Source organism: Lepidochelys olivacea (genome assembly GCF_965140295.1).
Source record: "Lepidochelys olivacea isolate rLepOli2 genome assembly, chromosome: 25".
NCBI classification, from domain to species: Eukaryota; Metazoa; Chordata; order Testudines; family Cheloniidae; genus Lepidochelys; species Lepidochelys olivacea.
In genome coordinates, this window is record NC_140435.1 from 18,424,511 (window position 1) to 18,542,500 (window position 117,990).

The 117,990-nt window shown below is 60.5% G+C and overlaps 1 protein-coding gene across 5 annotated transcripts; it reads left to right on the forward strand.

Annotated features, from left to right (window-relative positions):
* Positions 1-1,248: 1,248 nt before the first annotated feature.
* Positions 1,249-116,757, forward strand: PDE4C (phosphodiesterase 4C). 5 transcript variants are annotated; one of them, XM_084614464.1, is made up of 17 exons: positions 1,249-1,292; positions 6,719-6,794; positions 29,374-29,591; positions 85,292-85,483; positions 86,109-86,145; positions 86,959-87,032; positions 87,328-87,377; positions 90,596-90,708; positions 99,792-99,885; positions 103,005-103,183; positions 107,525-107,623; positions 109,224-109,388; positions 110,458-110,557; positions 111,114-111,268; positions 111,996-112,118; positions 112,648-112,830; positions 114,153-116,757. In XM_084614464.1, the coding sequence occupies exons 1-17, from the start codon at positions 1,264-1,266 to the stop codon at positions 114,726-114,728; spliced, it is 2,463 nt and encodes an 820-aa protein (XP_084470590.1). In that variant the 5' UTR covers positions 1,249-1,263; the 3' UTR covers positions 114,729-116,757. The 5 variants fall into 5 exon arrangements, with proteins under 5 accessions (XP_084470590.1, XP_084470591.1, XP_084470592.1 ...); XM_084614465.1 differs by lacking the exon at positions 1,249-1,292 and adding an exon at positions 1,742-2,137; XM_084614466.1 differs by lacking the exons at positions 1,249-1,292; positions 6,719-6,794; positions 29,374-29,591 and adding an exon at positions 34,116-34,431.
* The last annotated feature ends 1,233 nt before the right edge of the window (positions 116,758-117,990 follow it).

The window sequence follows — 117,990 nt, forward strand, 5'->3', positions numbered from 1 at the left end:
ACCAGCAGGGAGCGCTTGGGAGCGGAGAGACGCTCACGCAGAGCACCCAGGTGTCTCCAGCACCGTGTCATGCTGCAGTTGCAAAGTGCTCCTGGCCAGGTGCCTGCTGGTTATTTATCTCAAACGAGCCACTCTGGGGAAGGTGACACAGAGTCACGCTGCACTGAGCTGGGCGGCTCTGCTCACTTGTGTGTGATACCGGTGCGAATCCCACGCTCACTGGTGTAATGAGTCTTCAGGGCGACATTTCCTCCCGTGCAGACGCTCCCTTCCCTGGGCGAGGCCTCTGCCAGAACCAGCAGTTCCCTCCTCCTGCAGGGACACCGCCTCGTTCTGCTCCAGCCCCTGGGCCCGCGGGATGTTAGCGCCAGGTGAGAGCGAATGCCGCAGCTCTCCAGCCAGCTGGCATGGCTGCCTTGGTGCCAGGCCTGGGAGGAGTGGCTCTGGGAACGTACCAAACTGCATATGGATTGTGCTTTGGCCTGGTTCCCACCAAGTATTTATTTCCCCATTTGCAAGTTAACTGCCCTGGAGGGCCGAAGGTCCTCAGTCTGGTGACTCTCGTTTCAGGCTGCAGACTCCCAGCCAATAGGGAGCCAGCCCCTCCCAAGGGGCCAGGTAGCTTCCCCCCCACTGGAAAATCCCCAAGGAAACCATGTTGAGGTTGAGCTGCTTGGAGTCAATGGGCTTTGCTAGTTCCAACCAGCCGTGGTAAAGTAAACCCCAAGAGCTAAGGCCCCTGCGGGACCACAGCGGCCTGGGCATGACACCGGCTGCACGGAGCCTGGTGGCTTGCCCGGGACAGGGGCTGTTGTGCAGCGTGTGGTCACAAGCAGGCCCTTGCTCCAGTCTCGCTGGATGGCAGCGCCCACTCCTAGTGAACTCGAGGGGTAAGGCCACGTGTAAACTGGTTTCAGTCCAGCCCAAGGTGCAGCGTGATGGGGTGTGTAAAGACGTGTGTGAGGATCCCTAGACACTAGCCTTGTCCACACACACCCTGCACTGCATGATCCGAACATGGTTTCGAACCAGTTTAGTCAAAGCAGCCATGTGGACGCCCTTGCTGGCCTGAGCTATTCCGTTTAAGTCCAGTGGGAGGTGGCTGCACACAAGCTGCACCGGTTTAACTGAGCTAGGCTCAAACCCACCGTTAGTGGATGCAGGTCAGGTCTGGGTGCAACACCCCTGATGTGATGCCAGCTCATCCCTGGAGTGGAGTCTGCCCCCGTGCCCTCCCCCTCGTGTCTCTGCTGAGCTCGGCACATGGCCGTGCAGGCGACCCCTCTCGCCAGGTCAGTGCTGCGGGCGGGCGGGAGAGCTCCGACCACGCTCTGGGGGAGCCGGCAGAGCTCGGTTCTCTGGCCAGTGAGGCTCCAGAGGAGACCCCGGGGGCAGCGGGAGGGGAAGCTGCCGGGCGCCTGCTCCATGGGGGTGAGACGCCCCAATCCAGGGACAGCTTAAAGGCAAAGGACGTGTTGCTGGGGCTGCTCTGTGCTGGCCCTGGGTGAGGGGCCATGGAGGCTCCGGCAGCTGGGCTTTCGCAGAGACGGTGGCTGCAGGGAACTGCTCTCTGCACAAGGGGCAGCTGGCCTGGCAAGTCTCGGTGTAAAAAGCGACTCCAGGGGCCAAAGGCTGAGCAGGGGCGTTGGGTTTCACTCGCTCAGCCCCCTGCAGTCACTCCTCCCCGAACGTGTGCCCCTGGGCGACGTGCACTCATCCCTTGGCTTTGCAGTATAACCAGTAGAGCGCCCAGCCGCTCCCTGTGCAGAGGAAACTTTGCCAGGTCTCTCGGGACACACGTAAATCAAAGGGGGTAGCAAACATGCAAACGCACAGAAAGCAAACGCCTTCCTCCGGCTGCTGGAGGGCAGACTGGCACATGTGAGGGTCTGTGTTACCGCAGCTCTGGGCCATCTGCAGGGTCTCTGCTCTGAGTGGGAAGCATTGTCATCCAGGCAGCGAAGAGTTAAGGACCGCAGAAAAGTGCAGAGAAAGCTGCATGTTAATATTGCTTGCTCCAGACCGTGCTATTGCCCGCTGGATCACATGCAGACGGTTTGCTAAATACTTCCCCTCTGCTTGCTCCGGCGGCCCACGGACAGACTCGGCGTCCCTGCCCCGCTGGCAGCCACTCAGTGTAAGTCTCTGCGGACGTGGGGCTAGCACAGGCAGGTGGGAACGTGGCTGTTGTTCAAAACTCAAATAACAGCAGGCAAAGCGTGTGCGTCGTAGAGTCTTGGGGGCAGGGATCCCTGAGATTCTGCTAGCAGCGAGTGGCGGGGCACTCAGCCAGGCCTTGTGCGAGGGGCCCTGGCTGGTTCGAGGTGTACTTGGTGGCAGTGGGTTTGCGTGTTAAGTGCCCGGCGTGTGGAGTAGTGGGGGCAGGGGCAGTCGTTTGCAGCTCTGACTTGCCTGGAATTTCTGGGCTCCCTCGTGCCTCTGCAACCTTGGCTGGCAGCGTTGCCAGCATGTGCCATGCAGCTGGGCTGCAGCGCATGGGGTGTGTGGACAGGAGGGCGGCTGCCCCTCTGGTGGGTGTTCCGGATTAGCGCCAGGCTCTCAGGTCGTGCTACCAGCCAGGGCAGGGGCCCGTCAGGACGCTGCGGGTCAAACCTTCTCGCCCCTGCCAAGGCCAGAAGGTCCCACTGTGATCACCCAGGCTGATGTCCAGAGAACTACCCCCTGGTGATTCCCAGAGCCCAGCCCTCCGGTGGGATCCAACGTCCCCAGAGAGCTGGGCAGAGACGGGTCTGTGCTCTGAGGCAGAGCAGCTGGAGCTCCCAGGCCACAAGCAGAGATCCCTCCAACACCTTCTGTCACGGAGTCCCCGGGCGATGCTCTGGAGCTGCTCCCTACAAAGCCAAGCAGGACTCTGGGGGAGTCTCCTCTCTGGGAGCAGCCTGTCTGCAGGACACACAGCTCACCCGGCTTCCACCTTCCTGGGTCTGACCTCGGAGCATTCAGCATCCTCTGCCCCTCCGTGCGCTTCCCACAGCGAGTCCACCCAGGCGGGGTCCTGGGGAAGCCAGAGGGTCCTGCCCCCCAACTCCGCACTCAGACGTGACTCTCAGCCAGCCAGTAACACAAGAAGGTTTATTAGACGACAGGAACATGGTCTAAACCAGAGTGTGTAGGTGCAGAGAACAGGACACCTCAGCCGGGTCCATTTTGGGGGGCAGTGAGCCAGACAACCACATCTGCACTTCACTCCATTTCCCCAACCAGACCCAAACTGCAACTCCCTCCAGCCCCTCCTCCTCTGGGCTTTGTCCCTTTCGGGGCCAGGAGGTCACCGGATTCCTTTGTTCTCCAACCTTTCAGCTCTCACCTTGCAGGGGGGAAGGGCCCAGGCCATCAGTTGCCAGGAAACAGGGTGTCAGCCATTCTCTGTGTCCAGACCCATGCACACACCTGCCCTCTAGGGCTCTGCAATGATCATACACCCTTATCCCACCCCCTAGATACTTAAGAACTGCATAGGGGAAACTAAGGCACCCCCACACTATTCAGAGGAAACATTAAGAACAGTCCCACTTTGTCACACCTTCCCGTCTAGCTGGCTTCTTCGCTCTGGGGGCTGTAGGGCCAGGTGGGCGTCTGCCACTCCTGACCTATGGGCTCGGGATGGAGAGGCTGCAGGCAGGAAGTCTGGCGGAGCTTTCCCTGCCCACCCTATTGGGACGGGGTCCCACAGCGCAGAGGGTGCCTCTGTCACCCCCATAGGGGAGGCAGGACTGGAATAATGGGGGGCTGCTATTGGAGTTGAGGGGCATCAGCAGATCTGTGAGGTGGGCAGTCTGCACCATTCCTGGCTCCAGACCCCACTGGTTTAGACCGGAGAGAACAAGCTCTTCCCCTAAGGCACCCCGCTGCAGGCCAGCTCCCCCACCCAGCCCCGGCTAAAGGCCTGTCAGGCTGCTACAGCCTGAAGCTGCACCTCAAAGACAGCCCGATGCCTGGACGAGCAGCCGCAGATGTGCCCCAGTCTGACAGCAGCTCCTGTAGGGACTTGCAGGGCCAGCCCCTGGGAGCTGGTTCTCAGCAGCCATAGAGGTGGCAGCCCATGGCCTGCTGCCTTGCGCTGAGCCTGGGGGTTCCCTGGGATCCCCCCTAGCCCCTGCTAGCAGCAGCAGTTGGGAGTCACATGCGGCTCCCAGCCTGTCAGGCCCCTCCCAGCCCTGGGTGTTCCCGACATTCTCAGGGTTCAATCGTCTGAAGTCGTCGGGGCGTTCACAGCAAGGGTCCTCCTGGGGGGCTGGGCTGAGCTGTGAACACCTGCAGGGCGCAGGGACCTGGCCCTCCGTACCCCTCCGGTGCCGTCCCGCCTGCCTGACTCTGCTGCAGGGAAGCTCTGGGATCTCTCCCCGGAGAGCCCGATGCACCCCTCCCCTCTCCCCGTTTGGCACCTCGCAGTCTGCTTCTGGGCTGGGCAGGACTGGCCTTCACCCCTGGCAAGGCCAGGGACGCCCTGGAGCCCAGAGCTCGTGGGCCATGTGCTCCTGGGGCCGGTTGTTCCTGCTTCTCTAGACCAGCTGGCCGGTGTGGGCTGCGCCCTGGACTGGGTTGTGTGCTGCAGCACAGGCCCGGGGAGCAGGTCGCCTTGAGTGGCTGCCTCTCAGATGCCGCAGGAAGCTGGACTCACTCTCCCCTCTCCCCTGGCCAGTGGGGCTGTGCTGGGGGAGGGGGACCCAGCGCTGCCTGGTAGAGTTCCCACCTGAGCACCTCCTCCAGTGGGGCACTACTGGCCCCAGCCTGGCTGGACGCCTCTAGGCTCCGTGGCCGACCTACAGGGAGCTGGCCCTGAGATGCACAGAGCTGGGCGTGGGGAAGGGGCTTCCACTGCTTTGCAAATGCTTAAGTGGGGCTTAGCCAGGTGCACATTCCTGGGGGAGGAACACTGCCTCCTTCCACCGCTGGAGCCCCAAGGAGCTGGAACAACCTCCCCCCCGCCAGGGCCCCGTAGGAGGAGGGCGCAGTAGAAGGAAGCTGGTGCCATTCCCTCTCCCGCCAGCTCAAGGTTGGTTATCAATGCCCCAGAGAGGGAATGAAATAGCAGCCAAGTTCTGGGCCGGATGGCTTGGCCTGCTGCCAAGTGCGGCCCATTCCCGGGGCAGGCTGGGGCCCAGAGCTGGCTGAGGATTGCTCGGCATCGCGGCCCTTTGCCCTCATTCTCCCAGGCCTGGAATTTAATCATTCCCTGGTGTGGAGGGGAGATTTATACAGCCCTGGGGCCGTGAGAGAGACTCCGGCTCAGCCTTCGCTGTGCTGCAGGAGAGCGTTTGACTGGTGAAGGACAGATGCCCCCTCCACGCTGCTGGGGGCCGGGGCTGACCAGGCTGGGGGATGATGCCAGCTGCCACAGGGCCCTCAGCTGCAATCGACACTCTCACAGGAGCGAGTCTTTATCGCCTTGTTCAGGGGTGGGCAAACTGTTTGGCCTGAGGGCCACATCGGGGTGTGAAACTGTACGAAGGGCCGGGTAGGGAAGGCTGTGCCCCCACAAACAGCCTGGCCTCTGCCCCCATCCGCCCCCTCCCACTTCCCACCCCCTGACTGCCCCCCTCAGAATGCCCCACCCATCCAACCCCCCTGCTCCTTGTCCCCTGACCACCCCCTCCCCAGACCCCCTGCCCTAACTGCACCCCCAAGGACCCCACCCCCGATCTAATCCCCCCTGCACCCTGTCCCCTCCCTTCCAGGACCCCCTGACTCCCGGGACCCCACCCCCATCCAACCCCCCCGCTCCCTGTCTCCTGACAACCTCTACCCCATCGCCCCCTGTCTCCTTACTGCCCCCTGGGAGCTCCTGCCCCTTATCCAATCCCCCACCCCACCCCCACCCCTCTGCCCTGTCCACTCTGCTGTGCCAGGCGTCCAGACCCTGCGGTGCTGGGGACAAGGCCCCAGCCTCCAATGGGGCAAGGATCAGCTGGCGCCATCCCGCCAGACGCAGCCTCCACCCGCTCACTCTGTTTGATCCCCCACAAATGAACATACAAGAAATGTCTCCAAAAGAGCAGGAGGTGACACCTCCCCCCTTGGCACTGCCTGACCCCGGGCATGTGGGGCTCACCGGGGCTCCATCCCCTCCTGCTCCAGGTCTCTGAGGATCAGAGTTTTGCAGGTGGACGTGAGCAAAACCTTCCCCTCCGCCCCGGACACAGGCTGAAGCCAAAGGCCCAGGGTTGGTGTAGCTGGGGCAGCCGTGATTCTGGCCGCGTTGGGAGGTCTCCTTTCAGCAGCTCCCAGGTCCCAGAGAGGCCCACCGAGCCCTGGGTGATGGTTTGCCACCTGGGTAGCGCTGGCCCTGAGTGGGGCCGTCACCTGGTTTCGCTGTGCTGGGAGGCCGGAAACTGCCCTGACTGGAGGCGCTTTGCCCCCACCCCGGGGTGCTGGCTGGGAGGGATCTATCGATGAGGGGGGTTCAAATTAGGGGGCCAGTGGCTGGAGTCTTGCTTTCAGCTCAGCTGGGGCCTGACAGGGCAGGTATCCTGCAGCGGGGGGTGATCTACCCCCTCCCCCTCAGCACCCTTCAGAGCCACCCCATCGCTCCGGGCTCGAGCGCCTGCAGGTCTGGCTTCCACTTCCCAGCCGTCCCCTGCCAGCCTCCCCAGATCCAGTGCGGGGCGGGCGAGACCCTGCCCTAGAGCTGAGGGCAAGACCCGCCGAAGGCAAAAGCCATGAGAAGCCTGACCCTCTCCTCCTCCTTTGGTTGCAGGGAAGGACCGGGGCCAGCTGGAGCAGGGGCCAGGATGAGGCGGAGTCGGACAGCCCTGTCCTTCCTGAGCATGGAGGTGAGCGCGGCTGGAGGCCGGCGGGGGTAGGGCACCCCACTGGGAACCCAGCTGGCCAGGCGGAGTGGATCCCGGTCACGCTGTGCAGCCCAGACGGCATCTGGGGCTGGGGCCGGCAGTGCTGCTCAGGACTATAGCCCGGATGCTGCAGGAACCGGCCAGGCTGGGCCCCAGCGCGGGGAGGGGAAAAGGGTCAATGCTGCTAACAAAAGGGGGTGGGGGGCTGATGTTGGGGAGGGGACAAGCAGCACAGACCCCGGGTGGGGGACGGTTGTGGGGCCTGTAATCCCTAACCAGGGGGCGAGGCGGGGCAGCTGCTGCAAGTGTCAGCGTCATACCCACCCCAGGCTGGGGGGAAGTGGCCTCTGGTTCATTTGGCTGCTGTGTCCCTGTGGTGCACCTCGCATGTTCTGGCCCAGCTGAGACTGGGGCTGGTCCCCCTCCCCAGCCTAGCTCCCCGGGTCTGGATGAGCTTTTCTGCGTGTGCCGGGGCGGAGAGCGAGGCTGAGAGCCTCCTCGGAGCAGCGCTGCCCCCAGCCGTGCCTAGTCTCTGCCTCAGGAAGGAAGGAAGGAAACTTTCCCCATCTCACGGCCTTTGCTAGCGAGCCACCAAGCGAGCGTTCGTCCCCAGCCCTGAGCGCCCGCCCCAGCTGCTCAGGGGGCCTCACAGAGCCCCCGGCGCTGGGACGGACAGTGGCAGCCGCATCCTCCCTTCACGTCTGACCCAGTCTCATAAGCAAACTGTGGCATGTGGGTCCAGATAAAGTGACTGAGGTGTGTGCGTGACTGGCCCAAAGACAGAACTTCGGGGGTTACCAGTGGTTCGCTGTCTAGCTGGGAGGTGCATCGAGTGGGTCCCACAGAAACCAGGCCTGGCTGTGTTCATTAGTGACATGGCTAATGGAGTGGAGAGTTTGCTGATAAGAGCTGCAGATAACATAAAGCAGAAAGAAAAGGAGTACTTGTGGCACCTTAGAGACTAACCAATTTATTTGAGCATGAGCTTTCGTGAGCTACATCCGATGAAGTGAGCTGTAGCTCACGAAAGCTCATGTTCAAATAAATTTGTTAGTCTCTAAGGTGCCACAAGTCCTCCTTTTCTTTTTGCGAATACAGACTAACACGGCTGTTACTCTAAAACCTGTCATAAAGCAGAGAGGGGTTGCAAGCATTTGGGAGGACAGGAGAATTGGAGACTTGGACGAATTGGTCTGAATCCAACAAGATGGAACTCCATGAGGACAAGGGCAAAGTGTGTCACTTAGGAAGGACAAATTAGCTAATTAATGTGGAGATATACCTATCTCTTAGAGCTGGAAGGGACCTTGAAAGGTCATCAAGTCCAGTCCCCTGCCTTCACAGTAGGACCAAGAACCATCCCTTATTTTTGTCCCAGATCCCTAAATGGCCCCCTCAAGGATTGAACTCAACTCTGGGTTTAGCAGGCCAATGCTCAAACCACTGAGCTGTCCCTCCCCCCAAACAATCACATGCATAGCTACAAACCGGGGACTAACTGGCGAGGTGGGAGAGCTGCGGAGCAGGATCACAAAGGGAACGAGTCAGCGATGTGGTGCAGTTGTGACAAAGGCTAAGCTCGTTCTGGGGTGTATTGGCAGCAGTGTGGTATTAAGACACGGGAGGCCATTGGCCTGGTTTACTCAGCACTGGCGAGGCCTCAGCTGAGTCCTGTGTCCAGTTCTCGGTGCTGCACGTTAGGAAAGATGGGGACAAACGGGAGAGTCTGGAGGAGAGCGACAGAGCTCATCACAGCGTTAGAAATCCTGAGGTTAAAAAGGTTAAACACCCTGGGTATGTCCAGTCTGGAGAAAAGCAGTCCGAGGCAGGACCTGGTACCCATCTGCAAATCCGTGAAGGGCTGATTGTGGTTGATTGTTCTGTGAGGCAGCCGAAGGTAGGATGTGGAGTAACAGGCTCAGTCTGCAGCCCTGGAGCTGTAGCTTAGAAATGAGGAAACACTTTCTAACGGAGGGAGATGAGCCCTGAAACAGGCTCCCCAGAGAGGTGGTGGAATCCCCGTCTTCGGAGGGGTTTAAGACCAGGCTGGACAAGCCCCTGTCAGGGCTGGTCTGGGTTTACTTGGTCTCAGCTCAGCAACCTCTCGAGTCCCTCCCAGCCCGACACTTCTGTGATTCTATGTGATGAGCAAATCCTGGGGCCCAGGAACTGGGGTGTGGAGAGTGCCACGGTGGTGGCTGTGGCTTGGGGTAACAGCTTCCTCCCCTCCCTGCTAATGGGCCTCTGCCCTCACGCCCCAGGCACTAGTGACTTATGGGCGTCTGAGCATGTCCCGGGGTCTGGCTCTGGCCGGCGTGTGGCGTGTGGCTTGCTCTGCGGTCCCGTGCGGCTAGCTAGGGGTTAAGGTTCCTGTGCTAGGCAGAGCCTGGCAGGGGCCAGCCCAGCGCTGCGGTTGGGTTTGGCCAGGGTGGGGTGATGTTCCCGAGTGCCCGCTCTCACACTGCTGCACTCAGCTCGGCCTAGCATCTGCTGGGGGCTCCGCCAGGTGCAACTGGCCACAGGTGCCCGCCTCGTTAGCGATTTAGCACCAGCTCCTGCTGCTTCATTAACCTGAGAGGCCTCCTAATGTCAGAGCTGCCGACCCTAGCCCCGTGCTGCAGCAAACACGGCCCAGCACGCTCCGGCTGCGCCTCTGTCTCCGCTCCAGCGGCTTGCGGCTGGGGGCATTAGAGCACCTGGACTAAAAGCCACTTTGCTTGTTTGGATCCTGCGGTTCCCTGGTTACGGCTCAAGGAGCCAACACACAGCAGGTGGGCGCTGCTAGCCAGCTCCCTGCCCACTTGCAGTCTGTCAAGTGGCAGGGTAGGGCCCCGCCAGGGGCGGGAAATTCCCCCTGCCTTGGTGTGAGCCCAGCCCTGCAGCACCCCCGGGCCCCACGCACACCACTCCCTGCTGGGACCTGGGTTCTCCCCTCTCCCTTGCCAGGCGTGCGAGGGGGTGCTGGAGGAAAGGCAGCAGCATCCCCGGCACTGGGAGTCGGCTATCAAGCTCCCTTGAAATGAACATGACCGTGAGCATGAGAGGCACATTCTCCCCACCTTCCCAAGCCGGCCCACCTGCTGCCACTCCAGGGCACTAATAACGGAGATTAGAGCACTTAGCGGGAGTTAATTATGTCCCTAATGGGCAGTTAATTATTATTATTCCTGGGATAATTGTACATTCGGCCCCTAGAGGATTTTCCACTGCGCTGGCCACCTCCGAGGCTGGTGCCTTGTGACCCCTGACCCAGCTCTCACCAAACGGCCACTGCTTTGCACCTGGCATGGGGGGCAGGCTGGGGGGTGAGGAGAGGCTCTCTGAGGCCTGCCAGTGGATCAGCCCTGGTAGTGTGTGGGATGCACCATGCTGGCCCCAAAACATTCAATTTAAAATCTAAAAAACTTCAACCCCTCCCCCTCCCCCCAGCCGAGATTTTACCCTAAAAAGGGAGATGTGCCAGGGCCTCCCTAGAGTCCACAGACTGCGCTATTCCCATTGATTTTCTATGGGAAGGTGCCCAGATATCCTGGTGATGGGTGACGGGATAAACCTCTTAGCTGGAGTGAGAGAGCCCAACCCACTTGCTTTGGGAACGAGACACCCTCCCACTGCAAATGCAGCTTCACCATGGGGGGCACCCCTCCCAACCTGCACAGCAGCTGTGTGCCCCACTGCACCCAGGGCCTGCGCGCGCCAATCTGCTCCCCAGCTCCCCCTGCTCCAGCCCTGCCTGACTCCAGGAAGCTCTTTCCTTAGGTGCCAGGGCGCTGCCCCCCTTTATTCCTCCCTATGCCCAGACCAGGCTCCTTACTTACCATAGCTCAGCGCGGCTCTGCTGGGAGCCAGCCGCACCCTGCCCTAACCCTAACCCAAGCCCCCTCTGGCCATTAACCTCCTTGGTGCAGCGGCTCCTGGCCGGCCACTGCCAGCGGCAGAGCTCGTGGCACAGGGAAAGGACCACTCCTGCCACAGCCCGTCTCCTCGGAGCTAAAGGGAGGGGCATGATCCAGTGAGCTGTTGCTGAGTGAGACCTCCCTGGGCCCAGGAAAGCAGCCTCTGCACACAGGCTGCGGCCCCAGGATGGGGGCGGGCAGGGGACGCGTTGCTACCCACCCCGGTGAGAAGCCGGCCGTGGCCATGCTGTAGCATGTAGCTACAGGGCTCAGTGGAAGGCGGCAGTGAAAGGCGGGGAGGCCATGGGGCGAGTGGGCGAGCCGGGGGTACAGCTTGGCCGAGCGGAGAGCCCGGTAGGGTCAGTACTCGGGTATGTGTCTTTACTCCCCGTCACCACTGCTATTTCTAGCTTGCTGGGGGGGTTGCAGGTTTGGACCCTGCCCGCCTTAAACAGCGTGCAGACATAGCTTAGAGGTGCACGCTTAGAGCGACAGGTGTACGCTCACCATTGCCCTCTGCTGCCTGGTCTCAATCCTCCCTCTTCATGGCTCAGACACTCCCCTGCGCTGAGGAGCTGCTCCTAGAGCCCCGAGCGGAGGGCCTGGGCTTTGGGCCAAAGCCGGCTTGTTCTGTAGCCCCATCTATGCACAGCAGGCTGCGGGGGCTCTGCCCCCAGCTGACCTCTCTCTCTCTCTCTGGAGCTGCCCCTCCCTTTGCTAGCGGGGCCTTCGCTTGCTCCCTGGTTATGTCGCTGGTTCCCATTACACTGACCCCTGCCTTGTTCCCTGGGTGCCCCCCAGTGTGGGGAGGTGGGAGGCTGCAGGCTGGTTCGGCCCTTTACACACGCAGCACCCTCAGGAAATGAGTCTTTCCTTATCGTTCACATTCTTCAGCCAAAAAAGGGAAGAGGCTGAAATGTCCTGTCTGCTGGCGTTTCACAGTGGGGTTAACAGCAGGGCCCTTCTCCAGGGCCAGAACAGAGCATCTCACCCGGCAGCAATGAGTCGCTAACGGGGCAAACCCAGCAGCACTAGGCCCCACTGGCCCAGCCCCTGCCTCTCTCATGAATTATGGCCTTCCATTGTCACTGGAACAATGGAGCAGATGTGACCTGTGTCTGCTGGCACCTCCCTGCAGCCCCCAGCTCTCTGCTGTCTGACAGGGACTCGTACCCCCAAAGCTCCTACGAATTCCTATCTCAGGGGCAATGACAGGCCCCAGCCCAGACAGGGGCCCCACTGTGCTCAGCACTGCACCATCTTTGCTGGAAGGGCTGCTAACCAGCCAGGGGAACAGCACGGAGAAGGGACCCGCAAGGTTACTGAGAGAACTAGGAACCGAACCCAGGTCTCCTGGCTCCCCACCAGCCCCTAGACCAGGCCCTGGGCTCTTGGGGCAGCCCTGGAGTACCGTATCAGGTACCCAGCGCTCCAGACTGAGCCCCTGGATTAGCCCCGGCACAGGAGGATGAAAGCTTTGACCCTCTGAGTGCTGGAGGGATTTCCTGGCTGGGGAAGGACAGTCTGAGGTGACAGAGTAACAGCTGTGTTAGTCTGCATTCGCAAAAAGAGCAGGAGGACTTGTGGCACCTTAGAGACTAACCAATTTATTTGAGCATAAGCTTTTGTGAGCTACAGCTCACTTCATCTGATGCATACTGTGGAAACTGCAGAAGACATTATATACACAGAGACCATGAAACAATACCTCCTCCCACCCCACTCTCCTGCTGGTAATAGCTTATCTAAAGTGATCACTCTCCTTACAATGTGTATGATAATCAAGTTGAGCCATTTCCAGCACAAATCCGGGTTTTCTCACCCCCCGCCCCCAACTCACTCTCCTGCTGGTAATAGCCCATCCAAAGTGACCACTCTCTTTACAATGACAGGTTTCAGAGTAACAGCCATGTTAGTCTGTATTCGCAAAAAGAAAAGGAGTACTTGTGGCACCTTAGAGACTAACCAATTTATTAGAGCATGAGCTTTCGTGAGCTACAGCTCACTTCATCGGATGCATATCGTGGAAACTGCAGCAGGCTTTATATATACACAGAGAATATGAACCAATACCTCCTCCCACCCCACTGTCCTGCTGGTAATAGCTTATCTAAAGTGATCATCAGGTGGGCCATTTCCAGCACAAATCCAGGTTTTCTCACCCTCCACCCCCCCCCCCCACAAATTCACTCTCCTGCTGGTGATAGCCCATCCAAAGTGACAACTCTTTACACAATGTGCATGATAATCAAGTTGGGCTATTTCCTGCACAAATCCAGGTTTTCTCACATCCCCCCCACCCCCATACACACACAAACTCACTCTCCTGCTGGTAATAGCTCATCCAAACTGACCACTCTTCAAGTTTAAATCCAAGTTAAACCAGAACATCTGGGGGGGGGGGTAGGAAAAAACAAGAGGAAACAGGCTACCTTGCATAATGACTTAGCCACTCCCAGTCTCTATTTAAGCCTAAATTAATAGTATCCAATTTGCAATCCAAAGTGGCCACTCTCCGTACAATGTGCATGATAATCAAGGTGGGCCATTTCCAGCACAAATCCAGGTTTTCTCACCCCCCCCCCCCCCCACCCACACACAAACTCACTCTCCTGCTGGTAATAGCTCATCCAAACTGACCACTCTCCTTACAATGTGTATGATAATCAAGGTGGGCCATTTCCAGCATAAATCCAAGTTTAACCAGAATGTCTGGGGGGGGGGTAGGAAAATACAAGGGGAAATAGGCTACCTTGCATAATGACTTAGCCACTCCCAGTCTCTATTTAAGCCTAAATTAATAGTATCCAATTTGCAAATGAATTCCAATTCAGCAGTTTCTCGCTGGAGTCTGGATTTGAAGTTTTTTTGTTTTAAGATAGTGACCTTCATGTCTGTAATTGCGTGACCAGAGAGATTGAAGTGTTCTCTGACTGGTTTATGAATGTTATAATTCTTGACCTCTGATTTGTGTCCATTTATTCTTTTACGTAGAGACTGTCCAGTTTGACCAATGTACATGGCAGAGGGGCATTGCTGGCACATGATGGCATATATCACATTTGTGGATGTGCAGATGAACGAGCCTCTGATAGTGTGGCTGATGTGATTAGGCCCTGTGATGGTGTCCCCTGAATAGATATGTGGGCACAGTTGGCAACAGGCTTTGTTGCAAGGATAGGTTCCTGGGTTAGCAGTTCTGTTGTGTGGTATGTGGTTGCTGGTGAGTATTTGCTTCAGGTTGGGGGGCTATCTGTAGGCAAGGACTGGCCTGTCTCCCAGGATTTGTGAGAGTGTTGGATCATCCTTCAGGATAGGTTGTAGATCCTTGATGATGCGTTGGAGGGGTTTTAGTTGGGAGCTGAAGGTGACGGCTAGTGGCGTTCTGTTATTTTCTTTGTTAGGCCTGTCCTGGAGTAGGTGACTTCTGGGTACTCCTCTGGCTCTATCAATCTGTTTCTTCACTTCCGCAGGTGGGTACTGTAGTTGTAAGAATGCTTGATAGAGATCTTGTAGGTGTTTGTCTCTGTCTGAGGGGTTGGAGCAAATGCTGTTGTATTGCAGAGCTTGGCTGTAGGCAATGGATCGTGTGGTGTGGTCAGGGTGAAAGCTGGAGGCATGTAGGTAGGAATAGCGGTCAGTAGGTTTCCGGTATAGGGTGGTGTTTATGTGACCATTGTTTATTAGCACTGTAGTGTCCAGGAAGTGGATCTCTTGGTGGACTGGACCAGGCTGAGGTTGATGGTGGGATGGAAATTGTTGAAATCATGGTGGAATTCCTCAAGGGCTTCTTTTCCATGGGTCCAGATGATGAAGATGTCATCAATATAGCGCAAGTAGAGTAGGGGCGTTAGGGGACGAGAGCTGAAGAAGCGTTGTTCTAAATCAGCCATAAAAATGTTGGCATACTGTGGGGCCATGCAGGTACCCATAGCAGTGCCGCTGATCTGAAGGTATACATTGTCCCCAAATGTACAATAGTTATGGGTAAGGACAAAGTCACAAAGTTCAGCCACCAGGTTTGCCATGACATTATCGGGGATAGTGTTCTTGACGGCTTGTAGTCCATCTTTGTGTGGAATGTTGGTGTGGAGGGCTTCTACATCCACAGTGGCCAGGATGGTGTTATCAGGAAGATCACCAATGGACTGTAGTTTCCTCAGGAAGTCAGTGGTGTCTCGAAGGTAGCTGGGAGTGCTGGTAGCGTAGGGCCTGAGGAGGGAGTCTACATAGCCAGACAATCCTGCTGTCAGGGTGCCAATGCCTGAGATGATGGGGCATCCAGGATTTCCAGGTTTATGGATCTTGGGTAGCAGATAGAATACCCCAGGTCGGGGTTCCAGGGGTGTGTCTGTGCGGATTTGATCTTGTGCTTTTTCAGGAAGTTTCTTAAGCAAATGCTATAGTTGCTTTTGGTAACTCTCAGTGGGATCAGAGGGTAATGGCTTGTAGAAAGTGGTGTTGGAGAGCTGCCGAGCAGCCTCTTGTTCATATTCTGACCTATTCATGATGACGACACCACCTCCTTTGTCAGCCTTTTTTATTATGATGTCAGAGTTGTTTCTGAGGCTGTGGATGGCATTGTGTTCTGCATGGCTGAGATTATGGGGCAAGTGATGCTGCTTTTCCACAATTTCAGCCCGTGCACGTCGGCAGAAGCATTCTATGTAGAAGTCCAGTCTGCTGTTTCGAGAAAACCTGGATTTGTGCTGGAAATGGCCCACCTTGATTTTCATACACATTGTAAGGAGAGTGGTCACTTTGAATAAGCTATTACCAGCAGGAGAGTGAGTTTGTGTGTGTGGTTTTTGGAAAAAGGGGGGGGGGGTGAGAAAACCTGGATTTGTGCTGGAAATGGCCCAACTTGATTATCATACACATTGTAAGGAGAGTGGTCACTTTAGATAAGCTATTACCAGCAGGAGAGTGGGGTGGGAGGAGGTATTGTTTCATGGTCTCTGTGTATATAATGTCTTCTGCAGTTTCCACAGTATGCATCCGATGAAGCGAGCTGTAGCTCACGAAAGCTCATGCTCTAATAAATTGGTTAGTCTCTAAGGTGCCACACGTCCTCCTTTTCTTTTAGTCTGAGGTGAGACAGTCACTGGAGCTCCTAGGCCTGCCCCCCCGCTGGGGAGACGCAGCCTGGCCTCAGCTGCCTGCACTGAGCTCTGTGTCAGGCCGCCAGCTGCCGTGCCTGTCTCCAGCCCTGCTCCTGCAGCGAGGAAGGAGCCTGAGCGCTGGCCCAGGAGAGTCCTAGGAGCTGGCTGGCCGCGGCTGAGGAGAGCCCTGCCGAGCGGCGAAGTAACGGGCTAAGTGTTCTGAGGCCCCCCGACAGTGCAGCGCCGAGGCCCTCGATTAGCAGCGGGTGCTGGGCAGCCCCTCGGCTCTGACGGGCCCTGGCATATCAGGTAATTCAGATCTTCAGCACCAGGCCATGAATGCAGCGGAGGGCGTCATTAGTGCCGAGTGGCTGCAGCTGGTCCCAGGGGGCCAGGAGCTGTGACTTCTGAGCCGGGGGCCTCATCAGGACAGCTTGCGCTTGCCAGATCCTGCAGTCCACGTGGGCCCCCCTCCCTCTGCAGTGCAGGGCAAGGGGGTTGGGCTGCTCTCTGCACCGAGCCCCTGCCTGCAGACACCTCCTCCTGCGATCTGTGGGCCCGGCTGCTTGTTTCAGGCACTGGGCACTGGCACAATAGACTGCAGTGCCTGGCACTCTTGGAATTTCTGAGCTGCTTGGGTGTGGGGCATGCACAGGCCAGTCTCCCTGGAGAGCCTCCAGCTCACCAGCCCCCTAGGTCCCTGGCCAAGCCATGGGTGAGCTCCCCGCAGCCCCTGGCAGACAGAGCTTTGTGTGGACTCTTCAGTCCATTTGCTGCCGAGGACTGAACAGGCTGGGGCTGCTCTGAAAGAGACAGTGCTTATGACCCTTCCCCAGCCCCCCCCCCCCCCCCCCCGCTGTGTGTGCGCACGGCAACCACGGAGGGAGATCTGTGCACTGGTCCCGGCCCTGAGCACAAGCAGGGCATGTGGTGTGACGAAGCGGGACTGTTCTTAATGTTTCCTCTGAATAGTGTGGGGGTGCCTCAGTTTCCCCTATGCAGTTCTTAAGTATCTAGGTGGTGGGGTAAGGGTGTATGATCATTGCAGAGCCCTAGAGGGCAGGTGTGTGCAGGGGTCTGGACACAGACAATGGCCGACACCCTGTTTCCTGGCAACTGATGGCTTGGCCCTTCCCCCCTGCAAGGTGAGAGCTAAAGGGTTGGAGAACAAAGGAATCAGGTGACCTCCTGCCCCCCCCCCCCCCAAAGGAACAAAGCCCAGGGGAGGAGGGGCTGGAGGGAGTTTCAGTTTGGGGCTGGCTGGGACATGGAGTGAAGTGCAGACGTGGTTGTCTGGCTCACTGCCCGCCAAAATGGACTCAGCTGAGTGGTCCTGTTCTCTGCACCTACAAGCTCTGGTTTAGACCATGTTCCTGTCGTCTAATAAACCTTCTGTGTTACTTGCTGGCTGAGAGTCACGTCTGACTGCGAAGTTGGGGGGCAGGACCCTCTGGCTTCCCCAACACCCCGCCTGAGCGGACTCGCTGTGGGAAGCGCACGGAGGGGCAGAGGATGCTGAATGCTCCGAGGTCAGACCCAGGAAGGTGGAAGCTGGGTGAGCTGTGTGTCCTGCAGACAGGCTGCTCCCAGAGAGGAGTCTTCCCCAGAGACCTGCCTGGCTTCATGGGGAGCAGTTCCAGAGCACCGCCCGGGGACTCCGTGACATGTGGCTACTAGGCGGGGGGATGAGGGAGCAGCCTGACTCCTTGCCCCTCTGCTAGTGTGTGAGGGGGCTCCATTCTGGGCCCAGCGAAACAGTCAGTCCTGCCCTTCCCTTTGTGGGATCCCTGCTCTGCACAGGGGCTAGGATCTGGGAAGCGGGACCCTGGCAGCAGTGGCCAGTCAGGCTGGGTGTTCATGCCATGGTGGGAGAAGAACAGTGGTTTGGAGCCCAAGTTTCCTCTGGCCTGGATGTAAACGAAACCAGCTCTGGGGTGAGTTAACCCAACCCCAGGTGGACCACCAGGGCGAATGGCTGGTGTCTGTTTGGAGCCTGGGCGTGTTTGACGGAAAGGAAATGCAGGAATATTTTAAAAACTTGCTTTTAATCAAGAGAGAAACAGGGAAGTTTTACACTAAGGCACAGAATTGCTCTAAAGCTGCTGCATGAAACGCCTGCCTGATCGTTTGCAAACGATTTTGTTGTTGCTGCTTTCATGACACCTGACAGACAGCTGGAGAAATAGCAGGAATTGCACCCGGGCTCTGGGCTCCAGCTCCACGCTCCAGCTGCTGGAGGGGAGACAAAGCAGCCGCGAAGGCAGCGTCTCCGTCACCCAGGAGCGCACACCCTGTCACTCATCTGCTTCTCTGTCCCTGCCTGTCAGGCTGGGTTAGGGAGCCCGGGGGGTGCTGATGGGACAGGCGAGGCAGGGACGCTGGCTCGGCACCCTGGGCACTGCAGAGTTGGGGGTAGCGGTGCCCCGGGCGGCCGTGGCTAGCCCTGGGGTTCCACACCCCGGTGCTGCAGGCCTCGGCCGCGCGTGGAGCTGTTTGCCCCGCACTGACTCCACAGATCCTGGAAGCCTGCGACAGGTTCCAGGAGTGTGAGCCGCTGGGGGCCAAGCTGGTGTGGGGGCTGGGAGCAGGGCTGATGGCGGGGGGTTGCTGTGGGGAGTTCGGGGGCAGAGCTGATGTGGGGCTGGGGGGGGGTGACAATGAATCGCTGAGGTGGGGGATGAGCAGAGTGGGGTTCCTGTGACCCTTTCCGGCTCCGTCTTGTGGCGGGTGCGAGGCCCTGCCCCGGGGCTGTTTTTCTTGCAGGCAGGCTGGGATCATGGACTAGATGTGAGCACCGTTGTCTCTCTACCCCGGCCCCCCCATACCCCCCCGCTCTGGTTTTCCGTGCCTGCTTCGCTTTTCGTGCTCCGGTGGCGGCCTGGGGCATGCCAGGGCAGGTGCCGCGAGCTCTAGCAGGAGGCCGGGACCTGGGGAAAGGGCCACGGTGCTGCTCCGGTCCCGCAGCGGGGCAGTGGAGCTGGGCGCTGCAGTGGCGAACTTGTCCCTTGGGAAGTGGCTGGCACCGGCTCTGCCCAGTGCAGCCCCCGTCACGGCGGCTGGGACCCGCTGCGCCCCCCCCACTTGTCTGTCGCTCGCCGGGGCGCAGGGAAGGGCAGGGAAGGAGCCGGCTGGCCGCCATCGCACCTCAGGGCTCCTGCTGGCAGTGGCAGCTTCTCAGGCCTGCAGGATAAAAACCATCTGCTCAGGGCTGGGGCCGAGCAGGGAGCGGGAGGGGGGCTGTTCGCCTTTTTAGCCAGCACACAACATAAACAAACCATCGGCCTCCTCGCACACTCACCCCCAACCCCTTCCCTCCCACACACTCCTCACAGTCACACCCCCTCCCACCCCCAACCCTTCCCTCGCACCCCTCTCCCTGCACCCCACTCACCTGCACCCCTCGCACCCCCACCCCTCCCTCACACACACCCCACCCTTGCCTCGCACACACCCCTCACAACCACATCCCCTCACCCCTCCCTCACACCCCCCCCACAACAACATCCCTTCACCCCTCCCTCACACACACCCCACCCTTGCCTCGCACACACCCCTCACAACCACATCCCCTCACCCTTCCCTCACACACACCCCTCACACACACCCCACCCTTGCCTCGCACACACCCCTCACAACAACATCCCTTCACCCCTCCCTCACACACACTCCTCATAGTCACACCCCCTTCCACCCCCAACCCTTCCCTCGCACCCCTCTCCCTGCACCCCACTCACCTGCACCCCTTGCACCCCCACCCCTCCCTCACACACACCCCACCCTTGCCTCGCACACACCCCTCACAACCACATCCCCTCACCCTTCCCTCACACACACCCCTCACACACACCCCACCCTTGCCTCGCACACACCCCTCACAACCACATCCCCTCACCCTTCCCTCACACACACCCCTCACACACACCCCACCCTTGCCTCGCACACACCCCTCACAACCACATCCCCTCACCCTTCCCTCACACACACCCCTCACACACACCCCTCTCAACAACATCCCTTCACCCCTCCTCACACACACCCCTCACAGTCACCCACACACACACCTCCCCCCTTCCCTCGCACCCCTCTCCCTGCACCCTGCTCACCTTCATCCCTCACACACACACCCTCACATCTCACCCCCCCACACACGCACCCCTACCCTTCCCTCGCACCTCACACAAGCTGTGGGGGGTGGCTGCTGCCCACCCCTCCTCCTCCTGCCATTGCCTTCCTCTCTCAGTGGGGCTGTTCAGACCAGCGCTAGGTCTGTTCCTCTGCTAGGGCTGGAACGAGCCTTTCTGGGCAATCGACCAGAGACCGAGCTGCTCACCCAGCTTTTGCAAAGGGCCTTTTCCCTCCAGCAGCCGCTGCTCTGGCTGGGTCTGGGAAGCGTCATTTTCCTGGGGCTCTGCTGAATCGAAACACCTCCGTTTTTGCTGCCTGGTTGGGTGCTGGGGGGCTGGTTACTCAGTGGCAGTGCTGGTGGGTTGGACGGCCGCCTGGCTGAGCAGGGCCGCGGGGCAGGTGACAGCCCTGGGTGGGCTGGGAGCGAAGGGTTTCCCTCAGCAGCTGGTCCTGGGCCATCCGTCCTCCATCAGGGCGGGTGCTCTCCGGCCAGAGGGCCTTGCTGCGTCAGTTGGGGATTGCAAATTAATGGCTTTATTTCTCCTAATTATGTTTAAAGGCTTCCCAAGCCCACTAACCATGGTAGGGCAGGGTGAGGCCTGCAGCTGGGAACCCTGTCTCTGCTTTTCAGGCTGTCACTCTAATTGCAGCTGTCCAGAACGAACGCTTCCAGGATTTGCCCAGTCCTGTGAATGTGAGGGCGAGGGCAGGTCGTGTTCCTGGCTCCCCAGCCAGCCCGTTATTTATAGCCAGGGCCGGGCCGGGCTGTGGGGTAGCACAGTGGGAGCAGGAGCGGGGGCAGTCCTGATGCTGGTGTGCAGCACAGAAAGGGGAATGATACAGAATGGCCAGTCTGAGCCAGCCCTTGCCCCAGCGCAGGGCTGGGCACCCTCCTCTTCTGCCAGCTTCTTTGACTGCGCAGGACAGTCTGCACCCTGCAGGATTAGGCCCGAGATCGGTACCAGAATCGCAGGCACCTCTGGGTTGTGGTGCGGGGAGGACACGGGCACAGCCCCTGTGCATGTGACAAAGGCATTGCAGGCCTTAACACCGCCCTGCCAGGCATCTGGCCAAGGGTCGGCCTGGGCGTGAGTGGGCATGACTCCCCTACGCACTGGGGGCCGCAGCGGGAAGGGAATTTGGACCCTGGCTTTTCATGGCCTTGCCTTAACGACTCACCCACGGTCACCGGACGTAGCCAGGGCTGGGCTGCCCCTGCTGGGGTGGCAGTGGGTGGCTCAAGCCTGCTGCTTGGCCTCCGCATGCAGATTAGCATGCGCTGTCCTTGCTGCCAGGTGCTGACTGGGGTCAGGGCTGGAAAGACCGTGTGGCACATGCCCAGACGTTGGTGATGGGATTGCTGGAACCATCGGCCTGAGGGTCGAAGTGGGCTAGTGAGCCTGGAAGCGGCACGTGGCCCAGGGAGGGGAGGTGCTGCTGCGCCTTGCTCCAGCGGCCCGTGGCATTTCCAGCAGAGTCAAGGTCTGAGCAGAGCCGCAACTACGCAGCCAGCCGCACCCGCTCCACTGGCACGGCAATTGCAAATTAAATGTGAAACTGGCTCTCCCCGTGGAGCAGCGCCCCGTGCAGTGTCTGCTCGGTGCGGAACAGCCCCAAGAACAACTCGGTGCCCAGGCCCTGAGCCCGCGATGGGAGAGCCGCAGGCGGGGCTGTCCTCCGGGGCACAGGGCAGGGCCACGTTGCGGCTTTGTCTGGGTATTCCCCACGCGCGGGAGGGGGCTGACCTGCCTTTGCCCAGCTCCTCCTCTGTCCATTTGGCCCAGGGCAAAGTGACTGTCAAACGCATCCTGAGCAAAGTGCCACCCCAGACCCACCCGTCAAGCAGGGACCGTATCGCTGTGCTCTCCCTGGGGCAAGGGTCCATGCAGGCAGAGTTAAGGGTGTGCAGCTGTGCCGCATGGGAAGTGTCCCCAGAACTCCCATGGGGGAGGGAAGGCCCCATGGCTCTAAAACCCAGGCCTGCAGAGCCACCCAGCAGCAGCTGTAACCACCTGGCATGCCACTTCCCAGGATCTGCTGTGGATGCAGACAGGGAAGTTCCACCTCCAGGGTTTGACAGGCAGCAGCCCCAGGGGCTGATTGGCTCCCTGCCCTATATAAGCCCAAGGTGCCTTCTAGGAAGCATCTAGGTAATAGTGTGGATCTTCTGCAGCTGCCATGACTGTGCCAGCCCCTTGAATTCCTGGCTTGATTTGAACTCACTCTCCAATTCCCACCCTTGGCATTGCCCCTGGCCAGGACCTGACTATGAACTCCTCAGCTTCAGCCAGCCTCAGGTTTGCCCCTGCTCTGACCCGTGACCCTGACGGTCTTGGGTGGGATCCTGGCAGTGGAAGGGCAGGAGGAGCCCAGGGCAGCACTAAAAGCCTGCAGCGTGAACACCACACGAAGGCAGGTTTGTGTGCGGTTTGCCCCTGGTGTCGGCGAAGGGCTGTGGAAGGGGCTCCCTCTGTTCTCTGCTCAGGGCTGGCTGCCCCGCTTGGCTGGCAGCTGCTCAAGGCCTGAGTGGCCTTGGTTCCCTGACTCAAGAGCAGAGAAGCAGCCTCTGAACTTCATGCTCTAGAAACTGCTCCCTTCCAGCCATCAGCCTGTCTGTGCCCCGCACCTGCTCGCGGCCCTGCGGGAAGCTGTCTCCTGCCGTGGTGCGTGCTTTCTGCCTTGCTGCATCTATCAGTGCCAGGCTGCCTGCAGCTTAATTAGCCACTGAGTTTGTTCTTATACTTCTTTTTGTAGTTAAAGGAATAGTCCCCCAGACATCCATCAATGTGGCAGCAGATGCAGCTTGCTGCAGGTTTGTTAAACAGAGTGATTTATTGGCACCAGCACAGTGTCATTGCAATTAGCATTGTAAATAAGAGCTAATTAATGTCAACCTCTTACAAGCGTCCTTTGCAACCTGCAATGTGTGCAAGGCTAGTCCTCCCTCCCAGTGACCATCCATCGCAGCTGGGACCCATGCACAAGATGAGATATTCCTCCCTCCCTCCTCCTCAGCCCTGTGCCCAGCAGGACAGAAGGACTTTGCTCTAGCCTTTCTCCCAAGTATTGGCGAGCTCCCAGCAGTCCTCACTACTGCCAGCGTGGGGACTCTTCACCCACCGGGGACTGCACTCGAAGGAGCATTCTGTGTTCAGCCTCATTGGGACAAACAAATTGGAACTGATCACAGAACTCGGCATTAATAGCAACTTAGGACAAGTGATCATGGCTGGATCACATCTATGATACGCAAACACAGTAAAGCCCAGACCAGTGATACTCAGACTTGGTGATTTAAAAAGGCCAATTTCACAAAGCTGAAAGCAATTATGAGCCAGGTCAGCTGGGAGGAAGGATTTAATCAGAAGAATGTGAATGATAATTGGGACTTGTTAAAGCCACAATACTACAATTTGAAATAAGATATACTGGTTAAAAAAACAACCTGGTTTAGAGGGGAAACAAAGTCAGTTAAGGGGAAATTGATAGTAATGAATATAAATCAAAAGCTAGGAAGTGAAGAAAATTGATAAGGGAAGCAAAGGGACATAAGGAGATAATTCTGCTGGCCATAGACAAGGACAATAAGGAGTTTAAGTTTATTAGGAAAAAAAATCTTGATGATGGTACTGGTCCATTACTAAGTGGAAATGGTAGAATTACCAATAATAATGCACAAAAGGCAAAAGTGTTTGTCACGGCGTCCCCGGGTGATGCTCTGGAATTGCTCCCTACAAAGCTAGTCAGGACTCGGGTGAAGTCTCTCTGGAGCAGCCTGTCTGCAGGGCAAACAGCTCACATGGCTTCCACCTTCCTGGGTCTGAGCTCAGAGCTTTCAGCATCCTCTGCCCCTCCATGTGCTTCCCACAGCGAGCCCACCCAGGCGGGGTCCTGGGGAAGCCAGAGGGTCCTGCCCCCCAACTCCGCAGTCAGACATGACTCTCAGCCAGCCAGTAACAGAAGGTTTATTAGATGACAGGAACATGGTCTAAAACAGAGCTTGTAGGTACAGAGAACAGGACCCATGAGCCGGGTTCATTTTGGGGGGCAGTGAGCTAGACAACCCCGTTTGCACTCACTCCTCATCCCCGGCCAGCCCCAAACTGAAACTCTCTCCCGCCCCTCCTCCTCTGGGCTTTGTCCCTTTCCAGGCCAGGAGGTTACCTGATTCCTTTATCTTCAACCCTTTAGCTCTCACCTTGCAGGGGGGAAGAGCCAGGCCATCAATTGCCAGGAAACAGGGTGTTGGCCATTCTCTGTGTCCAGACCCCTGCACACACCTGCCCTCTAGGGCTCTGCAACAATTATACACCCTTATCCCACCACCTAGATACTTAAGAACTGCATAGGGGAAACTGAGGCACCCCCACACTATTCAGAGGAAACATTAAGAACAGTCCCACTTTGTCACAGTGTTCAATAAATATTTCTGTATTTGGAAGAAAAACCAGCTGATGTAGTAATATCCTATGATAACACACTTTCCATTCCACTAGCATTTCAGGAGGATGTTAAACAGCAGCTACCAGACTTTTTAAAACCAGCAGGTCCAGGTGACTTCCATTCATGAGTTTTAAAAGAGCTGGCTGAGGAGTTCTCTGGACCGTTAATAGTGATTTTCAGTCAGTCTTGGTACACTGGGGACGTTCCAGAAGACTGAAAGAAAGCTAATGTTGTGCCAATATTTTAAAAGCGTGACCAGGATGACCCAGGTAATTATAGGCCTGTCAGTCTGACATCGATCCTGGGCAAGATAATGGAGCAGCTGATATGGGACTCAGTAAAGAATTAGAGAAGAAGTAATCTAATTAATGCAAATCCACATGGGTATATGTCAAATGGGTCTGCCACGGAGTGTGGGGTAGTCTGGGCCCTGCACCCCTCTTCCTGGGAATCACTGTGACTCTCAGCCAGCCAGTAAAATGGAAGGTTTATTGGACAATAGGAACACAGTCTAAAACAGAGCTTGTGGGTACAACCAGGACCCCTCAGTCGAGTCCTTTTGGGGGGCAGGGAGCTTAGACCCCAGCCCTGGGATTCCCTGTGTTCCACCACCCAGCCCAAAACTGAAACCAAACCCCCCCACAGCAGGCTCCCTCCTGCAGCCTTTGTCCAGTTTCCCGGGCAGAGGTGTTACCTCCCTCCCCCCCCCCAGCTCAGGGTACAGGCTCTCAGGTCTCCCATCCCCAATGAAACTCCCCTGCCACATCCCTAGGTCAACCCTCCCCCCCCCTACTGTGTCACAGGGTCCTGTCAAACTAACTTGCTATCCTTTTGTTTTTTTATGCGATTACAAGTTTGGTTGATAAAGGTAAGAGTGTTGTGATAGACTTCTGGAAGGTGTTTGACTTGGTATCACAGGACATTTTGATTTAAAAAACTGGAATGATATAAAATTACCATGGCACATGTTAAATGGATTTAAAACTGGCAAACTGCTAGGTCTCAAAAAGAACAGGAGGACTTGTGGCACCTTAGAGACTAACCAATTTATTTGAGCATAAGCTTTTGTGAGTTATGGCTTATGCTCAAATAAATTGGTTAGTCTCTAAAGTGCCATAAGTCCTCCTGTTCTTTTGCGAATACAGACTAACACGGCTGCTACTCTGGTACTAGGTCTCAAAATGTAATTGTGAATAAGCAATCACTGTCCATCAGGTGTGAGGTCCCATGGGAATTGGTTCTTGGCCCTGTGCTGTTTGACACTTTTATTAATGACCTGGAGAAAACACAAAATAATCACTGATAAGTTTAGCAGATGGCCCAAAAATTGGAGACGCGGGTGACTGATTCAGAGTGATCTGGATCACTTGGTAAAGTGGATGCAAACAAACAATGTGCATTTTAATATGGCTAAATGGAAATGTGTACATCTAGGAACAACGAGTGTCAGCCATACCTACAGGACAGGAGCCTCTATCCTGGGAAGCAGTGAGCGGGGTGACAGATTTGGGGGCTGTTGTAGAAAGACATCTGACTATGAGCTCCCCATGTGACACTTTGGCCTGAAGGGTTAATGCGACCCTGGGAGGCACAAACAGACTCTCGAGTAGGAGCAGAGAATCTGTACTTGGCACTGCTGTGACTGCTGCTGGAATCCTGAGTCCAGTTCCGGTGCCCACAGTTCACAACGGATGCTGGTACATTGGAGAGGCTCAGAGAAGAGCCACAAGAAGGATTAAAGGGTTAGAAAACCTGCCTTAGAGTGATGGACTCAGAGAGCTCAAGCTACTTAGCTTAACAGAGAGAAGGTTATGGGGCGACTGGATCCGAATCTATCAGTCTCACCCAGGGAATGACTGTTTAGTGCTGGGCTCTCCACACTAGCGGAGCCAGGCCTAACACGAACCACTGGCTGCAAGTGGAAGCGAGAGCAGTTCAGTGTGGAAATAAGGGGTGAATTGTTACCAGTGCAGTAATTAAGCACCGGAACAATGTACCGCGCCTGACAGCGGATACTCACTCCAGCACTGACAGTCACGCTGGGCTGTTTCTCCCAGACCTGCCCTAGGAATCGCTGGGGGCCCGTCTCTGGCCTGGGAATCTGAACCTGCATCAGGAACCCAGGGCACCCTGCAGAGGTGGAGGCCCAGGGGACCCGCAAGCTGGCAGAGAACCACTGTGGCCAGCAGGTGTCACCAGTGCCCTGCACTGCCTGCACCCAGGGGCTCAGTCGGGCACTAGGGTGTGGGTGTGATTCCCAGTCTGGCTGAGTCGAAGCTGGCATGGGGGGAGGTTAAACTCCACCCCATACCCAGGAGAGGGCTCCCCCTGCTGCTGCTCCCTCAGGCTGGGGGGGTTAAGCCAGCAGACCCCCCCCATGGCCCTTTCCTGCTCCCTGGGGCCCGCTCTCCAGCTCCAAAGGCAGCACTGAGTATACCCCCACCCCGAGAGCTCCACGTGGGGCCGTGTGTCGCTTTCCCCAGCACCTGCTGCTCAGGGAGAGCAATGCCACGCCCGGGGCAAGCAGCTCTGCTGCCAGGCTGGAAAACACTGCTTGCCCCCTCCCCAGCATGCCCTCCCCGCGTATGGCTGAGCCCTGGCTGCCAGGCCAGCTGTGCCCCCTTCTCCTGAAATGCCCTCACTGCCCCTTGGTTTGATCTGGGGCCATGTGCGTCGGCCCAGGAGTGAGAACAGGCTCTGGTGAGAGCCACCCCCGCTTTCCCCGCCCCCATCTCTGCCCCACTCCCCTCCATGGGCTAACCCATGCACCCTAGATCCAGTCGCTGGGCCCTGCTGGTGCGGGCTGACAGCCTGCGATCAATCCACGGAGCCTTGTCTGCATTCATTGGAAATGCAATTTATTCTGAGAGGGCTTTTTAATTAGTCGAAGTGATGGGAGAATCTCAAAGAAAGATAATTAATTATCAGCTGTCCAGACCAATCAGCTGGCATCAATTCGCCTGCAGAGAAGCTGCATCAAGTGCATCTGAGCAGCTGCTTCTCCCCTGCAAGCCAGTGAGCCCCCCTCTCGTGGGGCTGGAAGCAGGCCAGCTCCAGCACCGCATCGGCCCATGGAGCCAAAGGTGCTGCTCTGAGCTGCATGGCTGAGCTTTGCTGGGGCACGTCCCCTGCTGCCCCCAGAGACCGCGCAGCCAGGCCACGGGGGGACCCCCGGCGAGCACCTGCCCAGCGCTGGGTCTGTCTTGCACCCGCTCGTGTGCAAAGGGCCAGTTGCCTGCCAGGGCCAGTGCTGTTGTGGCACCATGGAGAGCTCCCAGCTGCCAATGCCCTGCCCACGGGCATGAGACTGGTGGCACTAGCCTGAGGCCACTGGGCTCCCTGGCAGCAGTAGCAGCCTGCCCTTGAAGCCAAGGTCTTGTGGCTGAGACCCTCCTCCCGGGCCCAAGGGGACACCCCATCGCAGCTTGCCCCTGTGCTGGGGCACGTCGGAGGTGGGGACCCGGGGGGAGAACATTTCCAGAACTGAATCCCAGCCAGGCTCCTGCTGCTGCTGCCCCCCGGCGTGTGCCGTGTGCTGTGGAGGATCCTCAGACAAGAGCCAGGCTGTGGTCGCCCTGCCGGGGAAGGGGTTAGGGACAGGAAGACACAGTCTCTGCTTCCCAGCTCCAGCAGGCTGGCCTCAGGCTACGTGCAACGTTCCTCCCGCAGGCTCTCCCCAGTCTGCCGCTCCAGCCCTGCCCCCTGCAGCGAAGCCCCAGGCTGAATGTTGTCGACCCCCGCCCCCCCCGGCCCTGTCTGTCTGTAGGGCTGGACTGCACAGACCCATCTCAGTTCAGTCTAGGCCTGGCCTGTCCCCAGCACGCAGCTCTCCGGGTCTGGGCAGCTGGCCAAGCAAGCCCCCTGGGTGGGCCCGTTAGCCCTGGGCAGGAAGGCTGGGGGGTGGCACACCGCACTTCTTAGCTGGCTGGGGGGGCCTGGATTTCACTCCTGCGCTTGCCCCCTTTCCTTCCAGGGCTCGTGGGGTGTCAGCTGTGGGGTGGGTTGGCGGGGGGCGGGGGAAGAGCCTCTTGGGCTGTCCCAGGGCTCCGGAGTTTCTCGTCCCGCACCCGAAGCGGTGACATGCAGAATGCTGCTGGCTGTGGGTGTCACTTGTGCTCGTCTGACTCCAGCAAAGTGGCTGTCATGGGGGGGGCATTATCCTGCCCCGCTGAGGTGTGTGTTTGCGGCTCTTCTTTGGGCTGAGCTGCTCCATGCTGGAACGCAGGAATAACCCTCAGCCTGGGGCTCTGGCCAGGCAAAGGGGCCCTAGTGCAAAGAGGAGCCGGGAGCCCTTTCCGGAGTTATTCCAGGGAGCGGTGGGCCTGGAGGGAGGGGCTTGCTGGGTTGCCTGGAATCCACCCGCTCCAGGGCATTGCAGGGGTGGGGGAGGGGAAGCACAGAAGTACAAAGGGGGGGCCACGCAGGGAACTCCCCAGGCCCCCAGCACCGCAGTCCAGCTTTGGGTGCCCCCAGCAGGCTGCACAGCCCGTAGTGTCGGTCACTCCAGTCCTTGGAGAGACCAGCCAGAGCCGGGGTGAATTCCCCAAGCTTGGCAGCCAGCTGAGGGACGGAGGGGGCCTCAGGCAGGGGCAGGGACTGCGCTGAGTTGCCCTGGGGCTCTGGCAAAGGCGATGCTGGGTTATTCCTTATATTGCTCCTCTGTGCAGGTGCTGCAGCCCGGGCTTCAGGCCTGTGGCTGTCTGGCTCCGAGCCCGCTGTCAGCAGGGTGCTGGGGCCTCATTGTCAAGAGTGACCAAGTCTGGGTGCCCAGCATGGCCCTTGAGGGGCTCCTCAGCACTTGCTGAAAATCCAGCCCCTTCGAAGTCCTGTGCAGGGCTTGGGGCGAGCATGGGAATCCAGCCCAGCAGCGGGTTGGGGAATCCAGCCTGGAAGCCAAGGTGCCTTGTGCCATCGGGGCTTGGTCCTGAGGCCGGGGCGCAGCCCAGGAGCTCCCGTCACTCCCTGCAAAGCTGATGAGTCTCATTCTCCCCACAGCAATCCAGAGACTCCCCGGACCTCAGCAACTGCAGCACAGCGCCCCATGTGAATGCCATCAAGCGGCGTTTCTCGGGGACCCCACTGCTGCCACCGCTGGCTTGTCGCCATGTGGTGCTCAGCGAGGCCAGCAGGCCCCCAGAGCCAGAGGGCCCCAGGGTCGTGTTCACCATTGAGGAGAGCAGGCCGAGCAGCGGCCAGGAGCCTGGCTTCCTACGGTAAGGCAAGCGGTTGGTGGGCCCCGTGCTCCCCGAGGTCTCCCGGCCGGGCTGAGGAGAGCCTGGCCTCCCCTCCTGATGGGAGGAGCTGGGGAGCTCTCTGCACTGACTGGGGAGGCTCCCACGCTGCCGGCCCTACCTGCTGAAAGGCCCAGAGAGGTGGAGAGAGGCCCATCAGGGCTCCAGCTCCCCCATTGCCATCTGCTTCATGGGGGGCTTGGGGAGCCTTATGCGGGGGCCATAGAGCCAGCAGGATTTAGGCCTGGACCCCCCAGTTCCCAGCACGGTTAGTGACGCTGCTTCAGGGAACAGGTGAATGTACCTGGAGCTCTGCAGACCTGCGAGATGGAACGTGCCGGGAGGAGTGGTGGTGGAGCAGGGGGGGTGTCAGCTTATGGGGAGGCCGGGGGTGTGCAGTGCGGGGCGGGTGTGCAGTGCGGGGCGGGTGTGCAGTGCGGGGCGGGTGTGTGTGCGGCAGGGACCATTATTAATGGGTTTCTGTCAGAGAGAGGCACAGGGAGGGGAAATGGCTGCAAAGCGGAGGGACCTCGATGCCTCCTGCAGTTTGTGTGGGCATCTCCGGTGGGCTGGGCTGGTTCCCATGGCTCGCGTTCAGTCCCATTGCTCAGGAAACAGCGTTCTGGTGGCCCAGCTGCTTCACTCTGTCTCGGGAACGCAGAGCTCCTGACAGCACCTGAAGTGAACCCAGAGCCGCCGTGTGGATTTTACAGCACGTTAAACCAGAAATCTTGGTCTTGCGGCAAAACTTCCCCAAGGAGCCCCTGCTGGACGCTAGGAACTCACCCGCTGGACGCACTCTGCAAACTGCCAGGCCACAGCTGCCACTCCCAGAGCAGCTCAGGGTGATGCTTGCAGCCTGCCCCCTGGCCGCCCACTTACGGTGACACCACCAAGCCTGGGGGCCCTTTTGCTTCAACAGAGGCCTGCTCCTTCCCTCGGGCCAGCGGCACCTCCATCTTCTGCTGCTCATTAGCAGCCTGGCACCCATCCCAGGCACTGCTCCCGGCTCCAGTGACTGGCTAACCTACTTGATATTCATTCCCCACAGATGTGTTCCCGAACATCTATTGCCTTGCTTTGAGTCCGCTCTCGCAGAGAGCCCGGCAGATATTTCATGCTCAGTTTTCAAACTTGGCCAGGAGAGGGAGCAGATGCCCCGGAGGGGGGGCGGGGAAGGGGTACTGCTTTTGGAGCACTCTTCCCCTCCTGCCTGTGGTCCCACTGGCCCAGCCCCACGCCGCCTTCCCCCAGCTCCACATTCTTAACTTCCTCACCGGCAACATTGATGGTGACGGTTCCGTCGTAGCAGATTGTCTCTGGCTGCTTCTCTGCGCTGGAGCCCGGCACCTCCCTGCCTCACGCACGTTTCGGGGGGGGGGGGGTTAATTTCTTCTTGTGGCAAGAAAAACAAGCGGCAGCAGCCCTGCATCGCCTCCCTGCCCCGCAGCGCGGCCTTGATGCCGAGACTGGATCTGTGCTGCTTTTCACTGGGCTGATGGGGAATGACCAGCCCCCCAGGGATGCTTTTCACAGAGCCAAGCTGGGGGTACATTATGCTACTGGTGACCTGCTCTCCCCAGACGGGGACCCGGCTAGAAAAAAGGGTGTTTGGGGTGGTTCTGCCCTCTCGGTCGAGGCTGCTTTGTTTGTGGTTTTTGGCTTCACTTCCCCATTTTGCACCAAGGTGTGATGGCACCATCCCCTGCCCCTCCACTGGCAAGCCACAAGTCCCACTTGGCAGGGCCAGAGAGACCAGTGTGGGGTGAAATCCTGGCTCCACTGAAGTTGGTGACAAACCCCCCATCAACTTGAGGGAGGCCGGGCTCCCACCCCGGCAGTGGGAGTGAGGTTTCAGTTCCCACCCTCGCTGCATAAAGCAAATGCTCTCAATGCCCATGCGGCCGCTGCCGGAGGACCAGGTGTCTGCTTTGTTTCAGACAGAGCAGGTGCCTGTCCTGGCCCCGTAGGCCTTCCCCACGCGTGATCTAGTCCCTCTTGGCAGGGGGCTTCACCTCCTGGTCCAGACAGCAGTTGCTGTCATATGAAAGTCCAATGTGAGGGGAGGTGGATTCTTGGCAGTGCGCGTTCCTCCCTCTGTTCTCTGCATGGCCCCGCTGTGCTATGCCCCTCTGCCAGGCCTGCTCGGGGGCATAGGACAGACAATGAGCTATAACCACAGCCCCTGCACATTTGTCTCGGAGAGCCTGGTGCTGACTGTAGGACCAGACGCCTCTGCCTTTGCTGGCTGGCAGTGAACTGGGTCTGGCCATGTTGCTTGTGTTTTAATCAGAGCCCAGAGCTCTAGGCTGTGTCCAGCGTCTCCGCGTTTGGCCTTGCAGCAGCCCATGCATGGCTCCCAACAGGGCCAGTGGCAAGCTGCTTTGGGGGAACATGCAAGAATCTGGTGCTGGTCCGTCAGGGGCATGTGGCTCTTCAGGTGCGGAGTGGGAATTCCTGTAGGGCCCAGTCCCAAAGTCTGCCCATTGGCCACACTGGGCTTTGGCTCGGGGTCCTGCCCTTGTTCCACACACTCCTCCGGTAGAGAGGAGCAGAGAAATCCTGGAGCCCAGCATGGGCCCAGCCTGCTTCTCGGGGCAGCACAGCACCGCACCTTGGTCGGGGCGGAACAATGGTCAAGACACAGTGTGACAAAGTGGGACTGTTCTTAATGTTTCCTCTGAATAGTGTGGGGGTGCCTCAGTTTCCCGATGCAGTTCTTAAGTATCTAGGTGGTGGGGTAAGGGTGTATGATCATTGCAGAGCCCTAGAGGGCAGGTGTGTGCAGGGGTCTGGACACAGAGAATGGCTGACACCCTGTTTCCTGGCAACTGATGGCCTGGGCCCTTCCCCCACAAGGTGCAAGCTAAAGGGTTGGAGAACAAAGGAATCAGGTGGCCTCCTGGCCTAGGAAAGGGACAAAGAAAGCCCAGAGGAGGAGGGGCTGGAGGGAGTTTCAGTTTGGGGCTGGCTGGGACATGGAGTGAAGTGCAGATGTGGTTGTCTGGCTCACTGCCCCACAACATGGACCCGGCTGAGGGGTCCTGTTCTCTGCACCTACAAGCTCTGTGTTAGACCATGTTGCTGTCGTCTAATAAACCTTCTGTTTTCCTGGCTGGCTGAGAGTCACGTCTGAGTGCGGAGTTGGGGGGCAGGACCCTCTGGCTTCCCAGGACCCCGCCTGGGCGGACTTGCTGTGGGAAGCGCACGGAGGGGCAGAGGAGGCTGAATTCTCCGAGGTCAGACCCAGGAAGGTGGAAGCCGGGTGAGCTGTGTGTCCTGCAGACAGGCTGCTCCCAGAGAGGAGACTTCCCCAGAGTCCTGCCTGGCTTCGCAGGGAGCAGTTCCAGAGCATTGTCTGGGGATGCTGTGACATGGGCCCCGATGGGGAAAGGTTTGCACCTGCTCGTCTTCAGACCCAGACTTCACAGAAGTTTCACATTACCGGACCTGGCATCTGCCAGTCTGCGGGACACTTGCAGGGTTGGTGGGTGTTGTGGAGGCCGGGGCGGCAGGGCCCGGGCGCTGGCCGAGGGACAGCTAAGGGCTGGCGTTGCCTGAGCCTCGCTCTCCAGGGCATGTCCCAACCCTTCGCGGGGGCCGAGGGTCTCCTGAATTGAGGCCAGGCCCAGCATGGCTGATGGAGCAGGAGCAGGGCAGCCTGGCCCTGCCCAGGGGGCCCAACGGGGCAGGGGGTACAGCAGCATGATCTACTCCCGAGGCCCCTCTGCCCCGCCCTGACCTCTCGCCATGGAAGTTACAGACCCCAGTGCACTCTGACCCGCCAGCCCCCCAATGCAGTGGGTGTGAGAGCAACTGGGCTGCTGCCCGTACCCCAGCCCTCTGGGCCCTGCATCTCCCCTCCCCCATACCAGCCAGAGGGCCCCACATCTCTCCTTCCCCCCATCCCTGCTGGCCCCGCATCTCCCCCACTCCCCCATCCCTGCTAGAGCACCGACCAGCAGTGTCTGTCCAGCTCCTGGCAGTGCCCCGGCTACCAGGCCCGGTGCGGGGGTCTCTGGCAGAGGGGTCCTGGTTGGGGGGGGAGGGGGTTTGGCCCACTGAAAAGTGTCACTGTCCCTTGATGGCGGGCGGTGCCTGGCAGCGATGGTGGGGGCCCAGCCTGACCCGGGAGCAGCCCCCACCCCTTCCCCACAGGCCCCTCCAGGGTGGCCAGAGGGGCCCCCGGGCCATGGCCCATGGGAAAGCAGCAGCCCGTGACCCGGCCGCCCGGCGCTGGTGGGTGGAGGCAGGACCAGCGGCTCCTGCCCCACGGAGCTTCCAGTCCGGCCCGCCAAGGCGCTGCCGGCCCGAGGCCCCGGGGATGGCCGCGCCCGGCTGTGGACGGGGCGGGGTTAGCGCTTCCCCCCAGCGCACCTGCGCCGAGCTCCGCTATATAACCGGCCTCTCAGAGCGCGCTGCAGCCGCTGCGGAGCCCGGCGGCGGGGAGCCAGGCGAAGGGGCCGGGGCCGGGGCGGCCGGCGGGGCGCAGCCGGGAAAGTTTCCGGCCGGGGCCGCGCGTCCTCCCGCAGCCGCCAGGAACTTGCCGGTTCCGTGGGCGGCTCCCGGCGCGCTCGGAGCCGCTTCAGCACCCGAGGGGCGAACAGCGCCCCGGGCCCGCAGCCATGGAGCTGAGCCGGGAGGGGGCCGGCACCGCCAAGCCCCCCAAGCACCTTTGGCGCCAGCCCCGCACCCACATCCGCGTCCAGCGGCGCTTCCACTCCGACACCGAGCGGTACCTGCAGCGCCGCGCCCCGGACGGCGCGCCCCGGCCCGGCCTCCGGCAGCCCAGGATGTCCTGGCCCTGCTCCCTGCAGCGCCGGTAAGAGCCGCGCCCCGGGCTGGGGGGTCAGGAGCCCCGGTTACCGAGGGGTTAAGCGTCTCTGTGTCCCGGAGTCCGCCTCGCCGGGTTCGGCCGCCTTCCCTCTCCCTTCCCAGCGCTGGTACCGAGCCCAAGGGCTGAGGGGCAGGGCGCAGCCGGCCCGGTCTGAGGCGCGTGTAATGCCCGAGCCGGGCTGGGGTCTCGGCTCTCGCTGGCTGCTGGGCGTTACGGGGCAGCTGGGGGTGAGCCAAGCCCCATCGAGCCCGCGCGAGGGGCTCGGAGCGGGGCTACACCCGGACAAAGATCTGAATAAGTGGGGGTGGAAGGAATGGTACCCGGGGCCTGGGAGGGCCAGCCCCGGAGAGCCCCTGCCCAGATCAGAGACCCAAAGCCCTGGGCGGAAATCAAGCCCCAAGAAAAACCAGAGCCAGCCGCTCTTTTCTTTCCCCCGCTGCGGGCGGCCCCGGGACAATGTGTCACCCCGCAGCCGGGAACTGCCCGTGAAAGTCCAGAGCCAGCTGCGAGGTCCGGGTCTGCGGCTGGTCATTAGGAATTGTCTCCCCGTTCCCACTGGGGTGAGTAAGGACGGAGCGAGCTCGGAGGGAACCTGTGTCAGACTGAACAAACGAGGGCCCCTGTAGAAATTAATTCCTCGGCGGCCGCGTTAGAATATTTCGTTTGTTTCTGCTGCGTGAGGAAGATTGATGGTGGCTCAGCTGGGCTGGAATCAAACCCTTCAACTCTGGGGCTGCAAGGCTGGTAAAATCCTAATTGCCCCCAAGTTCCTGCTTGGAAAGCTGGCGCTGGAGCCGGCCCTGTAAACAGCAGCCGCTGGTTTGGGTTTGTTTGTTCTGTTTTACAATCTGTGTATCCAGCAACACAAACACGGAGTCTTGTGGTAAATCAGCTAATCAGGCTGATCAGTCTCCTAGGAAGGAGCAAAGGGTGTCATTATTTTTGTCTGTTAGCAACCTTCCCCCCCCACGCCCTCCATCTGCACATTGCACGGGCATCTGCCAGGAAATCCTCTTCCAGAGAGGCTGGTTTCAGGCTGCTGGAGGCTTGGCTAAAGTTGTCTCTTCCTTAGCTGCCATGCTGGTCCTGGGCCGAGTCTGTGTCTGTTCGGCAGGTCGGTGGGCTGCGTGGGTGAGGTCCTGGCCACACTGCGGTCAATGAGAGTTTTGCTCTGTTGGCCGCGCAGCCAGGCATCACCCAGCATGCATACGCTTGGCATTGCTAGCTAGGCACTTGCCGTATTTATACCCTCTTTTCTGAGAAGCAGCTTCAGGGGGCTGGATTTCACCCACACATTGCTCCAGAAAAGTGGCAGGGCTTCAGCGTGGGGATTAAATTGGCCGCAGACATGCAGACTGGAAGCTGGGGCATTTCCTGGTCTGAGAGCTGAGCCTGACACCTCGGTGCACAGGAACCTTTCTCCCTCAGGCCAGGGGTGTGATGGCCTTGCCCCTGCTCTGCAGGGGGGCTCCGTGTTTACAAAGGAGCGACAGTCCTAGAGGAAGCAGCCCAGGGTGAGCAGAGGTCCTTGTCCTGTGCTCCACTGGGTGCCGAGCCCAGCAGATGGCTGGAGAAGCACAGCCCTGCTCGGCAGAGCTGGAAGGACAAGCAGCACCAGGATAGAGCTGACTGAGCAGGGCTTTTTCTGGAACAGCCACAGTCCTGCCGTCTGACCCAGCCATCCTGGGCAATCCCTGCTTGGTTCTGGCCAGCGCAGAGGGGGGTGGTTCTCCACGGATGGGGGGGGGGAGGGGGGCGGAAAGCAGTGGCCACAGCGAAGCATGAGCTGGGATTTAGCACAGGCCTGGCCTGGTGCTGGGAGTTTTGTTTTCCAACTGCACTCGAACCAGAGGTTGGCTTCCATTTCCTGGGAATGATTGGCCAGTCTTGGGATAGACAGGCCAAGGAACATTGGCCCGGGGGATTGTGAGATAGTGTTGGTGGACTCAGGGCACGAGTCTGGGGACCTGGCCTGAGCTGCATCCACCCTGCAAAATGATGAAGTTTGGACCCAAGTCCCCATGGGACTCTGGCTTGGACCCACCCCCTCTGCCAGGTCCTGAGGGCTTCCTAGCCCACATCAGACAGCCTGGTGTGTGGATGGAAGAGAGGCTGGGGCTCAAGCCGGAGTCTGAGCATGGGCTCACATTGCAGTGTAGATGCACAGGCCGTGAGGTGAAATGGGGTGGAAGTGACTAGCCCGAAAGGGCTCCAGGCTGTGGGATGGTTTCCAAAGCCAGGGCAGCTCTGTCACTTGGGACTTTACAATGTAACTGGATCAAGCAGGATCTAGCCTGAGCTGGCTGTGTGTTGGCAGGGTGGGAGTGAGGCGCATGATCCTCTCACTTTCCTTTCTGGGCCAGGGGTTTCTGGTTTTATTGATCTCTGCAAGCCCAGCTGATCTTTCCTGGCCTGCTGGCAACCTCTGCGCACTATCTGCCACCAACGTTCCTTTGCCTTTTGACAGGGATTCACTTGGCCTGCACTTCTGGCCAGTCGCACGCACATGGGAGTGGAGCAGGTGTCATGGCAGGAATGGTGACTCTAAAGTGGCCACTGAAAAATAAGTGGGATTTGTGTTTGCCCTCTTGACAGTTGCCCTGGAGGTTAGATTCTCCAAGTGCTGCTTGGACAGTCAGGAAGGAGCGGGATGAAGACACTGCGGGTCCAATCGCACCTGGTCCCAGCTCAGACCCCAGACACACAGTAACTGCACCCAGCTGCTCAGATTGTTCTCCGCTGAATTTCAAATAACAAGTCTGTGAAAAATGTCACCTGTCAGCCTTTGATCGTTCGCTGCGGCTGCTCAGCATGTGCTGCCTTGAGATCACAGCGGGTTCCCGCGCCTTGGTTCCCAGAGGCCTGCTGGTGCTCTGGGGGTTCATGTTCAAACTTGGATTCAGCCTCAATTTTTTTAAACTGAAATGTCATTTCCCATGTGGGGTGATGGCGACCAGTGCTCCTCTGTCTCCCTGGGCTCTGCTAGTGGCATGGGGAGGCCACGCTGGGTCAGAGCAAAGGTCGATTTAGCCCAGTGTCCTGTCTGCCGACAGTGGCCTGTGCCAGGTGCCCCTGAGGGAATGAACAGAACAGGGAATCATCCAGTGATCCATCCCCAGCTTCTGTCAAACAGAGGCTAGGGACACCATCCCTGCACATCCTGGCTAATAGCCATTGACGGACCTAGCCTCCATGAACTTATCTAGTTCTTTTTTGAACCCTGGTATAGTCTTGGCCTTCACACCGTCCTCTGGCAAAGAGTTCCACAGGGTGACTGCACGTTGTGTGAAGACATACTTCCCTGTGTGTGTTTTAAACCTGCTGCCTAGTCATTTCATTGGGTGACCCCTGGTTCTTGTGCTACGAGGAGTAAATAGCTCTTCCTTACATAGGCACCGAGTTTCTAATCTGCCAGGGGTGCTCCCCCCTGCTCCGCCCAGGCCCCACCCCCACTCCACCTCTTCCCCCAAGGCCCCACTCCTGCTCTGCTGCTTCCTGCCCTGCCTTTTCCCCCCCAGATCCGCCCCTCCCCCAAGCAGGGTGAGCCCTCGCTCCTTCCCCACCCAGCACCTCCTGACGATGGGAAACAGCTGATTGGTGGGGGCAGTAGGCGCTGGGAGGGGGGAGGGAGGAGGGAGGCGATGATCCGTGGGGTCCCGTGGCAGGCAGGAGGCACTGGGGGGAGGTTCTGCCAGGGGGCTGCTGGTGGATGCTGAGCATCCACCATTTTTCCCCCATGGGTGCTCCAGCCCCGTAGCACCCATGGAGTTGGTGCCTATGCATCCTTATTTACTTCCTCCTCACCAGTCATCATTTTATAGACCCTTAGCACATCCCCCATTTGTCGCCTCTTCCAAGCTGAAGAGTTCTTCTCTTATTAATCTCTCCTTCTATGGAACCTGATCCATCCCCTCGTCATTTTTGTTGTCCTTTTCTGGACCTTTTCCAATTCCAGTATAGATTTGCAACAGCTAAACTTCCTGTCTGGGGCTATCCCAGAGGGATTCTTCCTTCCAGAGCAAAACCTGCTAAATCGCCAGGGGCTGGTGACAGGGGGAGAGTCCTTTGGGGACCCTGTTTGAGAGCGTGGCATCTTTTTAGTCATTACAAGAATATGGGTTTTCCTCGGAGCTAATTTCCCATATTTGGCTGGCTATGACTCAGACACAGGTAACTCCTCTGACAGACACAGCTCAGTGACTCAGCTGCGAGGGGAAGAGGTTTGGCTCATGTAGAAACGGCCTTGAGTTAAAATTGCTCAGAAGTTAACGGGGCCGCGTTTCTTTTCCAGCTCCCTGACTCACTGGTGTGTAAACGCAAAGTTCGCTGTATTTAAATAGCTTCTGTGTGTTGCATGGAAAGGGGGAGGGGAGAGTTCTTCTTTCGTGTTCTCTTCTGTTCCATAAACAAGGGAAGTGAAGAGCCTTGAGGTGGTCCGGGCAGGTGCTCAGACTGCACCTGCAACCTTAGCTCTGCCCCATGTGTCTCCGCAGCATCCCCGCCCAGTCCAGCTCCATGTGCCCGGGAATATAGGGAGCCTACGGGGTAGCAGCAATCTCCCATGGCTTTGGGGGCTGAGCGGTGAGTGCCTGACAGAACCTAAGAAGGGGACCCTGGATCCCACAGCTCCGCTTTGCACTGACTGAGCCAGGGCTCCCACCCCCTCGCACCTTGTCCAAAGGGCAGGCTGGCGCCGCAGCAGGGCTCCCATACGGGTGGGCACAGTGCAGCCTCCTCCCCAAAGGTCCTGCACAGCCCCAGGCTCAGCTACGTGGGGAGGGACCTGCCCAGTCTCCCGGTGCAGCCCCGGTTAGCACTCGGGCTCTCAGTGAGGGCTGCCCTCCTGCTAATGTGCCCCCAGCCCAGGAGCTGCACTATCGGGGCACCCCCAGCAACGTATTATCATCTCCAGGGGTTCGCTGAAGGGCTGGATGGGGGCTTCCCCTCCCCCAGACGTGCAAAGCACAGTCCAAGGGCTTAGGGGTGCCATGTAGATGGCTGGGGGCTCTGGCATGCGCCAGTGTGGGGGTCTGCTGGCAGAGAGTCCCCTGCCCTGCATAGATATGGGTGGATGCAGGCCAGGGAGAGGGACTTCCAAACTGGGCCGTGAATCGGGGAGTTCCATTCCCCCAGCCCCTGGTGCACCAGGCAGTGTTTTGCAGCTGTTCATAGCCTGGGCATATTGGCGTGCGCAGATGGTGGGTGTGAATCACAGCCCGAGACCTGCCAGCGCGGGGGCAGACTGTAGAGTGGACAGGACCCAGTAGTCCGTGCACGAGCGATACCGACAGCCGGTGATTGCAGGCACTGAGTAGGACACTGGACCGGCTGCAGGGAGGTGGTTTGCTATAAATATGACTGTGATCCCCCACCACACACACACACACACAGACTGTGACCCCCTCCCTCCCCTTCCCCCCAGCCTCCACTTCCCTCAGCGGGGGGGAATGTGTTCCAGTATCCCAGGATGACGAACCTTCCTTCCCATGGGATGCCCCCCAAGGGCAATTTCCCTTCCACACCAGGTTACTGGATACAGGTTTCCTTTCCATGCTGCTCAATGAGCAACAAGCCAGAGTCTCTGGTGCAGAGAGCAGGTGCGAGCGCCTCTTTCCTGGACACGGCAGCAAGACCAAAGCCTGTGGCTCCGTGCCAGGTGGAGCTTCCAAGTTCCTGCCGTGGTGGGCGGTTAATGCAGTGCCGCTGGCTCAAACAGCTCCCCTCCCACTGGCCGAGGCCTCCGCTGGCCGGCCGTGAAATCATGGACACTAGAGGCGGGCAAAGCCGCTTAGACCACTCCGTCTGTTTCCTGGAGGTGCCAACCACCCACCGTGTGTGTGTTCGCGGGAGCGCTCAGCGTCCCAAGCCCCGGGGCTCCCACCCCTTCCTGGGGTGAGGGATCATTCCCAGCGCCCTGCGTCTCTTGGGAGGCTTTCCTCATGTTCTACTTGATTCTTCCCTTCTCAATCTGATCCTGTTACCCAACTGCCCCCTCAGTCCTTCCTGGCAGTTCAAGCCCTTCCCCTATTTCTAAACTGTCCGGGTCGCCCTTCCTTCGCCTTGGCGTAGCCCCTTCTAACTATCCCTGTCTGCCCCAGCCCTGAGAGCCCTCGGTCAGGCTGGTCGCTCTTCTTGTATCCGCCTCCAATTCCTCCGCTGTGGCACTGAGGTGCTGGGGGGGGCGTACTGGGGGGGCTGGCCGCTCCCTGCGCCGTGGCCTGGTGCCGTGCGTGCTGCTCCTGCAGGGGCATTGCAGAAGCTAAAGGGAGCGTCCCTGCCCCAGAGAACTACCCGGGATGGGGTGTCTCTTCCCGAAAGCCGCACGCTTGCTTAGACAGAAGTTCGGGCTGGCGACAGATCGTTGGGGGATTCTCTGGCCTGTGTGGTAGAGGGGTGCAGCCTGGAGGCCCCTTCTGTGGAGCCATTATTCTAACTGAGGAGTGGGGTGGGGGAGCCGGGGTGTGGACAGGCATCCCATGGGAGGGAGTGAGCACACCAGTGGTTCCAAGGCTCTCACTTGTTTAATGCCATTGGTTTATTTACTCATTAAGTTGATTAAAACAAGGGCAGGCACTGATTTCACAGCTCCCGGGAGCTATTCCGACACTCTCTTCTGCGCGCTGTTTAATCAGCATCCCATTTCCTTGTGAAAACGCACAGACCCAAACCGAGGGGAACCTGCACGAGCAGCGTCTGTTCCCAGGCCTTCGCCCTCAGCCAGCCAGGCTCTGCGGCGCCAGCCAGGCTCTGCGGCACCAGCCCCTGCTTTCCTGTCTCTGCCGTAGAGAAGGCGGACAGAAGTCCAGGGCGTGCGTGCGTGCGTGTGTGCAGGGCAGGGAGCTCTGTGCAATGGATGTGGCTCCGGTAGATCCGTTTAGATGGGTGAAGTTTGCACTAATCCCCTGCTCCATGATGGGTAATCAAAGACTTTATAGAAACGCCCACGGAATCCCCTGCTGGAGTGGGACGCTGCCTGGCTTCACAGTCTCTCAACCGGTCTCTGCACCATCTGATGCAAATGCCGCCGGTGCTCGGCATTGTCAGCACGTTCCAGTTGAAAGCCGGGAATCTGGGCTCAGCCGTGGCCCAGGGCAGGTACAATCTAGCACCCATCCATGCGGCGGCCAGGGAGCGATGCGCTCTGGGCATCCTAGGAAGCACTGGGGTGAACGTCCCTGAGCCAGTCGCTGGGACAGCCAAGTTGTTTATCAACAGAAAATGAATTTTGTGCAGTAAGAGTTTCTCTGCCTGAGTCTGGAAGAAAATGATCCTTAAGCACCTGTCTTAGGAGGGGATAAATTATGGTGAAATTAGAGACACTTCCTGGGAAGGGCTGTTGTTCAATAGCAGGGGACGCAGAGAACCTAGGAAGGCTGTCATCCCCCCACCCCCCCATGTTTTGTTTAAATCAAGGGAGTGTCTGGTGCAGATGCAGCTGCATGGAAATTGCTCCTTAAATGAAAAGACACAATCCCAGCCCCTTTCCCCTGCCAAGTCCTCTTAATTCCCACTTGTGAGGCTCTGACGTGGGCTCGCTGGGCGTTGGTGATTACAGCCCCATGAGGAGGATGCGGAACGAGACCTTTGCCCCCAGCTCTGCGTAGGAGCCACTTGTGGAAAAAGCCATAATGGTGCCTCCCGCAGGGCCCTGGGGAAATGGCCGGCAGGGCACCGTGCTGAGTGCTGGCTCCCGGATGGTCTGCCAAGAATGATCTATGCTGCCCCCCCAGCACAACAGAGCTGACGCCTGGAAGGGATCTTGTGTCACCTGTGGGTTAGAAAATAAAAGGGTTGCTAACTGCAGCTCCTGGTGCAGGCCCGGAGAGCCACGGGGGAATGGGTCTTGAGCCTGATCTCTGCAAGGCGTCTGCTCCCATTCCCAGCACTGCCAGCCGCACCCTTGGTACCAGCCGGCTTTCAAGCACTGCAGCAGCGGTTTTGTCTGTCTGCAGGAGGGGCAAAGCTCTGCCTTGGGATTCAGGGGCTGACCAGCAGCCTCCTGCCGGTGCCTGAGCAGGGGGACAGACGGCCGAGCCTGGCTTCCAAGGGGGGCCTCGGGGGAGCCCAAGTCTTCAGCTGCCCCTGCTTCCACAGCTGTCCCCAGCCCTGCAGCAGTGACCCAGCCAGGAGGTAACCGCGGTTGCCCTTTGGACTGTGACAGCTCTGGCCTGAATCCTCTCCCAGCACTGTTCCTCTAGGGATCGTGGAGGGCCCGCAGCCCTCCCGTCGGCAGGATTAACCCCACAAAAGGACATGGGTGGCTGAGCAGTGATAGAACCCAGGAGTCCTGAACTGCAGCCCCTCCCCCAACTGCTGGGTGAGACCATTGCCCTGCGAGTTGGAGGCCTGAAAGAAGACTAACCCAGAGCGACTCCATGTTCCGGCTGGGGCACCGAGAGCACAGGGGCCTCTGTGGAATGGGAACCAGCCTCTGGCCCACAAGGCGATGGACCCCTCTCCCTCCCAGGGCCGGGGGAGGGCTTCTCGGGGCCCTGCAGCCAGTGCAGCTCCTCAGACCTCAGCCCGCCAGAGCATCCCTACCCCATGGCTGGGGAGCTGCAGTCTGAGGCCTGGCTGCGCCCCACCACTCTGCTCTCGCCAGCAGAGCCCGTGCCCTGTGTAACTGAATGATTGATGGGGGCTGGTCCCACGCCATGCTGGAGGGGCACAGAAGGAGACGCTGCCCTGGCCCAGGAGCCTCTGCGTGTCGGGCAGGGTGAGCAGCATGAGAAGCCCAGGGATGGACGAGCCATTTCCTGGTGAAATGGACACAGAGGGGTCGGTCTGGTCCACAGTCCAGTGCCTTGGCTTTGGTGTCCATCTCTGGGGCTGCAGGGCGCCCTGAAAAGGCTTCTCGCCAGGAGGTCTGCGTGGAGCAGGCTGGCTTGCCCTGCTCCCAGCCGTCACAGATACTCACGGGCCACATGCAGAGCTGCTGCTTCCGTTCGGTTCCCCACAATCCAGTGGGCGAGGGAGACACCCCAGTGTGACTGCAGGCCACCTGATGCCGGTCGGAACCTGCCTGGCCAGAGGGTGCTCTGGGGGGGAAGAGCTGTCAGGCTTGGGGAAGCCCCCGGGGCTGGTGTGTTCAGTAATTAGGAGGAAGCAGGACATGGGTGGGAGCCTTGACAGGGTGTTAATGCTGGGAGCCGAGCTGGCCGGAGGGGGGCGCGGAGCCAGGCCACAGAGCTGTAGCCATTTTTTAAAAAAGGTTGGAAAACGAAATGTGGCCCAAACCGCAGAGAGGCCTGGAAGGTGACCTGGAGCTCTCGCACGAAGACCCTGCTCCATCTGGGCAACCAGACTTGCTGGACCTCCTCCACCCCGCTCTGCTGGGGCCCCCAGGCTGTGGAGAAAGGGGGAAGAGGCCAGGAGGCCTCTGTGTCAAAGGGGACTCACCCCCATGCTGCCCAGCCCCACTCTGTAAGTGCATGCTGCTGCCGGGGGGAAGGGAGGGGGCACGTGTCTGGCCGTGGCTCCATGGCTAGGGTTCAGCGGTTTGGGATCTGACCCAGGGTCTCCGAGGCTCCTATCCTAAGGGAGGGAAATGATAGGGGACGACACAGCAGATAAACAGTTTCTGCCTCTGTGTCCTGGCATCCCTGCGCCATGTTCTGGAGCTGCTCCCTACAAAGCCAGGCAGGACTCTGGGGAAGTCTCCTCTCTGGGAGCAGCCTGTCTGCAGGACACACAGCTCACACAGCTTCCACCTTCCTGGGTCTGACCTCGGAGCATTCAGCATCCTCTGCCCCTCCGTGCGCTTCCCCCCAGCGAGTCCGCTCAGGCGGGGTCCTGGGGAAGCCAGAGGGTCCTGCCCCCCAACTTCGCAGTCAGACGTGACTCTCAGCCAGCCAGTAAAACAGAAGGTTTATTAGACGACAGGAACATGGTCTAAAACAGAGCTTGCAGGTGCAGAGAACGGGACCCCTCAGCTGGGTCCATTTTGGGGGGCAGTGAGCCAGACAACCACGTCTGCACTTCACTCCATGTCCCAGCCAGCCCCAAACTGAAAACCCCCTCCTCCTCTGGGCTTTGTTCCTTTCCCGGGCCAGGTGGTCACCTGATTCCTTTGTTCTCCAACCCTTCAGCTCTCACCTTGCAGGGGAGAAGGGCCCAGGCCATCAGTTGCCAGGAAACAGGGTGTCAGCCATTCTCTGTGTCCAGACTCCTGCACACACATGCCCGCTAGGGCTCTGCAATGATCATACACCCTTACTCCACCCCCTAGATACTTAAGAACTGCCTAGGGGAAACTGAGGCACCCCCACACTATTCAGAGGAAACATTAAGAACAGTCCCACTTCGTCACATCTCTCCCCCCTTCGAGATCGAACTGAGCGGGGTCACTTTAGCCGGTGACCTGGGGAAGTTCGAAGCCACCAACGTTCCCATGGATGCCCCAGCCTCTCTCCCATTCCTTGGTAGGAGTTACACCAGGCCCTTCCAGTTTCACGCCCTCCCTTAGGTCAGGGGTGGTTGATAGCACTCACAGGCCGCATGTGGGAAGGTTTATGCAGCCCATGCCCTTTGGCCACCCCAAGAATGTCTCCCCATTGACCATCACCTTCTGCTCCCACTGGAGGTCTGAGGGGCCTGGCCCCAGGAAACTCCACACAGACATATAGGTTGGGGTCAGGAGTGGGAGCCTGTCCACATTCCCAACCATCTGGCTGATGGAGTCTACGGCCTTGGGACCCAGCAAGGGAGCTAGACACCGGGGCTTTTCCGCAGGGTCCCCTTGGTTCAAATCGCCAGCCTGCTCAAAGGCAGTGAGGTGGCATCCACACACCCCCCCTCCTTAACCAGGGGCAGCAATTTAGTCTCGAGGTTCCCTGCGGAACTGGCCCCCCAGGGTCTATCCCCACTCACCCCGGGGAGGTTCCCTAGGCCTCTCCGCTCCCCCACCGCCAGTTCATGCTGCTGCTGCTTCTGCAGCTCTTTCTCGGGCTCTCGCTGTCTCCCACGGTCCTCTTGCTCTCTCAGACTCAGCTCCAATCCCGTCCGTCTCCGATCCCCCGATGGGGAACCCGATCGTGAAGACCCTCGTCTGGTCGGGGACAGGAGTCTTGGTGATGCCTGGCTCCCGCTCCAGCTGCTCCCAGATCCTGCTATAGCCCCATTTGGGGTCAGGAATCTGTTCCTTAGAGCGGTCATCCTCCTCCAGCTGCACGATTAACTCTGCTTTGGTGAACTTTCCAACGCTCAACCCTCTCTGTTTGCACAGGGTTACAATGTCCTTCTTAAGGAGATGGTGACAGGCCATCTCCTTAAGAAGTTGTTGTGGACTCACAGGCCCGTGTGTTCTCAGCTCCCCACGGTTTCCAGGGAGAACCCCTAGTGTGCCAGCCCTTCTCGAGGTCACCACCTCTTTGCCAGGGTTGAGCTGCAGACTCCTCCGCCCCTAAGACTGCTCACTGCAGTCCCCAGGGGGACCCCATTACTGCACAGTCCTTCTCGCTGGTCACACACTCCCAGGGGTTAACCGCCCCCCGAAACCGCTCCTCTCTGAGCCTTCAGCAGGCCTGGTCCTCGACAATCCCCCTTCGTGTTACTGCTCCCCAGTCACTTACTGTAGGAAGCGCCATCCATGGGGTGCAGTACATCCCACCGCTGCCACCAGTTGTCTCGGAGTCCCTGGGTGATGCTCTGGAACTGCTCCCCATGAAGCCTGTCAGGACTCTGGGGCAGTCGCCTTTCTGTGAGCAGCCTGTCTTCAGGACACACAGCTCACACAGCTTCCACCTTCCTGGGTCTGACCTCGGAGCATTCAGCATCCTCTGCCCCTCCGTGCACTTCCCCCAGCGAGTCCGCTCAGGCGGGGCTCCTGGGGAAGCCAGAGGGTCCTGCCCCCCAACTTCGCAGTCAGACGTGACTCTCAGCCAGCCAGTAAAACAGAAGGTTTATTAGACGACAGGAACATGGTCTAAAACAGAGCTTGCAGGTGCAGAGAACGGGACCCCTCAGCTGGGTCCATTTTGGGGGGCAGTGAGCCAGACAACCACGTCTGCCCTTCACTCCATGTCGCAGCCAGCCCCAAACTGAAAACCCCCTCCAGCCCCTCCTCCTCTGGGCTTTGTTCCTTTCCCGGGCCAGGTGGTCACCTGATTCCTTTGTTCTCCAACCCTTCAGCTCTCACCTTGCAGGGGGGAAGGGCCCAGGCCATCAGTTGCCAGGAAACAGGGTGTCGGCCATTGTCTGTGTCCAGACCCCTGCACACACCTGCCCTCTAGGGCTCTGCAGTGATCATACACCCTTACCCCACCACCTAGATACTTAAGAACTGCCTAGGGGAAACTGAGGCACCCCCACACTATTCAGAGAAAACGTTAAGAACAGTCCCGCTTGGTCACACTCCAGTCACTGGAGGAAGCTAGGCCTTTCTCAGAATGGCCAGCAGCCAAAGAAGGGCCCCACAAAGCAGCCAGCAATCGTCTCCATTAGCCTGGTGGGTGCTCACGAGCGGCACTAGAAGAGCTGGCAGCTAACTGCTGCACCTGGCATAGTGACTTGGCTCTGCTCTGCCAGTCCTGGCCCCGCCATTCCCCAGAGACCAGGCCGGCAGCCACCTCCTGGGAACGAGCCGAGGGCATTCAGTGCTCGTGGAACATGCCTGACGCAAAGTCCAGGGCTCAGGGGATGCTCAGAGCAGGTGCAGAGCGTCCCCTGCACTCACCTCTGCTCTGCATGACTCCAGGACAAGAGAGCTCAGTCCCTGGTGTGTCCCGGCCCGCTGCTTGTTCTGAACAGACTGTCCATTCCTCTGCCAGTGCCAGCCCCATGAAATAGCTCCGAGTCCTGGCCCGCTGCCCTGGGCTGCTGCACCAAGCCCCTGACAGCAGCTAGCCCTGAGGGGTGGGGCGGGGCAGCCGGGTGATTTCCCCCTCCCCGCCCACTAGCTTTGCCCCCACCCCTGCAGGCCAGGCATTTAGTCACAATGTCACTGCCCACGAGTGCCCCATGAGATGACAGGTGCCATTCAGTGGGCCCCTTTCCAGCTGCCCTGCCCTCTCAGGCGTGTGGCACAGGGCCCTGACCCCCCAGGCCATGCCAGAGGCACTGGTGGCTCTGCACCCCAGCACAGGCCTAGGGGCCTGAGTCCCCCGACTCTGCTCAGCACCCCAGCATGGTGGATCCTGGGAGCCCATCACTCCACGGTGCCAAATACAGACCCCTCCCCCACAAACACAGGTCCTTCTTTTGGTGCCCACCCCATTGGGACCCTCTGACACCCATGGCTGTGACTTGTCCGGGATTGCAAGCCTTGGGCAGGGACCTTCTTGTAGCTTGCAGCAAAGCGCCAAGTGCCCTGGAGGCCCCTTCCAGGCAAAAATCCTGAGCCAGACCCAGCCTCTCTGGGAGCAGGGCCCAGTGTCCAGGCATGGAGTGGGGGGCTGGGGAGGCTGGATGGGGGAGGCCTCTCCTTGTGTGTTGTGATTTGCTGCAGTTGGACCCAGCTGGGTCTGGCCCCGCAGGCAGGGCTGGACCCAGCTCCCCTCTCCCAGGAAGGGAGCCATTCCTTGGCCTTAGGGAAAGTCATAAATCGCTGGGCTCACTGGGCAGAGCTCACACTGTGACCCAGGAGACCTCCAATCCAGAGGCTTGAGTCTAGGCTGTGGTCGGGCTGTGGGGCCTACCCTGAAGGAAAAGTGGGACCCCCCTTGGGGGTCTGGCACACCGAAGGGATTCCTCCAAGAGACTGCTCCAGAGCTGGCTGCAGCTCAGATCCTACGGGGCCGTGACAGAGTCCGTGTGGAGTAGCATGGCCGGGGTGTGCAGTTGATGGGTCTGGACTCCTGGCGTTCTCCCTGCCCATATCGCTTGCCTTCAAGGGTGACTCCCCGGAGCAGCCTGGGGCAGGGACCTTCTTCCAGAAATCCACGTCCTTTTCTGCTCTTTCCCACTGATCCTGCAGCAGTTTCAGGGCAGGAGATGCACAGACTTAGCTTGACTCTGGCCCGGCGGCTGTGATCCGCATGTGTTCTGGGGAGATATACCTGAGCTCAGGCCCTGGGGCTTCTGCCTCAGACAGAAGAGGACACTGTGCCCTCTAGCACCAGGCTGGGAATCCCTGCTGAGCCTTTGGCTGGCTCACGCAGCCGAGGCTCAATTGCCCTGCTCTTGCGCCCAAGCTGGGCCATGGCAGCTGGCTCTCTGGCGGCTCTCCCAAGGCTCCATGTGCTCTTAGCCTCCTGATCTTGTTTTTGTGCTTTCCCAGCCAGGCTGAGCAGCCAGAAATAACTCAGTGACTCAGGCCAAGTAAACACAGTCTCCGAGCAGGTGTTTTCCCAAGGGGCTGCTCTCTCCGTGCGGGAAAGTGACCTGCCCTGTCCGCTGGGCCAGGCTCTCGGCCTCGCTCCCTCCAGGCACCCTTCTGGGGAGAGAACCCAGCACAGAACCATCCATTCAAGGGGAATGGGAAGCCCCTTTCTCACAGCAGAACTCAAGGCCCTTCTGAAAGTCTTGCAGAAAGCGGTGTGATCCCATCCGCTGGCTGGCAGGGGTTACCGGCCCAAACCTCCCACAGCAAGGGGGCGAGGCCTGGCAGTCCCACAAACATCCTCGCTGTGCTGCAGGGTGACTGCGACCCTGTGCCAGGCCCTGCTCCCCACACACACCCACCCACGGCTGCTTATGGGCTCTCTGGGGCAGGAGCTGGCTCTCGCTGGGTCTGGGCCGGGCCTGGCACCATCATGTCCCAAGCTGGGTGGGTGCTGCTTAGGGAGGTTCTGCTCCCCATGGCCCTGTGCAGGAGGGAGGTGATGACCCCCCTCCAGGCAGGGACGGGGGCCCGGAGAGGAGAGGGCGCTTGCCCAGGCTCAGAGAGCAGATCCCCTAAGCTGTGGAGAACGGGCTCCCCTCGCCCCAGGAATGGGGGTGAATCCTGCGCTGTCACTGCTGTTGTGTTCTGGGGTTCGGGCTCCGGGCAGCACCTCACCGGAGCTCCAGGTCGCTGCGTCCGGCTGCTGTGACAATGGGACAGTGAGAACAGCTCTGCTGTGCTCGGGCCATTGGGACCCCCATTGCACTGGGGCCGTGCCCAGCAGTTCAGACCCCAGCGCTCTGCTGGGTAGGGCCCCCGGGTGCCAGGCGTGGCAGAGTGAGGGTCTCAGAGCCCCTGCCCAAGGGGAGTGTAACGGGCAGAAAGGGGGATGGGCAACACCGTGCTCAGCTGGTGCTGCAGACTGTGTTTGGGGAGGGGACCGTGCTCTCTGCTCTGAGTTAATCCCAGGGGGATGGCGCCTGCCCCCTGCCCACCCCTTCTCGCTGCCTTCTCACGCTGTGGCTGTTGGGATTCTTTGTGGTCCCTGGCTCCAGCCCACCCCGTGCCCTGCCCTGCCCCAAACTCTCCTGGCTGCCGCATCGTCCAAGGCTCGGCTGATCGGGGAGAGTTTCGATGCCAGGGCTGCAGGAAATGAGCTGAACTGAGCCCAGGCCCCCGGGCCGTGCTCCGTTCCATCACTGGACCATGACGCTAACCCAGGGTAATGCCCAGCCTCCCATGCTCCGCCCATTCTAGTGCTGCTGGCACTGGAAAGATCCCAGAGGGGGGAGCAGGAATTAATGAGCCCCAGCATTGAGCGCTGCCAGCCAGGGCAGGACACCTGCCTGCGACCCATTTCTGCATCTCTAATGCTGGGCCAGTTCCTGTACAATCCCACTAGCATGGAATAAAATCCCAGTTGTCCCGCGTTGGGCAGGGTCCTGGGCGCCGGGACCCACACGACAGGCCCTGGAGAGCTGTGAGTTCACTTGCATGGCGCTGCAATGACTGAACATGTTCTGGGGGCTGGCTCCTGTTGCAGCACTGGGCCAAGGCATGCACTGGGGGGAGGGATGACGTTTTACATGGAAATTTACCAGCCTCCCACAGTCCTTGGTGCTGCAAATATCCCAGACGTGGGGTTTTGTGCCAGAAAAGGGACAGGCTGCTGCAGCTCCCCTTACTGGGGGCTCCTGGTCTCCCCGCCGTAAGGCTCATCCCTCACTGGCCCTGTGTGGGAGGCTGGAGAGATGGGTCCCAGCCTGATCTTGGACCAGAAGGCAATTCTAACATAGCAGACCCTGCTGCCAGTAGGCTGGCTAATAAACTCACCCCCTTGACCAGGCGTTCGCTTGCCCTGCGGTGTGTTCTCCAGCGAGGAAAGCAATAGCTGCGTGCAGGGCTGGAGGATGCAGACAGCCTTGCAGTCTGCTCTAGGGCTGAGGCTGGGCAGAGAGCGATGTGTGCCTGTAAACGCTCACTGTAATTGCACCTAGAGATCGATGAGAGGCCCCCCCGCCATAAACCGAACAGAAATGAAGTCTGAAGACTAACTTGCTGAGGAGCGATAGCTGCTCGCGTGGGCGTCTGGTGCTTTCTCTGCCTTAGGAGCTTTTCGGGGGCAAGAACACGTCTGTGACTCTCCTAGCCACGCGCAGGCACGTGCAACTGGGTGACTCTCAGGCAAAATGGTCAGTGTTTCCATCTGGTTCCCGAGCAGGCGGAGGTGCTGGGGGGAGACTCCACAGTGGATGGGTCAATACAGGGGACTGACACACCAGCTGGGGGTCTGCTGGGTAAATGGAAGCCTTATAACCTCTGCTCTGCAGGGCATTGTGGGGGAGCAATAGCAGCATGGAGTAAGGACATACAAGTGGCCACTTTGGGTCAGCCCCATGGTCCATCTAGCCCCATGCCTGTCGCTGACAGTGGCCAGTGTCAGGTGTGTCAGAGGGAGTGAACAGAGCAGGGCAGTTATCGAGAGATGCCTCTCCTGTCGTCCAGTCCCAGAGTCTGGCAGTCAGAGGTTCAGGGACACCCGGAGCATGGGGTTGCGTCCCTGACCGTCTAGGCTAACAGCCATCGAGGGCCCTGTCCTCCAGGAACGTATCTAGTTCTTCTTTGAACTGTTACACTTTTGGCCTTCACAACATCCCCGACCAATGAGTTCCCCAGGGTAACAGTGCGTTGTGTGAAGAAATACTTCCCTTCGTTTGTTTTAAACCTGCTGCCTGCTCATTTCATTGGGTGACCCTGGTGTCTCAGAGTCCCCAGGCGATGCTCTGGAGCTGCTCCCCATGAAGCCAGTCAGGACTCTGGGGAAGTCTCCTCTCTGGGAGCAGCCTGTCTGCAGGACACACAGCTCACCCAGCTTCCACCTTCCTGGGTCTGACCTCGGAGCATTCAGCATCCTCTGCCCTTCTGTGCACTTCCCACAGCGAGTCCGCCAAGCGGGGTCTTGGGGAAGCCAGAGGGTCCTGCCCCCCAACTCCGCAGTCAGACGTGACTCTCAGCCAGCCAGTAACACAGAGGTTTATTAGACTACAGGAACATGGTCTAAAACAGAGCTTGTAGGTGCAGAGAACAGGACCCCTCAGCTGGGTCGATTTTGGGGGCAGTGAGCCAGACAACCACGTCTGCCCTTCACTCCATGTCTCCAGCCAGTCCCAAACTGAAACTCTCCCCAGCCCCTCCTCCCCTGGGCTTTGTCCCTTTCCCGGGCCAGGAGGGCACCTGATTCCTTTGTTCTCCAACCCTTTAGCTCTCACCTTGCAGGGGGGAAGGGCCAGGCCATCAGTTGCCAGGAAACAGGGTGTTGGCCATTCTCTGTGTCCAGACTCCTGCACACACCTGCCCTCTAGGGCTCTGCAACGATCATACACCCATATCCCACCACCTAGATACTTAAGAACTGCCTAGGGGAAACTGAGGCACCCCCACACTATTCAGAGGAAACATTAAGAACAGTCCCACTTCGTCACATCTCTCCCCCCTTCGAGATCGAACTGAGCGGGGTCACTTTAGCCAGTGACCTGGGGAAGTTCGAAGCCACCAACGTTCCCATGGATGCCCCAGCATCTCTCCCATTCCTTGGTGGGAGTTACACCAGGCCCTTCCAGTTTCACACCCTCCCTTAGGTTGGGGGTGGTCGATAGCACTCGCAGGTCGCATGTGGGAAGGTTTATGTGGCCCGTGCCCTTTGGCCACCCCAAAATGCCAGGGGGTCAAACTGGGATTGGGTCTTCTTTCAAGAAGCTGGCCAAGCACAGCCACTTGGTTATAGGACTGTTTAACTTTCTTAACAGCTTTCACTTCATCTGAGACCTTCTCAAAGCTATCCACACTGGATCCTTCAACAGGAAAGTCAGTGGATCCATTCACAACAGAAAATTTCTGGCTGTTAGGAACTGAAACTTTCTTGATTAAATCACTTTCACACCCTTCAGTTGCAGTAAACTGCTTGCAAAGACTCCTTTCCCTTTAGGGCTTTTCTATGCAACAATTCACCCCTCACAAAAAGAAAAGGAGGACTTGTGGCACCTTAGAGACTAACCAATTTATTTGAGCATGAGCTTTCGTGAGCTACAGCTCACTTCATCGGATGCACCGTGCACTTCATCGGATGCATGGTGTTACCGTGTCCCATTGATTGCCAGCGTTCCCCAAGTGTCGGTGGTGCCTATTAGATCAATATCCCCATTGAATGCCAGGCACTCACATTCATCCAGCTTATTGTTTAGACTTCTAGCATCTGTACTAAGCAAAACAGCTAATTTGTGCGCACGTTTACATGCATGTACACACGCACACACCCCTCCATGCCTGTGCTGTGACACAGACCCACTGTCACACCCTGCAGACCCTCAGCACCCCACATCACTGTCCACTGACACAGGTTACAGGGGCCGGCCGTTCCCCCTGGGGCTGCCCCGTAGGGTCCTGCGTCCCTAGAACAGCAGAGGGTGTCTCTCTCTCCAGGGCACACCGTGCATTGGGCAGAGTCCATCTCGGGCAGCCCTGGGGTCCAGTACCAGCAGCAAAGCTGCTGCCAGAGAGGTAGCAGGCAGGTGGGGCGGGGGACAGCAGCACTCACGGACTGGCCTGAAAGACCCTGACCATGGACTGAGGAGAGTTCAATGTTAAATCCTTTCCGTTTGCATTCAGGGCTATCCCACTGAAAGGGGGGCAGGGCAGAGCCAGTTCTTGAAGAACCCAGGAGCTCGGGCTCCCAGGTTCCTCCTGTCGCCTCTAGAAACCACTTCTGCCCCCCCAGGGCTGCTCACCGTTCCACCTAGGCCTTGCCCATAGCTCAGCAGGTGGCTGGCTGGTGGGGCTAAGAAGGGGACAGGCTGTGGGCCCTTCTGCTCTGCATGTGCCCCATGTGCCCCCCTCCCACTCAGGGATCGGGCCAGGGCAGCCACCTGAAGAGCCAGGAGGCGTTTCCTGTGTAGCTTGCCGCGTGTGGCACCTCGAGGCCCAGGTGGTTGCCCAGAGTGCCCGGGGGCAGCAGGGGGCTCGGCGGGTTATTGCTCATCCATCAGGAGTGAATGAAGAGACATGAGGCCAGGGCCTTTACTGGTAAGCAACCCCGGGGGATCCTGCAGCCAGAGGATAATTTGGTTGCACTCTCCCACTGCCCCTGCAATGGCTGAGCTGCCAGCTGGGGACAGCGCCCATATACAACCAGCCCTTAGGAAGGGGCCGCGGTGCTTGCTGCTCCCTGCAAAATGGCCTCACTCAGGCTGGCGTGCAAATTAAACAAATCTGTCACTGTCCCTGCACCTCCCCCACTACCTGGCACAGCCCCTGCTCACACCCCCGGGGCAGGGGGGCTCCCACAGCTGCCTAACTCCCAGCATCCATTAGCCTCCCTTTGTCGCTGTCCAGTCCCCCCCATGTCAGAGAGCCCGACGCCGGCCTTTGCCAGCTCTCTCCCTGCTGCATGGCGCAGCCTTTCCTGCCCTCTGCAAGCTGGAGAGACAGGACTCAGGCAGGCTGAAACCCTGGCCTGCTTCTGTCCTTCTCGCTGCACAGTTTCCGCAGTGTCACAGACCCAGGACTGGGATATCCCTGGGCCAGCACGTCTGCCCTCCATCCATGGCCCCCAGCCCCAGCCACTGGTGTTGCCTGCATTATGGCCAGAGCTGTGGTGCCAAGTGTGAGGAAGCGGGACTGTTCTTAATGTTTCCTCTGAATGTTGTGGGGGTGCCTCAGTTTCCCCTATGCAGTTCTTAAGTCTCTAGGGGGTGGGGTAAGGGGGTATGATCATTGCAGAGCCTTAGAGGGCAGGTGTTTGCAGGGGTCTGGACACAGAGAATGGCCGACACCCTGTTTCCTGGCCACTGATGGCCTGGGCCCTTCCCCCCTGCGAGGTGAGAGCTAAAGGGCTGGAGAATAAAGGAATCAGGTGACCACCTGGCCCGGGAAAGGGACAAAGCGGGGGGCAGGGGGGCTGGAGAGAGCTTCAGTTTGGGGCTGGCTGGGGATGAGGAGTGAAGTGCAGATGTGGTTGACTGGCTCACTGCCCCCCAAAATGGACCCAGCTGAGGGGTCCTGTTCTCTGCACCTACAAGCTCTGTGTTAGACCATGTTCCTGTCTAATAAACCTCTGTTTTACTAGCTGGCTGAGAGTCACGTCTGACTGCGAAGTTGGGGTGCAGGACCCTCTGGCTTCTCCAGGAGCCTGCCTGGGCGGACTCGCTGTGGGAAGCTGTGACGAAGTGGGACTGTTCTTAATGTTTTCTCTGAATAGTGTGGGGGTGCCTCAGTTTCCCCTAGGCAGTTCTTAAGTATCTAGGTGGTGGGGTAAGGGTGTATGATCATTGCAGAGCCCTAGAGGGCAGGTGTGTGCAGGGGTCTGGACACAGACAATGGCCGACACCCTGTTTCCTGGCAACTGATGGCCTGGGCCCTTCCCCCCTGCAAGGTGAGAGCTAAAGGGTTGGAGAACAAAGGAATCCGGTGACCTCCTGGCCCGGGGAAAGGAACAAAGCCCAGAGGAGGAGGAGCTGGAGGGGGTTTCAGTTTAGGGCTGGCTGGAGACATGGAGTGAAGGGCAGACGGGGTTGTCTGGCTCACTGCCCCCCAAAATGGATCCAGCTGAGGGGTCCTGTTCTCTGCACCTACAAGCTCTGGTTTAGACCATGTTCCTGTCGTCTAATAAACCTTCTGTTTCACTGGCTGGCTGAGAGTCCCGTCTGACTGTGGAGTTGGGGGGCAGGACCCTCTGGCTTCCCCAGGACCCCGCCTGGGTGGACTCGCTGTGGGAAGCACACGGAGGGGCAGAGGATGCTGAATGCTCCGAGGTCAGACCCAGGAAGGTGGAAGCTGTGTGAGCTGTGTGTCCTGAAGACAGGCTGCTCACAGAAAGGCGACTGCCCCAGAGTCCTGACTGGCTTCATGGGGAGCAGTTCCAGAGTATCGCCCAGGGACTCCGAGACAACTGGTGGCAGCGGTGGGATGTACTGCACCCCGTGGATGGCGCTTCCTGCAGTAAGTGACTGGGGAGCAGTAAAACGAAGGGGGATTGACGAGGACCAGGCGTGCTGAAGGCTCAGAGAGGAGCGGTTTTGGGGGGGTGGTTAACCCCCTGGGAGTGTGTGACCAGCAAGAAGGACTGTGCAGTAATGGGGTCCCCTTGGGGACTGTGGTGAGCAGTCTCAGGGGCGGAGGAGCCTGCGGCTTGGCCCTGGGAGAGAGAAGGACTTTCGCAGTAACAGGGTTCGCCTGGGGATTGCAGCAAGCAGTCCAAGGGGCGGAGGAGTCTGCCGCTCGACCCTGGCAAAGAGGTGGTGACCTCGAGAAGGGCTGGCACACTAGGGGTTCTCCCTGGAAACCGTGGGGAGCTGAGAACACACAGGCCTGTGCGTCCACAACAACTTGGGAAGAGCGGAGTGACGGCCTGTCACCGTCTCCTTCAGAAGGACATTGTAACCCTGTGCAAACAGAGAGGGTTGAGCATTGGGAAGTTCACCAAAGCACAGTTCATCGTGCAGCTGGAGGAGGATGACCGCTCTAAGGAACAGATTCCTGACCCCAAATGGGGCTATAGCAGGATCTGGGAGCAGCTGGAGCGGGAGCCAGGCATCACCAAGACTCCTGTCCTCGACCAGACGAGGGTCTTCACGATCGGGTTCCCCATCCGGGGATCGGAGACGAACGGGATTGGAGCTGAGTCCGAGAGAGCAAGAGGACTGTGGGAGACAGCGAGAGCCCGAGAAAGAGCTGCAGAAGCAGCAGCAGCATGAACTGGCGGTGGGGGAGTGGAGAGGCCTAGGGGACCTCCCAGGGGTGAGTGGGGATAGACCCCGGGGGGCCAGTTCCGCAGGGAACCTCGAGACTAAATTGCTGCCCCTGGTTAAGGAGGGGGGTGTGTGGATGCCCACCTCACTGCCTTTGAGCAGGCTGGCGATTTGAACCAGGGGGACCCTGCAGAAAAGCCCCGGTGTCTAGCTCCCTTGCTGGGTCCCAAGGCCATAGACTCCGTCAGCCAGATGGGTGGGGAGGTGGACAGGCTCCCACTCCTGGTCCCAACCTATATGTCTGTGTGGAGTTTCCTGGGGTGAAGCCCCTCCCCAGAGGGAGTGGAAGATGATGGTCAATGGGGAGACATTCCTGGGGTGGCGAGATCCTGGGACAGAGAGATGCTCCCCGCCCCCCTGCACACTGGAGAGGGGGCTCACGCTGGCTCTGATGCACTGAGGAAAGCAGCGAGCTCGCTGCCTACCCCCACGGGGACAGCAAGGGCAGTGCTGAGCAAGGGGGGAGCTGAGACCCCAGCTGAGTGGGGGGAGACACAGGCAGGGCAGGGGATCTGTTGGGAGTGGCAAGGTGCTTGGTAAAGAAAGTCTGGATGAGCCTAGGCCGCCTTGTGAGCTGATGGCTGTGTCTAGTCAGCAGGGTGGGAAGGCGAGGAGAGTGGAAGATGAGTGTCCCTGTACATTTCCTGTTAGCTGGGTGGAGAATTGGGACAGTGAAGGAAACGTGCCTGTGTCTGTCAGGGGTATTGACTTGCCTATGGAGGGAGCTATCCTGATCTCCAAGCAGTTGTCTGTGACCAGCCTTGTGTGCTGGGACCAGGGGAATGAGATCCCAAGCTGTATGTCTGGGAAAGGAGAAAGTGTGTCCGGCTCTTCGTCTGTGGAGCAGACAGAAGGGGCCTTTCAGCCTGTGATGGCTGAGGGTCGTGCAGTTGTCTCAGAGCTGGTTCTGGATTCAGCTAAAGCCCAGGAAGGGAATGGCCCTAAGTTTGTGTCTGCTCGGGAGAATGGCCCTGTGACTAGATCGCATCCAGTTAGTGTCTATGTAAAATCCCAGAGACCAGACAATTCTGGTGCTTGTATTTTGCCTGTTGCTAGTGTGTTGTTGGGAAAGGGTGCAGCAACTCTGTCTAATCAGGGTGAGATCCTAGCCAGGGCACAAGGAGAGCATGAAGGTGATGTGATTGTGTTACCTACTGAGGGTGTGGAAACCTGTAGCAAGAAGGAAAAGATTCCTGAACTTGTGTGTGGCAAAAGGAAGGAGAATGCTTCCGACCTTTTATCTAGGAAGTCTGTCAGTTTGCCTGAAAGGGGATTGTGTAGCAATCCGCCTGATGGGCCAGAGGTAATTCTGGATGTAAGGGAGACCCAGAAAGAGTCTGTTGTTGCTCAGGAAAGTGTTCCTCTAGAGCAAGCCCTAGGTAAAGAGGGTAAGAGCAGAATTTCTGTGAGGGGTGAATTGTTGCATAGAAAAGCCCTAGGGAAAGAAATCCTCATGGAGTCTTTACAAGCAATTTACTGCAATTGAAGGGTGTGAAAGTGATTTAATCAAGAAAGTTTCAGTTCCTAACAGCCAGAAATTTTCTGTTATGAATGGATCCACTGACTTTCCTGTTGACGGATCCAGTGTGGATAGCTTTGAGAAGTTTGTGTTAGTCTGTATTCGCAAAAAGAAAAGGAGTACTTGTGGCACCTTAGAGACTAACCAATTTATTTGAGCATGAGCTTTCGTGAGCTACAGCTCACTTCATCGGATGCATTCAGTGGAAAATACAGTGGGGAGATTTATATACACACAGAACATGAAAAAATGGGTGTTACCATACACACTGTAAGGAGAGTGATCACTTAAGATGAGCTATTACCCGCAGGAGAGCGGGGCTGGGGGGAGGGGGGGGAAGAAACACCTTTTGTAGTGATAATCAAGGTGGGCCATTTCCAGCAGTTAACAGGAATGTTGTCGGAGGAGCAGGGGGGGGGGGGAATAAACTTGGGGAAATAGTTTTACTTTGTGTAATGACTCATTCACTCCCAGTCTGAGAAGGTCTCAAATGGAGTGAAAGCTGTTAAGCAAGTTAAACAGTCCTAAAACCAAGTGGCTGTTTGGCCAGCTTGTTGGGGAGACAAGGTTGTTGAGAAAGGGATGTCTCCATGCTAGTTCTGTAAGTGAACAGTATGTGGCCCAGGTCAAGATGGGGGCCCTTAACCAAGAGAGCCCGAATTGCAGGCCTCCAGACTGGAGCGCTGGGAAAAGACCCGATCCCAGTTTGACCCTGGGGGTTTTGGGGTGGCAAAAGGGCATGGGCCGCATAAACCTTTCCACATGCGGCCTGCGCGTGCTATCGACCACCCCCAACCTAAGGGAGGGTGTGAAACTGGAAGGGCCTGGTGTAACTCCCACCAAGGAAGGGGAGAGATGCTGGGGCATCCATGGGAACATTGGTGGCTTCGAACTTCCCCAGGCCACCAGCTAAAGTGACCCCGCTCAGTTCGATCTCGAAGGGGGGAGAGATGTGACGAAGTGAGACTGTTCTTAATGTTTCCTCTGAATAGTGTGGGGGTGCCTCAGTTTCCCCTAGGCAGTTCTTAAGTATCTAGGTAGTGGGATATGGGTGTATGATTGTTGCAGAGCCCTAGAGGGCAGGTGTGTGCAGGGGTCTGGACACAGACAATGGCCAACACCCTGTTTCCTTGCAACTGATGGCTTGGGCCCTTCCCCCCTGCAAGGTGAGACCTAAAGGGTTGGAGAACAAAGGAATCAGGTGACCTCTTGGCCCAGGAAAGGGACAAAGCCCAGAGGAGGAGGGGCTGGAGGGAGTGTCAGTTTGGGGCTGGCTGGAGACATGGAGTGAAGGGCAGACTGGTTGTCTGGCTCGCTGCCCCCCAAAATGGACCCGGCTGAGGGGTCCTGTTCTCTGCACCTACAAGCTCTGGTTTAGACCCTGTTCCTGTTGTCTAATAAACCTCTGTTTTACTGGCTGGCTGAGAGTCACGTCTGACTGTGGAGTTGCGGGGCAGGACCCTCTGGCTTCCTCAGGACCCCGCCTGGGCGGAATCGCTGTGGGAAGCGCACGGAGGGACAGAGGATGCTGAATGACCTTCACCAAGGGAAGGTCATGCCTGACTAATCTAATCGCCTTTTATGATGAGATTACTGGTTCTGTGGATGAAGGGAAAGCAGTGGATGTATTGTTTCTTGACTTTAGCAAAGCTTTTGACACGGTCTCCCACAGTATTCTTGTCAGCAAGTTAAGGAAGTATGGGCTGGATGAATGCACTACAAGGTGGGTAGAAAGCTGGCTAGATTGTCGGGCTCAACGGGTAGTGATCAATGGCTCCATATCTAGTTGGCAGCCGGTATCAAGTGGAGTACCCCAAGGGTCGGTCCTGGGGCCAGTTTTGTTCAATATCTTCATAAATGATCTGGAGGATGGTGTGGATTGCACTCTCAGCAAATTTGCGGATGATACTAAACTGGGAGGAGTGGTAGATACGCTGGAGGGGAGGGATAGGATACAGAAAGACCTAGACAAATTGGAGGATTGGGCCAAAAGAAATCTGATGAGGTTCAATAAGGATAAGTGCAGGGTCCTGCACTTAGGATGGAAGAACCCAATGCACAGCTACAGACTAGGGACCGAATGGCTAGGCAGCAGTTCTGCGGAAAAGGACCTAGGGGTGACAGTGGACGAGAAGCTGGATATGAGTCAGCAGTGTGCCCTTGTTGCCAAGAAGGCCAATGGCATTTTGGGATGTATAAGTAGGGGCATAGCGAGCAGATCGAGGGACGTGATCATTCCCCTCTATTCGACACTGGTGAGGCCTCATCTGGAGTACTGTGTCCAGTTTTGGGCCCCACACTTCAAGAAGGATGTGGATAAATTGGAGAGAGTCCAGCGAAGGGCAACAAAAATGATTAGGGGACTGGAACACATGAGTTATGAGGAGAGGCTGAGGGAGCTGGGATTGTTTAGCCTGCAGAAGAGAAGAATGAGGGGGGATTTGATAGCTGCTTTCAACTACCTGAAAGGGGGTTCCAAAGAGGATGGCTCTAGACTGTTCTCAATGGTAGCAGATGACAGAACGAGGAGTAATGGTCTCAAGTTGCAGTGGGGGAGGTTTAGATTGGATATTAGGAAAAACTTTTTCACTAAGAGGGTGGTGAAACACTGGAATGCATTACCTAGGGAGGTGGTAGAATCTCCTTCCTTAGAGGTTTTTAAGGTCAGGCTTGACAAAGCCCTGGCTGGGATGATTTAACTGGGAATTGGTCCTGCTTTGAGCAGGGGGTTGGACTAGATGACCTTCTGGGGTCCCTTCCAACCCTGAGATTCTATGATTCTATGAATGCTCCGAGGTCAGACCCAGGAAGGTGGAAGCTGTGAGAGCTGTGTGTCCTGCAGACAGGCTGCTCCCAGAAAGGAGACTGCCCCAGAGTCCTGGCTGGCTTCGTAGGGAGCAGCTCCAGAACATCGCCTGGGGACTCGGTGACACCAAGAACACAGGATTTCCGCTCCAGTCACTGGGCAAATGGCCTGTGCAGTGAGGGGAAGCTTCAGCCAGCGTGGTGCCACCCCAAGGAAGCAGGAACGTTCTGGGTTTCCTGCCCGGCTCTGCCAGCCCCTCCTGCCCTGGCTGACCTGCTGTGTTGACATTGGGTCTGCATTAATCCATGCTTGGCTGCTCCGGGGTGCGGAGAGTCCAGCCTCGGGGAGGGGCCGCTCCCAGCGTGCTCTGCTCCCTGGGCATTGAGATTGGTGTAGAATTATGCCCCCGATTTCGTCAGTGCCCGCCAGGGAGCCATGCGCCTGCACAGCGTGGGCTGCTCTGCACTGCGGGGCCCAGCTCGCTGGCCCCTCGCTCCCCCAGTGCCGGGGGGTGGGCGAGGCTGCCAGGCGTGGGTGGCTGCCTGAGATGCTGAGCAGGGAGAGCCGGCACCGCTGTAGGTGTCAGACCCTGCTGGATGGGGCGGGGGGGAATTCGGGGGCAGGGGCAGCAGGCGGGAGTGGGGTCCCGTGACATGGAGGCTGCTGCCACGGAGGGGCCCGCGCGTCAGCCCAGCAAGCCCTGCCACCTGTGCACAGGGCGGCGAGTTTGAGTCCCGGCGCCCTGGAGCTGGAGCCAGGGCTTGGGGCAGCAGGGGGAAGCAAGTTAGCTCTGTGCTGCCATCTAGTGGCATTCACTGGTGCATCAAAACCCTCAGCTCTTTCCATGGGCCACCCGCTGTTTATGGTTCGCTTTCGGTCGGGCCTCCTAGGGCCCCAATCGCAGGCCCGGGTCCCTGGCGCTAGGCGCTGGGCAGACCCAGACACACAGCCGGTCCCTGGCTGCAGAGCTGGCAGTCGGAGTAGCTTTAGCGAATGCAAACCCTTTGTGGCTGTTCTGCCTGGGGACCGTGGCAGGGGCCTCCTGGGGACGAGGACGTGGAGGTAGAAATGACCACGTCCGAGGCAGATGTCAAACTCAAACAACTTCATGGGAGTGAATCGGGGGGCTCAGAAAATCTCCATCCAAGAATATTAACGGAATTGCAAGGCCAATAGCCAGGATTTCTAATGAATCGCTAAACTCGGGCTTGTGCCCTGTGACTGAGGAATTGATTTAAGTTAAGGGCCGATGGTGGCACACAAACAAATGGATATAAACTGGCCGGGACACCAGACAAACGTTTCTGTCACATTGGAGGAGTGAAGCTCTGGAGCCGTGGGAGCAAAAAACTGAACTGGCTTCGAGACTTAGCTTGATGAGTTTATGGAGAGGATTGTCCGATGAGCGAGGCAACCATCCTCCAGGATCTTAGCTGCCTCCCCAGGGCCTTGCCTGAGATGAGGGGGGGACGTGTCTGAGGCACAAGGGGTGGAGCAGGGGGTTACCAGACACGCTGGAGACCCCCTGGAGTCGGTCAGTGTCCTGGGGCCTGTATTGCTCTCATCGGTGTGAATCTCACCAGCCAAACCCCAGAGACTTTGCTTCCTGTGTCCTGGGCAAAGATCCCCACCTCCCCCTGCCATGATGGGATCCCAGGGAGGAAGTGAGGGTGGAGGAGCTCAGCAGAGTTGGGCTGTCTCCTGCCGGGTGCATGTACAAAGCAGCATGCAAGGGTGAGTCCCATGAGAGCACCAAGGTCCAGCTCCGAGCACCGTTAGTGCAGGCAGCAGGGTTTGCAAACTCCTCAGGGCAGAGGCCGCCCTCAAGTCTTGCTCCCGCAGCAGCAGGCAAGCGCATGGCACGAGAGCAGGGCGTTGGGATGGTGATAGTGTCCTGGCGTCCCTGGGCCAAGCTCTGGGGCTGCTCCCTGCAAAGCCAGGCAGGACGCTGGGGGAGTCTCCTCTCTGGTAGCAGCCTGTCTGCAGGACACACAGCTCACACAGCTTCCACCTTCCTGGGTCTGACCTCGGAGAATTCAGCCTCCTCTGCCCCGCCGTGTGCTTCCCACAGCAAGTCCGCCCAGGCGGGGTCCTGGGGAAGCCAGAGGGTCCTGCCCCCCAACTCCGCAGTCAGATGTGACTCTCAGCCAGCCAGTAAAACAGAGGTTTATTAGACGACAGGAACATGGTCTAAAACAGAGTTTGTAGGTACAGAGAACAGAACCCCTCAGCCGGGTCCATTTGGGGGGGGCAGTGAGCCAGAGCCCCATCTGGCCCTCCCTCCATTTCCCCAGCCAGCTCTCAACTCCAACTCTCTCCAGCGGTCTCTGGCAGCCTCCCCCCGGCTCCTCCTCCAGCCTTTGTCTCCCCGCTGCCCCCCCCCCCCCCGCAGCTCACCCTCTGGCAGGGGATGCTAGAGACCCACGTGGGACGCTGAGTCCTGCAGGGCCGCCCCCTCAGTACAGCAGCAGGCTGAGCTCTCCCCGGGTGGCAGGCGCCCCCTCGAGCACTTGGATCCGGGCAGAGCACTTGGATCCAGATCCAGACTGCATCCCCTGCCACTGCATCTGCCAGGCGTGGCCCGAGTGCCAGTAAATCATGCCAACCAGGTCTCCTCTACCAGCTGTTCAAAGAACCGTAGGAGGCTGGTGCAGCCCAGCTGCCCAGGGCTGGTGAGAGCCTGCCATGCCGCCGTCCCCGAGGGGCGGTGTCCGGACTTGGCTCAGCAAGGCAGCTCCTCTGCAAGCCAAAGCGCAGGGTGACGCAGCCCTCGCCTCCGGGGACGGCGTGAGCTGGATGTTACTGTGACTCATGTTAGACATGGTGATCGCATGCTTCTGATCGGCGGGGAGCTCAGTCCCCATGGCCCAGTCTGGCCCAGTCTCCCAGGGAGCCACGTGGTGCCAGGTGTGAGGGCAGGTTCCAGTTCCCATTACTCACTGGAGGACCCTCCTGTGATGGGTCTGCAGGGCAGGGGAGGGGGGTGTGTGACAGCCAGCTGGGCCTTCTCCGCTTTCAGGGAGCTGGCAAGGGGTTAACAATGTGTCATCTGAGCTGTAGTGAGACCTTCAGTGGAGACAGACAGGGCTTCCGACCATGCTTCCTGAAACTGGGGCCCCACGGCTGGATTGTGCTGGGGCCTGGGAAGGGCCATGAGGTGGGAACCCCCGTCCAGTTCCAAGGCTGAATGCCTGCAATGCTTCCCCCCGCCCCTTTCCCTGCAGGGCAGCCCAGGGTGTGTGTGTCCGTGTCTGTGTCCGTGTCCCCGGGCGCTGGGAGCAGCGGAGGCCCCAGTGTCTGTGCCAGGCAGCGGCTGTGCCGGCTCGGGGGCTTGGAGATCGCTCAGACCAGCTCCTGGCTGTGCCCCAGCAACTCTTCCCGCAGCTCCCTGCGTGGGAGCGACACTGACCCACTGCTGCCGGCTCCCTCCCCACTGACTCTCCACCCCGGAAACCCTGTCACCTGGCCCCGCTCTTCTCGCTGCCCTGGGGCCTGGAAGCCTCCAGTCCCTTTCCCAGGGTGGCACTGATGGCGGAGGCTGGAGCGGGGGGACCCAGAACTCCTGAAAGGGGCCTGGGACAGCAGCCTGGCCTGGAGGCTGTTGTGGGCCGGCTGCTCTGCTGGGAGAAAGGCTGGTGCCATGGGGGGAGGTTCGGAGCAGGGCTGGGTCTGTCCTGGGCTGTGGGGATCCCAGGAGCGACCCTGCCACTCTGCTTAGTGGGGCTGCAGCTGGCGGGGCTGCTTGGAGATGTCCCTTTTCTGGCGGGGCTGTTTGGAGATGTCCCTTTTCTGGCGGGGTTGTTTGGAGATGTCCCTTTTCTGGCGGGGCTGTGGGGGATGTTTAAGCCGTATGTGAAGCTTGCACAACCAGCAGCGAAGCGCTCCCAGCTGGGCTGTCCATTGCCCGTGCTCCAGGGAGGAGCTCTGCCCCACTGCTCTCCTTCCCAGGCCTCTCTGGGGAACGGGAGGAGCCAAAGGGGAACCCGTCTGGGTCCCACGTGTGCTGGGTTTGTCACGCTCTGGGTTGGGAGAATGAGGGCGAGCAGGACAGGACACAGCAAGATAGCTCTCGGCTGAGCCCCCCCGGGCCGAGGAGGGTGCAAGCTGGTGCCAGGGGTGTTTCTCCCGCACGGGTGCTGCGCTGCATGGAAGCCAGAGGGCCAGCTCCCCAGAGGGCGTAAGCTGGCGTAGCTGCACTGAAGTCTTTGGAGTCAGCGGAACTACGCTGATTTACACCAGCTGAGGATCCAGCCCCTGTGGTTTACGTCCTGAGCAGGGAACGTCTCGCCGGTCCTGCCCCAGATTCCAGCGCAGTTTAACGTCTCTGCGCAATTGAGGCAGCCAGTGCTGTTGCTGGCAGGGAAAGGGCTGAGTGCTGCGTGGGGGAGCAGCCAGGCTGGGGGGTGCTGCGCTGCTTCTCCCTTCCATGTAGAGCCCCAGCAAGCCCTGGCTCGTCCATGCAGCGGGCGAGGGAGCGAGCGTCCCTGTACCAGACTGGCCTGGCCCAGCCCGAGCAACGAGGGGGGCTTGCTTCGTATTTCAGTCAGTATCTGCTGAGCCAGACAGTTGTTTAATTTCCCAGGCAGGGACGGGAGGGGAATGGAAAGTTTCCCTGGGAGCGAGAGCGCTGTGTTTGCAATGCGCTTCCTGCTTTGTACCAAACGGACAGTTTGTCTTCTCTGAATGGGACCCGGGGAGACGGACCTGTGAGACCCTCGGGAAACGGAGCCTCGTAGCAACGCCCCACCGGCCCCCCGGTCACGCTCGTTCACCTTCAGCCAGAGCACAGCGTGGAGCCGGAGCGAGAGGGGGCAGGCAGCCTCCATGGAGCTTCTGCGCACAATCAAACTGATGGCCTGAAAGTGACTGCAGAGGACCCCGCACCCCCTCTCTGCCAGCCTGGACCCCGCTGCGTGAACGGGACTGAAGTAGCACCTGTGGCTCTGGCTCCGCCATCCCCTGCAGGTCCCCGCTCTGGGCAGGGGAGCCCTCAAAGTGATTTTCCTGGGGGAGATTTGTGAACAGGGGGGTGAAGGCCCAGCTGAGCCTCTTGTGCACGTGGGCTCCCCCCCACTAATTTGTGGCTCCAAAATGCTGAACCCGAAGCATGGCTCCCCGGGGGCCTCCCCTTGCAGCTCCCCCTGCAACTCGCCCATCCTCTTCAGGAAGCTCATGATGAATCAGAGCATCCGCATGCAGCGGCGTTTTACCGTGGCTCACCCCCTCTGGTAAGGGCTGGGGCTGCCCGCCACTGGGCAGGGCAGGGCAGAGCCAGGCTGGGCAGGTAGGGGGGCTGCCCACCACCAGACAGGGCAGGGAAGGGCAGGGCAGGATGGAGCCGGGCTGGGCAGGGCAGGGCTGGGCAGGACTGAGCCGGGCAGGGCAGGACAGAGCCGGGCATGGCAGAGGCTACCGCTGGCAGGCCGGTTCCAGGGTTGGCAGCTCACAGGGTGCTGAGACCTGAACTCACTGGGAGACTTTGAGAGGTGCCTGAAGATGAGCTGGGCAGTTAGGCCTGTCTGTATGGCCTGGGGCACTTCCCTTCCCCACCTGGCTGGCCCCAGCCCAGCTCTGCATGTTATGTGGGTGACACAAGGTACCAGCCATGGGTGGGTGCTGACAAGCGCAGGGTGATGCCAGGAGGTGCCCAGAGCTGGCTCCCCAGCCAAGCACTGTCTTTGGCGGGTGCTCGGTAGGTGCCTTCCAGCCAGGTGTGGTGTGGGGGTGCTCCCCACTGCTGGTCTGTCTCCCTGGCCGCACCATGGGAGGTTCATGCAGAGCTGGCCTACGGGGTGTCACTAGTGCCAGGAGCCATCAACCCTGCTTGGACCCTGCAGCCCTGAGCAAAAGCAGCTCTGAGGCCAGCAACCCCAGCACCTCTTGCCTGGCGAAGGCCCTGGGGTGCTGCAGGGTTCCCCCTGCCCAGCCCCCAGCATGCAGCCGGCCAGGTGCATAGGGGATGTGGGGCTGGGCTGTGGAGCTGAGTGGGGAAAGCAGTCTCAGGCCAGGTCGGACAGCTCCAGCTCTGCGGGATCAAGCCCTCCATCCGCTTCTGCAAATCGGTGAAGGTCCCAGTCCAGCCTCCCGCTGGCTGAAGGGCCTTTGTTTGCCTGGCCTGGCCAATTACTTCCTACCTCTTCCATACTCCACCTGGCAGAGGCCTGGGGCCAGGGCAGCCCCGCTCTGGCCAGCGGGCTGCCGGGCTATGAGGACGGAGGGTGCTGGGGATCCGGGAGGAGCCAGGCTGTCTGGGAGCTGGGCTGCAGCTGCACAACAGATGTGGGAATGTAAATAGAAAGGGCGTTTGTTATGACAGAGAGAGGAAAACAAGCAGCAGACTCATCCTGTGCCCCCCTTCCCCCCCCGCCCCCCCAGCTGGGCAGGCCAGGTGGGCCACAGGGGTCGTGCTGCTGGGTCCGGCCTGCCAGCTCGGCTGTCCTGCCAGCAGGAGCCAACCAGCACCTCTCCTCATGCACCTGTGGGGAGCCCTGGGACTCCACCCATTTCCCCATCAACTCCCCTGCCCCAGCACGCCCAGCCCCACCCCTGCTAACACACGCAGGAGCCAGCAGCCCTGGATGCAGCAAGGCTGGGGGCTCATTGATGCCCCAGCTCTGCGTCCCCTCGGCTCCCACCTGCACCTGCCAAGAGCCCCAGGCCGGAGCAGAGCTGTCCCGCTCGGCCTGGAGGGAGCGCGCTGCAAATGCCCCAGCTTTGCACACTGGCCTCGGCACTGGGACGCCCTGCCCAGGGGCCTGGTGCTGCTGAGCGCGTGAGCAGGCTGCCCCCCAGCCGGGTCCTCCGCATGCTGCCTGTAGTCAGCACAGGGGACCTCTGGGCCTTTGACCCCGGCCACGCCCCTGCTTGGGCTGCCCACTGGCATGTCCCACACAGAGGAGTCTGGGGAGGCAAGTGGAAGCTCTCGGGGAGGGGCATTAGTGCATGATGGATGCCAGGCAGCAGCAGGCATTGTTCTCCCAAGGCCACTGCACCCGCCCGGCGGGGGCCCAGCTCTGGGGGGAGGGGCCGGCTGCATCTGCCCACTTGGGGCAGGGGTCGGCGGGGTGACTGGACATGAAACAACAAGCAGTGTGGCGGGCTGCACCCCTGGGCCACTGCTCCGCAGATGGTGCCTGGCGCCGGCCCGCAGTCCCGGTGACCTTTCCAGACAGGCTGCGTAAGGCGGCCTGTGATGCTGGCAGCTCCACTCCATTCCTGGGATTTCTCTCCCCCCAGTCCCTGAGCTGGGGGGCAGGGTGCACGGCAGTGCCTACTGCAGGAATGACAGCCCCAGAGCTGGCCCGGCAGGTCTCCGTGCACAGGGTCGCGGGGCTGCCCTGCCTCCGGTGCAGGACGTGAGCAGCTGAGCCCTTTGCAATGGCAACAAGAGCTATTTATAGAGGAAACAAACCTCCCAGGCTGGCCTGCCCCAGGCCCAGACTGGCCGGTGTGCATCAAAGGAGACAGTGTGGGACGGAAAGTACGTTTGAATTCAGTTACCAGTCTCCTGGGAAGGGCGCGGTGCCAAGACCTGAGTGTGCTGGGCCCCGGCGGGCCCCTGGCACCTCCGCGGCACGGCCCTCGGGCACACCGGGCTCCCGGGGCCATGCCAGTGTCTCCATGGACCTGTCTGTGCTGATACCTAGTGGCTCCGGGCTGCACCACACTCTTTGGGGCTGCACTGGTTTCCTGCTAACCTTACTGTGGGTTTTTGAAATAATAACAGCGACTTGGCCCCTCTTGGCTCAGCCATGGGTCAGCCCCCTTGCTCCCATTTTACTGGTGTCTGCCCCTCCTGCTGGCATGCAGCATGTCGGTAGCAGAATTGGGACTGGAACCCAGGAGTCCTGACAGACACCCAACCCAGTGCCCGGGCCATTGCACAGCCAGGCAGGCTCTTCAGCACACGGGGCACCTCGCAGATGTGGGCACAGAACCCACCCTGATGTGAGGGCCTTGCTTGCTGGGGGCCCTTGCTGCTTCGGGGGCTCGGGGCTCCTAGGGCAGCAGGGTGCCTGGCAAAGCCCCTGGCACAACTAACAATGCTCCCCCCAGCACCCTCCCCGGGAGCAAGGTCCCTGCCGGGGTCCCAACAGCAAGCCCTGAACAGGGTGACTCCCCAGTGGCACCTGGCCCTGCCTCCTGCTCAGCATGGTCTCCCTGCCAGGCAGCTGGGAAATGGCTGGCAGAGGCCTGAGTGCCACCGGACCAGCCCTGGCTAAACAGATGGCGGGCAACCCAGCCCACGCCACACGAGCCCCTTCCTCTCTCTGCTCTGCCAGTGGCTGCTCTCCGCCCACAGCAGGGTGTGATGAAGCGGGACTGTTCTTAATGTTTCCTCTGAATATTGTGGGGGTGCCTCAGTTTCCCCTATGCAGTTCTTAAGTATCTAGGTGGTGGGGTAAGGGTGTATGATCATTGCAGAGCCCTAGAGGGCAGGTATGTGCAGGGGTCTGGACACAGAGAATGGCCGACACCCTGTTTCCTGGCCACTGATGGCCTGGCCCTTCCCCCCTGCAAGGTGAGAGCTAAAGGGTTGGAGAACAAAGGAATCCGGTGCCCTCCTGGCCTGGGAAAGGGACAAAGCCCAGAGGAGGAGGGGCTGGAGAGGGTTTCAGTTTGGGGCTGGCTGGGGACGAGGAGTGAAGTGCAGACGTGGTTGTCTGGCTCACTGCCCCCCAAAATGGACCCAGCTGAGGGGTCCTGTTCTCTGCACCTACAAGCTCTGTGTTAGACCATGTTCCTGTCATCTAATAAACCTTCTGTTTTCCTGGCTGGCTGAGAGTCCCGTCTGACTGTGGAGTTGGGGGGCAGGACCCTCTGGCTTCCCCAGGAGCCCGCCTGAGCAGACTGGCTGTGGGAAGCGCACGGAGGGGCAGAGGAGGCTGAATGCTCCGAGGTCAGACCCAGGAAGGTGGAAGCCGGGTGAGCTGTGTGTCCTGCAGACAGGCTGCTCCCAGAGAGGAGACTTCCCCAGAGTCCTGCCTGGCTTCGTAGGGAGCAGTTCCAGAGCATCGCCCGGGGACTCCGTGACACAGGGGCCCTGGCTATTCACCATGGAAATGGCTAGCAGTCCCCAGCTCTGGTGCCAGTGCTGACAGCTCCTGTGTGGCTACGGTGAGTGGAGGTCCCTGCTCGTTTAATGGCCTCTCCCCACTCAGGGCTTGGCCCATGCAAGGACATGGCAGGACTTGGCTCTCGCTGTTTGCAGATCTGGGCCCGGTGGCTTTTTTTCAGCCAAGATGCTCATGCAGCTGGCACGTGGTCTCTCTCGTTAGGCACTTCATTCGGAGAGGAGGGCCCAGGCCCTCAGCATTAATGGAGATTTGCTGATCTGGCGGAAATGCCGTTGCTGCACTGCTAGGAAGTGAAGCCAGCCAGAGACCCAGCAATAAAATCCGAGGAGCTCCCCTGTGCAGGTCCAGCCCTGCCCTGCGCTCGGTGCCAGAGGTCGCAGTGAAGCTGCAGCCTGCTCCCTGGGGCTGCTGGTCTGTGGTGCATTCCTGCACCCAAAGAGCCAGGGCTCTCGCCTGCACTGCTGGGCCGTGCACAGTCCCAATGCAGCGCAGCTGTTCCTGCTGGGCACCGGTGGGGGGCCTCAGCATCACTCACCTAGGGCCAAATCTTCCAAGAAATTCTTGCTCTCGGGGGAGAGGGGGCTTCTCCATGGCTCTGAGTGGGAGCTGCTGGATGCTGCCCCTTGGGCCTGATTCACCTGAGCCACCTGCAGCCCGTTGGCCTTCCCTGGGGGCAGTGGGAGCTCCGCCCCTGCAAACCAGGCTCTGCATGTGGAGAGCAGGGAACCGAAGCCAGGGGGCACTTTACCAGCCTCTCAGATGGACAGACGGATGGACAAACTCCTGCTGAGAGAGGTGCAATAGGAGATCCCAAGCCCAACATCGCTCTGGACAGGAGGTGTCCAATGGCTCCTGGGCAGCTCCAGCCGTTGCATCCAGTGGCTGTTCCCTGGACCAGCTCTGCCCTGGGTGGCTCCCAGCGCCCCAAATGCCTCGTGGGGCCCGGCTCAGGGCGGGGGCTCTTGGGCCGGGGAGGGGCCTTGCTGCTGGAGCTCGCAGGCCACGTGGGTGGGCACCAGGACACGGAGCGAGAGCTCTGCTGACAGCAACGCTGAGCTCCCTCCGTTGCCGCGGGAGGCGACAGGGGGCAGTGAGACCTTTGGCTTTTAAAGCACCCGCCCATCAGTAAGGCAAAGCCATGTCGAAATAGCACCAGGGCTGTGGCCAGCTCCAGCTGGAGGCCAGGGTTGCGGAGTCCTGGCTGGGCACCCACAGCACGAACGGTGGCTGTGTCCATCCCTGCTCCGGGGAGCTCCGCAGAGCCTGAAACAGGCCCAGCAGGTGGGGAGGGCTGAGTCCCCCGGGATCAGGTCAGATCCGGGGGAGAGAGAATGGCGCAGACAAGGTAACAATGCCACTTCCACCTCTCCACTGTCTCTCGCGATTCCTTGTGGCTCTGCCGTGCTGCTGGGACCCCACGGCGCGGCCTGGCAGCAGGAAGAGGGAATGGGCTCTGGACACTCCACCCCACAGATGAGCGTGAGCCAGGGCCAGAACTCCCGATGGGCTCAGCAGCCAGCCAAACACGCAAAGATCACGAGTCCGGCCCCAGAGCCGGGAGCATTGGACAGATCGTACCGGGGGGTCTGGGTCTTCACCTGTCTCTGAGAGTCGGCGTCACCCCCGGGCCACAACTTCAAACTTTGCTCTACAGCCAGGAGGACGAGAAATCTCTTGTTCTTTCTTCAGCAAGAGACAAGCCCACTCCAATCCCCTGACTCCAGCAGCTGGGGCAGCCAGGGAGACACCAAATCACGTGAGACTGACCAGGAAATCTGAGCTCCCATTGGCAGACACAGGCAATCTCTCCTTTCACTGGTGGCTGCTGCAAGTCTGGCTCTAGAAGGCTCTGGGGCCACTCTGCCAAGCCTGGGGCACTGCTGCAGGGCATGTAGCAGCATTTGCTTCTGGCTGGAGAATAGCTTCGCCCGCTGGGAGCTTGCAGGCACAGTAGCCGTGGGCATGCAGTGACCTCCTTTGCCAGGGCTCTGGGCACAGCCCCAGCTGCCCACACTCACTGATCTCTCCCTGTGAAGCCTGGCCTGTTGGGTCAATCTTCTGTGTTGCTTTGGGCTCCAATGTGCTGTGAATCGCACCAGCTGTTTGCCTCCCCAGGGCCCGGACGCGCTACTGTCCCGGCGTCCCCGGGCGATGCTCTGGAACTGCTTCCTACGAAGCCAGGCAGGACTCTGGGGAAGTCTCCTCTCTGGGAGCAGCCTGTCTGCAGGGCAAACAGCTCACACGGCTTCCACCTTCCTGGGTCTGAGCTTGGAGCATTCAGCATCCTCTGCCCCTCCGTGCGCTTCCCACAGCGAGTCCACCCAGGCAGAGTCCTGGGAAGCCAGAGGGTCCTGCATCCCAACTCCGCAGTCAGACGTGACTCTCAGCCAGCCAGTAAAACAGAGGTTTATTAGACGACAGGAACATGGTCTAACACAGAGCTTGTAGGTGCAGAGAACAGGACCCCTCAGCCGGGTCCATTTTGGGGGGCAGTGAGCCAGACAACCCCGTCTGCCCTTCACTCCATGTCTCCAGCCAGCCCCAAACTGAAAGTCCCTCCAGCCCCTCCTCCTCTGGGCTTTGTCCCTTTCCCAGGCCAGGAGGTCATCGGATTCCTTTGTTCTCCAACCCTTTAGCTCTCACCTTGCAGAGGGGAAGGGCCCAGGCCATCAGTTGCCAGGAGACAGAGTGTCGGCCATTTATGTACCCTGGCCCTTTGCTCTGCAACAATTACACCCCCTTATCCCACCCCCCCCTTATCCCACCATGCATTAAGAAATGCCTAGGGGAAACTGAGTCACACCTACAGTATTCAGAGGAAACATTAAGAACAGTCCCACTTCGTCACAGCTTCCCCTTCCAGTCTGTTTCACAAGGGGTTCTGTGCCCCAGGTCTGCGTCCATGAGCCGGAATTAGGGGTGGGCACTGGGGGGCATTGGAGGAGCATGTTCCTTGGGCTCTTCTGGCCTGGCCACAGCACATTCCTCTTGCCCATCCACAGCCTTTGCAGTGCTTTTTTCCCCTCAGTCTCTCTCCTCACCGTCCGACCAACCGCTCGGGAGCTTTGTTGTATCGAGGACCGGCCCTGGAGGGGTTGTGAAGCCTGAGTCCCCCAGGAACCTGGGGATCCTGCTGGAGAGGACGGAGGGTCCATGGGCATCGCCCCGACGCTGGGCCAGGGTGCTGAGGAGAGAATAGGGGAGGGGGCTGGGAAAGGGTGAGCTACAGCCTCTCTTCAGAGGGGCAGGCCAGGGGCTGCCCAGTGCAGCCTGGCTCGGGTTTCCGTGCCCGCGGCTGTGAGGCAGCCTGGCAGACGCGGCCAGAGCTGCCCCTGCCGGATGGAGTGCAGTGGTGTCTGCCCTTGAGAGCCAGAATTTCCTATTTAGGAGCGAATGCAGCAGTTTCTCTTGGCCCGGGACCAGGCTGCAAATGATGAGGTGCTTCTTGATCTGCCGTTGTGGCGAGCGGCCGTGTTGGGAGGACGCGCAAAATAATGTTATGGAGCCATTTTATCCAGGGGCCTGGAACAAACCCGGGGCCACCCGCTGGCTGCTGCTGGGGCAAGGCAAGCCCCTGCTCCCAGGGCTTCACAGGCATGTCGGAAAGGGCCCCCAGGACCCTCTCTCTTCCCTGCGTCGGGTTCGCTGTCCTGGGTCCCTCTGAGGGCGGATGGCTCATCTTTCTGGGCTTGGGGCCACCTGGCTCAGGGGTGGCTGAAGTTACTGGAGCTGCTGACACCTGCAGGGCCCAGCTTGGACGGTATCAGAGAGATTCTGGTCTGGGGGCTGGGGATAGACCACAGATCTGTAGCTCACCAGGACGGTTTGTACTGGAGAACAGGAGACACAATGGGGCTCCATATCTCTGGTACCATGGGAGAAATGAACCAGCAACGTGAAAACAAGCAATTGAAGACAACGAACATCGTGTTTCCCCACCGGTCGCACGGCTCCTGGAATCCCGGGCTGCTGCTGGTGGCTCGCACCTCGCGGCGGCTCATCACAGCCCTGTGGGTCAGGTGTCTCCCTGCCGCCAGACTCCCTCTTCAAGCGCATTCTGCCGAGTGAAAGTGAGTCTCCGAACTTGGAGTGGAGCAGTCAATGGGGCCGCAGCGGGCATGGCAGAGGGGGTTTTGTTCCCGAGTCAGAGGGCCGGGAGAGATGCCAGGAGGTGAGGGTGGGAGCGTGGAGATTTGCGCTGCAGCTTGGTCCTGAGCTAGGCAGTCTCTGGCTCCCGGGAGCATGCTGCCAGACAGCCCTTCCCCTGTCCAGAGGCACTCCTGCATGGGGTACGTACGGAAGGGAAAGGGGGGTTAAGGTACGGTTCCCATGGGGTGGGGGAGAATGGAGGGTGATGTTTGGGGACCCTGTCCTCCTGGCCCATCTGCGTGTGGGAGGCCTGGGCACCTGGGACAGAGCCAAATCAGCTACTATGGAGCCACGGCTGCAGCATCTCCGGGGCTCTCTGCGACACACTCTGGCTGCATTCTGACACCTGAGGGAGTCGTGGAAATCGGTCTCCTACTAACGCCCCCAGCACCTCTCTCCCATGGCGTCACTGCACGCTGCAAAGGCAGGCAAACGGGCGAACAGACTCACAGCCCCCTGTGACCCGTCCCCCCAGGCTGCGCTAGCGAGCAGTCCGGACTCCTGGGTTCCCAGCTCTGCCGCAGATCTTAACTCCTCTGCCTCACTCAGGAGAGCTGCTGCCGTTTGCAGAGAGATGCTGAATGAATGAAGCGCTGGGGACGCTGGGCTGCAGGCCTGCGTCTGCATAAGTGCAAAGTATCCGTGTTCTGAAATCAGACAGTTCAATGGACCAGGAGACCGCGGGAGGTTGGTGGTTTGCTCCGAGCCCCGTGTATTTAGGGGAGGAAACCCTTCCTGTGCTGCTCGGCCAGGCACCTGCTGGCCTCATGCTGCTGGGCCAGGACAGTCCCATCCCAGGCCAGCTCCAGGACAAATGGGACAGGCCCGGGGCATAGGGCAAGGAACTGGAGTGACGAGTACCAAGGAGGACGCCCTGCCAGGAGGATGTATGAGCCTGGGGAATTGTCTCCCCAGAAAGGCTGGAAGCCCCCGTGCTGGAGACGTCTTGTAAGGATCCCGTTGGCCCCAGAGAGAGAGATGGGCACAATGGGACCCATGAGCCACCTCCATCGGGTACCGGCTGTGACTGCAGACAGCAGAGCATGTGCAGCTGCCTGCCAGGGGCCCATCCGCCAGGGAGAGCTCTCCCGCTCAGCCTGCTGCCCCCATGGGCTTCCTGCCTTCCTCCTGGGCCCTCGCTCTACTTGCCTTCAGAACAAGGCCAGTGGGAGTGGCATGGGGCCTCTTCAGCACCCGTCCCAGCTGCGTGTCTGGGGATCGGCTGGCTCATGGAGGTCGCTGAAGGTCGCATCTCGGCACAAACGGGTGGATCGATGCTTGGATCAATTGGGGAGCTGCTCCAGTGACGCACGTCCGCCCAGCACCAGGGCAGCTGGGATCCAGCCTGCAGCTGTGATGGGCAGTGCAGGGAGCCCACATCATTACCCCCCTCTGTGTGAGGCTGGGCAGCACTGGCAGGGGATGTGGCTCTGGCAGTGAGAACGGGGCCAGGTCTGGCCTGGGGTGAGCTCCAGATGAGAAACCCCCTGCAGGGTAAGCTCGGCTCTGGGCCCAGGATGCTGCTGCAAGCCCAAGGGCTGCAGTCTCTGACCATTGGCACCATGGTTCCCCATCAGCCTTGCGTCACAGGGGGGACATGGGCATGCAGGAAAGTGATTTGCCAGACTGGCCGTCCCAGGCCCAGCGTGTGGACCCACCACTGCCCCTGTGAGTGGGGCTGTCACAAGGGATTTCACAGGCAGACTGGCCAGGGCACACAGCTTGTTTTCCCCTGGCCGGGTGGCTTTCCTCCTTACTCTGCTCCCGGGGCCACGCACTTTCTCATGGCACCATGGAAATGGAAGCCGGGCCAGGATCCGGCAGGGAGAAGCTGGGAAAATGGGAGCCGCAGGGGTGCTGTGCCAGGCCAGGAAACCTTCCTGACGATTTCCCTGCGCGCGGTTGTGAGCTGCACCGTTTCTGTCACAGTGGTGGCTTGGAGAAGGGGCAAGCGGGGAGAGGGGCCTGGCGGGACCTGTGCATGCTTTGGTGGAGCACAGGCTGTGGGGATGGCTTCCCCGGCACACAAGGCCGGCAGCCTCGCTGGGCCGTGGGTCCTTAGCTCACCTTTCGTGCTGGTGGAAGGTGCTTGGCACAACTGTGGCCCTGAGTCTCTTCCCTTGCTGGAGAAAGGAGAACGAGCCCCTCCCTGCACCCCACCCTGCTGAGTGTGTTGCTGTGGGGCAGCCCTGGGGACTCACTGAGTGGGGGTGCAGTCAGGTGCCACAAGGAACATCCCGGCTGGGGGGGCTCTAGCAGGGGGACAGTCTGCACATGTGCACACTGCCAGTAAAAGTCGTGTTCATAACCCACGTGAGCTAGCTCAGGATAAGATAGCAGGGAAGAGGCTGCAATTCAACGTGTCTCAGCCCCTGGAGTTGCTCTGATTAACACCCAAGTGGACAGCTGAGTGGCCGTGTTTTCCCTGCTCACGTGGGTTACGAACACACCTTTTATTTGCAGTGTGAATGTATCCTGTGAATCCAGATAGCCATCGGTCTATTTCTCAGAGGGCCTGCAGCTCCCTTTCCCAGGCAGGTGAGATGAGAGGGTGGGGAGACTGTCTGTGCACAGCACATGTTGGTAAACATGCTGTTCCAGACAAACCTGTGCTGGTCCAGGGGTTCGTGCCAGCTCCATTCCTCGACGGAGGCACATGCCATCCTGCCTTGCTGGCACGGCATGTTTCTGCAGAGAGCATCAGGCACACAGGAGTCTGCCTGGCATTCCAGAGGCGTCTGAAGAAAGGCTGTTAGGGGGGGTCTGCCGGGACCTTGGTGCTGCTCCCAGAGTCCAGATGGACACAGGACAGGGGATGCCCCCTCCTCCCTGCCAGACCATTCACGTTGGATGTAGAAATGGTACCAGTGTGAAAGGCACCTGGGCAGAGATTAAGTACCCTCTGTGCTGAACTAGAGTGGGGATAACACCCAGCCCAGGAGGTCTGGCGGGCTGGGGAAGTTTTTGCACCTACACATGGTTTGGGAGGTTAGAAGCCTTCAGACCAAATACTGTCCCATCCCCCTGTCCCAGCACTGTCTTCTGGCCTGTGGGAGGCACCCAGATGCTTGGAGCAAATATTACAGGGCTGGATTTTGCTTGGAGCCTAGACTCTGCCCTGGCATTTTGGCCAGAAACATCCCAGGCAGCGCCCATGCCAGGAGCTGTGTGTGTCTATGTCGGGGAGCAGAATGGGCCATGGGCAAAGGTGCAAGCTGTGAGCTGGAGAGGGGCTCTCAGGCCCCTCTGCTCTGGTGGTCCCTCAGGGTTTGCCTGCACCTGTCTGCATATGGTTTTCCTCGTGCAGGAAAAGCTAAACTAACCCGTTAGCTGACAACGCTGCAGCTCTGCTGGCTTGTGCCTGGCCCGATCAGAGCTCACCAGCTGAGCAGCGGCTAGCCAGGCCAAGGGGAGGAGACTTCTCCGGAGCACCCGGGTTCTGCAGAAAGTGGAGTTGGCGCGTCAGCCGGGGACACTGTTTCTTTTGACCCAGGGCCCAGCCTGGTGCACTGCTGGAGATGCAGCCTTTCCCGAGAGTCGTGAAACTGACGCCCTGGCAGCACATGGCCATTAAAAACCCCAGGGCCGCATGCCAGTTCAGCTCCTTAATTTCCACCCCACTTCGGTCGTCGGACTGTGTGCACCCGCCGGAGTTACAGATCGCGCCGAGGGTGACTGGAAAGGGGCGTTAGTGGGAAGTCTTGCTTCTCTCTGCTGCCAGCCTGGGCAGAGCCCGGGTGGCTGTTCGGCTGGTGCTCCACAGCGCTGCCTGTCTGAAGCATGGGCGGTATCGCTGGCAGGGACAGCTCCGAGGGGAGCTCTCCTGCATGCTCTGCTCTCGCCCAGTAACACACCAGTGCAGCTGCCAGCCTTGCCCACTTTGGGGCCTCTCCTGGCACTCGCACCTACTTCACCCCGCAGAACCCTGCGGAGGGCAGTTCTGTCTGCAGAGCCCCTCCAGGGGTCCAGAGGAGGAGAGCAGGGGCCGTGAGGCAGTGCCCCTTTAAGGGCCGGCCAACCTTGCCCATTGATCCGACCCAGCTGGGAAAGGGCCAGGAGTTCTGTAAAGGGCTGAGGATGCTCAGCCTCTCTGACCTTAGGAAGCTGGGTTCCTGCAGGAATGGACCCTACTGGGAAAGCCTGAGAGCCAAGTCAGGGTGGGCAGAGGAGCTGCTTTGTTTGGGTGGTTTGGCCTGAAGAGTAGCTCTGAGCCCAGCAGCCCCGGCTCAGGTTCTGTGCGCCTGGCCAGCCACTTGCCCTGGTGGAGGATGCGGACAGGTGATCAGCCCCAGGCACTGCGAGGAACCTGGGGCAAGGCTGGGTAGGTGCTAGCCTCATGGTCTTCATTGTGTTTACACTCCCAGCCCCCTGGGAGGCAGGGCCAGGCTCTTACCCCCAGGCAGATGGGAACTGAAGCACAGTGCCCAGGATCCCCACAGGAAGCCTGTGGCAGAGCAGGGAGTTGGACCCAGCTAGGCTGGGGTCCCCCGCTCATCCACCTGGAAGAACCCTTGGAAACATCAGCAGGAGCCAGACAAACCTGTGTGAAATGCCAGGGAAAGGCTTTGGGGTTGGGACCCCCCAGCACAGCATCACCCCGTTGCCCCATGGGAACAGTCACCCCATGCTAAGCAGCGTTAGCTGCGTCCACACTGGGCTGCTTCTGCTGCCCTCACCTCTAAACGGATGTGGTGGGGGGAAGGCTGCAGAGCACGGTGCAGCGAGCCCAGCAGCCGTGGGGCAAGAGGCCGGCTGGCCCAGTGGACAGGGCACTGCGTGGGACTCAGGAGAGTGGGAGCAGGTCCCTGCTCTGTGAGCATGGACCAGCTGCTGATTCTGTCTGTGCTTCACTTCCCCGTTTGCCTCCTGGGGTCACAGCCCTGCCTCAGGGAGTGGCGGGAAACGTGTCCCCCGCAGCGAGGATCTCGGATGTGATGGTCGTGGGGGCTGTAGAGTGGGACAGAGCGTCACTAATAAATGACTTCCCATTCCTGGACAGGCTCAGCTGCGGCCCTGGGGAAGCAGGGGGAATCTGGGGCTTTGAGCAAAGGGGGTGAAATCCTGCCTGTAGTGCCCTTGAGCCCCACGTCTGTGTCCGGACACGAACCGTGGGCACCAGCCTGGGGGAGGTGGATTTGCCTCTCATGGTCACTGTGGCAAAAAGGCTGCAGTGTCTGGAACCACAAAGTTATTACCCTGCTGCCAGGTGGTATCCAGCCCCCGTGTCCCCAGCACGGCCCCTGCTACCCTGCTTCTCCAGGGGGCCACCCTAGGACTTGTGTTAACTCCTCACCTGCTGGTTGCAAGAGTGGCTCTGCCCAGCCGACAGCTCTGCTGCCTGCACCCCCGGGCACACTGGTTCCTGGGGCACAAGGCAGCCTGTGCCAGCCGTGCCCCGGGGGGCGCGCCAGGGAGAGGCCGTGGGCAGGAGCCAGCAGGCACATGCTGGGCGGGAAGGAGTTAAAGGGAAATATTTGCAGACAGCTGAACGTGCCAGCTGGCCCCTCCCTCCTCCCCCCAGTGACATCACGGCGGAGCTGGCGAGCTGGGCTCACAGAGGGTCCTGTGCCGGTTGCTGGCAGGGGGGAGCAACCCAGGGCTGGGAGCTGCGGCTGGCAGCAGGGCAGAGGGAAGGAACTTCTGGGGCAGAGCAAGGCAAAGCCAAGCCAGCCACCGGGGGAGGGAGAAGAGGGGGGGTGCATCTGAGCCTGCAGCCAGCCTGGGGGAGCCGGCACCCTCGCTAGGAGCTGGGCAGCGTGGAGAGGGGACAGGCTGGGAGAGCCAGCCATGGCTGTGTGGAGCCGCTTCGTGGGAGCAGAGAGGCTGAAGGAAGCTGGGCGCGGCATGGCGAGGTGCCCGTGCCAAGCCCACCCTGGGCTGCAGCTCCACAGAGCCCCCTAGACGTAGGGGTGCAGCGGAAGGTGCCGTGGGGAGCTGGCCTTGGATGCAGTGATGGTGGTGCTGCAGGGCAGCCCACGGGAGTCTCGGGCCAGGCCCCCGCGCTGAGCTCGCTAGAGGAGAAGACTCGCCCTCTCTGCAGCTGTGGAGGGGCCGGGGCCTGCTGGCGTGAGAGCTACTGGAGGGCACGGGACAGAATGAGCCTGCCCACAAACTGTGGCTCTGTGGCCCTGGCAGATTGCGCCCTTATGGTCTGCAACGGCCACCTGGCCGGCTCATCCCGCGCTGTCAACCGGCCCATCGACATCGTGCAGAAGCACAGACGGTAACTGCGCCGCTTGCCGCATGGCCACTACTCCCCAGTGGAAGGGGTCAAATCCTGGGGGCAGCCAGGCTCAGGCCAGCTGGCTGCCGACACTGCCAGCCCACAGACCACAGTGCAGGCTCCGGCAATGGGCTCTGTGCGAAACAGCCAGCCTGGGGCCGGGGAACCCCATTGCTTGTTGGCTTTGGGGCTGGAGCCTGCTGCCTCGGCATGGCCTGTAATGCCAGGGCATCCAACCCGAGGGGCTCCTTCTGGCTCTGCTGCCTTTAGAGGTGCTTGGGGGCCACCTGGGGAGAATCCTTCGCTCCCTCCCCTCCTGGGACTGATGGGGCAAGGAAGCAGAGTGGGGGCTGGCTGCCCTTTCGTGGGCTCTGGGCACATTCAGAGGGGAGAAGGCACAGGGGGTAACGTGTGTCGAGGGCTCTGCACCCAGCTCCCCCAGCCAGGAGTGACCTGGAGTGTGGTGGGGTGGTGCAGGGAGGAGGAAGGTTCCTCTATGGGGGGTGGAGGGGCAGGGCAGCGGTTGCTGGATGAGGAGAGACCACGGCGTCTGGGCATGTTTACAGACCTGGAAAGCAACCGACAGGCACGGGCAGGACACGGCCCCCCTGGCCCTTCCCACCTGAGCTGCAGCAAAGCCCATCCCCGGACCCTGCTTGCTCAGCCCCACATGCTGCGGCCGATCCCCACGACTGGTGGCTGGGATGTGCAGGCTGCCTTTCTGCGGGCCCCTGGCTAGCGCTGTGGGAACACTGCAGGCTGAAGGGAGCCGGGGCGGGCCGGGGAGCAGGGCTGGGTGGAGGCCCCGTTAGTAGCAGAGGATCCCGGGGTGATCAGCGTGCTGTTCAGGGGCACACTGGGTCTGTGCCATGGAGTCCTGCACTGCACACCTCTGAGGAGAAAGGGACTGAAGGTCCAGCCGGTGTCTCTGAGCCCACGGGAAGCCAGGGAGCTGGGGAGGGCAGCTCCCACCAGCTCTGATTTCAGGTGGGGTTACGCCTTCACTGAGGGGAGCGCTCCCGTCAGGTGAAAGTCTCCACGGGCGACGTGTGGGGCCAGAGCCCAGGTTTCTCCCTGTGCTATCTATAGGACTGGAATAAAGTGAGATGAGGCCTCCAGGCCCACCCGCCCAGGTCAGCGCCAGGCAGGGCAGGCCATGTGGTGGTTTTATCCTGCCAGTGGCTCCCTGACACACCCTGGCACCTGTGGGGCCTGTCACCTGAGCAGAACGCAGCGTGTCACCCGAGGGAATGTGTGCACTCCGGGGGGGAGGAATCTCATTAGAGCTACCGTCACTTCTATATGTGCTGCGAGGGGCAGGAGCCCCCCACATAACACGCCCAGCTCCCCCCCCGCCCCCGGACAGCACAGTGCAGCTGGGCTGGAAGGGCTGGGTGTGGGGTGCCGGCTGGGGCAGTGAGTCCTGCACCTGTCCTTTCGTAGCATCATAGCAACCTTGGGCTGGGAGTGACTCGAGAGGTCACCGAGCCCAGCCCCCTGCGCTGAGCCCAGACCAAGGAAACCCAGACCAGCCCTGACGGGCTTGTTCAACCTGGTCTTAAACCCCTCCGAAGACAGGGATTCCACCACCGTCCTGGGGAGCCTGTTCCAGGGCTCATCTCCCTCCATCTCCCTGGCTGCAGACAGCCCCCCCCCCCGAGAGGACACACAGAGCAATTGGCCACATCCTCTCGCTAGAACGGCCCTTCACGGATTTGCAGCCTGTTACCAGGTCCCCCTCAGTCGTCTTTTCTCCCAACCAAACATGCCCAGTTTTGTAACCTTTCCTCACTGGTCAGGTTTTCTGAACTGTAGCAGGTTTGTTGCTCTCCTCTGGACTCTCTCCAGTTTGTCCACATCTTTCCTAAAGCGCGGGGCCCAGAACTGGACACAAGACTCAGGTGAGGCCTTACCAGAGCCCAGCACAGCGGGACAATGGCCTCCTGTCTCTTACACACGACACTCCTGTTAATACACCCCAGAATAGCAGCCTTCTTTGCAGCTGCATCAAATTGTTGACTCTCATTCATTTGTGGTCTGCTATAACTCCCAGATCCTTTTCAGCAGCGCCCCCACCTAGCCAGGTATTCCCCAGCTTGTAGCTGTGCATTTGATTTGTCCTTCCTAAGTGAAGTACTTGGCTCTTGTCTTTATTGAATTTCATCTTGTTGAATTCAGACCAAGCCTTCAGTTTCTCCAAGTCGTTTTGAATTGTAACCCTGTCCTCCCAAGTGCTTGAAAACCCTCCCAGCTGGGGCTCAGCGGCAGATTTGGTCAGCGCACTCCCCTATCCGCTATTGCTTTGTGGAAGCGATGGAGTCGAGGGCTTTTTCCATTGACAAATCAGTAAATTCTGTATCACCAGCAGAGCAACAGCTGGACTGTCTCTCTCCGCTGCTACCTGACACTCCCGCTGCTCCTCAGCAATTCTCAGCCCATCTTGGGGCCCCCTCCAGCTCCCAAACTAGCTGACTCAAGTTGCTGGGCCTTTTCCACCTCCCAGCATCCACTTGGAGGGGGCAGGCGTCCTGTGAGGAGGACAAGCAGCTCAGGCCAAAGCAAATAATTCCGTTGTCAGTGTCCAGGAAATGGCAGGGCTGCTGAAAAGCAGCCCTGGGCCTTGACATTGCACCATCGAGGGGGTGGGGATGGTTCTCAGTTCAGCTTCGCAGCGGGGGCTGCGTTTCCATATGCAGCTCTAGCCATAAACAAGGGTGGGTTCCACCCGACCATGAGAACTGGAGCAGGGCTTGTCTGGGGAGTAACGGGGTGACGGTAAGGAAGGGACGATACCGGCTGAAGGTGGGGACATGCTTCTCAGCCATGAGACGTTCGCGAGTGGGACTGAGTGAGAGCTCAGGGACTTGCCATGTCTGAAAACACCTGCCTAATGCCAGAAACTGCAGCAGGCCATCTCTCTCACAGCTCTTGGTCTCAGGGAGCAGTAGTGGGAAAGAGGCCTAGCTGGACGGTTTGGCACCCTCTGTCACCAAGCTCCGTGGAGGGACCATGCTGTACAGGGGGTGGGTGCCAGGAAAGCTGCCAGCCCGTTTCAGTATCTCTCTGTAGTTCTACAAAGGTGTGCTAGGTGCTGTACAGTGCTGGGCTGGGGAGCGAGCCAGACCAGGGATGGTTGTTAATATTTATGGGGGCGTTGAAGGGCTGTTTGCACTGCCGGGCGAATCTGAGCTGGGCAGGCTGCAAGCAGGGACGCTTCAGACAGGCTAGAGCCCAGTGCCATGGCCTTGGGGCTGAGCCAAACCAAACCCAGCCGGAACTTGCCAGCTCCCTGGAGAGTTTGTCCCACGTTACCAGCCTTCTGGCTGAGCCTCAGGCCAGGCTGCTGCCCAGCTCCCTGCCACTCCTTGGGACAGCCAGTGTGGGGCATGCAACAGACACACAGGTTCCTACAAATCCCAGTGAACCAGCCCTCTGGATGGTACATGGCTCGGCCAAGCCCATTGTTCCCTTCCCCACCCCGGCTGTGACCTTCCTGCAGGGAAGGAGACAAGCGCGCTGATTAGCTGAGCTGGGCCAGTCGATGGGAACGGGGGCTCCTGATTCCATCCCCAAGTGGGGGCAACAGCTGCTGCTGGAAAGTCCTGTAGAGCGGCTGTTAGAGCAGCATTCGGCTGCGCTGACCTCTTTTTCCCAAGGTCGGCTCTGCTGCCGTGGGTTGCTCCAGCCCTGGGGGATGTGCTGGTGGATTGGGCAGCGCCACCAGGACTATTATCGGGCAGGGCAGAGCCGGGGCTAGCAGCACTGAGCCCCCCTGTGTGTTGAGTCCCTGCACCGTCCTGGCTGTTTACAGCTGTCCCTAGCAGGGATCGTGGGGGCCTGGTGCACAGCCTGCAGGACTGCCAGGAGTGTCTCCCTGGAGCAGGCTTTGGACCGGGCCCTTGGAGAGCTGCCTTTTGCAGGGGGCCTAAAGCACATCCCAGAAGTTCATCAGTGGCGGGTGAATATCATGCCCTCTGTTACACAAACAGGGAAACTGAGGCAGAAGGCTGCCTAGTGAGTCAGTGGTAAAGCCCACAATAGGACTCAGGCACTAGACAAATAGTATTTGGCAGAAGTCTCTGGCTGCCCAGAGCCTGCCCTGGCCTCCCCACCAGCCTGAGCTGCCCTGGCATGGCTCATAGCCCTGCACTAGGGGGTGGCAGCTGGCTGAGTGCAGGAATCCAGGTAGATGAGGCTCAGGCTGGGGGAGCAGCACTTAGTATGCCCAGGGGCCAGGCCTGGTCTCCATTTGTAGCTTGATAAGAACCTGCCCATTCAGCAAGGCACAGGGCTGGGCACCGTCCCCCAGCGTCACTTCATGGTCCAGATCTGCACCCACCCAATGCTGCTCCCAGAGCCAGGACCCCGCTCCCCTCGGATTAAAACAATCTGCCAGAGGGGAGACCACAGTGTGAGATGGGCAGGATGCCTGCCCTGCCCCAGGGGGGCAGGAGTTGGGCCAGTGGCAGTAGGGCTGGGGGGTTGCAGCACTATGGGGGTGTGGGGGTAAATGGGGCACTGCAGGGGGCTTTTAGCTTTTAGCCCCACGTGCCCGGGCCTTGGGGGTGCTCGGGGTGCCGGGGGACTGGCATGGGGCTGGGCATGCTGGGGTGGAGTAGGGGTGCTACCCACAGAGCCAGCAGCAAGTGGGGGTTGTGACAGTCACCCCAGTGTGCCTGGCTGCCTGTGGGGCAAGGCTGGGTCTGCCCCACAGCCCTGTCCCCTAATTGCAGTTTGATGGAGGAGTCTGGGCTGTAGCTGTTCAGAAACCCCTTTCCCTGCCCCTTATTGGGCCTTTCATCAGTCTGTGCCTGTGTTCCCTCCCCTTCCTCAGGCTCCCTGGGCTCCTGGCCTGGCCCCGTGTGCATTGAGTGGGGTTCAGAGCTGTGAGAAATTAGCCAGGAGCGTCCCAGAGCAGCCCGTGCTGGGCAAGGCGGTGTGGGCCCATGGCAGGTCTTGGCTCGCTGCCTTCCGTCTTCTGAGTCTTTCCTCCTTCCCTCTCTCTGCAGCTTTGACATTGAAAATGGCCTTTCGTCGGGGAGGAGCCCGCTGGACCCCCAAGCCAGCCCCGGCTCCGGGCTGGTCCTGCATGGGAACGTCCCTCACAGCCAGCGGCGGGAGTCCTTCCTCTACCGCTCCGACAGCGACTATGACCTGTCTCCCAAAGCCATGTCCCGGAACTCCTCCATCGCCAGCGACCTGTAAGCACCAGCCCTGCCTCGTCCCCGTGCAGCCCCTCTGGGACGCCCCCTCCCCGGGGGGAATGCGCCCTGGGCTGGCAGGCCATCATAGGCCAAGACACCCAGCCTAGGGCCAAAGTGGGACTAGAGGTGGGCCTAGCCCTTGTGTGGGCCCTTTCCCACAGGGAGTCAGTCTGTCTGTCTTTAGTCCAGCCAGACAAAGCTGAAGCCAGTGTGGGCCTGGTGCTGAAGGGAGAAGAGGCACAGGGCACCGGGCTATAGCTGTGGAACAGGGTTAGGGAACAGCGGGAGCCTGGTGCCAAGCTGCTGGGGCTGGAATTGCATTGCTTGGGGGCATCGTGCCAAGGGGCAGCTAGTGTAACGCAGGGGCCAGACACCACAGCTTGGGCCCGCTCAGCAGCCAGGCCAGCCCCAGCTGGGCTCCCCAGACTCACGGCTTGCATGTCTTGGCCTTCCTTGATTAGGCTGGAACCCGTCCTGGGCAGAGGGTGGTTCCATGCCAGCACATCACTCACCCCCTAATTTGTGGTGCCCAGACTCTGGGGCAGCCCTGTGCATGGGGTTCGCCCCCCAGCCCCTCCCTCGCTGCTCACTCGGGGCCTCATATGCCGTTTTTCCCATACAGGCATGGAGAAGACATGATTGTCACGCCCTTCGCGCAGGTAAGAGTCTCTTCCTCCCTGGCTCGCCCGTCCCGTCCCGGCCCAAAGCTGGGACAGTTGGGAATTGCTCTGGAGTTGGATCTAAGCCATGCTCCCCACAGACAAGCACATCTCCATCCAGCACCCACCACGTCTTACCACCACTGCACTGGCCCCCTACGCTCCCATAGACGTGTGCCTGGAGGCCCAGCAGCTTGGGGCACCATTGTGCCAGGCACTGCACAAACACGCAGCAAACGGCCGTCCCTGCCCCAAACTGCTCCCAAGAACCCTGAGCCCAGGGTATTGAATGTCTCCTTGGCTTTTCTACCGAGAGGGAAAACTCTGCCTCTTGCATAATAGGTCCCAGCCGCTGAGTCAGGCAGTCTGGGAAGGGAGTGTCCAGACAGACAGGACAGAATGACAGGCCTAGCACAGAGCCCTGGACTTCACCTGCCCCATCCAAACACCAGCTTCTCCCTGACACCCCAAATACTTAGGCACCATCCTGGCACATGCTTCCAGAGCTCAGAAAGGCCTTTGGGACATCCCCTCTCCTCTCCACCTCCACCCACCTCCCAGGCCTGGGGCAGATCCTGCCTGTGAGCTCTGGCCATGAACCCCACACTCTCCCCGTATGGGGCTGCTGCTCCTGCCATCTTTGTGGGGCGGATTGTGGCGTGAATTCCAGTCTGAGCTCTGACGTTCCAGGCTCCCAGCCACGGGGCTCTCAGGCGTAGTTCCCCGGGAGCCTGCTGAGCTGTCCGGCTCCAGGCCCTTGCCCAGCGTCTTTCTTCACTGCTTGCCCTCAGCAGCTGCCTTCCTCTCCCACAGGTCCTGGCCAGCCTGCGCACTGTCAGGAGCAACTTTGCCATGCTGACACATCTGCAGGACCGCGTGGCTATCAAGTGAGTGGGGAGCAGCCAGCAGCAGAGGGGTTCGAACATGCATACTGGGGGGCCCATCCCAGGGGGCAAGGTCCCAAGGGCAAGTGGGGAGCATCCCCCAGATCCAAGAGCACAGAGCAAATGATCCTGGGGACAATGGGCTGGGAAGGGGAGATGGGGGAGAATTTGATTCCCATGTACACAGTAGAAGCTGCTTCCCGGTGTACGGGAGGTGGCCCTGGGGAGGGGACTGTTTGACTCAGGTGCACCCCTGCAATGCCACGCTCAGCTGCTGCCTGTCCCACGTGTCTTGCAGGAGAACTTCTAGCAGCAACCCACCATCTGTGTGCAAGGCCAGCCTGTCGGGTAAGTTCCCTGCAGGCGCCAGACTCGCTGCAGCAACAGAACCAACCACAGGGCTGTCCCGGGGCGCAGGCGGCTCGCATGGAGGCAGCCAGCAGCAGCTGGTTAGAGTTGACAGGGGAGGGTGAGACCCTCCCTAGGATTCTCTCTCCCGACTGGCCTCCCCCCAGGATCCCTCTCTCCCAGCCCCATCAGAGCCAAGGCTCAGGGTTCCCCAGCAAGAAGGACGTGAATCTCCGGCCTCAGCCATCACCCACCTGCCCTGCAGAGCCCAGGGCCGGGAAGTCAGAGCAGCTGCCTGCTGTCCAGTGCCAGGGCTGCAGCTCGCCTTGGTGCTGGGACGTCAGTCTGGTGAGAACGGTGGACATGGGCACGTCATCTGCTCAGGCGCCTGTCCCGGCATCCCTGGGTGATGCTCTGGAACTGCTCTCTACGAAGCCAGGCAGGACTCTGGGGAAGTCTCCTCTCTGGGAGCAGCCTGTCTGCAGGGCAAGAAGCTCACACGGCTTCCACCTTCCTGGGTCTGAGCTCGGAGCATTCAGCATCCTCTGCCCCTCCATGCGCTTCCCACAACCAGTCGGCCCAGGCCGGGTCCTGGGGAAGCTAGAGGGTCCTGCCCCCCAACTCCACAGTCAGACGGGACTCTCAGCCAGCCAGTAAAACAGAAGGTTTATTAGACGACAGGGACATGGTCTAAACCAGAGCTTGTATGTGCAGAGAACAGGACCCCTCAGCCGGGTCCATTTTGGGGGGCAGTGAGCCAGACAACCCCGTCTGCACTTCGCTCCTTGTCCCTGGCCAGCCCAAAACTGAAACTCCCTCCAGCCCCTCCTCCTCTGGGCTTTGTCCCTTTCCAGGCCAGGAGGGCACCGGATTCCTTTGTTCTCCAACCCTTTAGCTCTCACCTTGCAGGGGGGAAGGGCCCAGGGCATCAGGTGCCAGGAGACAGAGTGTCGGCCATTTATGTACCCTGGCCCTTTGCTCTGCAACAATTACACCCCCTTATCCCACCACCTAGAGACTTAAGAAATGCATAGGGGAAACTGAGGCACCCCTACAGTATTCATAGGAAACATTAAAAACAGTCCCACTTCGTCACAGGCACCACCCTTTGCCATGGGCACCGTCATGCCTGGCCCCTCTTATGGTGTCACTGGCACCGTCCCCATCATGAGCCCCGGGAGCCATGTCCCATGAGGTGCTGCAATGGCAGCTTCCAGGAGATGGGGCCTCCTGTGGCCAGGCCTGTGGGAATGAAGCTCCCCTCACACTCCCCAGCCTAGTCCCCCAAGGGGTGAGTGTGCCGTGGCTCTGGCACGGCCCCTCCTGATCCATGTCGGGTTTTCGCCTGCTCCCTCCTGGCTCGCTCCTCTTCATGCCGCAGCAAGGATGGAAAAGTCTCCTATTGACGTCAGACGTTCCATTAATAAAACTCTCTGCTCCTGTCTCCAGGCCTGAGTTCCAGCCCCGGTGGGAGGCCTGCTGCCTGCAGCTGGGCTGCTGGGTGGGCCCTGTCCCGGCTTCCTCTGACCCCGGCCAACCTGCAGCACACACACAAACCTGAGTGCAGCTGGCTTCAGCCTGGGGCGTGAGCGTGGGGGCTGCTGATGCCATGTGGGGGCCAGAGGGGCACCCCTCAGCCAGCCAGTGGGGAACCTGGGCACCTTTGGGTGGAAGCAGGGCATAAACCCTATCATCGCAGCGCCTGGCAGCCCTGCAGAAGTCTGTGCCCCGTTGAAGGGCCAAGTACTTCTCGAGGCTGGCCTGACCTTACTGGGTAGGACAGGGGGCGTGGGCATCTCCCTCTCTGGGTAGCTGGATGGGAGGGTGTCCCAGGACATCTCTGCTATAATACAGGGTATCCCAGGACATCTCTGTCTGGGGCAGGGTCATAAGGCCCAGTGTAGGGCCCAATCCTGGCAGGGGTCCTGCGTGGACTTGGGGCCTCGCCCCCTGCACCTTGGGCATCAATGCCAGGGCAGCTGTGCACCTAATCTGGCCTGGGGACTATGATGACACAAGTCTGTCAAGATCCAACGGCAGAAGTTGAAGCTAGCCCAGTTCAGACTGGGAATAAGATGCAATGAGTGGAATTAGCCATGGGCTGTGCTGGGGTCTCCCTCACGAGGGATGGTTTTCCTGAAAGCTATACCCTGGCTCAAACCGGCATTAATTCAGGGCAGGTCACTGGCTGTGCCCGGCAGGAGGTCCGACAATCACATCCCCTCTGCCCTCAGAATCTAGCTAGCCGGGCAGCAGGGCCTTGGGCTAGGGACATTCACCCCATGGGCTGCTGCCCAGAGGAAACGGCAGCTTGGCCAAGCCCCACTGTGTGTACTGGGCTCAGCTCCCATCGCCCCGACTCTGGGGGGTGCAGTGTGGCCTGTTATTGGGGAAAGCAGCCGCTTGGGCCCAGAAATCCCTGTTGTTTCATGGCAGAAAGTCACGCAGCAATTCCCCCAGCCAGGCTGGGGTTCGGCTCCCCCTTGGCTCTGTGCCACGGTTGTGCCTCGGTCAGTGTCTCGGACAAGCTCCCGGCAACGTCCGGGGCCTGGCACCGCACCGCTGGGGGCAGACCCAGCTCCAGGGCAGCTCTGAGGGATGATGCCGCTCACAAGCTCCAGTGCTGGAGTCCGTGTGATTGCCTGGGCCCCGGGCAGGACTCGCCTGGTAGCTGGTGCCTGCAGCAGCCGGGGGAGCAGAGCTCCCTTCTCGAGCTCCTGACGGAGATCGTTATCCTGTTGGACCCCAAATCCCCCCAGAGCCCCGGCCCTGCCCCTTCCCTTGGCACCGAACACGGCAGGCCCAACCCCCTGCTGTCACCATGGCAACACAACCAATGGCTGCAACTTCCACCCGATATTTGCTATTTGTGCTTTATGTAACGAGCCGGCCCCCAGCACCCCTGGCTCTGCTCCCCCCGCACCACGCGCGGCCGGCAGGCAGGCCGAGCGCAGCACAGCCCTGGTGGGAGAGGGCAGAGCAGGCCAGGCAGCGGGAGAGAAAACTTCAGGGCTAGAGGCTGCTACGCTGCCCGGGCGCCGGTCTGTGAAGCAAGGGCACGTCTGGGCCCAGGCGTTCAATGCTGGGAGCAGAGCGGCTGCTGTGCATGGCCCAGGGGGCACGGGCGTGATGCTGAGAGCCTGGGGCATGCTGGCATGGCCTCCGGCCAGCTGGCCAGCGAGCACCCTCCCCCATGCCACCTGCTTCTCTGTCCGCAGAGGATGCCTGTCAGAAGCTGGCGATCGAGACCCTGGGAGAGCTGGACTGGTGCTTGGACCAGCTGGAGACCCTGCAGACCAGGCATTCTGTCAGCGAGATGGCCTCCAACAAGGTGAGAGACGCAGCAGCTCCTCGCGGGAGCCCACGATCCCTGACCGACCCTGCTCCTGCCTAAAACCCCCCACCCCAGCCGTCCTGTGGGCCACAGCTGTGCAGAGAGAGCTGGTGGCGAGCCCCACGCCCCGTCCTGCAGAGCCTGGACGCAGGGGGTCGCACTCCCCTGCCCCCTTCCCCACAGGAATGCAGCCTGCTCTGGGCTGGAGTGCGGCAGCTGTCTGACACACAGCGATGGCACGCAGCAGATCGGGACAGGAAGTGGAGAACGCTCTAGCCAGCTGACATGGGAAGTTTTGGAAAATGGTCCCCAGACCAGAGCCGTGGGGCTAGCACCTTCTGCTGGGCGCTTGGCAGATTATGGCCAACCCTGTCGACAGAAGCTGCTGGGTTAGGTGCCTCTGCGTTTGGTAGCAGTAGCTCCAGCGGACTCCAAGGCAGCTACGGGTGAGTAGCCCTCTGGCAACCTGGCTCCATGCAACTCCTGCGGGGCCCGACTCAGCATAGGTCTGCTGCTGCTCTGTGTGTCACCGTCGTGCCCAGGTGCCCCAGCCACTGGCTAGGACCCACTGCACTGGCCGCTGCACAACCACAGACCGGCGAGACACCGCCCCACGCCACAGAGACACTACCGGGCGTACCCCATGTGAGGATGGGACGCAGCAGGGAGGGGGGAGTGTTGACCTGGGAATGTGCCCCGGGGAGGGGAGACCTGAGAGCCTGTCCCCTGAGCCAGGAGGGGGAGGGGGAGGCGACACCTCTGCCCGGGAATGTGAGGACAGGCTGCAGAAGGGAGCCTGCTGCGGGGGTTTAGTTTTTTGTCCAGGAAGAACCCCTCGTGTGCCAGTCCTTCTTGAGGTCACCACCTCTTTGCCAGGGTCGAGCTGCAGACTCCTGCCCCCTGGGACCGCTCGCTGCAATCCCCCGGGGGACCCTGTTACTGCAAAAGTCCTTCTCTCTGGTCACACACTCCCAGGGGTTAACCGCCCCCTGAAACTGTCTCTCTCTGAATCTTCAGCACGCCTGGTCCCCATCAATCCCCCTTCGTTTTACTGTTCCCCAGTCACTTACTGCAGGAAGCGCCATTCACGGGGTGCAGTACATCCCACGGCTGCCACCAGTTGTCACGGAGTGTGGGGGAGTCCAGGCCCTGCACCCCTCTTCCTGGGATTCACTGAGACTCTCAGCCAGCCAGTAAAACAGAAGGTTTATTGGACAACAGGAACACAGTTCAGTTGTGGGTACAACCAGGACCCCTCAGTCAAGTCCTTCTGAGGGAGCAAGGAGCTTAGACCCCAGCCCTGGGGTTCCCTGCGTTCCTCCACCCAGCACCAAACTGAAACTAACCCCCCCTCAGCAGGCTCCCTTCTGCAGCCTCTGTTCGCATTCCCGGGCAGAGGTGTCACCTCCCCCTCCCCCTCCTGGCTCTGGTGACAGGCTCTCAGGTCTCCCATCCCCAGGGCACATTCCCAGATCAACACTCCCCCCTCCCTGCTGCGTCCCATCGTCACACCCCAGTGCCAGACTCGGCCTCATTGCCCCCTGTGCGTTGGCTCCCACTGTCCGGATGGGGGACACGTGGGTAACATCTCCACCAGAAACGGTGTGTGGCCAGGGGTGCGCTCCCTCTGGGGTGGTGCAGGGGGCTCCTGGCAAGAGGGTGTCTGCTGCTTCAGGGCCCTTGACCAGGGTAGCAAGAAGCAGGCTCAGCAATGTGCCCAGCTCTGGGATTCCCCACGCACCATGAGCTCAGGAATTACGTTCCCTCTTCAGGGCTCTTCTCTGACTGAGGCAAGTCGGGTTCTGCACTGACATGTTCTTCGCTCCCAGATCAGATTTACCTTTGGGGTGCAATGGCTAATGGGGTCCTTCGGTGACAGTGTGCCCCACTCAGAGGGCTGGACATTGCTGCTCCGTTGGCTGATGGCAGGCCCAGGTGGGTGGAGGGAGGCGTTAGGATGTAGTCATATTTATGGTTAGTTCTTTGACTGGGTGGGCTCTGGTGCCTTTCTCATGGGGTTCAACGCACAAGGGGTGCGCATACACACAGCCCCGCCCCAACCTGCTCACGCTGCAGCAGCCAGAGAGAATCTGGGCTGTGCAGTGGGCCTGAAAGGTTAAACCCTGGCTCTGGCAAACCGAACGGGGGGTGAGTGCCAAACCCGAGTGAATGCCCTGCCCACAGCTCCTGGCCCTTTCTAGTGAGGGTTCTCAGCTGTAGGCCTCGCTGGTCTGAGCCGTGGTGTCCTGGCACAGGGAAAGTGTGTCTCAGGGAACCGGGTCCCAGGCCATCAAGCGAGGGCTCAGAGCTTAAAGCCAACACACTGGGAGCCAGCCCAGCCTCTAAAGTGCTGGTCTAATGCCTCTCCATCTCCAGGCAGACCGCAGCCTTCGGCACTCGCTTAAGCCTGTGACCTCAGGCCTTCACACTCAGCCACCAGGGTCTGCCGAGCAACCCAGGAAGAGCCAAAGGACTTCCCCCTGCTTTGTGGAGAGAGGGGAGCACCAGGGTGGTGCTGGTGTGTAGTCACTGGGGCCTTCTCGGCACTGGCAAGAACTGCACCGTAATTCACCAGGGCGGCAATGGAGGAAGGGTGGCCGTGTGGCTATGGCCCGGCTGTGGGAGTCGGGGGAGCGAGGCTCAGTTCCCAGCTATTGCTCTGACTCCCTGGGTGACTTTGGGCAACTTACTGGATCTTTCCATGCCTCAGTTCACCACCTGTAAATGCGAACAATGATGCTTCCCTGCCTCCAGGAGGGCCATGAAGATAGGTCCATAGACACTTAGGATGTGCTCAGATTCTTCTGCCGTGCGTATCCAGGCTCAGGGGCTCTGAAAGCTGCCGAGTCCTGCCCGGAGAGGGTTGGATGTTGTCTCCACTGCCATCCTGGAACTCATCAGTGCTGACGAAATGTGAGGCAGAAAATCCCGCTCTCCTCCGGAGGGACCTGCCTGGCCAATTGCTCTTGCAGAAGCCAAGCCCATGAGCGATTAGGTTCCTGGTCCTTCCGCTCTGACGAATGTTTGGAGCGCGCTAGAAGGCAGCGGAGACGCTCGTGTGTGTGCGGCACCAAGTTCTCGGCTTACGTCGCCCGCTCCTTCCTTCCTGGCGTTACCAGACGCGGCTGCGGCAGCATGTGCTCGGCTGCTCGATCTGCACCTCAGCTCCTTCTCCGGCTCATTTCGGTTTCAGGAGCTTGCATTGCCAAGTGGCTCAGGGCTGCGGGCTGGGCCTTCCTTAGAACTGGTCTGATCTGCGGGGTGGGGGAGAGCCCCGATACACACACGCACCACGCAGAAGCGGAACCGGGACCTCAGGCTTCAGCGGGGTGCCAGGGGTGTAACCGGGAGCAGAGGCTACCCCAGGCTGCATTGTACACACGTGCTGTCTCTCTCGCCAAGAGCCGAGGGTCTGGTAAAAGGCATTCCTTCGCCAGCTCTCGCTCCAGCACCCGCAGTCCGGCAGCCCAGCCCTCGGCCCGGGGTGCTGAGAGCCATTGACCCAGCTGTAAACCCTGCATATAATAGAAACCATTTCAAGCCAGGGGGTGCACCCCCAGCCCTGCTGTGCCCCTGGCCCCACCTTGCCGTCCTGAGCTGCACCCACCTCGAGGACTGGGCCCCATTTCCTGCACCAGGGGGACAGAGGCGAGAGCTGTCGCCGTGACAGCCCAGGACCCGGTACGAAACTGTAGAAAAACCTGAGTGTCTCTGGATTAAGTTTAGAAGTGTGTGCACCAAGAGTGATGTAGTGGTGGGAGTCTGCTATAGACCACCGGACCAGGGGGATGAGGTGGATGAGGCTTTCTTCCGGCAGCTCGCGGAAGCTACTAGATCGCTTGCCCTGATTCTCATGGGTGACTTTAATTTTCCTGATATCTGCTGGGAGAGCAATACAGCGGTGCATAGACAATCCAGGAAGTTTTTGGAAAGTGTAGGGGACAATTTCCTGGCGCAAGTGCTAGAGGAGCCAACTAGGGGGGGCGCTTTTCTTGACCTACTGCTCACAAACCGGGTAGAATTAGTGGGGGAAGCAAAAGTGGATGGGAATCTGGGAGGCAGTGACCATGAGTTGGTTGAGTTCAGGATCCTGACGCAGGGAAGAAAGGTAAGCAGCAGGATACGGACCCTGGACTTCAGGAAAGCAGACTTCGACTCCCTCAGGGAACGGATGGCCAGGATCCCCTGGGGGACTAACTTGAAGGGGAAAGGAGTCCAGGAGAGCTGGCTGTATTTCAAGGAATCCCTGCTGAGGTTACAGGGACAAACCATCCCGATGAGTCGAAAGAATAGTAAATATGGCAGGCGACCAGCTTGGCTTAATGGTGAAATCCTAGCGGATCTTATACATAAAAAAGAAGCTTACAAGAAGTGGAAGGTTGGACATATGACTAGGGAAGAGTATAAAAATATTGCTCGGGCATGTAGGAATGAAATCAGGAGGGCCAAATCGCACCTGGAGCTGCAGCTAGCAAGAGATGTCAAGAGTAACAAGAAGGGTTTCTTCAGGTATGTTGGCAACAAGAAGAAAGCCAAGGAAAGTGTGGGCCCCTTACTGAATGAGGGAGGCAACCTAGTGACAGAGGATGTGGAAAAAGCTAATGTACTCAATGCTTTTTTTGCCTCTGTTTTCACTAACAAGGTCAGCTCCCAGACTGCTGCGCTGGGCATCACAAAATGGGGAAGAGATGGCCAGCCCTCTGTGGAGATAGAGGTGGTTAGGGACTATTTAGAAAAGCTGGACGTGCACAAGTCCATGGGGCCGGACGAGTTGCATCCGAGAGTGCTGAAGGAATTGGCGGCTGTGATTGCAGAGCCATTGGCCATTATCTTTGAAAACTCGTGGCGAACGGGGGAAGTCCCGGATGACTGGAAAAAGGCTAATGTAGTGCCAATCTTTAAAAAAGGGAAGAAGGAGGATCCAGGGAACTACAGGCCAGTCAGCCTCACCTCAGTCCCTGGAAAAATCATGGAGCAGGTCCTCAAAGAATCAATCCTGAAGCACTTGCATGAGAGGAAAGTGATCAGGAACAGCCAGCATGGATTCACCAAGGGAAGGTCATGCCTGACTAATCTAATTGCCTTTTATGATGAGATTACTGGTTCTGTGGATGAAGGGAAAGCAGTGGATGTATTGTTTCTTGACTTTAGCAAAGCTTTTGACACGGTCTCCCACAGTATTCTTGTCAGCAAGTTAAGGAAGTATGGGCTGGATGAATGCACTATAAGGTGGGTAGAAAGCTGGCTAGATCGTCGGGCTCAACGGGTAGTGATCAATGGCTCCATGTCTAGTTGGCAGCCGGTATCAAGTGGAGTGCCCCAAAGGTCGGTCCTGGGGCCGGTTTTGTTCAATATCTTCATAAATGATCTGGAGGATGGTGTGGATTGCACTCTCAGCAAATTTGCGGATGATACTAAACTGGGAGGAGTGGTAGATACGCTGGAGGGGAGGGATAGGATACAGAAGGACCTAGACAAATTGGAGGATTGGGCCAAAAGAAATCTGATGAGGTTCAATAAGGATAAGTGCAGGGTCCTGCACTTAGGATGGAAGAATCCAATGCACCGCTACAGACTAGGGACCGAATGGCTAGGCAGCAGTTCTGCGGAAAAGGACCTAGGGGTGACAGTGGACGAGAAGCTGGATATGAGTCAGCAGTGTGCCCTTGTTGCCAAGAAGGCCAATGGCATTTTGGGATGTATAAGTAGGGGCATAGCGAGCAGATCGAGGGACGTGATCGTTCCCCTCTATTCGACATTGGTGAGGCCTCATCTGGAGTACTGTGTCCAGTTTTGGGCCCCACACTACAAGAAGGATGTGGATAAATTGGAGAGAGTCCAGCGAAGGGCAACAAAAATGATTAGGGGACTGGAACGCATGACTTATGAGGAGAGGCTGAGGGAACTGGGATTGTTTAGCCTGCAGAACAGAAGAATGAGGGGGGATTTGATAGCTGCTTTCAACTACCTGAAAGGGGGTTCTAAAGAGGATGGCTCTAGGCTGTTCTCAATGGTAGCAGATGACAGAACGAGGAGTAATGGTCTCAAGTTGCAGTGGGGGAGGTTTAGGTTGGATATTAGGAAAAACTATTTCACTAAGAGGGTGGTGAAACACTGGAATGCGTTACCTAGGGAGGTGGTAGAATCTCCTTCCTTAGAGGTTTTTAAGGTCAGGCTTGACAAAGCCCTGGCTGGGATGATTTAACTGGGAATTGGTTGGACTAGATGACCTTCAGGGGTCCCTTCCAACTCTGATATTCTATGATTCTATGATTCTATGACCCCCGCTCCGCAGCCCTCCCCACGCCTGTCCTGGCAGCTGCACCGAGCCAGGCTCCGTCCCCTGGCCAATCTTTGAGATGGAGGCTGGCCTGCAGCACACGAAGGGTTAAAGCGGGCTCCCTCGGCGGGGGCTCAGGCAGCCAATGGGAGAGCGGTGCTGGGTCCTGCCCCTGCTGCGGAGCTCTCTCTCATTGGGCAGCAGCGCTCGGGGGGGCTCCCTACCACAGGCGGAGCAGCCCTGGGGTGCCCAGGGCAGGCGCAAGGTGCTGGACATGGGTCCGGACCCCTGCAGCCCGCCGCGATGCAGCCGAGAGCTGAGCCGCCGGGCCCCCATGGCCTGTGCCGCATCCCGCGCTCAGCATCCCGCTCCAATTCGTGGGGCATCAGGTTTTCGGCTGATCCTCCCCGGCCCCCCCAGCTCCTGGCCCCCCCAAGGGGGGACGAATCTCCGTTTCCCAAGGAGCATCCCTGGCTCCGCCGAAGGCTCCTGGCTGCATGGTGCCAGGCTTGCGGGGGGGAAGCTGAGATGCCTGACGCAAGGCCTTGGATCTCCGCAGCCTGGGGCTTTATCAAGGTAAGTGGGTGAGCTGGCCCCAGGCCCAGGGGCTTGTCACCCTAGCAAACGGCGCGGCAGCCTGGTCCGGTCCCGCCCTCTGGCTCTCACACCCCAAGCAGGGTGCAGCCTGCTAGTGCTGGGAACAGGCTGCACCCCCGGGCACCCTTGTGCTGGAGAGCCCGGGTCTAGCGTGTCACCCATGGCAGCTGTTCAGGGGATGGCAGGTTGGCCCCCCGTCCTCACAGTGCCAGCCCCCCTGCAGTGGGGAGGGAGGCCGGCTTTTCCAGCCACAGGTTCCCAAAATGCGCCTCAGTGCCCACCTGGGGAGGCAGGGCCAGCCGTATTTCCCAGTGGGTGTCCTATTCTGCCTCGAGCAATTGCCTCCAGCCCTGGCCCTTGGTGATGGCTTTAGCTGCCCCAGTCATGTTTTGTCTCCTGCCCCAGAACCAACGTCACCCCCTGGAAATTCTCCCGGTGAGCTCAGCCAGTGCCCTTCGCAGGGTCCCTGCCAGGCACCTTCTCCAGGGTGGCATGAGCCTGTGCCCATGGCAGTAGCTCCCACGCTCTGTGTGCTCCCTGCTCCTTTCACACGCACGTGGTGCTGTGCAGTGGGACTGATCCAGAGTGAATTCCCTCCCTCGCCCAGCACTGCAGCAGCCCTGGGGGGCCATGCTCCACTGCCTGCCGGGAGACTAGGGCGAGGGGCATGCCAGGGACAGATATGCATGTTCACTGATGCCTGCCACTCCTGGGCTGGAAGAGTTAACCCAATCCCTGGGGCTCCGTGCTCTGCTGGGAGCAGTGGGCCATCAGTGGGCCATGCACTGGTGTGGGCATCCCGGAGAGGGTTGAGCAGCTGCTGTCACCCGGCCACACAGGCCGTACGGCTCGTCTCCTGCCCAAAGGGGCGTGATTGGGAATGAAGGGCCAAAGCTAGATCCCAGTGCACACGGTTCAGGGAGCAAGATCTGCTGCCAAGCTCCTGGCTGAGCAGAGGCGCGACCCTGTGTTGACCTGTCTAGAGGCGAACTTGGCAAACGTCTGAGGAGCAATTAGGGCCCAAGTCTCTACCGGGGCCTCTGGGCCTCCCATGATAGAGACCACCCCTAATAACAGCAGCGATAAAAGCCTTCAGGTGGCAGGCCATTCACTGAGCAGATCATCTTCAAAGCCAGCTTCCTGAATGGGTGCTCAAATTACCGGCCTGCCAGTCCTGAGCTCTGGGCTTCCCTCCCAGGCCCAGCCAGTCCCTTAGCCTCCCAGCTGATCAGGGGCCAGGCTGCCAGTGTGTTGTGATTGTGCCACGTGCAACGTGTGTCAGACATGATGGTGTGAACGCAGGGTCCAGCCCACTCCCGGGGAAGGAAATCAGTCTGAAAGCAGCCTGTGATCAGAACAATTTGCTTCAGCTGCACCTGCTGGGATATTCCCCAAGAATGACCATGAAATGGGACAACAGCCCTATCATGGAGTGTGGGGGAGTCAGGGCCCTGCACCCCTCTTCTTGGGATTCACCATGACTCTCAGCCAGCCAGTAAAATGGAAGGTTTATTGGACAACAGGAACACAGTCTAAAACAGAGCTTGTGGGTACAACCAGGACCCCTCAGTCAAGTCCTGCTGGGGGGCAGGGAGCTTAGACCCCAGCCTTGGGGTTCCCCTGCTTTCCACCACCCAGCACCAAACTGAAACCAAAACCCCTCCAGCAGGCTCTCTCCTCTAGCCTTTGTCCAGTTTCCCAGGCAAAGGTGTCACCTGGCCCCACCGCCTTCCTGGCTCAGGTTACAGGCTCATCCCCTTCTCTCCCATCCCCAGGGCACAGTCCCAGTAGAACTAGACGACATTCCTCGGTCAGTCCACCCCGCTCCCTCCTGCGTCACAGGCCCAGATGCAGCGAGTTCTTGTAACAGCCCGTGCTCACGTCCGTGCAGCTCGCACCTGTGTGGGCTACGGCTCTGTGTTTACCTGCTGGTGCCGTTCCGCGGTGCAAGGTCTGGTGTCGTACACCTTGGAAGGCCCAGGTCATTATGAGCACCTTACAATAAAACACGTGAGAACCTCCCAGGGCAGAGTGCTGCAACGCTCAGGGAAATGAATTCCTGTTGCCATCCCCAGAGCCCGCTTGGTGCTTCCACTCCACCTGTTTCCCATTCCCCTGGGCAGGGCCATGGAGGCTGGGGCGGGTCCCCCTGCTCAGGTCCCCTGGCCGTGTTCCTAATGGGCACTATTTCTTGTCTTTGCAGTTTAAAAGGATGCTGAATAGGGAACTGTCACACCTCTCCGAAACCAGCCGCTCTGGCAACCAGGTGTCTGAGTACATCTCCAGCACCTTCCTGGGTGAGTAGCAGAGCTGGGGATGCCATGCCTGCCCCGTCCGTGTGCCAGGTGTGCCCCATCCATACACGGTGGCACTTTCCTTTAGAGAATGTGATGTCTGGAGTTGAAAGACCAGTGAGAAGCCAGGGATGGCAGCTGGAGCCAGAGATTTTCTCTTGTGCTTCACTGTCCTCATCACCTCCCCACTGAGTGCTAAGCAAAGAGACGAGCCCTAGCCACGTGCGGAAGCCCCATTGTCTCTAGGCTTTCCTAGACTGGGCCAAACCCAGGCAGAAAACATTGAGGGGTATTGGTGCATGGGGTGGAAGAGCCCTGCCTCTTGCATTTTGTTTCTGATTCAATTCTGTGTAATCTCTTTGGGGCAGGGTTTACAAAGCACCAGCACAAAGGGGCTGGGGCGAGCCAGGGGTGGCTGTAATCACAGGGCTAATGATTGTTGTGAGGGTAGCTAGGGGAAGATGCTGTACCCAGCAATGCTGTGTCAGCCAGCTAGGGAAGTTGTGTGACACACCACTAAAGAGACAGGGCATGCCACAGTCTCCTGGTCCTGCATCATGCCCTGGCTAAGCACATCAGCCACTTCTTCCCAATGATGGGCCGTGGAAATAACGAGGCCTCCCCTTTATCTCCTTCGGCAGAGAAAGGAGAAGTGGCCTTATCTGCCCTCCTGACCTCTTGCTGGGTTACTGTGGGAACGTGGTCTCTGCTGGATGTGACAGGGCTGATTAAAGTGCCAAAAGCAAGGTTGTCGGAGAGAGCTGGGGCTGTGGCTCTCTCCTGGGCCCCCTCCACCCCCAGTCAGGATTGAGGGGCAGGCAGGAGGGATTTCTCTGTGTCTCGGCTCGCTGTACTCTCTACGTGTCAGTGTGGTTGGGGTGGGGTCCAGCAGCCTTGCAGTGGCCAAGGTGTGTCCAGGGTTTAGGAAGGGCCTGGTTTAACACGTCCCCAGCTGCAATTCAGCCTGTTGCCCCAGGGCACTCTGCCGGCTTTCCAGCTGGAGTTAAAGAGCCGGCCACGTTTCTAGTGCCACAAAATAGTGACACAGAGGCCAGAAGATACATTCCTCAGCGTGCGCACCAGCCCCCGCGTCCAAGAGGAGGGTTTGCCCGGTAACAGAGGGTCTGTCTGCAGAGCACTTGGGAGTGGGACTGCAGCATGCATCAGCACACCCGAGCGCTCCAAGAACAAGAGCACCATAGCCATGGTAGCTGGGGGCGCTATCCCCCTGAGGATGACCCAGCGTCCTGGGGGATGGGGGGGCTCCTCCATCTTCACTGCTGCTGTTACTGGAGGTCGCCAGATCAAAGTGAGCTTTGTACGCACACCTGCTGCAGACCGGAGAGCAGTGCGGACCGACCGTTGAGAGACGGCGACACCGGGGGCTGTATGAACGCTGCCCAGTGCCAGCCAGAGGCTGCTGGCCTCTCACCATGCGCCTCCAGCCATGTCCGGCACAGAGCACCACAGCTGTTCCAGGGCTCTGTCCTCTGTGTCCCTTTGTAACTGCAATCCAGACCTGACCTGGAGGCGAGATGCTTTCCCTGTGTCTCTTCCTTTCCCAGCAGAGCTGAGGGTGGAGCCGGAGCTCAGCCAGAGCCCTCCTGCTGGAGTCAGCTGGCAGTGGGAGGGCAGGGGGCTCATCTCTGGGTGCCTGGCTCTTGAACTGCAGTGCCGTGTCCAGGCAGAGCTGGGCAGCATGCGCTGGGTGCAGCTGGCAGCCGATTCCTTTGGGTTTCTCTTGCACTGCCCAGCTCTGCATGGGGCCGTGCACAGACCCTGCATTCCTGGGGCTGAGGGCTCAAAGCAGCCTGGTAAGCCAGCGCTTGTCCCTCTGGATCAGCCCTGTCCTGCACACAGACTTGGCTTTGCTTTCAGTTTCCCCGCCCCCCTTCAGCAGCTGCCTGTTTGAGGAATGCAAATGCCTTGGGGCTCCCTGCAAAGTCTCAGGCCCTTTGCTGAGATAGTGGGGCTTTAACAAAGGAAGCATTCCTTTGGGTACCTACCTGGCTGCAGGAACAGGAGAGGCCTCCACAGATAAAACCTGCACCACTCCTGCCCCCTGGGGCACTTTACCAGTCAGAATGAATGCAGGTTCCCAGCCCTGCCTCTGGGCTGCGTCAGCAGCTCCATTTTACAGATGGGGAAACTGAGGCACAGAGCAGGTCAGCGGCTCTCCTGGGAGCCTCTGGCAGATCTCGGAACAGCACCCTAAGGGCGATGGAGCAGAGTTGTCTGGAAATGAAATGTGTCTCTATGAAGAACCCCGGCTTGCCACGGTTCCCGGTGCTGGTGTGTGTCGGGGAGAGGGCGGGGGGTGGTTTACACAGGCGATCTGTGCACGTGCGTGTGCACCAGGGGAGAGGGGAGGAATTGGTCTTTGAAACATCAGTTTAGCTGGGAAGCTCCAACATTCCTCAGCACATTGTCTCCCGTTGCCATGGCAGAGATAATATTATTCGACTCTGCTTACGTCAATTCTGGGTCTGAGTCGTATGGCGGGTGGGTCAGGCCTGAGCAGCGTGAAGCCGTGGGGCTCGGGCGGAAAGCACACGGGGGTTGCTCCAGGATTTTAACTCTCTCGGAAACTGACAGCAGTAAGCCCGGTCACAGGCCAGGGCACTGAGCCGGCTGCTCTCAGGCGCTGAGTGCGGGCGCTGGGCTGCAGTGCGGGACTTTGACGGGCGCTTGGCAAGGGTCACGCAGTGTTCGCAGGGGGAGGGGGGAGCTTCCGGTTTGAACTCCCCACTGCCCCTGCTGCCTGTCACCCGCTGCCTGGGGCACAGGGTCAGGGGCTTTCCCCCGGCCTGGAAGAGGTGTCCCGATCCTGGGCACCCCCGCTGGAAATCTGCCAGTGTCATGTTGCTCATGGACCTCACCCAGCTGTGCTGCCAAGGGGCTCCGAGGTGGGGGGCGTTCAGTGGGCTCTGACCAGCCAGGGGCCCGCTGGCTCTCAGAGCAGCCTCGGCTCACCAGCTGCTCAAGGAAGCAGGACAGAGGCAGGTTCTGGAATGGTCACAAGGTCCGGACCCGGGCAGCATCCCCAACTCCCAGAGGGCGACAGCCTGCCAGGGGGGCCGTGCCCGATGCGCTGACCGTTCCCTGCATTTTCTCTCCCCCAGACAAGCAGCATGAGGTGGAAATTCCCTCCCCGACGCCCAAGGAGAAGGTCGCGGAGAAGTCGATGTGCCCCATGGCGCAGATCAGCGGCCTGAAGAAACTGACACACAACTCCAGCTTCATCAGCTCCGGCATCCCTCGCTTCGGGGTCAAGACGGACCTGGAAGGGCTCCTGGCCAAGGTAAGCAGGGGGAGGAATGCTTCGCCCCAGGGCCCCTCGGCCCCATGTCCCCCTGGCTGCACCCCCCGCCACGCGTGTGCCAGCCGTGCCCCGAACCCCGTCCCATCGCCACGCGTGTGCCAGCCGTGCCCCCACCCCGTCCCATCGCCACGCGTGTGCCTGCCCTGCCCCCCCACCCCGTCCCATCGCCACGCGTGTGCCAGCCGTGCCCCGAACCCCGTCCCATCGCCACGCGTGTGCCAGCCGTGCCCCCACCCCGTCCCATCGCCACGCGTGTGCCAGCCGTGCCCCGAACCCCGTCCCATCGCCACGCGTGTGCCAGCCGTGCCCCGAACCCCGTCCCATCGCCACGCGTGTGCCAGCCGTGCCCCGAACCCCGTCCCATCGCCACGCGTGTGCCAGCCGTGCCCCGAACCCCGTCCCATCGCCACGCGTGTGCCTGCCGTGCCCCGAACCCCGTCCCATCGCCACGCGTGTGCCAGCCGTGCCCCGAACCCCGTCCCATCGCCACGCGTGTGCCAGCCGTGCCCCGAACCCCGTCCCATCGCCACGCGTGTGCCAGCCGTGCCCCCCACCCCGTCCCATCGCCACGCGTGTGCCAGCCGTGCCCCCCACCCCGTCCCATCGCCACGCGTGTGCCAGCCGTGCCCCGAACCCCGTCCCATCGCCACGCGTGTGCCAGCCGTGCCCCCCACCCCGTCCCATCGCCACGCGTGTGCCAGCCGTGCCCCCCACCCCGTCCCATCGCCACGCGTGTGCCAGCCGTGCCCCGAACCCCGTCCCATCGCCACGCGTGTGCCAGCCGTGCCCCGAACCCCGTCCCATCGCCACGCGTGTGCCAGCCGTGCCCCCCACCCCGTCCCATCGCCACGCGTGTGCCAGCCGTGCCCCCACCCCGTCCCATCGCCACGCGTGTGCCAGCCGTGCCCCCACCCCGTCCCATCGCCACGCGTGTGCCAGCCGTGCCCCCACCCCGTCCCATCGCCACGCGTGTGCCTGCCGTGCCCCCCACCCCGTCCCATCGCCACGCGTGTGCCAGCCGTGCCCCGAACCCCGTCCCATCGCCACGCGTGTGCCAGCCGTGCCCCCCACCCCGTCCCATCGCCACGCGTGTGCCTGCCGTGCCCCGAACCCCGTCCCATCGCCACGCGTGTGCCTGCCCTGCCCCCCCACCCCGTCCCATCGCCACGCGTGTGCCAGCCGTGCCCCGAACCCCGTCCCATCGCCACGCGTGTGCCTGCCGTGCCCCCCACCCCGTCCCATCGCCACGCGTGTGCCAGCCGTGCCCCGAACCCCGTCCCATCGCCACGCGTGTGCCAGCCGTGCCCCGAACCCCGTCCCATCGCCACGCGTGTGCCAGCCGTGCCCCGAACCCCGTCCCATCGCCACGCGTGTGCCAGCCGTGCCCCCACCCCGTCCCATCGCCACGCGTGTGCCAGCCGTGCCCCCCCACCCCGTCCCATCGCCACGCGTGTGCCAGCCGTGCCCTGAACCCCGTCCCATCGCCACGCGTGTGCCAGCCGTGCCCTGAACCCCGTCCCATCGCCACGCGTGTGCCAGCCGTGCCCCCCACCCCGTCCCATCGCCACGCGTGTGCCAGCCGTGCCCCCCACCCTGTCCCATCGCCACGCGTGTGCCAGCCGTGCCCCCCACCCCGTCCCATCGCCACGCGTGTGCCAGCCGTGCCCCCCAGCCCGTCCCATCGCCACGCGTGTGCCTGCCGTGCCCCCCACCCCGTCCCATCGCCACGCGTGTGCCAGCCGTGCCCCGAACCCCGTCCCATCGCCACGCGTGTGCCAGCCGTGCCCCCCACCCCGTCCCATCGCCACGCGTGTGCCAGCCGTGCCCCCAGCCCGTCCCATCGCCACGCGTGTGCCAGCCGTGCCCCCCAGTCCCATCGCCACGCGTGTGCCAGCCGTGCCCCCCCACCCCGTCCCATCGCCACGTGTGTGCCAGCCGTGCCCCGCACCCCGTCCTACTGCCACGCGTGTGCCAGCCGTGCCCCGAACCCCGTCCCATCGCCACGCGTGTGCCAACCATGCCCCCCACCCCGTCCCATCGCCACGCGTGTGCCAGCCATGCCCCCCACCCCGTCCCATCGCCACGCGTGTGCCTGCCGTGCCCCCCACCCCGTCCCATCGCCACGCGTGTGCCAGCCGTGCCCCCCACCCCGTCCCATTGCCACGCGTGTGCCAGCCGTGCCCCCCACCCCGTCCCATCGCCACGCGTGTGCCAGCCATGCCCCGAACCCCGTCCCATCGCCACGCGTGTGCCAGCCGTGCCCCGAACCCCGTCCCATCGCCACGCGTGTGCCAGCCGTGCCCCGAACCCCGTCCCATCGCCACGCGTGTGCCAGCCGTGCCCCCCACCCCGTCCCATCGCCACGCGTGTGCCAGCCGTGCCCCGAACCCCGTCCCATCGCCACGCGTGTGCCAGCCGTGCCCCCCACCCCGTCCCATCGCCACGCGTGTGCCAGCCGTGCCCCCCACCCCGTCCCATCGCCACGCGTGTGCCAGCCGTGCCCCCCACCCCGTCCCATCGCCACACGTGTGCCAGCCGTGCCCCCACCCCGTCCCATCGCCACGCGTGTGCCAGCCGTGCCCCCACCCCGTCCCATCGCCACGCGTGTGCCAGCCGTGCCCCCACCCCGTCCCATCGCCACGCGTGTGCCTGCCGTGCCCCCCACCCCGTCCCATCGCCACGCGTGTGCCAGCCGTGCCCCGAACCCCGTCCCATCGCCACGCGTGTGCCAGCCGTGCCCCCCACCCCGTCCCATCGCCACGCGTGTGCCTGCCGTGCCCCGAACCCCGTCCCATCGCCACGCGTGTGCCTGCCCTGCCCCCCCACCCCGTCCCATCGCCACGCGTGTGCCAGCCGTGCCCCGAACCCCGTCCCATCGCCACGCGTGTGCCTGCCGTGCCCCCCACCCCGTCCCATCGCCACGCGTGTGCCAGCCGTGCCCCGAACCCCGTCCCATCGCCACGCGTGTGCCAGCCGTGCCCCGAACCCCGTCCCATCGCCACGCGTGTGCCAGCCGTGCCCCCACCCCGTCCCATCGCCACGCGTGTGCCAGCCGTGCCCCCCCACCCCGTCCCATCGCCACGCGTGTGCCAGCCGTGCCCTGAACCCCGTCCCATCGCCACGCGTGTGCCAGCCGTGCCCTGAACCCCGTCCCATCGCCACGCGTGTGCCAGCCGTGCCCCCCACCCCGTCCCATCGCCACGCGTGTGCCAGCCGTGCCCCCCACCCTGTCCCATCGCCACGCGTGTGCCAGCCGTGCCCCCCACCCCGTCCCATCGCCACGCGTGTGCCAGCCGTGCCCCCCAGCCCGTCCCATCGCCACGCGTGTGCCTGCCGTGCCCCCCACCCCGTCCCATCGCCACGCGTGTGCCAGCCGTGCCCCGAACCCCGTCCCATCGCCACGCGTGTGCCAGCCGTGCCCCCCACCCCGTCCCATCGCCACGCGTGTGCCAGCCGTGCCCCCCAGCCCGTCCCATCGCCACGCGTGTGCCAGCCGTGCCCCCCAGTCCCATCGCCACGCGTGTGCCAGCCGTGCCCCCCCACCCCGTCCCATCGCCACGTGTGTGCCAGCCGTGCCCCGCACCCCGTCCTACTGCCACGCGTGTGCCAGCCGTGCCCCGAACCCCGTCCCATCGCCACGCGTGTGCCAACCATGCCCCCCACCCCGTCCCATCGCCACGCGTGTGCCAGCCATGCCCCCCACCCCGTCCCATCGCCACGCGTGTGCCTGCCGTGCCCCCCACCCCGTCCCATCGCCACGCGTGTGCCAGCCGTGCCCCCCACCCCGTCCCATTGCCATGCGTGTGCCAGCCGTGCCCCCCACCCCGTCCCATCGCCACGCGTGTGCCAGCCGTGCCCCGAACCCCGTCCCATCGCCACGCGTGTGCCAGCCGTGCCCCCCACCCCGTCCCATCGCCACGCGTGTGCCAGCCGTGCCCCCACCCCGTCCCATCGCCACGCGTGTGCCAGCCGTGCCCCCACCCCGTCCCATCGCCACGCGTGTGCCAGCCGTGCCCCCCCACCCCGTCCCATCGCCACGCGTGTGCCAGCCGTGCCCCCCCACCCCGTCCCATCGCCACGCGTGTGCCAGCCGTGTCCCCCACCCCGTCCCATCGCCACGCGTGTGCCAGCCGTGTCCCCCACCCCGTCCCATCGCCACGCGTGTGCCAGCCGTGTCCCCCACCCCGTCCCATCGCCACGCGTGTGCCAGCCGTGTCCCCCACCCCGTCCCATCGCCACGCGTGTGCCAGCCGTGCCCCGCACCCCGTCCCATCGCCACGCGTGTGTGCCTGCTGACTCACTGCCACGTGTCTCTCCCAGGAACTAGAAGATACAAACAAATGGGGTCTTGACATGTTTAAAATCACAGAGTATTCTGGCAACCGCCCACTCACGGTCATCATGTACAGTATCTTCCAGGTGAGTGAGCCCCAGGGTGGCTCCCAGTGGGGGCAGGGCATGGGCAGCGTGGAGCTGGAGGAAGCAGGGGGCAGGGTGGGGGTGGGGGTAGGACGGGGGGCAGGATAGGGGTGGGGGGCAAGGGATGGGGGCAGCACGGGAGCAGGGGTGGGGGCAGAGCATGGGGGCAGGGCAGGGGTAGGGATGGGAGCAGGGCAGGGGGCAGAGCATGGGGGCAGGGCAGGGGTAGGAGGCAGAGCATGGGAGCAGGGTGGGGATGGGGGCAGGGCAGGACAGGGCTGGGGGGGGTAGGCGGGGGCGGGGGGAACAGCACGGTGCCTCTTACTCTAATCTGACCTCCCAGCACAGTCGCTGGCCTCACCTCTCCCAAGCTCCTCCTTGTCCGAACGACCCTACAGGGCAGCGGTTTGGGGAGGTGCCAGGTCAGCCACCGGTCGGAGAAACTCCCTGGAGCCTTGAATTAAAAACCCTTTGTCCAGCCGGCGGGGGGGTGTCCCAGAGTCCCCGGGCGATGCTCTGGGGCTGCTCCCTACAAAGCCAGGCAGGACTCTGGGGGAGTCTCCTCTCTGGGAGCAGCCTGTCTGCAGGACACACAGCTCACCCGGCTTCCCCCTTCCTGGGTCTGACCTCGGAGCATTCAGCATCCTCTGCCCCTCCGTGCGCTTCCCACAGCGAGTCCACACAGGCGGGGTCCTGGGGAAGCCAGAGGGTCCTGCCCCCCAACTCCGCAGTCAGACGGGACTCTCAGCCAGCCAGTAACACAGAGGTTTATTAGACAACACAAACAGGATCTAAACCAGAGCTTGTAGGTGCAGAGAACAGGACCCCTCAGCCGGGTCCATTTTGGGGGGCAGCGAGCCAGACAACCACGTCTGCCCTTCACTCCATGTCCCAGCCAGCCCCAAACTGAAACTCCCTCCAGCCCCTCCTCCTCTGGGCTTTGTCCCTTTCCCGGGCCAGGAGGTCACCGGATTCCTTTGTTCTCCAGCCCTTTAGCTCTCACCTTGCAGGGGGGAAGGGCCAGGCCATCAGCTGCCAGGAAACAGAGTGTCGGCCATTTATGTACCCTGGCCCTTTGCTCTGCAACAATTACACCCCTTTATCCCACCACCTAGAGACTTAAAAGATGCCTAGGGGGAACTGAGGCACCCCTCCAGTATTCAGAGGAAACATTAAGAACAGTCCCACTTTGTCACAGGGTGTCCCTGCCGCTCACGGAGCTGTGCCCCCGCCCTGATCCTGCTAACGCCTCCCCCCCCACCATTCCCTCCCTGAGCTCAGCAAGGCCCTGGCTGTGGCAGTGTAGTGGGGAGGCATGGGTGGAAGCCCCTGGCTAGGGGAGGGGATGGGGAGGATTTGCAGAAGCAGCCGGGCAGCGGGCACAATGCTGCTCCCACCATTCCTACCCCACCCTTTCCTGGGCAGGCAGGGGCTGGGCATGGCTGGCACAGCACATTGGCCCTGGGGTACCTGGGGCTCTCTCTCTGCTGAGCTGGGCCTGAAGCCAGGGACTGACCCTGGCTCATACTGAAGCTGTACTGGTGGCGGGGAGGTCAACACCCTGCACTGAGCCCATCCCACCCTCTCTGATGCCCGGCAGGAGCGGGACCTGATGAAGACCTTCCGCATCCCAGCCGACACCTTCATCACCTTCATGATGACCCTGGAGGACCATTACCACGCCGATGTGGCCTATCACAACAACATCCACGCCGCAGACGTGGTCCAGTCCACGCACGTGCTGCTGTCCACGCCGGCTCTGGAGGTGAGGGGGTGGGGACAACTCTCGGAGTCGCTCCCCTACCCAGGCTCCAGACTGGGTGGCTGGCGGGGCTGCACACTGGTGTGACTCCATGGAGGGAAGGAAAACGGCACATCAGGACTTCCCCTGGGCGCCAGAGCTCAGCACCCCCCAGAGCACGTCTCTGCAACCTGGGCTAGGTCTGCACCACGTCACAAGCCATCCATCCCCAGGGAGGTTTGTCCATCCTTTAATTAAGGAGCCATCTTTGCACAGGAATCATAGGCTCGTAGGACTGGAAGGGATCTCGAGAGGTCATCTAGTCCAGTCCCCTGCACTCAGTGCAGGACTAAGTATTAGCTAGACCATCCCTGACAGCTGTTTGTCCAGCCTGCTCTCAAAAATCTCCAATGATGGAGATTCCACCACCTCCCTGGGCAATTTATTCCAGTGCTTAACCACCCTGACAGGTAGGAAGTTTTTCCTAATGTCCAACCTAAACCTCCCTTGCTGCAATTTAAGCCCATTGCTTCTTGTCCTGTCTTCAGAGGTTATTGAGAACAATTTACCTCCCTCCTCCTTGTAACAACCTTTGACGTACTTGAAAATTGTTATCATGTCTCCTCTCAGTCCCCTCGTGCAGCCCAGTTCCCTGGAGTTTTGGGTGGTCCCTGAAGGCAGGTCACACTGTCTGGGTGGGACACATGGCTGCAGGGGGGAGGGGTAGGAGTTACATTTGCTCCTTCCCGATGTTGTCCAGCAGATGCTGGGTCTCCCCACAGTCCTATCCTGGACCTGTTCATACCAGGATCCAAGCTGGGGGACACCTTCTGCCTGGAGTGTGTGGGAAATACTGCGACTTTCCCTCACCCCGGCTCGCTGCCCCAGAATGCAGGCAGCCTGGGATGCAGGCACCTCCAGCCACAATTAACCAGAGCCAAGAGGCTTGCTCCCAATGGGCTGCGGTGACGTGCACCTTGGGCTTGCCCAGCATGCAAACCCACGTGTTCGATGCGTGGGCCCATCATGTCCGTCATGCTGCAGAGCAGCTTTCTTTCCGTTCTGACTCCCTTCCCCCTGTCCCTCATTCCAGGCGGTGTTCACGGACCTGGAGGTCATGGCTGCCATCTTCGCCAGCGCCATCCATGATGTTGACCACCCAGGCGTGTCAAACCAGTTCCTGATCAACACCAGTGAGTTCAGATCTCCCAGGAACCCGCTGGTCCCAGGCTGGTCCCTGGAGACGCGTGTGTCATATGGCTGGCTGCCTCAGGTCACTGTGATGAGACACTGGCCAGGTGAAGCAGCCCTTGCAGAGGCCTGGCACTCACAGGGTTAGTTCCACTGCCAGCCTCCCCTGACCCAATCCAGGGCTCCTACTGCAGAGCAGAGCCACGGTACGGGGGCCCTGTGCCATGTGGCCCAGCTCCGTGAGGTCCCTGTGCTGGGCGCGGTGGGTCTGAACCCCGGGTGTAACCGTGGGCATTGGGAGCTTACCTGCAGTTCTTCTGCAAACAGTCACGGTGCAAACATGGTCACCTACTGCAAGGCAGGCCCGGCCCCCCGAATGGCTTCTGCACTTGGTATTGACGTGGCCCCGGGTACCCCATGAGGTGCCCCAGACCTGGCTGGTGCCAGCCATTTTTCAGCGCAGGCCCCTTTGTAGCGGGGGTCCCACCCAGAGCCGCCAGCAGCTGGCGGCCGGGTGCCCGCGTCGGCCTCTTGTGCTAACCCCGCCTGTCTCTGCAGACTCGGAGCTGGCTCTGATGTACAACGACGTCTCTGTCCTGGAGAATCACCACTTGGCTGTGGGCTTCAGGCTCCTCCAGGAGGAAAACTGCGACATCTTCCAGCACCTCAGCAAGAAGCAGCGGCAGTCGCTCCGCAAGATGGCCATCGACATGGTGAGGGGGCCAGGGCCTGCTCAGCGCTTATGAGACGCAGGATCTGACCCCGACTCCAGGGGGGTCAGGCCTAGGTACTCCCTACAGACTCCCCACATGCAGCTGGGGCCAGAGCCACCCTGAGCACCAGGGCGGGGCAGTGTGGTGCCATCATAAAGCAGGTGACCCACGGTCAACCCCCAACGTCTGCACGGAATGACAGCCTGACAGTAACGGGCCCCCTTTGACTGACCTGACTCCTGTCAGCTCCGTGGGGCCCTGGGTGCAGTGGTATTGCAGAGCAACGGCCCCAGTGCAGCTGGTTCTGGTGTCTCTCAAGCTCCCAGCAGGGCTTGGCAGAGTCAGGGTCAATAATCCGCAGACTCAGTGGTGGCCCAGAGGGAGCTGGACATGCTGTTCCCTTCACTCCCAACAGGACCTGGCTGCTCTGGGCACAGCTGATCTCGGTCTCCATCCTGTTCTGTGACATCCCTGGAATGGGAGAGTCGCAGCCTGCGAGGTCCCCTCTAGCTGCCCCCTCCCCAGCCAGCCTGGGATTGTTCCCCACCCCAGACCCCAGCGATCGGACTGGCCTAGGAGGCACAAGAGACCTGCATTCAGTTCTGTGGATGTGGCTGCTGGACCCGGGGTACTGGGGGAATGGAGGGACAGGCTGCCTGGTTTGCTGACCGTGGGGCTGGGCCGCTCAGCTGGACACAGGCTAATGGGTGCCCTCTCCTCTGTGCAGGTGCTCGCAACGGACATGTCCAAACACATGAACCTGCTGGCAGATCTGAAGACAATGGTGGAGACCAAGAAGGTGACCAGTCTGGGAGTCCTGCTGCTGGATAACTACTCGGACCGAATCCAGGTGAGGTCCAGGGATTCTGGGACCCCGACCCCATGGAATGGGGCAGCTCAGCACTGCGTGGCTGCAGGCCAGGGCACGCCGCAGCCCTTCCTCCTTATTGCTTTCCCCATCGGCCTGAACTGCTCACGTAGGTTGGTCTCCGGCCTGTGATGCGACAGTAACACTCCTTGGCAGAGACATTCCTCCCTGCTGCCCCCTCTGCCCTTCTGAACCCGAGACAGACCCCAACCACCCACCTTCTCTGGCCCCACCCCAGCACTCAGAGCTCCAGCCCCAGGCCCTGCTACAGCCAGGTCTGGCTCCAGGCTGGGTTGCTCTGGTGCTGTCCAGGGGGATGCTCTGGTGCTGTCCAAGCGAATGCCCAGCCAGGGCCCTGCCCCCTCAGCTTTGGGCATCTCGTGCAGACATTGAAGGTCCCAGCTCAGCGCTGCCCACAAGGGACGGGCCCTGGGAGTGGGGCTGGCCAGGGCAGCCCAGCATCGGGGAGGAGGACGGGCTCTTTGCAAAGCTGTGACTGTCCTTCCCCCAGGTCCTGCAGAACATGGTTCACTGTGCTGACCTCAGCAACCCAACCAAGCCCCTGGAGCTGTACCGCCAGTGGACTGACCGGATCATGGTGGAGTTCTTCCGCCAGGGGGACCGGGAGCGGGAGAAGGGCATGGAGATCAGCCCCATGTGCGACAAGCTCAGCGCCTCTGTGGAGAAGTCCCAGGTGGGGCGGGGGCTGGAGCCGGGGCTGTGCTGGGCTGGTGGGGTGGCCCCGTCAGGGCTCAGTGCTGGGCAGGACAATGCAGAGTGGGGTGGAGGGGCCAGCGAGGCACCATGGAGCCCAGCAGGAGGGAGGGATGTGGCCCAGGGAGGAGTCATCTCTGGGGGACCTCTGCGTCCACTAGCCTGGGGAACTGTCACCAAGCAGAGGGCAGGGGCTCTTGGGCCAACCCCTCTGCTTCCACCCCACTGCACTCGCCAGTGGGGAGGATCCTGCCACGGCCCCATCCACCCGGCATGTTCGCTCCAAGGCAGCATTCGGGCTCTTGTGGAAGGATTCGGGTGGGGAGAGGCAGCCTGGGCGCAACTCCCTGGGGGCGTGTCACGGAGTCCCCGGGCGATGCTCAGAAACTGCTCCCCATGAAGCCAGCCAGGACTCTGGGGAAGTCTCCTCTCTGGGAGCAGCCTGTCTGCAGGACACACAGCTTACCCAGCTTCCACCTTCCTGGGTCTGACCTCGGAGCATTCAGCATCCTCTGCCCCTCCGTGCGCTTCCCACAGCGAGTCCGCCCAGGCGGGGCTCCTGGGGAAGCCAGAGGGTCCTGCCCCCCAACTCCGCAGTCAGACGGGACTCTCAGCCAGCCAGGAAAACAGAAGGTTTATTAGACGACAGGAACATGGTCTAAAACAGAGCTTGCAGGTGCAGAGAACGGGACCCCTCAGCTGGGTCCATTTTGGGGGGCAGTGAGCCAGACAACCACGTCTGCCCTTCACTCCCTGTACCCAGCCAGCCCCAACTGACTCCTCCTCCAGCTTTGGGCTTTGTCCCTTTCCCGGGCCAGGAGGGCACCGGATTCCTTTGTTCTCCAACCCTTTAGCTCTCACCTTGCAGGGGGGAAGGGCCCAGGCCATCAGTTGCCAGGAGACAGAGTATCGGCTGTTTATGTACCCTGGCCCTTTGCTCTGCAACAATTACACCCCCTTATCCCACCACTAGAGACTTAAGAACTGCCTAGGGGAAACTGAGGCACCCCGCAGCATTCAGAGGAGACATTAAGAGCAGCCCCGCTTCGTCACAGGGCGATAGCAGGTGGTGAAGCAGGGAGGAGCTGGCACCTAGAGTCGCCCATGGGCCCTCCCGTCAGCAGCCTGTGGAAATCAGCAGAGCCCTGTCCCAGGGGCAGGTCCCCGCGTGGTCCGAGTTGGATGGCGGGAGGTGATGTAGATGCTGGGCCTGCCTGCAGGAATCCCCGGGGGCAGGGATGTTGCCCCTCTGGGGACGTACCTGGACCTGCCCGTAACCCCCAGCTCTGCCTTTGCTCACAGGTGGGCTTCATCGACTACATCGCTCACCCGCTGTGGGAGACGTGGGCCGACCTGGTGCACCCCGACGCCCAGGAGATCCTGGACACGCTGGAGGACAACCGGGAGTGGTACCAGAGCATGATCCCGCACAGCCCCTCACTGCCTGAGGAGCAGGACCCTGAGAAGGGCGGCGGGGGGGAGAAGTTCCAGTTCCAGCTGACCCTGGAGGAGGAGGGCGAGTCGGACACGGAGCCGGAGGAGGCCGAGAGCCCGCTGGAGGAGGACAACAGTGGCAGCGACTCCAAGACGCTGGCCACAGACGACTCGGAGTCGGCAGAGTTCGAGCGCTTGTCCCCCGGCTCAGCTGGCAGGGACTCTCCGCCCCCCACGCACGGCGGCCCGCTCAGGAACATGCTGGTCAAGCAGAAGGAGGCCCTGCACTTTGACAACAGGAGGGCTCTGGAGAGGACGCTCTCGCAGCCCGACGGCGGCACCTCATTGGAGTGCCCGGAGCTGGGCCGCAGGGGGAGCCTGGTGGACGGGGAGCTGGGCCTGGACGCAGAGGGGAAACTCACGTTTCTGCCGCTGGGGACGTAACGGGCGGGGCCCGCTGTGCCCATTGCTTGGGTCTGGGAGCCACCCGGAGACTGGGCGCCGCAGGGTCGTTAATAAAGAGAGCGAGAGCGGGGCCATGTCCTGGCTCCCCTCCCAGCGGCCTGGCATGGAGCACATGAGCTCTGTGGGCCCCCACCCTCCCATAGCACCTGCTGGGGACTGAGATCGGGACCCTCCGGAGGGAGCAGGCAGCAGCTGGCCAGGCGGGCCCGGACTGGAATTGTCAAGCTGCCGTGTGCCCTCAAGTGGCGACCGGGCAGCTCCCAGGCGGCGTGGGAATGGCTCTGTACCTGAGCAGGCCCCCAGCCACCCTGGGCGGGTCTGCGTGCTGTCGCTGGGCTCGGACGGGGCTGCGGCCGCAGCATTGTCATGTGTGTCTTGCCTCACTCTCCTCGGTCTCACCCTGTGCCCTGCGTCCCCACGCCTGCCAGCCAGGGCCCTCCTTGGCCGGGCAGAAGGGCTGGGAGCGGAGAGGAGGGCAGACGGGCCATGCAGACCCATGAGCATCCCTGCTGCTCACAGCTAAGCACTGTGTCCCCTTCAGGCTGCTGCTCTGGGCACATGCCCTTTGGCTCCCGAGTGGGGAGCATGTTCCCTGGTACCCCTGGGCCGGTCCCCCTTGGAGCCTGGCTCCCTCCCCCTCCCCCTGCTGGGATGCACTGACTCTCCTCCCAGGAAGGCCAGGCCTTGGAGCCACATGCACATCGGACCTGTGCCAGCCCGGGGGCCCAGCTAAGCCCTTAGCAGCATCCCTGCCTTGCTGGCCTGGCTCCCCACCTCGAGCTCCTGCGCAGCCAGTCTGCAGCCTCTTGCCTATTAGCGCCTCGTTGGCCCCCACGGGCCGGCCCAGCGCTCCCTCCGTGAAGCCTCAACCCCGCCTCCTTGTGCGTTTCGCCCACTGTGCAGCGTGTTCCCTGCCGCGGCAGTCCCCAGAGACCAGTCAGCGCCTCGCCACTTCCCTCCCGTCCAGACACTCTGCTCCCTGGGCAGTTCCCCAGCCAGCCACCCCCTCCTGTGGAAGGGGATGTGGGGCAGGGACTCCCTTCCAGGAGGTGGGGCTTTGCCCCCACGTTCCAGCTCCAAGCACTGCGTCCCGTGGCTGGAGCGCTGGGTGCATGCAGGCCGCAGCTGGGATTTCCTCAGAGGGTGCCTGTCCCATCATCTCCCCAGGAGCTCTGGGGCCGGGCACTCAGCTCCTGTGGCCTGGCACAGCTCCTTGGTACCCAGCAGAGCTGCCGGCCTCGGGCCCTGTGAGGAACAGAGCCGGGAGACAGGAAGGAACCCTGTCCATGTCACCGGGCGCAGGCCCCTCTCCCCCAGGCCTCCCCGCGGGCTGGGTCCAGGGAGGTGGCTCCCTGTCGAAGGGTTTGGATTCTACCTGCATAGCAGCTGGGCCCAGAGCCCAGGCCCAGCTGTTCCCACAGGGGAAGGAGAAGCTGTCTGGGTCTTGGGCACCTTTATCCGGGCTCTTGGTGCCACACCAGAGCTGTGCTGCTCAAGCTGTGGGTAGCCCCTTCCCCGTCCCGCCCGGCCCAGCTGTGTGGGGCCTAGTGAAGCCAGCAGGAGGCACCGCTGGGAATGGGCGTTTCAGAGCGGGGCAGCGGGTCTCTGTATTTACAGGAGCTGTCACGGAAAAGCATCTAGTCTGCCCGCCAGGGACACCCCGTTCTCACGCCTTGTCCTGCGCTGGGTACACGGGACCTCGGCCATGCAAGTACTGTAGGCTTTGGTGTGCTGCTGTGAATCTCCATTGCCTCTAATTTATGCAACTAAACTAATGGGCTGGCCTCCCTCGGCAGGGGGCCACTGACCTGCCCCTGCCTCCCTGATGCCAAACAGCCCTTTGCAGGCAGACACTGCAAAATATGAACCGAAAGGGGAGATGCATAAAACACTGCTTTAAAAGTTCCCCATCGCAAAGCAGCAATGGCTCCCCAATGCAACAGCACCCCGGCTGGGGGGGGAGGGGGCTGAGCGGGCCGGGCAGTGGGTGCTAGGAGACCCTGGAGCGCTGCGGGGGTGGGGCGAGCTGGCTGGGGAGACCAGGGAGAGCTGCAGGGGAGGGGGCTGAGGAAACCAGAGAGCGTTGAGGGGGGCTGGCTGGGGAGACCAGGGAGAGCTGCAGGGGAGGGGGCTGGGGAGACCAGGGAGCGCTGTGGGGGGAGGGGGCTGGCTGGGGAGTGCTGCAAGGGAGGGGGCTGGGGAAACCAGAGAGTGTTGGGGGGCTGTGGGGGGGCTGGACAGGGGAGACCAGGGAGCGCTGGGGGGGAGGGGCTGGCTGGGGGGGCTGGGGAGACCAGAGAGCGCTTGGGGGGGGCTGGACTGGGGAGACCAGGGAGCGCTGTGGGGGGCTGGCTGGGGAGTGCTACAAGGGAGGGGGCTGGGGAAACCAGGGAGCGCTGCAGAGCGGGGCTGGCTGCGGGGCCTGGGGAGACCACTGTGCACTAGGCAGCGTGTTTAATTTATTGTGGGGCACGTTCACTTTTTAAAGCCTTTTGTAGCTCACTTTTTAATTCCCACTCACATCCTCACTCCCGCGTCCCTTCCTTACACACTGGTTTTACTGTGATCAGCACTCGAAATGCTGCATTTATACCTGGCGCTTTGGCGGCCCAGCCGAGCGCCGGGCCCTGTTCCTCCTTCGCCGTGGGTCTGAGCTAGGGGAGAGACTCTTCTCCTCGGCGGGTATTAAACCTGTCCCGTCTCTTTCATTTTTTCAGTGTGATACATGTAAACGTGTTTTTATCATGAGATAAAGTCCCGAGATTCTACGAGATGTGGATTTGGTGGCTCCCTAAAGACTGGGAACAAGACACGTGCTCTGCCGCCCTGCTGTGTGGGGGGTGCGGGCTTTGAGGGAAGCCGCACCCCAGGCAGGACTCAGCCAGTTCTTTCTCCAGTGGGGCTGGTCCGCGCTGCACACACCGTGTGGCCGGCGGGGCTTTCAGGGGCCGATCCGTGGGGGGCTGGGTCTGTCTGAAGCTTGTGGGAACAAGAGGTTTGCTCCAGGAGTTTCCACCCTCGCGGAGAGGCTCCCGACCACCCGGGTTCTCCTGCACTGGCCGCTTGGCTGGGGCATGGCGCCCCGCACAGTGCCCCAGCCTTCAGAAGGCAGGCTGGTCCACAGGCCACAGCGACGGGCACAGGGCAGGCTCCAGACTGAGCCGTGTCATCCTCAGAGCTGAGAAGAGGCACCCAGGACCACTGAGAGGAGGCAGGGCAGAGCACACGCCATCCTGCCCGC

Excerpts from the sequence above, each read along its gene's own strand:
- PDE4C (XM_084614464.1), top strand. The coding sequence starts at position 1,264 with ATGGCCGTGCAGGCGACCCCTCTCGCCAG. Across the intron at positions 110,558-111,113 it reads CCAGTTCCTGATCAACACCA|ACTCGGAGCTGGCTCTGATG; the intron begins GTGAGTTCAGAT and ends CTGTCTCTGCAG. Across the intron at positions 112,831-114,152 it reads CCTCTGTGGAGAAGTCCCAG|GTGGGCTTCATCGACTACAT; the intron begins GTGGGGCGGGGG and ends CTTTGCTCACAG.